Raw genomic sequence first — 144,179 nt, forward strand, 5'->3', positions numbered from 1 at the left:
AGTCAGCATGGTTTACCAAGCTTTGGACACCACCCTCTTTATCTGTAGCGTTTGCATTATTAAATAGTTAACGCTTGGTTTACAGTAACATATATCAATACAAATACTGCATTATCAAACTATCTGTTTTTTTATTTTGTATTGGATTTTTGTTTTCATTACAATTATGTTTCAGTTTTACAAATAAAAAGTAAAGAAAAAAGATGAAGGAAGTATTATTATTATTATTATTAGTAGTAGTATTTTATTATTAATAGTATTATTAATTTATTATTACAAAAATAATAACAATTTTCATCATAACCGGAAAAAAAAATTTAATCAAAAATATCATACAGAAAAAAATAAAGGCAACCATAAAGCTTTAAAGTAATTATGACAATAATAATTCTGAATATATGACTATATACAGTAAATATTGCTTTTGTTATCTATAATGGTAATATGAATTTCAAAAATAAATTAAATAAAAGAACAATTGTCATTTGACCACACATGCTATAAGCTGAATATTTTTTCTTTTTTAAATAGAAAAAAAATGACACAATGTTATGATGTATGCTTAGTTGACATAGGCATTATTAAGATGGATAAGTAATTATTTCTGGAAATAAAAATAAATTTGGCTTAAAACAGTGTACTGTGATTCATGACAATTTTATTAATTACCCTTTGTTACTATGAAGGCACAATTTATTTCTTTTTAGCGGTTCATCAAATAATCTTCAATGCTGTATAATTCCAAAACGAATGAATATATGTCAAAAATGCATCCATTATACTTTAAAATAATGATATCAGCTGCTGATTTTCAGTGTTTAGGCTTCATCCTGGTAGCATTGTTGTGTTCATTTGTACTGGTATTTATTTATTTGGAGCATAGCCCTGTACATCTATCACCATACTATGTACATTTTTCCAAGCATATTTTATTCTCACCTAAGTTATTTATGACTTCAGATATAGTAACTTACATTAAATCTATATATCGTTCTATAGAACTATTTAAGAACATTCAAATCCTAATAAAATGGCAATCAAAAGCAATACATTATTTACCTTTAATATTCAGTGATTCGCTCATTTCAGAGAGTTTTGCAAGCAATAACATATGGATACGGTGTATTTTATATGAAAGTAAATTCTTCAAGTCTAAAGATACATTATGAATAATTCTTGGTTTCTTAATGGTTTGGACAACTTAAACCATAAGGGAATAGGGCACTTAAGTGGCGTGTCACGTTTCAAGGTAATAAATAGCAGATTGATTCAACCTCCAAGTTGATCCTAAAGTTTACTGCTATACAAGATGGAAAATACTGAAGACATAGTGATTTACTTGATAGAAATAAGACACTCCATATTAGCTTAAATGGATGCAAAAGTCCAGTATTGAACATTTACTGCATTCTTTGTCAAAACACCATAGGGATCAGATTGCATTCTCTCTCTCTCTGCTCACAATTTTCTTTGTCTCAGATTAGCTGTTGCCTCTTGAAAAGTAACCTTGAAGCATACATTTCACATCCATAAAGTATGGGTAACTATTAATAGACTTGCAGTTCATTGGTTCTTTAAATCATAACTCATTAGGTCACCTGAAATCTTTTCTGTAGACTTTGAACAATATATCAAGCAGATGAAACAAAATAAAATCTCAGTGATACGTCTTGTGTATTGGGGCCTAAATAAAGATGGCCTTAAACATTGTTTTAAGTGAGGTATCCAATTTGAGTAGTACTTATAATAATCAGCCAAAGCTTGTGCAGCATAGGACTATCACATAAATGATGGGAGACTGAGATGATGAGGGCAGCATCTCTTGCCCAAGCACACCTGAAGGTGAGACAGAGGGCTCAAAGGGACAGTAGGAACATACACGCCAGAGGATGTAGTTTGTGGAACCCCAAACTGAAGATGGCAACAGGGAAGATTCAGTAGAACTTGTGAGCAGCAACTTCAGGTACATTGGAATTGTCTGATGGTTCAAAATGACAAAGTTCAGAGTCATTAGCACTCAAGTTGAAGGGCTATACATAAAAGGCACAGCTGAATAAGAACATGGGAGAAACAGGCACAACATGCCGGAAGGAAAAGTGATAACATATGAGACATCCTCGCTGTATAGCAATGCATTGCGTTTAAGCCATGAAGCAGACAGAGTGGTTATTAGAGAAAAACAGAATAGAAAATTTAATTAAAAAAAAAATAGATTTCTACTAGTTCAATAGTACCACAATATCTTCAAGGATGGACTTTAATCCATGAAGCAACCAGAGTGTCAAGGAAATAAAGAAACCATAATCTTGCTTGTAATGTTATAGATATGCATTGGGTCTGGTAGACCGAAAAATAAAGGAAATAAATCATGAGAAACTTGTTTACCTAGGCACTTTGATACACAAGTGAAGAAAATGCTTATTGGGTTTGGTTTACTAAAAAGTAGACTTTGGAAAGTGAATTTTAACTTTGTGAAGTAATTTTCACATATCTTACAAAATGTGGTAAACATTCACTTTGCAAAAAAATACCCAATCATATGCAAGGAAAAATTTCTCCTTGCACATGATTGGAAGTCATCTCATTTACAAGGCATTTGACTTTACTTTGCTAAGTAAAAAGGTTGTATTCCTTTAGTAAATCAATTCCATTGACATTGCTCTTGAATGTTGTCTGTGGGTTTTCGAGCAACCCATACTTTTGAACTAGCACAATTTTGAAAGACGTATATTCTGAGGTGGTTTGTGATCACCACAATATAAGCCCTGGCCAAAGTGCTCTATGATTTATACTGTATGATGTATTATGATTAGATCACACTAAAAGTGGTAACTGCATGGACCTGTTGGCTAGATGATAATACCACGGCAACTGCTGCAGTAACAAATTCCTAGATTAACACTATGGGGGTTATTTACGAAAGGCAAATACACTTTGCACTGAAAGTGCACTTGGAAGTGCAGTCACTGTAAACTTGAGGGGTTTGAAATGAGGGGAAGCTCTGCTGATTTTATCATCCAATCATGTGTAAGCTAAAATGCAGTTTTTTATTTTCCTTGCATGTCCCCCTCGGATCTACAACAACTTTACTTCCATGTGCACTTTCAGTGCAAAGTGGATTTTCCTTTAGTAAATAACACCCTTGATCTCTAGTCTGTTAGTATATTGACCCAACTACTCTCATGTTGCATTATCCTGTTGGTACCAATTTGAGAACAGATTCTCCTGAACTGAACCTCTTCCCACATTGAGGTTATAGTATAAGTTAGTTTGTTTATGTTGTATGTTGTGCCCTGTTGCGGTATGTTGCCGCATCAGAAGAACTGCCCCTGCATGGGGTAATTTTGTATGCTAATGAAAAATGTAATAAAAAAGATTTTGCAAAAAAAAAGTGGTAACTGCTCTATAGTGCTTTTATAGAGTGAGCTGTGTTAATCTTGCTACTCACCAATCCTTATAATTCTTTGCTCAGAGAGGTAAAATTGTGCAAAATTGTGGTAAATTAGTGAATGAGGTAAATTTCCAATCATTCAATCATGTGCAAGCAGAAATACTGTTAGTTATTTTCTTTTTCTTGCATGCAAGAAGGTATTCTTTGCAAATTGAATTTCTCACCACATTCCTTAGCCTAAGGGAAATTTCCCTTGTAAAGTGCAAATTCCCATGTAAAGTAAACAGCCTATTTGCCTTTAGTGTAACTACTGTGTCTCCAGCAAACAACCAATGTGGGTAAAATATTTTTCAAGCATAATACATAATATAACTGGATACTAACATTTATAGGTAACGTTGATCCAGGGAACATCCAATTGTCTCTCGGGGGATCAGAAAGGAATTTTTTCCTGGAACCAATTGGTTCATACTTTGCTGTTTTTTTTTTGCCTTCCTCTGGATCAACTGTGGGTATAGCATTGTGTATAAAAAAAATGTATGATTCTTTTCCCTTTCATTGGTTGAACTAGTTGGACTTGTGTCTTTTTTCAACAAAACGAAATATGTGATGATAAAAGATTATCTTACTCCTCACTAGCTGCTTATCAAATATCCAATCCAGAAGTACTAGAAGGTACTAAATGCATTTAAGCTGATTTGGACCAGAGATTAGATTGAAATAAGATTTGTGTAAATGAGAATCTGATCTGGATGTCATCTATTCTCTTAATGTGGATATCCATCAGCTTTTAGAGATTGGAGCAAAAATATTTACACTGTTTTCCATACTCGTTGAAATTTTATGGTCCCCCTAATGCTAACTTGCATCCTTGTTTATTCTTCACTGTGCTTGCCTGCCCTTTTCCTCAGCCAGTTAAAGCGGTGTTTCAGCCCTAAAAAAAACAAAAGAAGCTGCTGACTTTTAATAAGGAAACTTACCTTTCCAGGGAGCCCGCGATGTCGGCCAACGAGGCTGACATGTCCATCGGCTCTCGGGCCCCAGCGCTGCCATTCCAACTAAGGGAAACAGGCAGTGGAGCCTTGCAGCTTCACTGCCCGTTTCCTACTGTGCATGCGCGAGTGAATGGGATGCGCTGTGTTAGGGAACACACAGTTCCCAGAACACAGCACGCCCCATTACCCAGAAGACAGTGCGGAGGAGGGGAGAAGACTGAAAATCACAGAGGAGGAGGAAGAAGGCAGATTAGGAAGACTGCCTAGCAACAAAGATTTCTGGCAAAGTAAAACATTTATTTTTCCAATTTTTTTTTTTTTAAGAATATTAATGCTTTTTTTTTTTTAGGGTGGCCCTCCACTTTAAGCATGATTTCCATACTAAGGTATTACAGCAGAACAGAAGATGCAGTTGTAATGATGTTTGACATTTCCTCGCTATTCTGCTTAGTGAAAACATGTATCAACATCACAATTGTTTCTCCAAATCAATCCCAAATTATAATTATCATTTACTGATTTCACGGAGAATAAACTCGATTTTTCACAAGGTCACATTACTTTAGACTCAAAAAAGCTGACTATGGCCAGAACTAGTTCTAGAGTCTGTTAGCAACTGTGGTTCGTTTGAGAGCACAGACTGGTAATCATGAGGACATAATTAGGTTTCTGAGCTAGTCTAAACTAGTTCTGTGTGTGGTACCACAACTCTATGTACTGTTTGTGTGGTGTTGTTTATCTTTCAAAGGTTTTATACTAGCATGAGTGGCCTATTCTATTGATGGGTATATCATTTAACCACTTGGGTACCGCGCTATTGCCGAATGACGGCATTAGCGCGGACCTAGATTGCCGGGACTACGTCTATTGACGTCGTCCCGGTTACGAGCGGCCTGCGCGCCCCCTGAGGGGCGCGCGCGGCGCGCTCTGTGATCGGCGAGTCCGTGAGACTCGCCTGATCACCGATCCGTGTAAGGGGTCGATCCCGACCCCTTATCACGTGATCAGCTGTCAGCCAATGACAGCTGATCATGTGATAAAACGGAGCCGGTAATCGGCTAGTATTCCTCCTCGCGCTGACAGCGCGAGGAGAAAAAAAAAAAGCCGATCGCCGGCGGCCGTGTTCGGGACATCAGTCCCGATCACGGCCAGCATATCCAGCGGACACCTGCCCCCTGCCAGTGCCCACCTGCCACCCGCAGTGCCATCCTGAAATAAAGTAAGTGCCCCCCTGTCAGTGCCACCCAGCAGTGCCCATAGTGCCCACAGTGCCACCCAGCAGTGCCCACAGTGCCACCCAGCAGTGCCCACAGTGCCACCCACAGTGCCACCCACAGTGCCACCCAAAATCTGCCTCAAAGGTGCTGCACCCCAGTGCCGCCCATCAGTGCCCAGCAGTGCCGCCCATCAGTGCCCAGCAGTGCCGCCCATCAGTGCCCAGCAGTGCCACCTATCAGAGCCACCTATCAGTGCCACCTATCAGTGCCCATCAGTCCCATCTATCTGTGGTACCTATCAGTGCCCATCCGTGCCACCCATCCGTGCCACTTATCCGTGCCACCCATCCGTGCCATCTTATCTGTGCCCATCTTTGCCCATCAGTGCCGCCTTATCTGTGCCCATCGGTGCCGCCTTATCTGTGCCTATTAGTGCCGCCTTAACTATGCCTATCAGTGCCCACCAGTGCAGCCTATCAGTGCCCACCAATGCAGCCCATCAGTGCCCACCAATGCAGCCCATCAGTGCCCACCAATGCAGCCTATCAGTGCCGCCTAATCAGCGCACTTCAATGAAGGAGAAAAATGACCTGTTTGCAAAATTTTATAACAAACTATTAAAACATGATTTTTTTTTTTTTTTTTTTGCATCTTTTTTTGTTTGTTTAGCAAAAAATAAAACTCCGAGCTGTAACTAAATACCACCAAAAGAAAGCTCTATTTGTGGGAAAAAAATGATAAAAATTTCATTTGGGTACAGTGTTGTATGACCACGCAATTGTCACTCAAAGTGCATCAGCGCTGAAAGCTGAAAATTGGTCTGGGACTGAGGGGGGTTTAAGTGCCCAGTAAGCAAGTGGTTAAGATTCAAATCACAGATACAAAAGTATATTTCTCTAAAGGCCCATACACACGATCAGACTTTTTGACAACAAACATGCAAATTAGCTGTTTTGGAGCAACATCCGACCGTGTGTACGCTCCATCAGACAAACTTTTTTGGTTTTCATCGGACTTTTGTTGGCTGTGCGAACGGACAAACTTTCTGGCAAAAAAAGTCAGATGGAGCAAAGTCTGATCGTGTGTATAGAAAACCATAGGACTTTTGTACAAAGTACAAACAGGCATGCTCAGAACCAATGCAAAAGATCAGACAACAATACAGAAGTTGACCAAAGGTGGCGGTAAAGAGCAGAGAAACCACGTGATTTGGTGAAAGTTGGCTGAAAAAGTCCTGCTGTGTGTATGCAACACAAGTTCAGGGCCGACGCCCTTCGTACAAAAATCCAAGGGAAAGTTTGTACAAAGTCCTATCGTGTGTATGAGGCTTTATACTTTGGTAATTGTAAAGGCCCATACACACGATCAGACTTTTTGACAACAAACATGCAAATTAGCTGTTTTGGAGCAACATCCGACCGTGTGTACGCTCCATCAGACAAACCTTTTTGGTTTTCATCGGAATTTTGTTGGCTGTGCGAACGGACAAACTTTCTGGCAACAAAAGTCCGATGGAGCAAAGTCTGATCGTGTGTACAGAAAACCATAGGACTTTTGTACAAAGTACAAACAGGCATGCTCAGAACCAATGCAAAAGATCAGACAACAATACAGAAGTTGACCAAAGGTGGCGGTAAAGAGCAGAAAAACCACGTGATTTGGTGAAAGTTGGCTGAAAAAGTCCTGCTGTGTGTATGCAACACAAGTTCAGGGCCGACGCCTTTGTACAAAAATCCAAGGGGAAGTTTGTACAAAGTCCTATCGTGTGTATGAGGCTTTATGCTGACCTTTCCTAAAAAAAAAAATCAGTAAAGGATCCCCAAAACCACATTTTAACCTCCCTGGCGGTACGATTATTTCGGATTTTAGGTGCAAAAAGCGGTACCATTATTTTGCATGAAAATTTGGCGTTTTATATTGTAGCCCTGCAATTCTTAGGAATAACTCACTTAAATTTGTCCAAACCAGAGTCTAGCAGACATCCCGGGTATAATAAAGTTTGAAAAATGAAATCATAAATTATAATATAATAAATAATTATAAATAATTGTACCAAATAATAATATAACAATAATAAAAATTATTCAATAATGTAATCAAATCAAAAACACTGAAATTTGCTCAGTTGCAGAATTGTCACTGTCATTACTTTTCAGTATTTGATGACAGATCTCCCCACAAATCGCTATCGCTCAATTCTGCGAGTGATTCCAATTTATTATCGCTGTTTTTTAGCTGGTCTAAAATCATTTTTGATGTAAAGGGACAGTTTTGGTTGCTATGGACAATCTCCAGTTTCCAGGCATAAAGAACAGTTTTTATTACATAAAACTGCATGCAGAGCACTGGGCAGACCATTAGGGACAAAGGGGATGTGAAATATTTACATACAGCAATGTAATCTGTAAGATTACATTATACTGTATGTTTACTGTTTGTTTCACTTTTTGAATTTGGGGCCGATCTCCGTCCCCGTGCGTCGCAGCGCTCGCAGGGAATGGAGATCGGCGATGTGATGCATCGAGCGAGACACGGCTCGCTCGTACAGCGGGGAGACAACGCTGGATCCGAGGGAGAAGGTAAGTAAACCTCCTCCTGGATCCAGCGATGCAGTCCCGAGTCTGGCTCGGGGATACCGCTTTTGGTATGAAAATTCCACCCCGAGCCAGACTCGGGAATACCGCCAGGGGGGTTAACTAACATTTGTGCTTTTGGTTTTTTACCTCCTCCTGCTTCCACACTGTGGTTTTTAGTCACTGATGCATACATAGCACCACCAAACCCAAACAATTATATTAATGTTAACATTAGCTGAATGTTAACACACAAATTTAGGTAAATTTTAATAATACTGGCACCAATTTACATTTTATTAATAAAGCCTGCATAATTCCGAACAGCAAAGTTATTTAATACATATTTAACACATATATTATTATTAAGCCCCTGCCCCATCACTCATTATTTCATAATAGAAAGCAAGCTGCTTTTCCTGCTGCTTCCTACACCAATTCAGTACTTTGAAAGTAACAGCACTGGTAGAAAAACATTATAAAGTCAGTATTACAAAAACTAAAAATCACCTGCAGGTATCGCTATAAACAAAATATGAAACGAAGACGTCCAAAGCTGGGGAAATAGGAGGGAAAGGTTTCCAGTAGAGACTCAACTGTGGTTTATCTTGGAAGATGCCTTAAATTCCATCAATGATTCTAGTCTGTATACCTTTTTATTGCTGTAATACTAATATATGATTCGCAGTTTAGCTTGAAGCAAAACTTCAATTTCAACAATGAATTAAAAATATAAATTGCCCAGATAAAAAAAAAAAAAGAAAATACAACCTTCACCTACTTTCTCAGATTGTCCCTCTCAGAAAGTCCTCTCTTGGTTGATTGACAGTCAGCGTCATTCAACAGCTCAAGCCGTTGTGGGCACACCCAAGGTGAATAGTGGGTGCATCACCACATTGGCCAGGGCTCAAAGTACATCACTGTGGAGAGTGGCACTGATGTTATGATTAGTTAGTTCAACTCTCTGCAGTACTGTAGACTACCCAGTGTAGAAATCAGAGCAGAAAAACATGGACCCCGGGATATCACCAGCTAGAAGACAACTGCATTATCAATAAAATAAGTGTGGGGGTAATATGGACTTTTTTTAAACAGATATTTGCTTTAAATTTCTGGTTAGACTTAAGTTACTGAACTCCTAATATAATATAATATAAAGTGAGGCCCTGTGCATTAGGCCAGAATTAGAACGTTTACTTTTTATAAATTGTATTTTTAATTTTTTTTGCAGACATCTGTATAAGTGCAAATGAGCCGTCTGATGTAGAAGAAGTCAATATTTCCGCTGTCTACATTCTGCACAATGTGTAAAAGCTACTTGTAAATTATATTATATTGTATAGAACGTTCCTGTGCCCAATGGATTTCTCTGTCATAAATACTCTGATTAAAATGTAAATTCAGCTACCCTATCAGCTTTCCATTAAGACAGCTCTTTAAACCTCACATTAATCAGTAGAGATATGTAAAAGAAACACACACAGACACAGCTCATCCATTCTGACTGCTTATGACAGATAACAAACCTCTATATTTACCCCAAACATGCTCTGATCTATCAATTATGCCTCACTTCACCCTCACGCTAATTGTGCATTTTCTCCTCTAATGCATTTCTGCTGTTATCTCATAGGCTAATGAAAGCCAGGAAATCAATAAATATAAATTATACATGCAAAGGAGGACTGCTGTGAACATAAAGTTTCTAATTAATTGCACTTGATTAATTTATATCCTTTAATTATCTTGCTAAGCCACAGATAGCATAAATATCGGAACAATCTGGGTATTGCTATGTCAGTCATAAAAAGAGCAGACAAAGTAGATCGTTGGATCCTTAAGAAATGCCAAGCCAGTGCACATGAAACTACAAAGCCATAGTGTATAAATATGCTAGGACTCCAAGACAAGCAGTAATAGCATATCTATGGCTATCTAACCCAAAATGTATTTATTTTTGTTGTTCGGTTTTTGTGCTGTGATCAAAAGAATATGATAGCAGCAGTAGAGCTAGACATATAATGCAGCCCAAGGCCATTGGTCTGTATTTATTTACCCATATTATAAGTTTTAATATCTGGAAAGTTTTTTCTGGATGGAATCTCAGTAGTGCAGGGAAATTTGAGACTGTTACGCTGGAGTTTTCTATACTTTTTTTTTTTGAAGAGTTCATAAGAAAGAAAAAGAACATTATTACTGTAATCTTTAGACTTTTTTTATGATTGGAGCTCCCTTTTAAATTATAGAATAGTATCAAGTAAATCTTAAAACTTTAACATGACAGAGATACATACTGCAGCAAGTACTACAGCAAAAATCAATTTGCCCTATAATTTCCTCAGCTCCAGTATTGAAATTTACACAATCATATTCATATTGCCAATGACCATCAACGTTTTCCTAAACAGATGATTAATATCCCATTTCTGTATCAGACTTGCCTAGCAAACCATTTATTCCCCATTGAAATATTATCCTGGGGCCCAGTGACTTATTGTTCGTTTTTGGGGCATATTGCTGAATATCTAGATCAGCAACTTTTGTAAATGTAATAAGACCCTGTGTCTTCCAAGCTGTATCATTTCAGACACAGACCATCTGTTGTAGCACCAGTGCTAAGAATTGGGATTTGCCTCCTGTGCTTCACCTTATAATAAGATTATCTGTCATTTAATGGTCATTAAAATAAATAATAAAACATCAGTATCTCATTGTGGTAATACGGCAGTCCTAAACAAAATAAGAATTCAAAATATTCAAATTGCTTTTATTGGGCTCTTGAACTAAAGACTCAAATAAATTACATCATATTGAACGTAAAGTGATGCTGTAATGTTTTTACACCTATATGTTATTCCCCTGCAGAATTCTTACACTTATGGTGCAGTTATTTCTGCAGATCCAAAGCTGGGTTATAAATTATCCAGCATGACCAACCCCTGCTATGTAATAAATTTGCACAGCTGAAAAACCATAACCATTGCAGTACAGCTGCACCCAAATCCAATACTAAAAGATCCTGCTATTTTCACTGTCACCATGAGGAATGTGTTATCAGCAAATGTTATAACTTACATTCAGATTAATTGCTGAATCAGCAAAATTACACGTGTATTTAACTATGTTCAGTGCATATATACAACAATGTGCAAATGTTTTAGGCAGGTGTAAAAAATGCTATAAATTAAGAATGCTTATATAGGCTTTGACCAGGTATGGGGTGAGGGGGGGGGGGGGGGGGTGGGGGGGGGGGTGGGGGGGGGTGTTATACCTGGTTTGACCCAGATAGATTTGGTTATAGATTGACTACTAAGTTGATATATTCCTGTTTTGTATTTCTAGTCCTATGAGGGTGCCACATGGCCGGTGTGAATGGGATGTATAACTTGCTATGTATTTAAATGAGGTGGTATAGTGATGAGGCCTTTGAGCCCATTGAGCTGGTAGAAGCTCTGGTTACATTTTCAACTTGCTATGTGACGTGAATCCAACTTTGGTGAACCTTTAAAAATGATATAAAAGTCTTGTTTTTTTTTTGTTTTGTTTAAAAATAACAAACATGTTATACATACCTGCTCTGTGCAGTGGTTTTGCACGGAGAAGCCTAGATCCTCCTCTTCTCAAGTCCTTCGCCAGAGCTCTTGGTCCTACCTCCTGCCGAGTGCCCCCTCAGCAAACAGCTTGCTATGGGGCACCTGAGCCAAGCCACTGCTCTGTGTGTCTGGTTAGACACGGAGTGGCGGCTTGGCGCCACACCCTATCTTTTCTCATTGGCTCATTGACTTTGATTGACAGCAGTGGGAGCCAATGGCACCAACTGTGTGTCTCAGCCAAACAGGAGGATCCTGGACAGCCAAGTCTCTTGTGCAAAATTGCTGGAATGAAATGGGGCTCAGTTAAGTATTGTGGGGGGGGGGGGTGCTGCATACAGAAGGTTTTTTTGTCTTAATGCATAGAATGTAAAGATGAGCCGAACACCCCCCTGTTCGGTTCGCACCAGAGCCTGCAAACAGATCTAAACTTCGTGTGAACATTAGAACCTTATTAAAGTCTATGGGACTCGAACGTTCACAATCTAAAGTGCTAATTTTAAAGGCTAATATACAAGTTACTGTCCTAAAAAGTGTTTGGGGACCTGGGTCCTGCCCCAGGGGACATGGATCAATGCAAAAAAAGTTTTAAAAACTGACGTTTTTTCAGGAGCAGTGAATTTTTTTACCTGGGGGGGTGTCTATAGTATGCCTGTGAAGGGGCGCATGTTTCCCGTGCTTAGAACTGTCCCGGCACAAAGTGTCATTTCGCATGGAAAAAAAGTCTTTTAAAATCACTTTCCATTGTCGGCTCCAGTAATACAGAAAACACTCAATGAGTGTTCTCTGTATTAGCTGACAATTCATTCATTGATAAAAAAAAATAAAAAAATCTTGGGGGTTCCCCTAAATTCAATTACCATACCCTTCAGGTCTGGTATGGATATTAAGGGGAACCCTGTGTCAAATTTTAAAAAAAATTTGACGTGGGGGTTCCCCTAAATATCCATACCAGACCCTTCAGATCTGGTATGGATATTAAGGGGAACCCCACATCAAATAAAAAAAATATTGACGTTGGGGTCCCCCTAAAAATCCATACCAGTCCCTTTATCCGAGCACGCAACCTGGCAGGCCGCAGGAAAAGAGGGGGGACGAGAGAGTGCCCCCCCTCCTGAACCGTACAAGGCCACATGCTCTCAACATTGGGAAGATGCTTTGGGGGTCTGTGACCCCTCAAAGCACCATGTCCCCATGTTGATGGGGACAAGGGCCTCATCCCCACAACCCTGAGCGGTGGTTGTGGGGGTCTGCGGGCGGGGGGCTTATCAAAATCTGGAAGCCCCCTTTAACAAAGGGACCCCCAGATCCTGGCCCCCCCTGTTTGAAATGGTAAGGGGGTACAATAGCACCCCTACCATTTCACAAAGAAAGTGTAGAAATGGTTAAATAAGACAAACACACTTTTGAAAAAAAAAAAAAAAAGATTCCAGCGGTGCTAATCCACTCTTGCTATCCAGCGACGGATGATCATCTCTCCAGGGTCCAGCAATGGCTGATCTGATCCAGCGACGGGGGATCTCTTAGTCCAGCGCTGTCCATACATGCATCCGTCTTCTGTCTCCACTGTGGAGACACTGCGGGGATCCCAGCGCTGACGTTTCTTATATTAAGAGGGTGGACCCCGCCCCATCTGATGCTGGTGAGGAAAGCCATGGGGTTCCCCAGTGACGTATGGGTGACCCCGCCCCCTCTGATGTAACGCAGAAACCTGCAGGGACAGTTATAAGCAGGGGAAACATGCGCCCCTTCACAGGCATACTATAGACACCCCCAGGTATGAAATTTAAAGGAATATTACACTTTTATTGTTTCACTTTAATCATTATTAAAATCACTGCTCCTGAAAAAACGGCCATTTTTAAAACTTTTTTTTGCATTGATCCATGTCCCCTGGGGCAGGACCCGGGTCCCCAAACACTTTTTAGGACAGTAACCTGCATATTAGCCTTTAAAATTAGCACTTTAGATTTCTCCCATAGACTTGTAAAGGGTGTTCCGGCTTTTCGAATTTGCCACAAACAGCCCAAATTGTTCACTGTTCGCTGAACAGACGAACAGGCAATGTTCGAGTTGAACATGAGTTTGACTCGAACTCGAAGCTCATCCCTAATAGAATGCATCAAGTGATTGTAAAGTCTAGTTTTTTTTATAACAAACATGATATACTTACATGCTCTGTGTAGTGGAATTGCACAGTGGAATTGCACAGAGCAGCCCGGAACCTGCTGTTCTCTGGACCCACTTCGCTACTCCTGGCTCCTCCCTCCTGTTGAGTGCCCCCCACAGCAAGCAGCTTGCTATGGGGGCACCCAAGGTGAGCTGCAGCTGCGTTCGTCCATTCAGACACAGAGTTGCGGTTTGGTCCTCTCTCCCCTGATTGGCTAACAGCAGCGAAGAGGGACTCATGGCTGAGGGACTTGTGAACATTGCTGGATATAGATGGAGCTCTGGTAAGTATTAGGAGGCTGAGGGGGGCTGCTGCACACAGAAGGCTTTTTATCTTAATGCATAAACTGTATTAAGATAAATAAAACCTTCTGCATTTACAAATCCTTTAAGATAAAAAAATCTTCTGCCTTTAGAACCACTTTAAGACTGTCTTCCTGTTGATGCTCTGTTCATTTTGGAATATGTTTGTTTGCAATTGCCAAATAAAGCTTTTGTTAACAAAAACATTTACAAAATGCAAAGTGAGCAAACGGAAAAAAAATCGAAATCAAATCAATATTTGGTGTGACTACTCTTAAGCTTCAAACCAGCATCAATTATTCTACGCATACACAGTGCTTGTGAAGTAATTCTCCTGCACTCAGGTGTTTTGCTTCAGAAATTAGAATGTATATGTGAGTATCTTCATTGTCTTGCTGCCCTCTCAGGACCATGGGTATACAAAAATACTAAAAGACAACAAAAAAAAGAGAAAGGCCGCGTACACACGGGCGGATTGTCTGCCCAACTTAGTCCGCTGAACCGCGTTTCAGCGGACAATCCGCTCGTGTGTAGGCTTTAGCGGACTTTTTCAGTGGACTGTCTGACGAACAAAGTCTTATGGAATTTCCGTAATTTTGTCCGTTCAAACTTGGTTTTGTCCGTCCAAACTTGGTTTCAGCGGACAGTCCGCTCGTGTGTAGGCAAGTTGGACGGACTAAGTATGGCGCATGCTCAGAAAGGATTTACACGGCCGAAGGTTGCATTGCAGTGTATAGGACGTAGTTTTTCTAGTCCCGTCGTACGTGCTGTACACGTCATCGCGCACGCTTTCAGCGGACTGTCTGCTCATCGTGTGTGGTCAAGTCCGTTCATTCAAATTTTGAACGGACTGTCTGTCGGATTGTCTGACGAACTTAGTTGGGCAGACAATCCGCCCGTGTGTACGTGGCCAAAGACTAGTGCAATTCCATTAAAACATTTATTAAAGCGTAAAGGTATCACAAAACATACAAACATAGGTGATTTAAAGCATGTCAAAGTACAATATGAACTGGACACCTCTGGGACCACTGGAATGGTCCACATTAGCAAGTATTGCTAGAAAATGCTCGTATTGGATAGGCTGACACATTTCCAGGGAGAACCCTCTTCCTCAGAGTCAAAGAACCAAATGACCCACTACACATATATATATATTGACAATGCTGACCGCCCTAATTCTATTAGCCCTGCCCCTCAACTATCATTGGTAATTTTCACGTCTCCAATCACAAGCTGAGATCAACCCTTTAGGGCAAAAAGTGCATAGAAACAAAGTCCCACAGTGTGTACAATAGAAATAATATATACAAAAAAATACAGAGGATACATCAGGATGCACATTAGCATCCAGCTCCATAGCTAGGGGTTAGCTCTACAGCAATAATATAGAGAGATCAATACCTATATCTAAAATTAAAATCGGGCAGTTCCTGTACCTTCTCTTCTGTCCTGTTGTAAGGTTTCAGATACGCCCTCCACACTGCCAGTATACACTGGCTCATTGTGACAGTATACAATATTGTGGTGGCACCCAGAAAACCCACAATCTCATCACCTCTCATCTCTATGGGACGCATGCTTCACCTGTAAACCCAGAAGTGTAGGCGGATCTGCATACCACTGATCAATGTGGCACTTACGTATATCGGGCAACATCACATCCAATCACACCAGACACCAAGCTCAACGTAAATGATACAGGAGGTGGGGCAGACCTAGTCCATTAACATTGATGGTACAAGAGGTGAGAGGTGGATCTGATCCAATGACCTCCACCTTGTCAAACCCACAGCTAGAAATAATAGGTGATACGGGGCCATATAGGGGCAGTGCCTACACAACACATCCTCTGCATAATGTCAGTTCACATACATATAGTGCAAGGGAGTCATTTGAATTTGGATGGGATCTACAGGGAAACATAGCCTTATGTCATTTAAAGGAAGAACACACACACATACACACGTCTCTATATGAAATTTATTCTTACGATCAGGTTCTTATGAGGCAATACTTGATAACATTATTTACTACCTAGCTTGGATTACCTGTCTCATAAAACAATTAAACCAAAAAGGGGGGGGGGGTGGAATAATATAAATATATATATATATACACACACATGCCTACACACAGCATAGGCACACATATATAAATACACACATACACACACGTATAAATACCCAAAATTATTAAATACTTCAAAGTATCATTATCATGAAGGTGCAACAACACCAACAACTTCACCTAAGTAATCTCCCATCTGTGTAACCTTCACCTTTCCCCATAGTAATAAACTCGATAGTACTCAAACATAATGAACTAATAATTAGTTAAAAGACACATTTAAGACAGATTTAATAGGGACCACACTGTCCTAGACTTAAAAAGGTTGAAACTGGGACACCTAGGTAAAGACCTAATTTACACAGCTAAAAATATCTATATTAATATTAGGGCTCATTGGTTGGTTGAATGAGATGAAGAACCACACATAAACGTAGATACATAAATATATATACATCTTAATACATCTTCATACATCTTAATGCAAATGGACCTTGGGTAGTGCAGGGAAACAAATTAGGTTAAAATACAATAGAAAAAATAGGATAACAATAGAGAAATAGATTTCAATTGGTAGAAAAAATCTAATAATAACTACTCTAAAACATAGGACATAATAGTCCTTACCTCAAAAAAAAGGAGGGGGTTAATGGACCTATAACCAAAATAGAGTTAATTTGTAGGATTAGTGTCCCTCAAATAGAAAAGGGTAGGCGGCGATTGGTACACGTGCACAAAAGACAGCGTGCAAGTGACTGGGTTCCAATGCCCATCTGTGAGCTCAAAACGAGTTCACGTCCCCACACAACCCATCCAAGGTTGCCAACCTGTCCAAACATTCCAGTAGTCCTGGAGGTGTCCAGTTCATATCGTGCTTTGATGTGCTTTTATATCACCTATGTTTGTGAGTATGTTTTGTGATATCTTTACGCTTTAATAAATGTTTTCATGGAATTGCACTAGGTTGGTGCGCCCTCCTCTTGTTTTTCTTGTTTTTTGTTGTCTTTTACACAGTGCTTTTGTGCACTTTTGTCGAAAGAACTCTCAACAACTTTTTTCATGTTCACATAATCCTAGACAGACTTAATGATGTTTGGGTCAGGACTCTGGGGGTCAAACCATGACCTCCAGGACTGTGTTCTTCTTTACGCTGAAGATAGTTCCTAATGATATTGGCTGTATTTTTGGGGTCATTGTCCTGCTGCGGAATACCATTTGGGGCTAATTACATGCCTCCCTGATGGTATACAGTAGAATGATGGCTAAGTATCTCACTGTATTTCTCAGCATTGAGGGCACCATTGATCAGGGCAAAGTTGAGGATCATAGACACAGTGGTTAGCCAAGGAACCTTAATACAGCAGATGGAAGACACATCATGCTTACTTCCCTTGGACATCAGATGATGTCCAGCAATGCCATCAGCACAGAACTGGTAGAAACCAGTAGTACCCAGGTACACCCATCTTATCACTAACAACACCAATAATCTCCTGCGCATGAGTTGAATAGCCCAATAGGAATAATTTCTTGAAGCCTTGCTGCCCTCTAGGACTGGGATCATCCTCAATCACTAGAAAAAGAAAAGAAAAGAGGGCACATTGGCCTAGTGCATATCTCACAATTTTTTTTATTAAGAATATAATAAAATACTACTCACTAGCATAGGTAATAACAGTGCTCAACGCTCAATTCTCAGTGACTATACAATTTCAGATTGGCCAAAGACCTGAGCATAGGGGCCTCGCTGGGGATCCTACAGGCTGACACGTTTCAAGTTAAAATTACACTTACATAAGTATAAAACCAATGCACATTGCTAAGAAATCTGAAGCGGGTAATCGTCATGTTTTTATAGCGTCCCTGGCGGTATTCCCAAGTCTGGCTCAGGGTAAGACTTAATTACCATAAGTGGTATTCCCGAGCCAGATTCCTCGGCATTGCATCACTGGATACATGTAAGGGTTACTTACCTTGTCCCCTGGATCCAGTGATGTCTCCCCGCTATGATCAGCGAGCTGCCGTGTCTCGCTCGATCTGTGACAGCGCAGAGCTCCATTCCCTGCGATCGTTGTGACGCACGGGGACGGAGTTCGGCGCCAAATTCAAAAAGTAAAAAACACAGTATAGATACAGTATACTGTAATCTTATAGATTACAGTACTGTATCAAATAATTACACGTCCCCTTTGTCCCTAGTGGTTTGTCCAGTGTCCTGCATGCAGTTTTATATTACAAATACTGTTCTCTATGCCAGGAAACTCGAGATTGTCCATAGCAACCAAAAAATGTCTGTTTACATCAAAAGTGGTTATAGACCAACTAGAAAACAGCGATAATAAATTAGAATCACTCGCAGAATTGAGTGATAGTAATTTGTGGGGAAATTCGTCATCAAACACTAAAAGTAATGACAGCGACAATTCTGCAACTCAGCATATTTCAGTGTTTTTGATTTTATTACATTATTGAATATTTTTTATTATTATTCTATTATTATTTGTTATAATTATTTATAGTTATTTATTTTATTATATTTATATATATATTATAATTTATGATTTCATATTTCAAATTTTATCATGCCCGGGATGTCTATTAGACTCTTGTTTGGATGGATTTAAGTGAATTATTTCTAAGAATTACATGCCTACAATATAAAACAACAAATTTCCATGCAAAATAATGGTACTGCTTTCAGCACCTAAAATCTGAAATAATCATACCGCCAGGGAGGTTAAGGGACTATATACCACAATAAGCATATAAAAAGACAAATACAAAAAACAAACAAAAAGTTAAATAGCAATAACCCATAGACCATAAATGGAGCCAGCCCTATAAACCTTATATAAAATCCAAAAATGTAAGACTAGAGATAGGTCTTAAAAAAACCCAACAACAAAAACAATAAAAATAAAAAGGGACGTCATGCATTATTTATAAACGCATTAACCCTCCTAGCGCTTTGGGGTTACATTTCAGTCCATTAGCGGTAACCCCAAGCTGCACTCAGCATTGCATTGCAGAATCCTGGTGCAGTATACTTACCTTGTCACCAGGATCCTGCGATGTCCCCCCACTGTGTCCTCTGCCAGATCATCTGCTTGATGTCCTGTATTCTGGGCTCCGTTCCCTGTGTGCATCACAACGCATAGGGGCGGAGCCCAGTGGCAAATTCAAAAAGTACACAAAACATAACACATACGGTAAAATGTAATCTTACAGATCACATCACTGTAAGCCCCTGTACACATGGTCGGAGATTTCGACAACCAAATCCGTCAGATTTTATCTGACGGATTTTGTCCGTTCGGATCTTGTCCGAAACTGTTGCATACACACGGTCGGACTGAGTTGTCGAAAAATCCGATCTTTCAGAACGTGATGACGTAATTTTGTTACGATGGGACTACATTCAGGCTAGTAGCCAATAGCTTTGATGTAGTAATTTGATCTGAGCATGCGTGGCACTTGGTCCGATCAAAATTCTCTACACATGATCGGAGTATGTCCGATCGAACCAGTTGGTCGGAAAATATTTCCAACAAGTTGGAAAATTGGGTCCGACGGAATCAGTTCGATGCATACCACACACAGTAGGATTATCCGACAACATCGTCCGATAGGACACATTCCGACGGATTCTCCGATCGTGTGTACAAGGGCTATGAAATTATTTCACATCCATTTTGTCCCTAGTGCTTTGTCCAGTGCCCTGCATGCACTTTTATATTATATATACGGTTCTTTCTGCCTGGAAACTTGAGATTGTCCATTGGCAACCAAAAATTATCCTTTTAAATCAAAAGTGGTTTTAGACCAGCTAGAAAACAGCAATAGTAAATTAGAACACTTGCAGAATTGAGCAATAGTGAATTGTGGCAAAATTAATTGTATTATTATTATATTATTATTATTTTTATAATTATTTATAGTTATTTATTATATTATAATTTATGATTTCGTGATTCAAACTTTATCATACATGGGGTGTCTGCTAGACTCTTTTTTGGACAGCTTTAAGTGAGTTATTCCTAAGAATTACAGGCCTACAATGCAACACGCCAAATTTCTATGCAAAACAATGTACTGCTTTCAGATTAAAAAATCTGACATAATCATACTGACAGGGAGGTTACTGACCTAATTTACATTAAGACCAAACAGTGTATATCCTTTTGGTTTCCAATTTAGAAATGCCCCTCCTCACTGCAATCCCCCTCCAATGGGGAACAAATCTAGATGCTCTGGACTGATAAGTCAAAATGTGAAATATTTGGCTGTAACAAGAGGTAGTTTGTTTGTCAAAGGGCTGAAGAGCAGTACAATAATTAGTGTCTGCAGGCAGGAGTGAAGCGTGGTGGAGGTTCCTTGCAAGTTTGGAGCTGCATTTTTGTAAACAGATTTGGAAATGTTGTACTCAATGCTGAGAAATACAAGCAGATACTTATCCATCATGCCATACCATCAGGGATACGTCTTATTGGCTCCAAAAGTGATTTTATGACAACAACCCCAAAAATACAGCCAATGTCATCAAACTATCTTAAGAGTAAAGAAGAACAAGGAGTACTTGAAGTGATTGTTTGGCCTCCACTGAGCCTGACCTCAACATCATCAAGCCTTTTTAGGATTACATGAAGAGGCTGAGGGATTGGAGGCAACCTACATCCACAGAAGATCTGTGGTTAGTTTTATAACATGTTTGGAACAACCTACCTCCTGAGTTCCTTCAAAAACTGTGTTAACAAGACTGTGGGGTTGATTTAATAAAGCCGGAGAGTGCAAAATCTGGTGCAGCTTTGCACGGAAGAATTGATGCTGGTTTGAAGCTAAAGAGTAGTCAGTCACACCAGATATTGATTTGGTTTGGATTTCTCTCCTGTTCATAGTACAATGTCAGTGATAGTGGTGCTCATCAACCTGCTTCACCCAATGATCACACGGGCAGTAAGGGAAAAAAAATGCAGGGTTGCAGCAATAATGGAAAATACATGCAATCCATAACCAAAGAAAAAAAGTGGGCACACCAGCCAGGTGTGTTATCCAAAGCAACATTTATTCACAGGAAAAAAGTAGTGATTATACTCACAAACAAAATGCTGACATATTTTGAGAGTGACTTAGGCTCTCAAGGTTAGCGAACAGCCCCTGAATCAATGTTATCAAATAGAATGTGATAAACAAAACCTTTTACATACTATGAACACCATATAGTATAAGTTAAATCGTGCAAAATATAATATAATAGAACATAAAACTCTTATGGGCAGTCCCTACAATAATGGTACCATTGGAGATACAAGCTGCCTTATAACCCACATACCATATATACTCGAGTATAGGCCGACCCGAATATAAGCCGAGGCACCTATTCTTACCTAAAAAATCTGAGAAAATGTATTGACTCGAATATAAGCCTAGGGTGAGAAATGTGGCTACTATATGTGGAAAAGAGGATCAACAATGCCCATCTGCAGCCTGACTGTGTCCATCTGCATGCCTCACTCTGCCTATCTTCCTGCCTCACTCTGCCTATCTCTCTGCCTCACTGTGTCCATCTGCAGCCTCATGTACCTGATCTCCAGAACACCGGCACTGTGACATGCAGTCTAGTCAGCGGCTGTCCAGTGTAACAAAGCCCCGCCTCCTCCTTGTTCATGATGGAACACTGATTCAGTTTCCCAGCAGTGAGTCAGTGTTCTGCCTATCACGGATGAGGACGAGGAGAAGGCAGGGCTTTGTTACGCGCATGAGACGACTGCAAATGGTCACAGTGACTCGAGTATAAGCCAAGGGGGCTTTTTCAGCACAAAAAAAAAGTGCTTAAAAACTTATTAGGCTTATACTTGAGTATATACAGTAATCTTGCATCCCCATTTAGGGGATTTCCAATTACATCAGATGGAATAATGTACAGATTCCAAACAAGCAATAGGGGCAAGCCAGGGAAATATATACAGTATGCATGTATTCCAGCCACTCGGGAGCTTGGTGCCTTTAAAATAATTTCTGTGCTCTAAGGCCGCGTACACACGGGCGGACTGTTCGCCCAACTTTGTCCGCTGAACAGTGTTTGGGCGGACAGTCCGCTCGTGTGTGGGCTTTCAGCGGACAGTTTCAGCGGACAGTTGGACGGACAAGGTTTTTCGGAATTTCCGAAAAACTGTCCGCTGAAACCTTGTTTCAGCGAACAGCCCGCTCGTGTGTAGGCTTGTTCGTCAAACAAAGTTGCGCGCATGCTCAGAAAGGATTTTCACGCCGAAAGCTATAATGCAGTGTATAGGACGTCGTATTTTTCGTCCCGTCGTACGTGCTGTTCACGTCATCGCGCACGGTTTCAGCAAACTGTTCGTTCGTCGTGTGTGGGCATGTCCGTCCATGCTAATTTTGAGCGGACTGTTTGCTGAAACTGTTGGACGGACAAAGTTGGGCGAACAGTCCGCGCGTGTGTACGCGGCCTAAGATTATCAAAAATGGCCACCACTGAGTTGATATGCACAGCGGACCTGACAAGCGGAAGACCTGCCCTTCCAGTTTCCTATATCAGGGCTACATCCAATCAGAACAGGAGGGACATGGCTAATATCTACAGTCTGAGATGATATCCTCAGTGATACGATCCAGGATGAGAGTTGCTTAACCACTTGCTTACTGGGCACTTAAACCCCCTTCAGTCCCAGACCAATTTTCAGCTTTCAGCGCTGATGCACTTTGAATGACAATTGCGCGGGCATACAACACTGTACCCAAATGAAATTTTTGTCATTTTTTTCCCACAAATAGAGCTTTCTTTTGGTGGTATTTAATCACAGCTGGGAGTTTTATTTTTTGCTAAACAAACAAAAAAAGATGCAAAAAAAATAAAAAAAATCATGTTTAATAGTTTGTTATAAAATTTAGCAAACAGGTCATTTTTCTCCTTCATTGAAGTGCGCTGATGAGGCGGCACTGATAGGCTGCACTGGTGGGCACTAATAGGCTGCATTGGTGGGCACTGATAGGCTGCATTGGTGGGCACTGATAGGATGCACTGGTGGGCACTGATAGGCATAGTTAAGGCGGCACTAATAGGCACAGATAAGGTGGCACCGATGGGCACAGATAAGGCAGCACTGATGGGCAAAGACGGGCACAGATAAGATGGCACGGATGGGTGGCACAGATGGGTGGCACGGATGGGTGGCACTAAGGGGCACTGATAGGTACCACTGATAGATGGGACTGATGGGCACTGATAGGTGGCACTGATAGGTGGCTCTGATAGGTGGCACTGCTGGGCACTGATGGGCACTGATGGGTGGCACTGATGGGCACGGATATGTGGCACTGGGGTGCAGCACCTTTGTTGAGGCAGATTGTGGGCACTGCTGGGTGGCACTGTGGGCACTGCTGGGTGGCACTGCTGGGTGGCACTGTGGGCACTGCTGGGTGGCACTGTGGACACTGCTGGGTGGCACTATGGGCACTGCTGGGTGGCACTGACAGGGGGACACATTTTTTATTCATGTGGCAAAGCAGGGGGCAGGTGGGCACTGGCAGGGGGCAGGTGGGCACTGGCAGGGCTGGCCGTGATCGGGACTAATGTCCCGATCACGGCCGCCGGTGATCGGCTTTTTTTTTTCTCCTCGCGCTGTCAGCGCGAGGAGGAATAATAAAAAATAAATAAAAAAATGAGCCCAAAAACGTACCAGTACTCTAAATGTTAATGTGGCCTAAATTTGAAATTGGTGTGTTTACACAACAATAATACTGTTCCATTCACATGGCAAACACATGGCAAACCACACAGAAAATGTGCACTTTGCTGTGCATTTTGAAAGTGCACTGCAAACAATGCGTTGTCATTACATGTTAATGGAACCCCAAGTGCGGATAGCAGGTGTGTGTCTGCTGTGGATGATTTAAGTGACAAACAAGCACATTGGGATGGCTGGGGTAGAAAGGACATTAGAACTGGCTTCTATTTCTTATGAAAAGTGAAATTATACTAAGGTGAACTTAGCCATTAAAGTGGAGTTGCGCTTAAAAAAATAAAATAAAAGTCAGCAGCTACAAACACTGAAGCTGCTAACTTTTAATAATCAGACACTTACCTGTCCCAGTGTCCAGCGTTGCCTCTAAACTCCATACCAGGCCCTTTAGGTCTGGTATGGATGTTAAGGGGAACCCTGCGCCAAAATTAAAAAAAATGGTGTTGGTCCCCCCAAAAATCCATACCAGACCCTTATCCGAGCATGCAACCTGGCAGGCAGCAAGAAAAGAGGGGGTGATGAGAGAGCGCTCCCCCTCCTGAACCATACCAGGCCACATGCCCTCAACATTGGGATGGTGCTTTGGGGTAGCTGCCCCCCCCATGTTGATGGGGAGAAGGCCCTCATCCCCACAACCCTTGCCCGGTGGTTGTGGGGGTCTGCGGGCGGGGGCTTATCAGAAGCTGGAAGCCCCCTTTAACAAGGGGACCCCCAGATTCTGGCCCCCTGTGTGAATTGGTAATGGGGTACCCCTATCATTTCACAAAAAAAGTGTCAAAAGGGTTAAAAAACACAAGAGACAGTTTTTGACAAATGACAAGTCCTTTATTAATTTCTTCTTCTTTCCACTTCTTTTTCCATCTTCTTTCTTCTGGTCTTCCTTCAGTGTTCTTCTCCATCTTTTTCTTTCTCTGCTCTTCTCGTCTCCCATCTTGCTCCAGCTTCTTCTCCGCTCCTTCCACACGATCCGCCTCAGTGGGAGTCTTCCACCGTGTGACACTTCTGTTCTTCTGTTACTTCTTATATAACGGAGGGCCGGGCCACCCAATGACCCCGCCCCCTCTATGGCTTTCCCCGTAATGTCAGAGAGGGTGAGGTCGTCACGCTTTCATGCCGAGACCACGCCCCTCTAAATTCTCTTTTAAGTGGCAGTAAACTTATTAAAAAAAAGTTTCCTCATGCAAGGAAATGTTATAATGTATATGTTATAATCACATGTGCAACTGTGCATGAAGATATGCACACAGAGGAGGAACTATACATACAGTATCTCACAAAAGTGGGTCAATCCCTCACATTTTAAATTAGACATTAATGGCTATGTGTTGAGTTATTTTGAGGTAACAGCAAATATACACTGTTATACAAGCTGTACACGCACTACTTTACATTATAGCAAAGTATTATTTCTTCAATGTTGTCATATGAAAATATATAATAAAATATTTACAAAAATCTGAGGGTTGTTCTCACTTTTGTGAAATACTGTATATCAATGCATATACACTATGTGCATCTGCACGCATGTTAGTGCGGGTGAGTGTGCATGCGAGCATAAACATTTTGGCATTTAAAGCTGCACAGGAGTGCAGAAGATCACTGAGTGGTCATCCGATCCTATGGCCTTTGGCCTGATCTACTGCTTGCTTTTGGGTTCTGATCCAGCTTCATTTGACTCTGCTTACTCCTGATACTCTATCTCTGATTCCTGTTTGTGTTTTTAACTTGTTTCTTGCCTGGTACTGCATGGCCTTCTCTGCTTACCAGACATTGACCTCAGGCCAGCTTTGATTCTGCTTCTTTTCCTGATTTTGTACATATGCTGCTTGGTTGTTGCCAATCCCTGACTATCTGACCCTGCACCTGAATCTGCCAGGTACCAGTTTGTCTGTTACACAGACTTCAGTGTTTCCCAGCCAGGATCCCCTATAGGCATGCCTGCCACTCTGTGCCCTGTTATACTTTGTCATAAACTCCAGGGAAAATGGGACAGGAGATGGAAGGGAAGCTCTCCACATAGTATGTAATAGCTAGAGGGTCAGCACAACAGCCAAGCAACTTGCATTTTTAGAAGGAAAGGTCAGCACAACCTTCATATCTTATGACTGAATTCCTTCAAAAGCTGAACTTGAGCTCACACATTTCTTCTCCAAATTCTGCCTATTGGCACTTTAATGTGATAGATGACCTAATTAACCAATTGAAGAATAGTACCAAATGCCTAGTGCCTAGCTTCATTTCACATGGGGAGATTTACTAAAGCCATTGCATTCAGAATCTGGTGCAGCTGTGCATGGCAACCAATCAGCTCGTAACTTCAGCTTTGAAAATAAAACCTGCAAGCTGATTGGCTTCTATGCAGAGCTGCCCCAGATTTTACATGTTCCAGTTTTAGTAAAAAAAAACAATATTTTGCATCAGCTGATAATCCGTACATTGCATTTTTTTAAATTATATACAGTATCCAATTTGAATTACCCACCTATAGATCTGTAAATGTTACTGAGTTTTGATATTGTTATGAGATTCTGGAATCTGTGGCCTCTCGCCCATCTTCTTTTTATTAATACTTTATTTTGCTTCTGTTGTAAATATCTTTAGTAAAGGAATTGTCTTTATGCAATAGTATTTTTGTCTTTTCTCACCCTGCTTAAGCAGAATCCACAACTGCATAGATCTTAAGAAGCCTGTACTGAGGTTCTATAAGAGATGCGGTACAGTACATGCTGTTAAACATGACAAGATGTCATAGATGGGTTGAGAACAAAACAAATTATTCTAGCACAGCTTGTTGGCAAGTTGTCAGTTGTGAAACATGGAGAAAATCACAGTCTAATTCATTTAGGCTTATTCTTGGTGCACTGTAGAAGAACACTGATAGAAATAAGATCTATTAGCACAGACCAGAAAAAAACTTTCCAGGCTGTCAATGGCGCACTGACCCTTATTCTTATTTGCTCCTTTTTGGTGTGTTCAATGTGCCTTGAAAGTGATTTGTTATATTTGTTCAATGATTGGCAAAAAAAAAAATACCTGTTGATCTTGCCAAAAATCTTGTGAACTGATACCTTCCTGTCTTTTCTGTCTGTGCTGTACTCTTATCTTTTTATATATATTTTCTATTTATCTCTGTGGAATACAAAACATCTCTCCTATGTTTCTCAGTGTAGGGAGGAACAGTTTGGTGTTTGGAGCAGGGACAGTCTGCAATTCACTAGCTACTAGGTCCACAAAGGTCCTTTTAAGGACTGGTATAGGTGTACAGTATATAGGGTTGTAATACACGTATAATATACTTTCTTTCAAATATAGAAAGCATATTATAGTGCACTGCATGCACTGCTGGCCAATTCTGCAGCTGTTGTTTCTCAGTGTAGGGAGGGACAGTTTGGTGTTTGGACCAGGGACAGTCTGCAATTCACTAGCTACTACTAGGTCCACAAAGGTCCTTTTAAGGACTGGTATAGGTGTACAGTATATAGGGTTGTAATACGCGTATAATATACTTTCTTTCCAATATAGAAAGCATATTATAGTGCACTTCATGTAGTGCTGCTGACTGATTCTGCAGCTGTCGTTTCTCAGTGTAGGGAGGGACAGTTTGGTTTTTGGAGCAGGGCCAGTCTGCAATTCACTAGCGACTAGCTAGCTACTACTAGGTCCACAAAGGTCCTTTTAAGGACTGGTATAGGTGTACAGTATATAGGGTTGTAATACACGTATAATATACTTTCTTTCAAATATAGAAAGCATATTATAGTGCACTGCATGTAGTGCTGCTGACCGATTCTGCAGCTGTCGTTTCTCAGTGTAGGGAGGGACAGTTTGGTGTTTGGAGCAGGGACAGTCTGCATTTCACTAGCTACTAGCTAGCTACTACTAGGTCCACAAAAGTCCTTTTAAGGACTGGTATAGGTGTACAGTATATCGGGTTGTAATACACGTATAATATACTTTCTTTTAAATATAGAAAGCATATTATAGTGCACTGCATGCAGTGCTGCTGACCGATTCTGCAGCTGTCCTTTCTCAGTGTAGGGAGGGGCAGTTTGGTGTTTGGAGCAGGGACACTCTGCAATTCACTAGCTACTAGCTAGCTACTACTAGGTCCACAAAGGTCCTTTTAAGGACTGGTATAGGTGTACAGTGTATAGGGTTGTAATACACGTATAATATACGTTCTTTCAAATATAGAAAGCATATTATAATGCACTGCAGTGCTGCTGACCGATTCTGCAGCTGTTGTTTCTTAGTGTAGGGACAGTTTGGTGTTTGGAGCAGGGACAGTCTGCAATTCACTAGCTACTAGCTAGCTACTATTAGGTCCACAAAGGTCCTTATAAGGACTGGTTTAGGTGTACTATTTGGTGTGCAGTATATCAGGGTGTAATACACGTATAAAATAGACATTCAGCGGCGACACAATCTGCTGGTCAGACATCTTATTTGCGATTGCCTGACGCGATGAAACTCAACCTTCTATATGCTTGATAGGCTGCTCCAGCAGAAACGTGCAGTTAATGACTACCTGTACAAACTCTGCGGCAGAACAGGTTCTGGGGAGCTTGGGTTTTTTTCACTGCGCCAGTGGCTGCTCATGCGCGACGCATACAGACTTCTGCGGCCATTTGATGAAATCACCAAACTGGTCAGTCGTAGCCATGGCGCCATCAGTGACATCGTACCTTATGCCTTCTTTAGGGAGCGTGCATTGCATTGTGTCATTGATCAAGCCGTGGAGGAGCAGAAGCAGGAAGATGAGAAAGTCGTAATGCTGGATGAATTCCCAGGGGGGCTACTCTATCTGAGACAAGTCAACAACAGGAGTCTGAAGAGGAATCAGAGGAGGATGGTGCCGGGGCAGATGAGGAAGAGCAAGAAGAGCATGCTTAAACCTTTCTGGGATCCCTGTTGTTGTCTGTGGATGGGGAGAGGAGAACGAGGAGGATGACGTTATCCTGTGATGAGCAGGAGCCAGGCCACCACACCGCTTCCAGTTTAGTTCAAATGGGGGCCTTCATGCTCCAGTGTTTTAACAGGGACCCCTGTATAAAAAGCACAGAGGTCAAGAACCAGTACAGGGTGGCAACGTGCTTAGACCCCTGGTACAAACACAAAATGGTGGAAATGTTACCACCATCACAGAGGGCTGTCAAAATGGAGCACTTACAGGCCTTGCTTAGAGAAATGTTGCATTCTGCTTTTGCGTGCGCTGGCAGAGGAATTCCCACTCCCAGAGAAAGAGTTACGGGTACCAATCCAACAGCGCCTGCAAGAAGAGGGCGGTTTGAAGATGTGTTGGTCACTTCTGATATGAGATCATTCTTTCAGCCGACCCATCGCCAGGTCTCATCCGGATCCAGCATCAGGGAATGCCTAGACCGACAGGTGCCCGACTACATCGGGTTAACAGCCGATGTGGATGCTCTGAGAAGTGATGAACCCCTGGACTACTGGGTGGGCAGGCTTGACCTCTGGCCAGAACTGGCCCAATTTGCAATGGAACTGTTGGCTTGCCCCTAGTCCAGTGTCCTGTCCGAAAGGACGTTCAGCGCAGCAGGGGGGATTTGACCGATAAGCGCACTTACCAAGCTCACGACAGTGTTGACTACCTCACATTTATAAAAATGAACGAGGCATGGATCTCGGAGGAATTCAACACATGTGACCAGTAGACCATGTATATGCATAACTCTATAAACAATTTATATAATCTAGCACACGGACGTTTTTTCTACCTTTGGCTCACTTGTACAAAAAAAGCACACCGTACTATATGCCCGTACCCTCCCGTTTGAAGAGGTTGAGTGGTGTCATATTTTTGGGGCCCGCAGCGAGTTGCTGGTGTCAGTGCTCTCTATCTCGGTGCTGATGTCAGTGCTCTCTATCATGGTGCTGGTGTGGTGTCAGTGCTCTCTATCTCGGTGCTGGTGTCAGTGCTCTCTATCACGGTGCTGGTGTCAGTGCTCTCTATTACGGTGCTGGTGTGGTGTCAGTGCTCTATATCTCGGTGCTGGTGTCAGTGCTCTCTATCACGGTGCTGGTGTGGTGTCAGTGCTCTCTATCATGGTGCTGGTGTCTGTGCTCTCTATCCCAGTGATGGTGTCAGTGCTCTCTATCACGGTGCTGGTGTCAGTGCTCTCTATCTCAGTGCCGGTGTTGTGTCAGTGCTCTCTATCACGGTACTGGTGTCAGTGCTCTCTATCACGGTGCTGGTGTCAGTGCTCTCCATCTCGGTGCTGGTGTGGTGTCAGTGCTCTCTATCTTGGTGCTGGTGTGGTGTCAGTGCTCTCTATCACGGTGCTGGTGTCTGTGCTCTCTATCACAGTGCTGGTGTCAGTGCTCTCTATCACGGTGCTGTTGTCAGTGCTCTCTATCTCAGTGCCGGTGTTGTGTCAGTGGTCTCTATCACGCTACTGGTGTCAGTGCTCTCTATCACGGTGCTGGTGTCAGTGCACTCCATCTAGGTGCTGGTGTGGTGTCAGTGCTCTCTATCTTGGTGCTGGTGGGCTGTCAGTGCTCTCTATCAAGGTGCTAGTATCAGTGCTCTCTATCTCGGTGTTGGTGTCAGTGCTCTCTATCACGGTGCTGGTGTGGTGTCAGTGCTCTCTATCTCGTGCTGGTGTGGTGTCAGTGCTCTCTCTCACAGTGCTGGTGTCAGTGCTCTCTATCTCGGTGCTGGTGTGGTGTCAGTGCTCTCTATCACGGTGCTGTTGTCAGTGCTCTCTATCTCGGTGCTGGTGCCAGTGCTCTCTATCACGGTGCTGGTGTGGTGTCAGTGCTCTCTATCTCAGTGCTGGTGTGGTGTCAGTGCTCTCTCTCACAGTGCTGGTGTCAGTGCTCTCTATCTCGGTGCTGGTGTGGTGTCAGTGCTCTCTATCTCGGTGCTAGTGTGGTGTCAGTGCTCTCTATCACGGTGCTGGTGTCAGTGCTCTCTATCACGGCACTGGTGTGGTGTCAGTGCTCTCTATTACGGTGCTGGTGTGGTGTCCGTGCTCCCTATCTCGTTGCTGGTGTCAGTGCTCTCTATCTCGGTGCTGGTGTGGTGTCAGTGCTCTCTATTTCGGTGCTGGTGTCAGTGCTCTCTATCACGGTGCTGGTGGGGTGTCAGTGCTCTCTATCATGGTGTTGGTGTCAGTGCTCTCTATCACGGTGCTGATGTCAGTGCTTAGTTTCTATCGCGGTGCTGGTGTCAGTGCTCAGTCTCTATCGCAGTACTGGTGTCAGTGCTCAGTCACTTTTGCGGTGCTGGTTTCAGACAGTGAGGGAGATAGCAGCAGAGAAGCCAATCAGCAGGCAGTGCCAGCACCATGGCTGAGGATCAGCACTGGACTGGCACCTCCGGACCACCGCAGTGGAGCCCTGCATTGGTGGGGTAAGGGCCGGGCAGAGGGAGGGGTCAGGGGCTCAAGCACAGGTTGGCACACTGGGACACTGGTACAGGACTGCACTGCCCTGACTGTGGCACTGATTATCTCCTGCACCCCCTTCATAGCCTGGCCTGACCTTGCCTCTCCTCCATGGCCTTCATGCGCTCCTGAATTGTCAAATTTTCACAGATAAAAAAAGAATGCTTGTCGTTGTCAATCCCGGATTCACGAAATACTTCTGGTATGTCAGTGTCCATGTTGTGGGACTATGTGTGCACAGCTAGTAAGTATTTTGTGGCTGAAAATATGACCTGGAGGTTTTTAAGGTTCGCCTGCCATTAAAATGAATGGGGTCCGCCGCAAACCTTGCGGTTCTTTTGGGCACGTTCGCGGATCGCGTTCACGAAACGTCCTGTCGGAAGTTTGTCCATCACTATTCACTATCAGGTCTATGAATCTGAGTTATTAAACTAATAACTGAATAAGGAAAATCAACATTTTACACGTTTTTGTCTTGCCTAAATAATATTATACAAAACTTTCTACAGATAACTACACAAGTCAAAAAAAGAAAAAAACATGAATTTTATGATTATTGACAGATATCTGAATGTAGATGTGTGTGAAAAAGAAAATGCAACTTTTCAGCTCACAATAAATGTGAATTGATTCACTCATCAAATAAATTACTAATGTGAAAAGTATTGTTTTATATAACTAAATTGAGATACAGGCATACACAGGGGTGAAGTCCTGGGGAAAAAAGTGTGGGAACTGCCACCCAAGATCCACTCCCCCACCAAATAAAAAAAAAGATGCGCTCATATGTACGAACACTTCAAAAGTGGTATTTTTCATTAAATTTTCGTATTGTGTGTATGAAGCTTAACTGTGAGTACATGAAAAAAAGACAATCCTCAATAAACATAAATACGGTAATTCTCTGAATAAGCAGCATTTATTCAATTGTGCTTCCATGCAAATGTGCACATCATGCTCTGATCTTTATTGGGGAATGTTATTTTGTATATAGAGTGTTTATGTGGTGTGTTTCCACTTTTCATTGAACAGAGTTTGGATAACACAGGGTTAAACGGAAAGGTCATAAATTAACTGCACATTATCTGGACAGAATGCTTAGGGAGATAGTGATGTGTTCCTGCTTAGGAGATGTATGTTAGCTTGGGGGGCTGCAAACTCTGCAGGGCTCCAACACACACTCACTGCTATTCCAACCCTTCACATATTTCCACATAAACTTCCCTCCTGGCATTAAACTTTGCCAGGTATTGTGCTCAGCTTACCACCCCAAACTGATGTTTCTCCCTCAACTCACCTCTCTCCCTGCATGCCCTGTGAGCAGAATAGCTGTGCTTCTCCTCTGGGTTCTCTCATCATATGGCACTGAAGATAGAGGAGGGTGGGATTCAGTGGGATACACAGAACAAGTATGGAAGCTGTCATGGGGCCCCCTACTGGCAATGCCTGAATGGTCAGTCCACCTTTGGTGTACGGAACTTACTATTGCGAGCTTTGTCGATGGCTGCTGGTGTAGCACCTACCACACAGCTCACATACTTCAAAGTCTTGCAAGACGTGGCTGCTAACGGGAACTGAGTTCCTGTTGTGGAAAAAGTACAGGAACTCCATTCCCATGCATTCCCACAGGACTTAAGCCCTGGGCATACCCCACTTTTAAGTACACAATGGAGTTTATTTACTAAAGCTGGAAAGTGCAAAATCAGGCTCACTTCTGCTTAGAAACCAATGAGCTTCTAACCCCAGCTAGTTCAAATAATCTTTGGTAATAAAACCTGGAAGTTCATTGGTTTCTAAGCAGAAGTGAGCCTGATTTTGCACTTTCCAGCTTTAGTAAATAAACTCCATTGTGTACCTAAAAGTGGGGTATTCCTGTACTGTGCTACAGTACTCAAAGGACACTTCAGACATATATGAAAAGTCATGTTCAAGAAATACTCTGAAAAACAGGTTTTTAACCAGAAGACATTGCCTATGTAGATGTGAACAGTTATCAAACTACACTTCCTTTCTCCGACTCCAGAAAATTATTTATATAATTTGTCATTAAAAAGGACACATTTCATGTTTGTCATCGTGGTCAGTTCTCTAGCTTTGCTGGGAGCTCAGGTTGCTTTCCTTCAATGATTAGAATTGTCCTGACCCTCCCACCCCCACAGGCTTTTTTTGGGAATATCAGTGTACTGCTGCTTCTCCTTCCTCAGCTCAAAAAAGGTAGTTAAAATGAGTTTTTTGATATCCATACACAAATGTTTTCCTTTCATTTATATTTAAAACTGAATGGGTTCTTTTACAAGGTGAGGCTTTACAATCACTTTAAGTGGGAACACTTCAGGCTCTACTTAACCTGAATGTTTCATCTGAATTTTTCTTCTCTCTCCCTCCACAGGTATGTTGCTGCTGCACATCCACCGAAAACTGAAAACATATTGCTTTCATTGTGTTTGTGTCTCTGGTATGTTGCTGATTCACGTCCACTGAAAACTGTAAATGTAATGCTTTCATTGTGTTTACATGTCTCTGAAATGTTTCTACTTCAACCATCATCTGTAACCCTGCCCACATTATTGTGTATGTAGTCCGTAAAGCCTCGTACACATGATCGGATTCTCCACAGACAAAACCTCAGACTTTTGTACAAACTGCAAGGAATTGTCGGCCAACAAATACAAATGTAGTGACATACTACGTGGTTTTTCAGCTCTTTAGCCCCACCCTTTTGGTTCCTTCTGCTAATTTCATGTTAGTAGAAGTTTGATGAGTGCTGATTTGTGGTTTTCATTTCACGCTTTTGATTTAGCACTTTTCAGTTTGTGCTTTTCAGTTCATTTCTGAATGGCTGTTCATCAACCAGACATGTTGTGGAATCAGAGGAGATAATGTGTTATTTATTATTGGCCTTTGAGTTATTGCTTTGACCCAAATCCAGTCCAGGAACAGGAGCAGGAAGAGGAGTTATTGGACAAAATATTGGTTGCTTTATTAATCGTGACCAATTATGTGATATGCCTTTGCTGCCGGAGCTCCAGGAGAATAATCCAGATGTTTTCAGAATTATCCCCGGATGACGCACTCCTGATTTCACCAACTCTTGGCATTGTTGACCCCCTATATTAAGAAACAGGACACATGCATGAGGCTTTTATTTAATTTTTGGTTGAATAATAATGATTTGATTTGTTATATTTTCTATATTTTTGGATGCATAGAATGCACATTTTGGTTAAGTTTTAGTGACAGATAGCAAGTCTAATTTTATTTGTTTTCTTTTTTTAATGCACAATAAAAATATGTGGAGAATAATATTTGGCTATGTGTTTTACTTCAAATTACAGTTTTGGAGTAGCCATTTACATTTAAAAAAATACAATGTAAAATTGACAAGGGACACCAACAAAGTTGTATCTTTGATCTAAAAAACTACGGGATAATGGTGTTGTGGTAACTTGCCCAAAAAAAAAAAAGCATAATATTATTCTTGATATCATTAGAAAAAAAAGCCTTTGAAAATTTGTTTTGCAATAACTCCATCAGTATCACCAGCAAAGCAGCTTCATTATTATCCCATTAAAGAAGAAGAGAATGTGCGCTGCATTTCGAGATTTCATAATTTAGCACGTCATGAATGTTAATTCTCCATTATGAATGCTAGTTTACAAAACCGACTGCTACTGGCTCGTCCTTGCTTCTGAGCATGCGTATTTGTACTTTGGATTTTTGTCCGACGGACTTGTGTACACACGCTCGGTAAATCCACAACAGACATTTGTCCGTGGAAAATTTTAAAACCTGCCATCCAACATTTGTCCGTGGAAAATCCGACAAAAATTGTCCGATGGAGCATACAAACGGCCGAAAATTTCCACCAACAGCCTGTCATCACATGTTTCCCATCGGAAAATCCGAACGTGTGTACGAGGCTTTAGTGTCTTACCTAAATTATGGGCCTATCCTATCGTTACAACTCTGTCCCACTACAGGGCTGATTCTGATGTGAAAAGATTACTCTACTATGCATGCATCCTTTTTTCACTCCTGATTTATTAATTGACTAACAGCCACCCCCACCATTAACAGTATAAAGCTAGATCACAGTTATGGGGAAACACATTACTGGGGTTCTTTCTAGAGTGTAAGTACTACTCTGCAAAGCATGAATCAGGCTTCAGGTGACCTTGTTTCCCCATTAAGCTCTCATTCCAGTCTGTAACATGCACCCTCTACCACTCCTGACAGTTGTGTCCTCTCTCCTTAAACTTTCTTTCATATATATATATATGTTGAAGTTGAACGACGAAACCGGTCAGGGCCTGACCAGCACGGAAACCGGAAGTGACTGGTGTGCTCCACCACACTCTGCCTTCTACCCGGGAGTGTAATACAGTGTCTGCAAGGAACAGCACACTTCCAGCAGACGGCTGGAGATGGTGATAGTGCCCTCTATTGTATTTCTTTATGCTTGTTGATTGCATTTTAAATGTAAGCAGTTAGGATTAAGGGGGGTTTCTGCTGTATGGGTATGTTGCATTATAATAAACAGGATTACGCTATGTACATCTATCCTTGTGTTTTATAATACGATCGGAGTACCTTTACCAGTGGATCTTCTGGATAAGTGGGGTGTCAGCACAGAGCGGTGTTTGGACACAGATATAAGGCTTTATTTCTAGTGGTGTCTGGTGAGTTTGAACCCCAGAGGGGTGTGTGCTTCACGAGGTGGATAATTGCACTCTTACTCTGGTGGAAGGTGCACGCTAACAGAAAAGTGACTGTGAATTATCTGAACTGTCCACATATCCATCTTCTACATAAAGACTGTTGGCTGTGGTGTTTGCCATTGCCCTGTGGTTTCATTACCATCAGTTTTTTCCTATTTTTATTTTCGTTTTAGCGCTGTTTTAGTATTTATCTGATGCAAGGAGGACTTTAGCTCTGGTTATACTACTGTAATACTTTATATATATTTATATATATATATATATATATATTTATAAATTGTCACTTCTTCCCTATCCTTATTATTGCACTCACCAACCCCTTCTAATTCTAAACCCACGTGCTAATAAAACCTCCAGGACACTGGAGCATGTCCTTTCATATAAATCACACTCTCATATTACCTCCCGCACCCTACTTCTTCTACTATCCTCTGGCCTCTGGAGATATATCTCCAAACCTTGAGCCTCCATCATTTACCTGTGCCCAACTTTCCCATCACCCCACTTTCCCTGGCAGCAGCTGAAATATACACAATTTAGTTTCAAATCCTCTTATTCCCAAGGCTAGCCTTTCCTTTGATTGCACCCTCTGGAATGCACACTCTGACACTGCTTCTCTTGCTTCCTTTTTCCATGATGGTCTTCTCTGTACTTACTTCCCCAGATCCAGTGGATGGAAGGGAGATGGGTTGGGAAACTTTTCTCTCTTCTGAAATTTTTACAATCATTCTTGGTGACTTTAACATCCCTGTTACTTCAAACACTACTGCTGCTTCTAAACTTTTCAGTCTAACCTCCCTTTTTGACCTGAAGCAATAGATACATGCTTCTACTCACTCTACAAACACCTTTGACCTTGTTTTCTCCTACTTATTCACTTTGTGCAACTTCTCCGACAATCCTTTTCCTCTCTATCATCAATACCTTATTAGTTTCACTCTCTCCCTGGCTTCCCCCTCCTCTCCCTCCAATTGCCTAACAATTACCCATAGAAACCTTTTTCAACTTAACCCTTCTCTTCCCTACTCTGCTACTGACCACCTACAGTATATGACAAAATCTCACCCCTGTCATGCCCCAACCTAGCCACTTCTGTCTACAACAGTTCATTGGCATCATCCCTGGAGACACTCTCCCCCCTCACTACACACAGAATCAGTCCCTAAACCCTACAACCTCGGCAAATAGAAGACACCAGAAGTATGAAAAAAATGTTCTGCTCCCTTGAGCACCTAAAGGTATTAGACCAAAGGGGTTATTTACTAAAGGTAAATCCACTTTTCACTACAAGTGCACTGCAAGTACACTTGGAAGTGCAGTCCCTGTAGATATAAGGGGGACATTCAACGAAAATTTAAAAAAAGCTTTTTTTTTGCTTGCACGTGATTGGATGATAAAATCAGCAGAGCTTCCCCTTATTTCAGATCTTCCCCTCAGATCTATAGCAAGTGCACTTCCAAGTGCACTTCCAAGTGCATTTGCAGTGCACTTGTAGTGTAGAGTGGATTTGCCTTTAGTAAATCAAACCCACAGTCTCAGAAAGATTTTAACCAATATAAATGTGGCTTCAAACATACAATTCCTGCCTCCACACTGCCAAGCAGACCTATTTTATCACTCTCATTAGCAACATATCATCAACTCTTCTCTATCTTCAACTCTCTACTTCATCCACTGGCTCCACCCACTAACTCACTCACTGCCCAGGAGATCGCCAATCACTTAAAAATAGGATTGATGCAATTTGTGATGAGATCTAGAGACCTATATTTTACTTATAAGTCAAGGCTTTAAGGTGAGAGCATGATCTTGGACACTCTTTGGATATTTGCACAAAGTGTGGAGAATATTTTGTAGCACTGGGAGCGTGGTATCAGTGTCCATGTGAATATAGTAGTGGTATTTGGAATCACAATTTGATGTTGGTGAAAGAGTAAATCTGGAGTTGATTGAAAGCACTTTGGGCTATATGGACAGTTAGGCATGTCAATAATATGCACTGTTGTACATGAGAATTTGTTTGTATGTTTATGTCAATCACACACAGACTCGGTGGTAAAGTGAATAATTTAAATTCTATTTTATTTGTATCTTGTTAATCAATTTTATATTGTCAGTAGCGCAACATATTAATTATTATCACATTATCAAACTATATGCCCCTTCCTAACCAATGACACCACAAAGCTTCTAATTCACTTCCTAGGCATCTCTCACCTGCACTACTGCAACTCCCTCCTCATTGGATTATCTTTACATAGGCTACCCCCCTTAAGTCCATCCTGAATGCTACTGCCAGGCTCATCCACCTTACCAACCATTCAGTGTCTGCTACTCCTCTTTGTCAATCCCACTGGCTTCTGCACACATACCTAATAAATTCCAAACACTAAACACAATTTACAAAGCCAAACACAACTCGGCTCCAGCTACATCACTAACCTAGTTTCAACTGTACATTTTATTTTTTCCATCAGCTCATCCCCCACAGCTATTACCTTTTGTATCACTTGACCCTCCCTCTTAGATTGTAAGATCTAGCAAGCAGGGCCCTCTGATTCCTTTTGTATTGAATTGTATTTTAAATGCCCCCATGTTGTAAAGAGCTGCACAAACTGTTGGCTCTATATAAATCCTGTATAGAAATAGTAATAATAATAATAATATACCATTAAATGTTTGACTGTTGGGCCAAAATAGGTTTCAGGTCCAATGTAAATGTACTAGCTACAAGTTTGAAAATAAAATTGATAAAGGACAAAGGTTTTATATGGGATTAGTCAAACATTTGGTCCTATGACGTTTACTGTCTAGTATCACCTAGAAGACACTACAATTACCTTCTCGCTCCTATATTTGATGACAGTGCTGGATTATTTTGAAGTGTTTTTAACCAAAACTGATCTTTACTGAACTGTAACAATTATAATGTAGACACTACAATGTTTTGAAACTGTTAAAATGCTTCACTCAACCTTGCGCCTAAAAATGTAACATGTGGGAAATCTAATCTTATGGATGTTAATTAGGAGTTTAGTGTATTTGTACCAATGGGGTGCATGGCGTGATAATTACTACTGAGAGATTCTCACAGAGTTCAATCATCCTTGCATAATACAGCTACAGTATGTCTGGTACAATACTGTAATCACCTTTATATGTTGGTGTCTACCTTGGAGTTTAACCACATTTTTTGTTAGTTCTAGGTAAAAAATGTAACAAACTAAGACAATTTATACCACACTATCACATTAAAATGAATTCAAATTATTAATGTGAATTCTAAACAACACACGTCTATATAATACATCCTGATAAATAACCATCATGTACCATAAAATGTATTTTCTGTTCCTGCTAAGCAAGAACATGGGTCACTGTGTTCCCCCAGTCAGTCCATCCCCAACACAGTTAGCAAGCACCTCCTAGGGACACACTTAACCCTTTCATCATCCCTGATGTTAACCTATTTGCAGCCAATGTCATTAGTACAGTAACCATGCATATTTTTAGCACTAGTCACTGTAATAATGTCACTGGTTCACTAAAAAGTGTCAAACGTGTCAGTTAGGTGTGCGATCTATCCACCGCAATGTTGCAGTTCCGCTAAAAATCTCAGATCACTGTCATTACTAGTAAAAAAAAGTCATAAAAATATCCCATAGTTTGTAGCCGCTATAACATTTGCGCAAACCAATCAATATACACGTATTGGGATTTGTTTTACCAAAAATATGTAGCAGAATACTTATTGGCCTAAACTGATGACGAAATTACATTTTTTACATTTGTTTTATAGCAGAAAGTAAAAAATGTTTTTTTTTCAAAATTTTCACTCTTTTTTTGTTTATAGTGTAAAAAATAAACACTGCAGATGTGATCAAATACCACCAAAAGAATGTTCTATTTGTGGGAAAAAAGCGTCGCACCACCCAATAGTCAGGTTAAAGTAACGCAGTGCCGTATCGCAAAAAAAGGCCTGGTCATTAAGGGGGTAAAACCTTTCGGGGCTTTATGATATGGAGAGGCTGGTTTATTAAAGGGGTTGGTAATTATTAGTCAAAGAATTATGTGATTTTCACCTAAATTATCCAATTATAGGAAAAAACATCTGCACCTGATTGGCTTTTTAAAGCAAACAGAGATTTGCTTTTTTTATATGATTATGTAATTGAAGTGAACATTCACAAAATGAAAGTATGTGTGTGATGAACCGCACACCCTATGGATTACTATATTAATATAAAGGGCATACAGTGCAAAATAAAATTGTACAAACACCGGATTCACTCCAATGGAAAACAATAAACATAAGTATACATGAAACTTTGATGAAACATATACATTCCATCAACTTGATAAGAATCACAAAACAATAATGTCCAAATAACCAAGATAAAGAAAATTGTTTAAGTCCAAAGAAGCTCATCAGATATTTTCCAGTGAGTGATTTCATTAATCCAATGAATGGGTAACTGTAGGAATCCTCCACCAACACCAAGCACTCAGCCTACTCACCAGATGAAGATGATCCCTATTACAGAGATCATAACAGCTTTGGAAAATGGAGATCTGTCTCAGCAAGCCCAGTGATACCTCCGATCAAGCATTTAAGGAGAGATGGCCACACGTAAGTATTTGGTCTTTGCTCTTAAAGCCATCCAGCAAAAAACAAAAGTAAAAAGCTATGTTTTTTAACCGAAAATTCTCAACTCCTTTAGTAAATTAGCCATGTTATTCTTAGGGTCTTAATCTAAGTGGTTGAACATTTTTAACAAATTTACTGTTTTTTAATATTCATGGAGCAGATGTAATAGCATATCACTTTCAACATTCTGCTATTCTTTATAAAGGAAAAATCATAAGCCGCGCTTAAACAAAAACAAATACAACCAACTACTCGTGCAGTAATATTAAAATACGTACTATACAGGGTATAACAACCCTATATATATATATATATATATATACGTAATACAGGGCACATGCGTGTTAATATTTCAAATCCAGAATCTCACTACTGTAATTCACTACATATAATAAGATTCCATAACATAACCTATAAATACAAAAAATTATATATATACCATAAACACCCAGTGTATAAACAATAAGTCCGTGTATAAAACACCAAAAATGGTTGACGTGAAGCTGTAAATAGAAATCCTCTAAAAATAAACCACAATGTTCATAGAATCCAAAATGGGAAGAATCATGTTCAGTCCACCACCAACATACGATGAGATTTACTGCTTACCAGATAGATATGACCCCCCACTACAGAGGGTCACACGGAACTTTATGAAATTGTGCACCACTTCCAGCCGCAGGGGGAGGGGGTTCCTCGATGTCCTCCTGGCTTCGCTGCTTCAAAGAATCTTGGGAAGAAAACTCGCTCCCGAATACTTGACTCAAAGGTCCAAAACAGGGACTCAGAGGCAGGGGCATCAAAATCATAGAGGAAGATAAAACTCAAAATAGTGTAAAACCCTTTTTATTATAAGGATAAAAATATAAAAATACACTTACAAGTGTGTAAAACGGACAGACCCGTTCTCCTGGAACCCGTCACAAACACGAGGTGATAAGTAGCGTACCGCTCAGCCCTACGCGTTTCGCAACAAAATTGCATCATCCAGGGGCACGAGCGGCACAATAGGTGAGAGATCACTAGACGTTGCACATTCTGAGGATGCAGGCCGACGATACTGAGTCATCGATAGTTTTGTCCCACCTAGCCAGACGTCGGATGCAACGTAGAGCTGTGTGGGTGGGACCATCATGGTCGCGCACCGGAAGTGACCTCATGGGACGCGAATGAGGCTTGGCTGCTTTGGGCGCAGTTTTCTATTGGGCACACGGGACTGGAAGTTAGCGAGGACAGGAAGTGGGGCATACTTTTGAGTGCCATAAACCGGAAGTGGGGCATAGGCGGAAGTTAGCGAGGACAGGAAGTGGGGCATACGTTTGAGTGCCATGAACCGGAAGTGGGGCATAGGCGGTTTAGACGGGGCATCCCGGGTTCGTACTGGATGTTCTTCTGGCTCGTGCCATTTAGGAAGGCGGGCGTTATGCATATGCATGGAGGGGGGAATTATTTGGGTAGCCTTATGTTAAATACTATGGGCTGACAGGCCGGTTCATGCAGGACCGGAAGTCATATAGGATTGACAATGAGGCTTGGATACCCGGGAAGGTCACGAACCGGAAGTGGGGCGTGAGATCGTTTATGGCGTTTCATGTGTATTCCTCTCCCTCCTTCTTCATTTTCCTGCCAGAACAGAGGTATACATCTATACAGTTGGTTTATGCAGTATAGTAAGACATTAATCACCAATATTATCCGTCTAACATGATTCAGTTGATTTGACATGATAGGCTATCTATGGGGGTGGTTATTTGGGTGGGATTGACCTTTGGAATCAGCGCCTGACGAATCAGGTGCCGATTTCAGTTTGAGGCTTGGTTTTGGCGGGAAAAGCCAGGTGCCCAGAGTGAGGTTTGGATGATTGGAGACATATAAATGGAGGTGACACAGCGTGCCGCTCGTGCCCCTGGATGACGCGATTTTGTTGCGAAACGCGTAGGGCTGAGCGGTACGCTACTTATCACCTCGTGTTTGTGACGGGTTCCAGGAGAACGGGTCTGTCCGTGTGCGTCCGGCCGGCGCCACGGACTTAAGGCGCATTTTCTTTTACACACTTGTAAGTGTATTTTTATATTTTTATCCTTATAATAAAAAGGGTTTTACACTATTTTGAGTTTTATCTTCCTCTATGATTTTGATGCCCCTGCCTCTGAGTCCCTCTTTTGGACCTTTGAGTCAAGTATTGACAGCTTCACGTCAACCATTTTTGGTGTTTTATACACGGACTTATTGTTTATACACTGGGTGTTTATGGTCTATATATAATTTTTTGTATTTATAGGTTATGTTATGGAATCTTATTATATGTAGTGAATTACAGTAGTGAGATTCTGGATTTGAAATATTAACACGCATGTGCCCTGTATTACGTATATATATATATATAGGGTTGTTATACCCTGTATAGTACGTATTTTAATATTACTGCATGAGTAGTTGGTTGTATTTGTTTTTGTTTAAGCGCGGCTTATGATTTTTCGTTTACCTATTCTGCATGTATGTGACATAGTGAAGCCGCAGCTGAATATTTTATTATTTAAGAAATTCACATTTATTTCACACACTTCACATATTTATATATTTTTTCACCTTAGCGCAGTTTGCTTTCTCCCTTTTTTCTTTACACGCATTTTCACATCTACTAATTGCAGCTTTGGTTGTGGGTAATTTTGCCCCTTTTTTTCACTATGGATATTTTCGAATTCCGTGCCAAGAGGGTGGTCAACACCTCTGAGGTTTTTAGTTCCACCCCTAGTATTTCAGAAACGGACGTGGGGGGTTTGTTTGTTAGATTAAAAAACCTCACCACGTCTGAAATACATGCACAATGGGACATCGCATTCCTGGAGACATATATAAGGGAAGCCATGGTACCCAGAAGTCTAAGATGGGAGGTCAGCCCCCCCAGGGGTGATCCTGATGTAGAAAGCTGGTTCAAGTTTTTCAACGATGCCGGGATCGATTTGTTGCGATTCCTTGTTCGTAGAAAAACTGAGAAACTAACTAGACTCGATGAGGACATCAAAATTATTAAAGAAAAATTAACACCTTTTACAAGTGGAGAGGAATACAAAGAGTGTTCCAAAAATCTACAGAAAGTCTTGGAGAAGGAGGAAAGGGATCAGAAACTTAAAAAGAAAAATAAATATGGTAGAGATAGGGAGGACTACCAGGCAGGTTACGTTTTCATTTGGCAGAAAAAACTTGCCTTAGAAAACGAGGAGAACATGACGATGGATACCTTGCCACAAGGAACAGTCCCCAATGGCCCAATGAATAACCCCACATTAGCTCGAGTACAACAAGGCCCCCACCATTCCCCCAGAAGGGGCAACACATACAATAGACCAAATATAGAATCAAGGCCACCCAATAGAGGGATGGGGCAACGTCATTTCAGTGCCCCACCCCAAGGTTGGAGAAGGGACACGGCCTATGGCCCTGATTTATACCAACATCCAAATATGAGGTGGACGCAAGGTGGCCCTCAAAATAGACGTCCCCCACGTAATTCGGCACAGGGATCTGATTGGACCCAGGTGCCATTTCACAATAGGGAGAGTGACAGTTATGATGTAGGGATTAACACCCAAAATCTTTTTTTTCCCCTGTCCGATCTAGAAGCATCTGACTATGTCAGACAGACCGATGGTCCAAGCAATAGAGGGGGGTATAGTGATAACCCTAGAATTCACCATTATTCGGGTTATACACAGGATGCAAGAGGCAGGGGACCTCCCCATCACCCAGATTCTTTGGGAAGGGGAGGATCTGGTTGGAGACAGGATGACAGTAGGCTCCCGCAATTTCCAGATTCTCCCAGAAGCAGAGGCGGCCACAATTTGGATTTTCCCAGGGACAACAGGGGCGTAAAAAGGCCCGTAGAATGAAGAGAGGAAGCAGAGGGGGGAGGAGAATCCAGTCAGCTAAAAAGAAGGAGACCATAGGGTCAGGCATTTTTAATCTGAGCAAACAGACTCTGTCAGACCCTGAGAAAAGATTATTAGACAAAGGTTTAAAATTTGCCCCACCCAGGAATATAAGTAAGTTTCAGACTTATATGGACATTCATAAATATGTCCGTAAACTTAATATTAAAAGGTATATGCTCAATAATCCAATCTCCGATGGAGGGAGAACTAGGTCTGAGTTTCAACACTCTAATCTTTCCAACGCATCTCTTTTCAATCCCCCAGGCCCTATACCACCTAACATCAAGGTCTTTAGGGATGTGGTGCTGCGTAACCTGGATTCCCTTAAAGTGAGGAAGGTCAGGATGCAGAGGGACCTTGAGGCTGGGCCGGATTCATTGTGTACTAACAAGTCCTTGGTCATTTGGCCGGCAGATAAGGGGGGGGGGGTTGTGGTGTTGGACCGTGAAGACTATTTAAAGGAGATGCATCGTATCTTAGAGGATAATGATACCTATACTACTTTAAATAGAAACCCTGTCCTGCAGTATAAAAAGACTCTTGAAAATATTGTGGCTCAGGGTTTCCGAAAAGGTATTCTTAACGAGAAGGAGAGGCTGTTTTTGGTACCACGGGCCCCCCGTACGCCCATTATATAATATCTCCCTAAGATACACAAAAGTGTTACTTGCCCCCCGGGACGTCCGATAGTGAGCGGTATCGACTCCGTCACGTCCCGGGTGAGCAAGTATATCGAACATTTTTTGCAGCCACTGGTTCACACCATGCCGTCCTATATTAAGGACACGAAACAAGTTATTAATATCTTGGCCGGCCTAACCCCCAAGAGGGGTTTGTGGCTGGTAACAGCTGACGTGACGTCACTTTACACCATTATCCCTCACCAACTAGGCCTAGAAGCGGTCAAATTATACCTAGAGAGGGGGTCGGGTCTTGTACCCACACAGATCGAGTTCATCATGGAACTTTTGGAATATGCAGCAAGTCACAACTATTTCTGGTTCGATAACCAATTTTACCGGCAAGATAGGGGAGTGGCCATGGGGGCTAAATATGCCCCCAGTCTGGCCAATCTGTTCATGGCCAAGTGGGAGGAGGTCGTCATCGATGCCCCTAGGAGACCGGAAGTGGCCCTATGGGCATGGTACATTGATGACGTCCTCCTCCTGTGGGACGGAACAGAGATTGAACTAAAATCTTTCATGGCCAACCTTAACCACTTGCCGCCCGCCCTATTACAAATTGACGGTGGCAAAGTGGTTTCATTATCCTAACCTGACGTCATATGACGTGATTAGGATAATGAGCCGATGCGCGCCCCCGGGGGCGCGCATCGCGGCGATCGTTGTTGCGGGGTGTCAGTCTGACACCCTGCAACTACGATCTCGGTAAAGAGTCTCCGACGGAGACTCTTTACCATGTGATCAGCCGTGTCCAATCACGGCTGATCACAGTGTAAATGGGAAGAGCCCACCTGTGCCACCTATCTATGCCCACCTGTGCCGCCTATCTTTGCCCACCTGTGCCGCCTATCCATGCCCACCTGTGCCGCCTATCCATGCCCATCCGTGCCGCCCATCCGTGCCAGCTATCAGTGCCAATTTGTGCCACCTATCAGTGTCCGTCCGTGTCGCCCATCCGTGTCGCCCATCCGTGTCGCTCATCCGTGTCGCTCATCAGTGCCGCCTATCAGTGCCACTTCATTGGTGCCACATTGGTGCCCATCAGTGCCACCTTATCAGTGCCCATCAGTGTAGCCCCATCAGTGCCCATCAGTGAAGGAGAAAACGTACTTATTTACAAAGTTTTGAAACTGAAACAAAAAAAAACATTTTTTTTTTCAAAATTTTCGGTATTTTTTTATTTGTAGCGCAAAAAATAAAAACCGTAGAGGTGATCAAATACCACCAAAAGAAAGCTCTATTTGTGGGAAAAAAATGATAAAAATTTCATTTGGGTACAGTGTTGCATGACCGCGCAATTGTCATTCAAAGTGCGACAGCACTGAAGGCTCAAAATTGGTCTGGGCAGGAAGGTGTTTAAGTGCCCTGTATTGAAGTGGTTAATGTTAACAACAGGGGCATTAGGTTTAATTTTGAGGCCAGCCAAACAGAGATCTGTTTTCTGGATCTCAGAATTAAGATAGAGGATGACAGCTTCACAACATCAACTTTCTTCAAAACAACTGATCGGAATTCTTATATCCCCTTAGACAGTTGTCACCACGAACCTTGGCTGAGGGCTGTACCTAAGGGACAGTTTATGCGCCTGAGACGTAATTGTACCGAAATGAGCGTTTTTGAGGATCAGGCAATCCTCCTTTCAAATAGATTTTTGGAAAAGGGATATAGCAATGAGAACTTGTCAAAAGCCCTCCAAATGGTTCGAGTAAAAGATAGGGCAGTACTGTTAGGGGAGAGTAGATCTGCCAATACGGTGGCAACAAATGGGATTCCATTCATCACCACGTTTTCAGTGCAGCACCGTAATATTAAACAACTGATACAAAAACATTGGCACCTACTAACCAGTGACCCGGTTCTAGGCACTATTTTACCACCTAAACCACAGGTCGTCCTTGGGGAGTCGTGTGGCACCAAGTGTACACGACCTACCAAGGGCGATTAGATCCTTCTTTCAGGATATGAAAGGCTACTACAAGTGTAGGAATTGCCAAATTTGTACTTTAAATAGTTGCAAGGATAGGAGGATTTACAAGTTTTCATCTACAAGTACATCAAGATCCTATGATATCGAATCATTTATCACCTGTTCATCTGAGGGAGTTGTGTACCTGATACAGTGCCCTTGTGGCCTCCAATATGTGGGGAGGACCAAAAGGGCACTAAAGACGAGGCTCAATGAACATATTGGCAATATCAGGAGAGGTTTCGACAAGCATCTGGTGTCACGCCATTTTGACCAAGTACACAAGAGAGACCCCTCCAATACACTATATGTGGGTATTGACAATTATAGACCCCATTGGAGGGGTGGGTCATTGGTGAGATTTCCAGACAAGAAATGGCCTGGATTTATAGACTCAAAACTTACGGGCCCTTTGGTTTGAATGTTGACACGGATGTGAACGCCTTCATTAACAATTCGTGAGGGCGCTCACATCCTTGCTGCATTCTTCCAGCCCCTGGTCACTCCATGGGTGCCCCTGGGGGGTCAGGTGCTCCATGGAGTGTGGGGTCTGTATTAGGGACTATATCAGATTTATTTTGGATATTTACCACAAAATATTTATAAACAATCCTACTATGTTCTTTGATGGATATGATCTTAAGAATGATGAACGTAATTTCCATCATCAGTCTAATAAGGTTAGCTATTAGGTATTCTGTTTCATTGTTTCTGTTTTATTTATGACATTGTGAGCTCTTTTCATCAGACTCCCGCTCTGGGCCGGTGGCTCTAAGATAACTTTAGGGACATTTTCGATGGTGTCCCTGTGGTTGTGAGTGCGGTGGATTTTTGATGTGTCCCGAGTTCGTGGCTGTGACGTGGGAGATGCATGGCGTCGTGGTGTAGGGATCCATCATTTATTTCTGAATGAACCTTTTGAGAGTACTGAGCCTGGTGAATGGATTTTTTAGTATGGTGTTTTGGGTGTCACCAACGTAGATTGGGAGTGTGGGTTTGCTGTTTGCGATGTAGTTTTAACATTGATACACTGGGGGGCGCAGTTGCGGCTTTCACTATTGATATCGACGGTATGTGTTGCCATTATCGTCAGCGGTCCTATGCATGTGCAATAGGTGAGAGATCACTAGACGTTGCACATTCTGAGGATGCAGGCCGACGATACTGAGTCATCGATAGTTTTGTCCCACCTAGCCAGACGTCGGATGCGACGTAGAGCTGTGTGGGCGGGACCGTCATGGTCGCGCACCGGAAGTGACCTCATGGGACGCGAGTGAGGCTTGGCTGCTTTGGGCGCAGTTTTCTATTGGGCACACGGGACTGGAAGTTAGCGAGGACAGGAAGTGGGGCATACTTTTGAGTGCCATAAACCGGAAGTGGGGCATAGGCGGAAGTTAGCGAGGACAGGAAGTGGGGCATACGTTTGAGTGCCATGAACCGGAAGTGGGGCATAGGCGGTTTAGACGGGGCGTCCCGGGTTCGTACTGGATGTTCTTCTGGCTCGTGCCATTTAGGAAGGCAGGCGTTATGCATATGCATGGAGGGGGGAGTTATTTGGGTAGCCTTATGTTGAATACTATGGGCTGACAGGCCGGTTCATGCAGGACCGGAAGTCATATAGGATTGACAATGAGGCTTGGATACCCGGGAAGGTCACGAACCGGAAGTGGGGCGTGAGATCGTTTATGGCGTTCCATGTGTATTCCTCTCCCTCCTTCTTCATTTTCCTGCCAGAACAGAGGTATACATCTATACAGTTGGTTTATGCAGTATAGTAAGACATTAATCACCAATATTATCCGTCTAACATGATTCAGTTGATTTGACATGATAGGCTATCTATGGGGTGGTTATTTGGGTGGGATTGACCTTTGGAATCAGCGCCTGATGAATCAGGTGCCGATTTCAGTTTGAGGCTTGGTTTTGGCGGGAAAAGCCAAGTCCCCAGAGTGAGATTTGGATGATTGGAGACATATAAATGGAGGTGACACAGCGTGCCGCTCGTGCCCCTAGATGACGCGATTTTGTTGCGAAACGCGTAGGGCTGAGCGGTACGCTACTTATCACCTCGTGTTTGTGACGGGTTCCAGGAGAACGGGTCTGTCCGTGTGCGTCCGGCCGGCGCCACGGACTTAAGGCACATTTTCTTTTACACACTTGTAAGTGTATTTTTATATTTTTATCCTTATAATAAAAAGGGTTTTACACTATTTTGAGTTTTATCTTCCTCTATGATTTTGATGCCCCTGCCTCTGAGTCCCTCTTTTGGACCTTTGAGTCAAGTATTCGGGAGCGAGTTTTCTTCCCAAGATTCTTTGAAGCAGCGAAGCCAGGAGGACATCGAGGAACCCCCTCCCCCTGCGGCTGGAAGTGGTGCACAATTTCATAAAGTTCCGTGTGACCCTCTGTAGTGGGGGGTCATATCTATCTGGTAAGCAGTAAATCTCATCGTATGTTGGTGGTGGACTGAACATGATTCTTCCCATTTTGGATTCTATGAACATTGTGGTTTATTTTTAGAGGATTTCTATTTACAGCTTCACGTCAACCATTTTTGGTGTTTTATACACGGACTTATTGTTTATACACTGGGTGTTTATGGTCTATATATAATTTTTTGTATTTATAGGTTATGTTATGGAATCTTATTATATGTAGTGAATTACAGTAGTGAGATTCTGGATTTGAAATATTAACACGCATGTGCCCTGTATTACGTATATATATATAGGGTTGTTATACCCTGTATAGTACGTATTTTAATATTACTGCATGAGTAGTTGGTTGTATTTGTTTTTGTTTAAGCGCGGCTTATGATTTTTCGTTTACCTATTCTGCATGTATGTGACATAGTGAAGCCGCAGCTGAATATTTTTATTATTTAAGAAATTCACATTTATTTCACACACTTCACATATTTATATATTTTTTCACCTTAGCGCAGTTTGCTTTCTCCCTTTATTCTTTATAAAGAGATAGTGGAAGTTATAAAACTTAGCAGATATGATAGTTCTATTAAAAAAAAGAAAACCGCCCCAGACTGAAATGAACATTATTTTACACAGCATGTTGTTCACGTTTTGTCAAGTTGTAGAATGTAATAAATATTCTAAAAGTTCTATATTTTAGATAACGATTTTCCATAGTTTTGCACCACTTCTCCAAGCTCAAATTAGCTGCTGGTCATGTGGTGGCTGCTGGCCAATTAATCGCTCTTCAATAACATGCCTCCTACTTTTGACAGTGGTCATTGGACTTTTCTAGCAGATTATACAGATGTTACAGAAGTTATAAGAAATATACAAAAACAGACTCGTCATCAGGGTTTAGGTCTACTTTTTTTAAACAATTTTATAGAAACCCAAGAATATAATGTACTGGGTGGCTGTCACATGAATACACACACATTTACAGAAAAGAGGAATAATTTGGGAAGGATGAAAAATAGAAAACAGAATTTTATTCAGCATTTCAGATTTGTGTAGCTAAAAAGCAATTCTTTTGTTGATGATGATTGTAATAGAAACCCATTGGGACAAATTCAATCACCAATTTTATTTCCTAGTACAGAGTTGAGAAATATGAGCTCTGGTTGCTATGGGGAACAGTCCCACATTTTACTGCAGTTTAATTTCCTCTAGTTTCTAGAAATGAGCACTTCATTTGTGAGTAAAGGAATAAAAAAAAACACTTGAGTACTGTGCCCTAAACAGGTTATCATAAAAATCTAATATCAAGCTGTAATATAAACTGAATGTTATCTCTGGAAACTTCGGACATCAACATCTGCCGAAGACATCAATATATTTCACAAATTCATTAAAGTGGTTGTAAAGCCACTTTTCTTAATCCAATGTGTTATATTAAAGCATGTGCCCCAGTGGATGTTGTTTATAAAATAAATGCCGCTTCATACCTAATTTCAGAGTGCCCCCGGGTGCTCACATGACCGGGCAGGCTGAGAATACCTGTCTGACTTCAGCTGGGAGGAGAGCTGCGGGCAGTCACGTGAGTGTCTGGCAGGGCTCTGAAATTAGATATAAAGTGTCATTTTTTTAAATAAATAACATACACTGAGGCACATACTTAAATAAACTGTAACACATTGAATTATAGGAAGAAAACAATAATTTGGGCAGCAGGAGGGAAGGAGGGAGCACTGACACAGTTGACAGGCAGGGAGGGAGGACAAAGGAAAACTGTGGATGACGGAGGCACGTAAACTGATCACTGTGTCAAGGCTCAGCAGCCATGATAAACCATGGTCAGTTTACAGGGGGTGGGCAGGACCAGGCAGGGTCAGTCAGGTATTTCAGTTGATTCAGTACTTTCTATATCTCTCTTTGAGTCTACCAAAACAAGAACCTTCAGATGTGTCATTTTAAAGGGAATCTGCTGCATAAAAGAAAACAATGTACCCATGATACATAAATAATATAACATTGTGAGTTTTCTAAAGATCAGAAAACAAGAAGCTGCTTGCCTTCAGTCTCTCTCCATCTCTCATATTGTAATCTTGTGCTGCCCCATTCGAACACAGCAGGCAGAGAGGAGATGAGTCACTTAATTTTCAATTTTGAGCTTGATCTGTTGAATAAACATTTGCTTTCTTTGCATGTATTACTTTCAGTAAAAGCTAAAACACAGAAATTTTAAGAAACAATAGATCATCAATTCCCTATGATTGTGTAATAACCCCTATTTAATTGCTTAGCAAAAAGTAACAGCAATTATTTGCTTCTTCTCAATGAATGTCAATGGAGAAGCAGATTCATTTCTCATTTAGACCCCTTTCACACCAGGGCGCTATAACGTTAGAAATAGCGCCTGCAATCCGCCCTAAAGAAGCTGCACCATTGTGTGTAGTGTGAAAGCCTGAGGGCTTTCTCACTACAGTGGTGCTCTGGCAGGACGTCAGAAAAAAGTCCTGCCAGCAGCTTCTTTGGAGAGGTGAAGGAGCGGTGTGTTTACCGCTCCTCCACCGCTGCTCTCCATTGAAATCAATGGGGCAGCGCTGTAATTCCGCTGGCAAAACGGTGCTATTGCGGCGTATTGCCGGATGTTTTAACGCTTTCGCGGCTGCTAGCGGAGGTAAAAGTGCCCCACTAGCGGCCGAAATGTGCCGCAAATGCGGTGGTAAAACGCAGCTAAAAATAGCGCCGTTTTACCGCCGACGCAATGGGCGGTGTGGTGTGAAAGGGGTCTAAGTAGATTCTTCTTCCTATTTTAAGTAGATGTCAGAATACACTGATCGGCAGCTGTAGCCATTGGTCAGTGCATTCTGACACCACCAGGAGCTGCTGTCAGAAAACAATATCCTGATGAGGGGGATTCCTTTATCTACCTTGCTTAAACGGAGGCATCTGATTGTTTTTGTCTTCATTAAGCCTGCTGAACCATTTATGGTCAGCTTAACATTGTGAAGTAAAGCTATACCTGCATTTTACTCAGTGGATAAACTGAAATAGTTTTTTTTTTTTCAAAATAAACTATTGTTATTTTTATAACATGACTGTAGGTGTTCTTGTGTAGTGTTTGGCACAAAAACACCTGGTGATAGATGGAATGTTGAAAATGCACTGATAACTCACTGTAGTGAGGCAGACACTTGCATGTTTCTGGAAGTAATATGATGCATACACCATCATACTATAGACTTAGCCATGTGTAGCAAGAGTGAAGTGATCATTTTAGTCATGACTATTTGGCTTACATTTGAAACAATGAATAGGGTTGGGATTGCTGCCACTGATGGGAAAACTCATTACGCTTATTAAACATGTCTAATTTTACATCCTGTGATCCCAGCCTTGGTTATCTATACTTCTCTTTGCAATAGCAGAAGATCTTGACTAGTGTAAGAGTACACCAAGTTGATTTACAGTATATAGCTTTAACCAAAAAAAGCTCAACACCCTGTCTAGGATCAGTTGTTATTTGCATAAAGAGTAAAGCATATGGATATTATTTTGCTCAACATTTTAGGATGATACCATTGTTAATTGCAAGAGTTTTAATAGTTAACTGTCCAATTTTCAGTGAAAGGCATTTCAATTATTATTTTGTGTAGCTCTAGCTTCCACATAGTTGCATGGTGCTCATAGAGTCATCTGTGTCTATATCAGGTGTGTTGGTAGCTGTACTTAGTCGTTTATCTTATATACATGTCTCGTCTGCAATAAAACCCTACCATTTTGCAATTTCTTATTTTTTGCTGTTAGCTCCACTTTGGTAAACAATGAAAAAAAAACTTTAAAACAAGTGAGCTCCATAGCTTCATATTGTATAAAACAATGAAACACTTCATACACAAATAGGATGCTATGGACATTTAACAGGAGCATTACATCCTAATTAGTGTCAAACTAAAGAAGGGAGAAACAATTTATCCTTAAAGTGGGACTTTAGTCAGAAAATTAGGCTCTGATAGATCACTCCAGGCTGGCCCCTTTTGCAAGTAGCGTAGCCTGCTAAGTGGATATGCCTCTGTAGAGCTCTGCTTCTTAGGGACAATACAAACACATAACACATCTGCCCGGACTATCTATCTGCACCAGCAGCACTACCTTATTCCAGTGCATCTCCTGGAGTGGGCCCAGCCAAAGGCAAAGTCAAAAACAATCAAGGAAGCCTTAGTTTGTGATCCAGTGGCATCTCCATCTTTTCTCCCTGGCTCTTCCAGGTACCTGCTGTCGACTGCTACTTCACATGGTATGTCAGATTTTGATATTGGAACTACATCGGCAGTGATGCACTCTGACACCCTGTGGCCAGTTTTACTTTTTGCTCCAGAAGGCTCTGACAGCTTGACTCATGATATCCATGAGCTGGGCCAACACACAGCAGACTTGGAGCTAAGGGTTGATGACCTGGAATGCCATGCTCAGGCCCACTCCTCAGAATTTGAATCCTTCAAAGATGAAAACTTGCATCTAAAAGATTATAAAAACAGGGCACAAACTTCCAACTTGCGCATTTGCGGAATTCTTGAGACTGTCCTTGACCTACAGGCTACTATGATAGCTCACCAAAGAGCAAATTTTGGCTGTGGCTAGGGACAGGGACTCACTGATCTTTCAGGGCCACACTTTCCAGCTTTTTGTAAATCTCTTCCTGCTCCCAATCTCTAAATATCATGCCCTGAATCCTCATATTTAAGTTCTCCAGCGTCATCAAATAACTTATCAATGGGGTTTCCTGTTCTCCATCTGCTTCACCTAATGTGTAACCCAAATATGTATATTGGTCTTCTGAGGAACCTACTCTCCAGGATCTTAAACTGATAGATCATCCCGTAGGTCCAAAGGATCCCCACGAACGCTCAGCTTCCTGTTCTCTACAGAAAGCATCACTAATGACAGGGATGGAAGACGCCATGGTCAATATATGCATGGTCATTTTATCTCCCCCTCTCTGGCCCATATGGATGCTATGGACTGATCATTTTACCAAGACCTGTTTTAGTTTCTTTAGTACTTTATCCAACAGTAAAGATGGAGGAACCACTGAACTGGTCTTTTCGCTCCCTACTTTAAAGTAAAACTATAGGCAGAACTTTTTTTTAAATTTGAAATTTGAAATGAGAAATGAAAGGTTATAACTAGGGATGAGCCGAACACCCCCTGTTCGGTTCGCACCAGAACCTGCGAACAGACCTAAACTTCGTGTGAACTTTAGAACCCTATTAAAGTCTATGGGACTCGAACGTTCACAATCTAAAGTGCTCATTTTAAAGGGTAATATGCAGGTTACTGTCCTAAAAAGTGTTTGGGGACCCGGGTCCTGCCCCAGGGGACATGGATCAATGCAAAAAAAAGTTTTAAAAACTGCCGTTTTTTCAGGAGCAGTGATTTTAATAATGATTAAAGTGAAACAATAAAAGTGTAATATTCCTTTAAATTTCGTATCTGGGGGGTATCTATAGTATGCCTGTGAAGGGGCGCATGTTTCTGGTGCTTAGAACTGTCCCTGCACAAAGTGTCATTTGTGCAGGAAAAAAAGTCTTTTAAAATCACTTGCGGCTATTGTCGGGTCCCGTAATACAGAGAACACTCAAGGAGTGTTCTCTGCATTAGCCTACAATTCATTCATTCATTGATTAAAAAAAAAAAAAAGCGTGGGGGTTCCCCTAAATTCAATTACCAGGCCCTTCAGGTCTGACATGGATATTAAGGGGAACCCCGTGTCAAATTTTAAAAAAAATTGACGTGGGGGTCCCCCTAAATATCCATAACCAGACCCTTCAGGTCTGATATGGATATTAAGGGGAACCCTGCATCAAATTAAAAAAATTGACGTGGGGTCCCCCTAAAAATCCATATCAGACCCTTTATCCGAGCACGCATCCTGGCAGGCCGCAGGAAAAGAGGGGGGGTGAGAGAGCGGCCCCCCCTCCCTCCTGAACCGTACCAGGCCACATACCCTCAACATTGGGAGGATGCTTTGGGGGTCTGTGACCCCTCAAAGCACCTTGTCCCCATGTTGATGAGGACAAGGGCCTCATCCTCACAACCCTGGCCGTTGGTTGTGAGGGTCTGCGGGCGGGGGGCTTATCAGAATCTGGAAGCCCCCTTTAACAAGGGGACCCCCAGATCCCGCCCCCCCCTGTTTGAAATGGTAAGGGGGTACAAAAGTACCCCTACCATTTCACAAAGAAAGTGTCAAAATGGTTAAATAAGACAAACACACTTTTGAAAAATTCCTTTATTAAAAAAAAAAAAAAAAAAAAAGATTCCAGCGGTGCTAATCCACTCTTGCTATCCAGCGACGGGTCTCCGGGGTCCAGCGATGGATGATCATATCCAGCGACGGGGATCTCTCAGTCCAGCGCTGTCCATACATCCTTCTTCTGTCTCCACTCCGGAGACACTGCAGAGATCCCAGCGCTGACGTTTCTTATATTAGGAGGGCGGGGCCACCCGTCACCTGACCCCGCCCCTCTGACGCTGTAGAGGGAAGCCAGGGGTTCCCCAGTGACGTGTGGGTGACCCCGCCCCCTCTGATGTAACGCAGGTTTCCGTTACATCAGAGTGGGCGGGGTCACCCACACGTCACTGGGGAACCCCTGGCTTCCCTCTCCAGCGTCAGAGGGGCGGGGTCAGGTGACGGGTGGCCCCGCCCTCCTAATATAAGAAACGTCAGCGCTGGGATCTCTGCAGTGTCTCCGGAGTGGAGACAGAAGAAGGATGTATGGACAGCGCTGGACTGAGAGATCCCCCGTCGCTGGATATGATCATCCATCGCTGGACCCCGGAGACCCGTCGCTGGATAGCAAGAGTGGATTAGCACCGCTGGAATCTTTTTTTATTTTTAATAAAGGAATTTTTCAAAAGTGTGTTTGTCTTATTTAACCATTTTGACACTTTCTTTGTGAAATGGTAGGGGTACTTTTGTACCCCCTTACCATTTCAAACAGGGGGGGGGGGCGGGATCTGGGGGTCCCCTTGTTAAAGGGGGCTTCCAGATTCTGATAAGCCCCCCGCCCGCAGACCCTCACAACCAACGGCTAGGGTTGTGAGGATGAGGCCCTTGTCCTCATCAACATGGGGACAAGGTGCTTTTAGGGGTCACAGACCCCCAAAGCATCCTCCCAATGTTGAGGGTATGTGGCCTGGTACGGTTCAGGAGGGAGGGGGGGCCGCTCTCTCTCGTCCCCCCCTCTTTTCCTGCGGCCTGCCAGGTTGCGTGCTCGGATAAAGGGTCTGATATGGATTTTTAGGGAGACCCCCACGTCAATTTTTTTTTAAATTTGATGCGGGGTTCCCCTTAATATCCATATCAGACCTGAAGGGTCTGGTTATGGATATTTAGGGGGACCCCACGTCAATTTTTTTTTTTAATTTGACACGGGGTTCCCCTTAATATCCATGTCAGACCTGAAGGGCCTGGTAATTGAATTTAGGGGAACCCCCACGCTTTTTTTTTTTTTTTTTATCAATGAATGAATGAATTGTCGGCTAATGCAGAGAACACTCATTGAGTGTTCTCTGTATTACGGGACCCGACAATAGCCGCAAGTGATTTTAAAAGACTTTTTTTCCTGCACAAATGACACTTTGTGCAGGGACAGTTCTAAGCACCAGAAACATGCGCCCCTTCACAGGCATACTATAGATACCCCCTAGCTACGAAATTTAAAGGAATATTACACTTTTATTGTTTCACTTTAATCATTATTAAAATCACTGCTCCTGAAAAAACTGCCGTTTTTAAAACTTTTTTTTGCATTGATCCATGTCCCCTGGGGCAGGACCCGGGTCCCCAAACACTTTTTAGGACAGTAACCTGCATATTACCCTTTAAAATTAGCACTTTAGATTTCTCCCATAGACTTGTATAGGGTGTTCCGGCTTTTCGAATTTGCTGCGAACAGCCCAAATTGTTCACTGTTCGCTGAACAGGCGAACAGGCAATGTTCGAGTAGAACATGAGTTCGACTCGAACTCGAAGCTCATCCCTAGTTATAACCACTGTAAGGTTTATTTTTGCCATCTTTTTTCCATTGGGGAGATTTCCTTTTACTTCCTGTCCCATAGCCAGACCAGAAGTGAGAGGAAATCTCTGAAAATTAAGGGAATTACTTGGGGACCCCCAGGTGACCAAAACTAGTGTCACTGATGGAAGATTTCCCCTCTATTACTTTTCTGGGGACAACCCAAACTTTGGGGTTTTCTTTTACTTTAACTTTCAATGATAATGGTAAACAGGACAAATAGAGAGGGTGAATCTCTCTAACATGTGCACAGACAGCAGTAAAAACTGACAGACATTCTCACTCTTCTCCCCTCTTTCCAAAACTAAAAAAAAGTTTTGCCTTACGTTATACATGAATTCGGTTTTATGCAAGTGTTTCATAACTACACCCAATATTGTTTTTTGTTCTTATCAATATTAGTGACTCTAGTTTACTCGATTTTGGCACCTAATGCTACACCTGAGACTCTCCAGCCCAGGATTTCTTGTCTTCCCCTTTGTCCCTTATTCCTATGGCTCATGCTCATACGTACTAGCTTATATGTTCCTCAGGTTCAATTATGGCCATCTGAACATCCTTACCTAGAACGATCAAGGTCTCAACACACCACATAACTGCACTAAGGCATTTGGATCCTTTGTCTCTATGAAGGCTCACATCGTTTGCTCACAGGAGACACATTTTATTCCCAAGACTACCCTCAAAATTCTTTAGTTCCTCATATCCTCAAGTCTACATGGCTTTGGTTACAACTAAGCAAAGGGAGTTCAAGTTGCTATCCATCACTCTACCCATTTACCCTTGCAGCTGAAATTAAAGACCTCAAAAGGAGATACCTTATGCATACTGTCCATTTGTTGGATTCTGCTATCACCATTGTGTCCTATATTCTCTCAACTTTTACATGTAGTTGATTCTCATAAGATGGGTACCATATTGATCTGTAAGTTTCTAATGAAGTCCTCCTCCCCCTTTTGGATAAATGCCCAGCCTCTCCTAACCCTAGTCCCACTAAACTGAAGTTTCAACAGCTATCATATATATAATCCCATTGACTCCTGGTGTGAATCTAATCCTACTAAGCAACAGTATACTTATGACTCTCACCCTCATAAGACATTCTCCAGGATAGACCATATTTTACTCACAGTAAGTATGGCCCCTGAACTTCTTACGTCTATTATTCTACCTCTCACTTGGTCTGACCACAGTTCAATCCTTACTACTCTTGCCTCCCCTATTCTGAAGGCACAACACCCCACCTCGTAAATCAATGATACCATATTATCTCATCCAACTCACAAAGCAGATATTGAAACTCAAGGACTACCTCAGCCATAATACTTCCTCCGATGTTTCTCCATTAACATTTTGGGAGGCTCACAAACCTGTGATTCATAGAGTGTGTCTCTGCTAAGCAGCCTTTTTCAAGTGGGAAAGGAAACTTCTACAGACAAAGCTGGAAATGGACTTGCTATGCTACATGATGGCCCGTCTTGATCTTTTCTTGACTTATTCTGCAGATAAACTTAAAAAGCTAGACACACACTTATTTTCTCAAATCTAATAAGCTGGACACCTTTTTGGTGCAAAGGCTTAAAACATTAGACAAACCAAATACATCCATCTGCTAAAAATTGTTTTGAGATACTTGTTTAAGTAATCCAGTAAAAAAAATACCTCAAACACATCTTGCTACTCTTTTATGCACCCAGCCCTACACTAGACAGAACTGCTGCAGATGCTCTGTTCTCCCAGATAACTCTTCCTGTTCTTTCCTCTGCCATAAAGGACCAATTGCAATGCATGATCATTGTAACTGAGCCTAATGCTACTAAAAAGCTTTTGAATCTAATAAACCCTCAGGCCCAAATCGCTTCTCAGCTACTTATTGCAAGAAATTTGCAGATATCTTGGCTCCTCTCCTAACACCTTTAACTTGTTTTTTTGTGAATTGGTAGGCTGGTAATCTGTCTGAAGTATTTGTCTTTGTCTATGCAATATTTACTCCATCAGCTCCTTCAATAGTAAACTTATGTTAGCCTTACTGCAATGCTAGTTCTTGACTTATGCAGTTTTGTATTTACACCTTTGTGACACAATTGTACAGATACATGCTCCCCTATTTTACCATTCCTTGTGTCTGAAAGTATTTTATTATGTTTTGCTTTACTTAAATACAAATAAACAAATTTGACAAGGAAAACGTAAAGAGGGACAAATTTGTGATTTCAGTATCCCTGTTGTGAATATTTTAAGATTAATTTCTTCATAATACATACAGCTACAGAGCTGAACAAGGGCTTGTGAAAGTGCATGTATTAGTTAAAAATATGTAACACTTTAATGTGCATAATCTGGGCACAGGTTTCTCTTACTATATTTGTTTTAATATATTAAAGAATACATAAAAGTGGTTTGTAAAAAAAGTGTCATCATTTTGCTCCAATAAATTAACCAACTATGGAGATATTCAAAAGCTAAGGATCTTCATTTGAAATGAAGAAGAATAATCAATTTTCTTTGATCAGACCTTAATAAAAATATCTTAATAAAAAATATCATGTTGGGTTACAGTTTTTTTTCTTTGTCTTTTATACTGTATTTTTGAGTCTACCAAATAGACCCTCAGCACAAGTTGGGGGTGGGACACAGAAATCTGACACTCCCAGTGTTGGACGTTGAAGAGTTCATGAATGAGTTGAAAGAGAGTACAGTAGCAACATTTTTTTTTCTCTTGCAGCATGTTTGTTATTCATTTTTTTTTTCAATAATGAGATACTATAAAGGTTGTCTGTTGTCTGTTTATTGGTACATATTTCCCATTGTGCATATTCCCATGGATTTCGGCTGGATTGCCATCCACAGAGGTATCTTGTGTAGCTTCCACCTGAATTGTGCAGCTAAATTTTCTCTTGTTTAAATTAGTAACTGTCATTTAGAAATATGTTTATAGGTCCTCTTTTTTGACTAAGGTTAAGTGCTAGGGAGCTTTGTAGTATACTCTTTTATTGCATCTCAGTACATCTTCTTTTGGTGAGCTCACAAGAGAAGCCTTTGAATGCCTTGCTTTTAACTGTGAATTTTGTGCTTACTATTATGTAGAAGTAGATTTGTTAGTCTCAATTTCCTGTCTAACAAAAGCTGAATGCTGTGTGTATGTTCTCCAGTTGCCTTTATGTTTTTATAAAAATGTAAGAGTTTCATACAAAAATTGAATGAGTACAGCTCTGATATTTGCAGGATGGTAAAACTGAAAATGATTAGCTTTGATTTATTATCATACTTACAGTATGTTATGTATGTTTTATTTTTTATATTACTTAAATAACGTTAAAGCCAAACATTACCTCAAAGAACATATGTTTTCCAGTAAAGTCTCAATAACACTCAAGCACACAAGTAGAGGTACTCCGAATGGTGTTCAAACATAATGCTCCATCCAGTGTAGCCCTCCTTAGATCAGGACATTTTCAAGCAACTACAAAAACACACACAGGAGGGTGCAAATGCCTAGTGCATTACCACAATACAACTTTATTTGTTATTAAAAGACAATTACACACCACAATCATAAATTATATCACATAAACATATCACATAAAATCTCCGCCTGTAGGGAATACAATCAAGCCAGTTAGCGCACGGTTGACATGTTTAGGGACATGCCCCCTTCTTCAGAGTTTAACCAGCCACAATCAATGCTACAGCTTAAATGGTCTCACATCAAACGATTTAGCCTCCCTCAATGACCATATGGGCGGAGATAAGGATATCAAAAACAAAGGCCCACCCCCTCATTGTAAGAACCCACTGCACATGATCTATTGTCTACATAACAAACTGAATTACAAATCCCCATTAACCATACCGTACATACAACAGCTGTTACACAACTTCATAAGCAATCTTTACTAATAAACATAAGTACTGTGACAGATGGAACTCACCCCAGTAGCATTGTTATAGCCCATAGGAGCATGTGACAGTTGTTGGACCACCTCATGAATGGTTTTTGAAGATAAACAATAGGTTTGTGGCAATATCTGGGCAAAAAATGAATCTGTTCCTGTTCAGCCCAGTGGACCGCAAAGCCGTAAGTGAGCACCGGAAGTATGTCAGACCAGGGGCAGAGCTCCCGGGTAATGTCGAGGAGCAGACCACTGGAACTTACACTTGGTTCTGCAAACCTCATAGCCAAATTAAGCTTGGCTATGAAAGAGCCTGCTCCAAAACCCCAATGCACTGCCCATGACACCCACTTACCCCAGGAGAAAAAGGAGAGAGTTTACCAAAAATAAATATTGCATGCTCTCCACACATAAATAACAAAATGCAAAAATGCAAAAATATCAACAAAAAAAATCTCAAAAAACTATAGACAATGGACAATAGATCATGTACAGTAGGTTCTTACATTAAGGCGGTGAACCTGTGTTTTTGATATTTTTAGCTCTGCCCATATGCTCATTGAGGAAGTTTGATTCATTTGATGAGACCATTTGAGCTGTAGCATTGCTTATGGTTGGTTTAGCTCTGAAGAAGGATGCATGTCTACCAAAATGTGTCAGCTTCCCAGAGTGTGCTACGTGGCTAGATGACATCACTTAAGTCTGGATATTTTATGTGATATGCTTGGTGTGACTTATGTTGATGTGTATGTAATTGTCTTTTAGTAACAAATAAAGTTGTATGGTGGTAATACAGTAGGCGCTTACGCCCTCCTGTGTGAGTTTTTGCATATGTTTTAATTAATAATATATATAATAATAATAATAATAATAATATTTAAGCAGACAATTTAAGAAGAGCCCCTTTGTAAGGGAAATATAGACTATTTTCTTTCTTAAAAAGTTTGTTCCTGTATAATTTTACATTTTTGTTTACATGGCACCAACCATACTTGCTCATTACATACACAGCCTTTTCTACCTACATACTGTACCAACGCCATACTGATTCTCCTCACAATGTAAATGTCTTAATCGGCTCAATCATTGAAAACATTGCATTCACTATGTAGTTTTTATCTTAAAAGTTGTTAAAGTCCAACTTTAGAGCCCAGGGCCCCCACTTCCCAAGTGCTTCTGCTCCCCCTGAAGGCCCCTAAGGCAGTATGGTATGATTTTTTTTCTATAAGTTTTCCTCACCATTTTTTCTCTGGCCTGGATGGTCCTAAATGATGCAGAGAGTGGTAAAGACATGATATTCATTACATTGTATGGTTGGATGTCTCCATGGCGCCCTGCACACAATGGGGTTGATTTACTAAAACTGGAGAGTGCAAAATCCGGTGCATCTGTGCATGATAGCTAATTGACTTCTAATTTTAGCTTGTTCAATTGAACTTTGCAAAAAAAATAAAAAATGGAATCTGGAATCTATGCAGAGCTGCACTAAAGTTTGTACTTTCTAGTTTTAGTAAAACAACTCCATAGTCCATAATGCTCTGAACTCCTAATTTTCCTTTAGTTCTCCAGATTGACTGGCACTTGTTGTCTTACATTCTAGAAGACTCTGGGCATCTTCTGGTTAAAAAACTACTATGGGAGAAGACATTGTTTGTTTGTTTTTTAACCACTTGACCTCTGGAAGGTTTTACCCCTTTATGACCACGCCATTTTTGAGTATTCAGCATTGTGCTACTTTAAAGACATTGTAAAAGCTGACGTTTTTTTTATCTTCATGCATCCTATGTTTTTAATCTTTTGGCTATTAAAGTTTGGTGTTTCTGCACTTCTTTTTTATTCTTTCTTTTCAGAGCTGTTGTTCTCCTCTTGAAGTGCCCTGAATTGAATTATCAGCCAGATTTACACCTGCTCCTTTTGGGGACACTTTCTCTGGTCAGATGGTACTATCCAGATGTGCCCTTCATTCTCTTTACTAAACTACTGTATGGTATATACAGTATATTTGATCAATCCTGATGTACTTATGGCCTATCTAATTTCTTAAGGTCCCAAAATGCCATTACAAATACCTCCAAAATGACCCAATTTTTGAAAGTAAACAGTCCTTGGTATTTAGTAAGAGGCATGACAGTTTTTTGAAGTTGTAATTTTTTGTCAAATTAATAATTTGTAAAATTAATAAATGAAATGTAATATTTTTTTTTTGTGTTTCTCACGTGTTTTTTACATAGTGTCACCAGTGCAGTACAGCATCATCATATGACTGGCGAGGCAGTGATCAGGAATACTGACTGATGATAGCATGTAAAAAATAAATAAATATATATATATATATATATATATATATATATATATATATATATATATATATATATATAAAAAACATTAAACATTGTTTTTCTCTTTGTAAATGTTTTTCTTTTATTTACAATTTTTGTACCTACTCTTACCATAGTGCCATTGTACTACTCTGGGAAAAGGGGGGGGGGGTGATCAGGTTCTTGCTTTTTTTTAACACTGTTAATGCTTTTAGCAGTGATGATCACTGTTATAAGCAATAGTTTTAAATATTATGATTAGCTTTCATTCATGACTGTTTCCTTACTATTGTGATACTGTTATTGGCTACAGCTTATCACATGGTACAGAGTGCTGTGATTGACCCAGGTACTATGTCACAGCTGGGGGCCAATCACAGCATCACAATAGTAAGCAGGTTTTTTCAGTTTGCTTACATGTACTCATGTGACTGCTATGATTGGTCTTTGCGATCACATGATACCTCAGCCACTCACAGCGGCCGGGTACCAATTCCAGTGGACACAGCTGTTATGGGATTGTGCCACTGTGTGCTCAGGGGGTGCTCCAGTGTGCATGTGCTAAGCGATGTACCAGTACATCACTTAGCTTGCAGCTACCGCCAGCCAGCAGTTAACGTACTGTTGGCGGGTGGCAAGTGGGTAAATAAAATACAGTTTTCACCATTTTTTTTCTTTAATTGTAATCATAACTGCTTGTCTCCCACAGCCTTTCGCTCCTGCAACAGGACATTTTTCAAGGCCGGTTTCCCGGTGGAGCAGTGTATGTTGTCATTGCTGATTGAAGTCTTCACTGGAAGAAGTTTTCACACAGTGATAATGCAGAAGAACAATTGTGAGAAACAGCATTGTCATACTAAGCATTTTTTTGTATAGTTGTAGATTTTGAAATATTTAAAATGACTTTGGAAAATTGCATTAACTTTTTAAAGCTTTGAAGAAAATGTAATGCCTTATGTTGCATATAGTTTAAAGCAGAATTATATTAAAAAAATTAAAAATGTCAGACCCTACTGGTTTCTCCTGTCACAATTGCTTTACTTTGCTTGTTAGCATTTGTATAGACTGAAACACCCTTGTGCAGCTCAGCATACACTTATGCACGCTCTGTAGTGATGTCATCCTGGCTCAGCCAATCAAGCAGGCACAGGGTCTGAACCCAGGAGGAAGACTGGGAGAAGATGGAAGTGCCAATGATTGTCAGAATTGCTGACACTATATTGCTTTAGTGGATCAATTCCAAGGTAAATCTGCCATAATGTATGCTATTCATTCTAGTGCATTATGGCTGAAAACTCCTGTGGGGGCATTGTTTTTTAAACTCTGCTATAAGAAAGAGAATAGCAATTGCCCTGAACCAATGAAATAGAGGTAGCGCTGAATCTAATTAAAGCCTAAATCCAGGATCCCCTTAAAAAATCTGAAATGTATGGGTGTAAGTCATTAAAAGAAACTATTTTAAAATAAATGATTTACATTGCATTTTAGTGGTTTGTCTCTTCAAATGTTGGGGTCACATAAAGCAGCGTAGAAACAAAAGATAAAATAAAAATACTGATATGTAAAATTGTAATAAAAGATGGAAAGCAGCTTTTGCTTGTAATGTCACTGAAATTTTGTTCAGCAGCCCAGTATTAGCTGATCCATTGCAGCCAATTTGCTATGTGAGTAGGAATAGGTGAGTGGAGATTGTATTAAATTATAAACATTAGTACTAGGGTTGCACCGACACTAGTATCAGTATTGGTGCCAATACTGAGTATTTGCACAAGTGTGTGTGCTCGTGCAAATGCACCAATACCTGAAACCGATACTTTCAGGCTTGGTTCTTTGAGCTGTCAGTAGGGATAAACAATTATTCCTCTGTTTAACCCCTTATTAACCCTTAATTTACTCTAATCAGCCTTAATTAACTCCCTATTCTCCTCCATTTAATTATTATTTTCCTACTCTTTTTTTTTTTTTGTTCCCGTCTATTTTATAAATGATAAATATTTAAAACTTTTTTTTGTTTTCTTTGTTAGTGAATATTTTCACAAATATATATTAACATATATTTACACATTTCACATAAAAAAAAATGCAAAATTAAAAAACAAAATCAATTTATTTCATTTGTAAATTACTTTTTAATGCTTTGTACCATTGCTGACAGCTGAAGTGTAAACAAAACAGTTGTGGTAGGTATCGGTAATTGGTATCGTCAGTACTAAAAAAAAGTATCGGTACTCGTACTCGTACTCGTAAAAAAAAATGGTATCGGTGCATCCCTAATTAGTACTACACAAGTATCATATTGGTTGATTTACTAAAGGCACATAAACTGTTTACTTTGCAAGGGAAGTGGTACTGTGTAAGGGAATTTTCACCAGAGCTTAGTGAATGAGAATGAGATAATGCCCTGCTGACTTTGGCTTATTATCATTCAACAACAGTATAGAAAGCAGAGTCACATTTAGTGGCTTTACAGGGGCAAACTACAGAGGGATTGTGGGACAGACTATTAGACGCATCAATGTAAAATTGGGTCTAAGGTAAAACTTAGGAGTTCCAACACTATGTTTTTTTCTGTCTTAAAGACACAGTATTATTTTATCTGGAAAGCAGCTTCTTGCAGTATTACATGGACTGCAATTGTCTCTAGAAAAAAAAAATATTTTCAAAGTAATTGTAAGTGATTCATTCTACCATAATTATTGTTTTACATATTACACAGAATATTTAATGTTGAATATTTGAAAAGGATTTATTTTGTATTCATTCATGCACTTTTTTTTAACATGTAAAATTGAAATTGAAATGTATGAAATGGCCCAAAACCTAAATGTGCTTAGACAATTTTATATTGTCTACCGTTGGAGAATAATGGATTTGGGTTACATGTATCCTCTTATTTGTAATGATACTATTATGGGTACTGGGATTAACTACTGAACACTGCTATGATTCACCTGTGTGTGGCCATTTAACCAAGACACTTGGACATGTGAACACCATTTTGTCAGTCATCGCTGCTTAACACCTTGGGGCGCTTGACCTGGATTTTAGTGACTAGGAAATAATATGTGCAGCATTAGTTTGAACTTATGAGTGAATGCATTATCATTTAAACAAAAAAGCAAGCCCTGTAAAAAGAAGTTTCATGAGTCTAATTTATTAAAGTTTAAGGTTTGCCTAATGGGTTGTCAGTTTCTGTGAAGCTGCAAAGATGCAAAAACATGTGCATGCATAAAAAAAAATCACCCACTCAAGACCAAATGTTTACAAATTTACTAAAGTCTGTACCTTATTGTCACAGACATCTCCTTGTCACTTGTAATGAGTTGGACCTGGATTTAAAAATGAATTGCAATGAAGTGAAAATTAAATTCAATGAAACTTTGACAAAAACCCTGGAAGCTTGCCGGTTTCTATGCAGAGCTACACCAGATATTTTGCACTATCCAGAGTTTTTAGTCAACCCCACTGTATTGTTAAGCTTACACAATATAAGATATATATATATATATATATATATATATATATATATATATATATATATATATATATATATAAACACACTGATCTACTGATTAAATCACTGACATTGGGTAAAGTACATAACACTTATTATCTTGTTCTGTTTGCCACCTTAAAAAAAATGGGCATCACAGTTTGTTGTGTATGGGGCTGTGTAGTCAGGGTGCCTATACTGACCCCTGTCCACAGCCAATAGTGCCTACAGTGGGCAAGTGAGCATCAGAACTGGACCACTAAGCAAAGGAAGAAAGTGGCCTGGTCTGATCAATTCATTTTTCTTTTACATCATGTGGATAGCCTATTCTAACTTACCTGGAGCAGAGATGGCACCAGGATGCAGTATGGGAAGAAGGCAAGCTGGCAGAGGCAGTGTGATGCTTTGGACAATGTTCTGCTGGGAAACCTTGGGCCTTGCCATTTATGTTTGTTATTTGACTCTTACCACCTACTGTACCTAAACATTGTTGCTGACCAAGTACATCCCTCCATGGAAACAGTATTCCCTGAAGGCAGTGGTGTCTTTCAACAGAATAAGAAAAAAACAACAACTTTAGCACACAATCAAACATCCACTTACAACCTCTGGTGACAGGTGCAGAGTCAGCAGTCCACCAAAAGGCCAAAGAGGGTCCGTGTAAACAGCCAATGGGTCCTGCAGCTACCTTCAAAATGATCCAGGCTGACAGAAAGAAATAAACACAGGAGTGCAGGATCCCATTAAAAGCTTGTATTGTTTATTACAACAATAAAATAGCACATGTACAATCGAGTTTCTGCAGTTTGGCATGAGCAATAAGTAGAGGGTTAAAACATTTTGCATGAGAGGGCTATATGGGGATGTATGATGGGCTGTATGATGTATGATCTGCTACCGATGGCTTGGTGCCAGATACCACAGCATACTTTCAGAGGTTCAGTAGGATCTATGCTGTGATGGGTCAAGCCTGTTTTGGCTGCAAAATGGGGACCTACTCAATAAAGAGGGTTGTTGTCAGGTTTTTATTTATTTTTTTGCCATCTGTGTCTGTGCCTCCACTTGTTGTCCTGGTTGAAACTCAAAATGTTGGATTTACCATCACTTTTTTCCAGCATTGGTGATCAGAACAGATACAGAGGGTTAATCTCCCTAACTGAGTCATGGACAACAATAAAAACCTGACAGTGCCTCTAGCCCTTCACCACCATATCCAAAGTCTTGCCTTTAGTTATATGTTAAAGTAGAGTAGTGCTGCACATCCTGAACATTCACTATGCTATTTCCCCATAAAACTGTGTTTTATGTTTTATTATATCTTTAATTTCAGCTTTACTGCTTCCTCCAGCCCCTTTCAGGTACTTACCGTCCACAGAAACTTGTACTAGTGTTAGCCACACATCAAACACCATTGCTCTCGACTATTTTCTAATAGTGACAGCTATGTGTCTTCATGGCCACCTGTAGTCATCAAGAGTGTACATGATAAGGCAACAACAAAGGATCATAACTTGGAGACTGGTGTCACCCCAATAACAGGAAATAACTGAATTGGACCTTCATTGCATAATCAGCAGCTATTATTTTAATAAAAGTTGCAGATTTAATAAGATTGAAAATTTCTTTTGAAATTACATTACAAAAAAAAATTAAAAATGTTAGTGATTTGGTTGAGATCTACTTTAAAATACAATGAGACATACCAAAAAAAGATACAGTATAAGAAGTCATATCAACAAATGCAAAGTAACACATGCACGCACACTGTGTTACTGTACTGTTGTTAATATGACTTAAGATACCTTTTGATGAAATGTCTTTTTTCTTTAAGCTTTTAAGGTGATCTTAACAAAATCACCAAACTATAAAAAGGAATCGATGGAACAGCAAAGGTTCCCATCACCCTTACAAAAATCCATAACTTTTGCATTTTAATAGAGAGGCTGAACCAGTCATTTTCTTTGTGATGTACAGCTTTGATTTTCCCCTTATCTCTCAGGGAATTTTGACTTTCTGAGAAAGGGATTATTGAGTTGTATGGCTGTAAGAGAAGCTCCTTGATCACTATAGTACTGTGTGCTTAAAATGTTACAGTCAGCTCAGCTGCTCCTTGCTTGTAAAAGCATTAGGGACGCCATGTTAATATTAATTAGGTCTTTTCTGTACAGGAATTTCAGTCGCTGCCATGAAGACAGCTTGTAGAGAGAAGATTATACCCAAAGTCAGACATTAAGACAAACATATTTAGAACAACAATTATGATAATTGCAAAAACACTAACGCAGAAGAAATAAGTAAATCTGATTAAGGGCACTTCTGCATGATCAAATATAAATCTTATGTCTTCCCTCTAACCTGGTTTAAACATAAGAGGATTATATTATGTATTAACAGATTTGTGAAGCTGAACTTATTGTACCTAATAATATAGAGCATCTGAGGGAGTGCTGTGAAAGGAACGTACTAGAAAAGTAATCCACTTAAAATTAAAAATAGACAGAATCATTTGGAAGGTGTACGAGACGTATGTGAAAAGGTTACATTGGCTACAGGGCCGATGTAGCTTGTTAATTGACTGCGTGAAAATTACTCTGCGGTTTTCTTTTTACTCATTAACTATGAAGCCTGGAAAAAATATTACATATTATTTGAATTGATAGATATTGTAATTTCCAATTTTGTATATACTTTGGACAGAAAAAAGGCTAAGTATGCTGTGTAATGTGTATTTATTAATAGGAATAACTGATAAAAATTTGAAGCAGTACCATATAATAATGTCAATTAACTGCAGGTGCTATTGATCAGAGCTCTTGTATTATGCTACTTGTCCTTTGACCACAGTGGTAATGCTTTTTTAATGAAATCACATCACTGATTGTTATTGTAGCATATGCTCAAAAACACGCTTATTAATGTACTTTTTTTATTAAACAAACAATTATGCATTTGTATATTGTTTAATATAATAATAATAATAATAATAATAATAATAATAATAATAATAATAATTTGTATTATTATTATTAGTAGTAGTAGTAGTAGTGATATTATTAATAATATTAATAATAATTATAATTCTCAAAACCTTATTTTTCCATTTGGCACCCGATTCTAAAAATGAGCACACGTATGTTCAGTTGTTTATCAAGAATGTGTAAAATGTTAATATTAAAAAATCAACAACTGTAGCTGTGTCTTTCTATCTATCTGTCTGTCCATCCATATACTTGTCTGTAAACATCTACTTCTCTTTCTGTTTGCCTGCTTATCTATATGGCTGTCTGTATCAGCCTAGGTCTCTGTCTACAGCTGACTCCTAATAATCAGCCATTTTTATCCATTAAGAAACACTGTACAGCATCTTCTGATGTTCGTTTGTTTTCTAAAATTAAACACTTACTTTATATTTTGCTCTGCCGACTATTTAAATGCTAATGATCTTATATTTAAAGGAGTAAATCAGTTAGGCTTATTAAAATGCAGCTGAAAACCTTTAAAAAGTGTTCTATTATACAATTAATTTATTAATGTTTTCAGCAGATTTAAGCTGGTTTCACCCATCCCAAGAACTGTAAAGAAGGAATGATACAGATCTCACTAAACATATAAAGCTGCCACCATGTTTAAAAGTTAGAGAAGGAATTAACTGACAGCTGTTCTCTGGCAAGGAATCGTGTGACAAAGTTGGTCATTTCCACAATGTAGTGAAAGCAGCCCCCATATTATGTAAAGAAGTGGTTAAACCACATTATCTGCTTAAATAAAATAAAACACTGACTTAAATTGCTAAGAAACGATTGGATTTGAAGAATCTGGGTATTTTTAAATGCTCTTTTGGGACAAACAGTATATATAATTATATATATATAATTATATATATATAATTATATATATATACATGCATATACATGCATATACATGCATATATATGTGTGTATATATATATATATATATATATATATATATATATATATAATATATATATATATATATATATATATATATATATATATATATATACATATGTATATATATATATATATATATACATATATATATATATATATATATATATATATATATATATATATATATATATATATATATATATATATATATATACATATATATATACATATATATATATATATATATATATATATATATATATATATATACATATATATATATATATATATACATATATATATATATATATATATGTATATATATATGTGTATATATATATGTGTGTGTGTATATATATATATATATATATATATATATATATATATATATATATATATATATATATAGACTTAGTGAGTACAGTTTATAAAAGGAGTTACATTTACTTGAAAGCAACTCAGCATTTTAAAACATGTTCTGTAAATTTGACAAGTACATGCTACAGATACATTAGTAATATTATTACATGAATAAAAAATGTATCAAAAGATTTACTTAAAGTTAACAATCTCAAATACACATGCAAATGTGTTTATGTCCACACAGGATTCGATAAATTTGACTTTTATGTGATCCCCATGTGCAGCATGCAGTTTTATGTTATCTGCAATTTTAGGCTAAAGAAGATAAAGCAACAGTTGACATTATTCTTCATAAAGGATTACGTGACATGAAGAGTCAACTATGCGTTGGAGAAAATCACCCACAATATGGCATTTTAATTTTAATATATTGATCTTTAATAAACCTCTGATACTTTTACAGATTTATTGAAAAATCATCCTAAACTATTTTAGATTGCCAAACATGTATATTATATTATTATTTTTTATTATTATTATTCTATGGATGGACATATAAACACTTATCTTACTAGAACCTGGACACTTTCTAAGTGATATTCACTTATTTTGGAAACAACTAATGAAAATAAGCAATGTTTGATGATTGTAGCCAATAGTATAATGTCTTGAAAGTCAAGCATTCTGCAACACTAATGACATTTAACACCCAGAGGCCCGGTGATTATTCACTCTAAGGACAGTCATCAGAATTGCTGAATTGTTTTTACCCTTGTAGGTGTTTCCCAATAAAACAGAAGACATTAAATTCTCATGTCTTTGTGTACAATAAAAGTTATTTTAGTGAAGCAAATGGTGTCATTGGCTCTACATGTCCAAATGTGATATTTTTTTGAAAGGACGAGTATTATTTGTACTAATGAATAGAAGTTTTGAATGCCAGTCTTTGTGCAAAATGTCATACATCCAGTCAGGTAAACTTCAAAATCCTTTTTTTCCAAATAATTTGATGTTTGTACTAACTCTACTGGTATTAGGCCTGGTTCTCTCTCCAGATATTATCACATAATAAGACATTACAAACCACAGGAAAGTGACTCATCACCAAAAGCTCATCATCATAAAACTTGGAATTCCTAGAAAAACTTAAGAGACAGTTTTATATTTATAAATCGCATTTCTTTTGACACACTATACTGAGAAATAAATGACATATTTAAATTTTTACTGTTTGTTGTCTCCTCAAGGAAACAATCACCATGTCTCACTGTATATTACCAAATGTCTCTCAAACTTTTACATTACTTTCTAAAAAATTCTACATCTCATATAGTGAAGGTTTTGATTCAGCTGACATTTACATGGGGTTAGACATTGCATTGTCCTAGACCATATAGCTGCCATTTTGTCATTAGGGTCACTAGTTACACTTGCTTCACTGAAGGGAAGCAAATAAGCTAAGGCGGGAAATGTAATAATGAAAAAAATATTTTAACTTTCCCTATGATATTTTCATTTCAAACTTCAGATACCACTGTAAAATGCAGCTGAGTACAACTTTTTGTGACTCTTTTTGGTGTAAAGATTGTATTTGCTAAGGCTGTGCCAGATCCTCTAACATAACCTTAGGCAATTAACTGAATAAAGATGTTTTCTTATATTTTGTTTTAAATCTATAATGCTTATGGTTTCATTGCAAGTAAATTGTCTGATAAGCTTTTCCTAAATTATCCTTCTGCAGTCAATGTGATAATGCAAGCTATGGTAAATACATACATGTACACATACACACCCTAGTTGTTTGCTGCTTTTACACCATATTTACGCTTACCTGTAGTCTGAAGTACAAGTCATTCTTTGTTATCTAAAGAAATGCGTAGTTTCATTATTAATAATAATAATAATAATAATAATTATAATAATTAATTGACACATTAAAAGGAAACGGAAAAGACATTCAAATTATTATGCTACTACATTTCTATGAATAATAATAATAATAATACTAATAATAATAATAATAATAATAATAATAATAATATTAATAATAATAATCATACATCAAACACATATTTTACATTATTTTAAATATGTGTTTTTTTGTTTTGTTTTTTGTTATACCAATTACAGAACTGACATTACACAGCCTATTTTCATGTTTTATTAAACTACAAACAAACACATAAGACGGGTCTACATTTTGCTTGCAATGGCATCCTTTTGTGAAATTTAATTTCTTCAAGAGTATTACATCTATTTTTATTGCAGTAAATTGTGATATCTTAAAAACAGGTTCTCTATAGCTCTGCTCTGTGCTGTTGTTTATGTAGTGTTTCCTTGTGTTTCTTTAATTTAAAAGAAGGCTGAAGTTAATTCCTGTGTCATCTCATCTCTATAACAAGAGTCTTTCTCATTTAATTAAGATCTATCACATGAGATCTGATTGCTTAATGGGAACTAATAACTCACCTATTTAGAAAAAAAAAATGAAGCATTATCAGTACTTAAACTCTGCTTTAGCAGGATATTAATTGGAGATATAGAAAAGAAAACACATTTTTAGAGGCAGGGGAAATGAATCAGGGCTCATGCAAATTGTTGCATCATTTTAACAAAGTAACAAAAAATTGGGTTCTTAATTAGCCCTATTAATAAAACTTTTATTGATTGCATAAAAAAGGTTTAACAAACATATAAGGCGCTTGACAAAACCAACACAATTACTCACCTGCTTATTAAGAAATATAGTGTAGTAACACAATCATACACAACAGTAGCACTTACCATATTTTACTTTCATGGAGATTGCATGTCATTAAGCCACATGTATCATTAAAAACAACCAAGACATTAATCTTTTGCAGATTTGCACAGACTGCATGTTGTGTTTTAAGCATGCAAATATTAACGAAGTACAAGAAGACACAAAGCATATACATGTTTCTATTGAACAGCCACATTAAGGAAGAAAGCCTTTGCTTTCCAGTATATACTGGAAGTGAAAGCCTAATTGTCAGCCGTGTATAGAACAAGGACACAATCATATTGTCCTGCACACACATGACCAATTCTCTACTGTGCCTTCATTAACTCCTTGTAACACTATATTTCCTTTTTCCAATGTGCTATATCTGATCAGACTGCATAGAACATCATGGAAATGGTTTGTTTAGCCAAAGTGTTGATAGTTTTATTGGTTTTCTGTGTTCACTCAGCTTTGATTTGTTATATTTGCAATGGGCAGTGAAAATTCTCTCTAAATTATTTATTGTTGTAAAGTAGCAAGGATCAAGGTTTACTTACATTTTTCAGCCCCTCTGTGTCTTCTCTAGCATTTTAGCAAACTAAAAAAAGGCGTGTTACAAATCCTAAAGGAACGTGCAAACAGTTAAACGGCAAGTGTAGGAGGGTTTAACAGTTTGGATGTGGTTGGGGTACATTTTGGCATATGCAAACAGTCTGAAAACTCAGCCTGTAAAACAGTCTCGAGACTGAAGGAAATCAGTACTTAATTCAACAAACATTTGTTTCAGCTCAAGAATTGCTGCACACTGAAAGTTTTAGGAGCTGATAATATCCTTCCTGATATATACTTGATAAGATGCTGCACAGCACCATCTGCTGGTATTTACCGCTCTCAAATATAAAGACATCAGTGTTTGTTACATTTTGTGCTGTGCTCAGTACCTGTTTAAAAGTCTGTATAGCCATTTAACCAAAATAACTTTTTTTTTTATTATTATTATTATTATTATAGTCAGTTTCATTGAATGATTTAAAATTCAACTGTTTGCTAGGTGGTACAATTATTAACTGCAGTTATGGAAAAAAAAAGTTGCAATACCTGGAACATCAGAAAACCAGAATAATTGCCGGCTTTTGGCAACATTTAAATTGACACTAAACAATATCCTTATTCTCCAGATATAATCCATACATATCCATGACTTAGCTCTGTAATCTATTTTTAATTAAATATTGGGGGTCATTTACTAAAGGAAAATCCACTTTGCACTGCAAGTGCACTTGCAAGTAAAGTCGCTGTAGATCCGAGGGGGACGTGCAAGGAAAAAAAAACAGCATTTTAGCTTGCACATGATTGGATGATAAAATCAGCAGAGCTTCCACTCATTTCAGATCTACCCCTTAGATTTAGAGTGATTGCACTTCCAAATGCACTTTCAAGTGCACTTGCAGTGCAAAGTGGAGTTGCCTTTCGTAAATAACCCCCAATGTCTTACTTTGTCTTTCTGTGACCTGATACTATCCTCTGTGATTCCCCCAAACCTCACTATTTCCCCCTTACTTGTGTTCGCTTGGAACGAGCAGTGTATATTAGTTGCCATCATGTGCATTGCTCTAAGCACACTACACACTACAAATCCCATAGCCCATAGTCCATAGTGCCTAGTGTATCTCAGGAACAAGTAAAAGAGGGTGGCTTTATTGCTACAAACAGTGGGACCTTGAAGAATGAACATCTTCATCCTCAAACGGGAAGTTGAATCACAGCAGAAAAAAATTTAAACTGGAGGTTTAAAGGAGGCTAGGAGCAATAGAAGGTATTTTGGGTTATGGATACATACTTGAAAGAGACGTTTGGAAATTTGTTTTTTAATAACATTACTTACCTACAGTAGGTGGATGCAGCTTTGGTGTGATGCTGCATCTTTCCCCTGCTGGCTCTAAGACTGAGAACTGAGCAATCAAAGACAGCTGATCCCTGTCCATGAGCAGAGAGTTGATGACTTTCAGTCACTGGTTCTCTGCTCTGCCCATTATCACTGGTGCTCTGGGCTGTGGAGGTTGTGGGAACGACTGGCTCAGGTTTTCAGTTCACTGAGAGCCTGAGCCAGGTGCCACTCCAGTTTCCTGGATGGGTCCTGACCATATGGTTGTGATCTTTCCCCAGCCTGGACCGGCTCTGCTTCAGCCTGCTGTCTGCTTAAAATGGCTCAGAGGAGTGCAGAATGAACTGCACTGTTGTGTTCCTTAGGAGAAGTACAGCCAAATGAGCTTTGGCTGTACTTCTCCTTTCAGTAAAATTTTCTTTTTTTGTGTGTCACTTTAACCACTTCAGCACCGGAAGAATTTACCCCCTCCCTGACTAAAGCACTTTTTGCGATTCGGCACTGTGTCACTTTAACTGACAATTGCACGGTCGTGCTACGTTGTACCCAAACAAAATTGAAGTCCTTTTTTTCCCACAAATAGAGTTTTTATTTGGTGGTATTTGATCGCCTCTGTGGTTTTTATTTTTTGCGCTATAAACAAAAGAATAGTGACAATTTTGAAAAAAGCATTCTTTTTTATTTTTTGCTATAATAAATATACCCCAAAAATATATAAAAAAATATTTTTTCCTTAGTTTAGGCCAATATGTATCCTTCTACATATTTTTGGTAAAATTGCAATAAGCGTATATTGGTTTGCACAAAAATGATAGCATATGCAAAATAGGGGATATATTTACAGCATTTTTATTATAATTTTTTTTATATTAGTAATGGCAGTTATCAGCTATTTTTATCAGGATTGCGACATTATGGTGGACACATCGGACATTTTTGACACTATTTTGGGACCATTGTCATTATAAAGTGATCAATGCTATAAAAATGCATTGATTACTGTGCAAATGACACTGGCAGCAAAGGGTTTAACCACTAGGGGGCAGTGAAGGGGTTAAGTGTGTCCTAGGGAGTGATTCCAACTGTTAGGGGGCTGGGCTTCAACACACAGGACAGTGATCACTGCTCTCGATGAGAGAGAGCTGTGATCACTGTCCTGTCACTAGGCAGAACGGGGAAATGCGTTGTGTACAAAAGCATCTCCCCATTCTTCCTCTCCTTGACACGATCGCGGGCACCCGGCGGGCATCGATTCTCAATCTCCAGCCACTTCTTAGAGGGGATGTAACTGTTTCTCGATCAGAGAAATCAGTATATTCTGCCAGCTGCAGGTACAACTGTCAAAATGCAATGGGGTTGATTTACAAAACGCAAATGGGCTGTTTTCTTTGCAAGAGAAATTGTCCCAAAGCTTAGTGAGGTAAAGCTTTACTGACTGTGAAAACATACAAGAAAAAAAGCAGTCTTTTTAAATTTTCTTATGCATATGATTGGGTATTCTTTTCAAAGTGAAACTTCACCAAATTCACTAAACTCCATTCTCTTGAAAAGGGAACAGCCTACTCACCTTTTGCTAAGCAACACCAATGCCTCCACACTGGATATTTCCCCATCCACGTTTAGGACTAACCTGATTTTACTTTACCCCTTACAGGAAGGGGACAAATAATAGTTCTACTTGCAGGATCAACATGTAATAAAACTATATAATGGGGAAAGAAGGGGGGCTTAGAAAAACAAAAGCTGGGGAATGTGGTCCTATTTCACCCTTTGTAGCTCACACAGCCAGTCACACAGCATTTCCTAATTAATTCATTGGCTCAGAACACATTCTATGTTTTTTTGTTGGAACAGGAACTTGTATTGGTTTAGGGAGCATGGGGTACTCTGGTGGACTGTAACTGAACAACTTGAGAACTCCTCAGCTTCACACACTGCTGGCTGCACTTGTGGATGTACGTCTGGCTCCATTTTCACACTTAGCTGGCTGTACAGTGAGTGCCCCACAGGATTCCTAATGTGGTTGGTGGATTTTACTACCTCAAGAGGTTAAAAGCTACATGCTATCACTTTTCCTCAGCATTGGGGGGTCATTTACTCACTTAACCACAGGATAACAAGTTACCTCCTTCTGATATCCACAGACTCTTCCTAGTGAACTGCAGGACAGTTGGACTCCTTCCTAACAACTTCCTCTTGGCTCTCTCCAGTGAGCTTCCTCCTTACCCAGATCAAACCCTGGACAATGGATCTTCTTATAGGCCTCCCAGCTAAGCTTAACTGGGACCTCAATATCCTCAATTAGTCTCACAATGAACATTTGCACAACAGGAGTTTAGAAATATACTGCTCAAATGCATAGAAACATATTCAATAACTTCACCAAAAATCTCTACCAACGCCCGGAGATCAATAATAGGTGGTTTGATCTAAAAGGCTGTTAAAGTATTTCTTTAAAGGCACAAATCAGGTATATATCAGGGGTATTTCTGTGAGAGCATGTATTCAACCTCATCACCCCCACACCCCTGTTGGGATCTGACTGTGTGAGGGGGAAGGGTCTGACTATCTGGTTTTGAGTGGTCAGTTTCTCTGTCTCTAAATTGTGTTCTGTTTAATACTAAATAGTTCATTGAATAAGAATCCTGCTCAAAGTTATAGAGCCATCGTGATGTGCCATTAATGGAGTGGAATGGCATCTGCAAGGCCAATGGAAGGCTATAGGAGGGGAGAGATGGGGAGAGGGAGGGTAGCAAGGATAGGAAGAAAATGGGGAGAGGGAATATTAATAATTTCCCTGCTCATGACTTAGATGGCAGATTGCAGATTCAGCCCCTCAGGTCAAGCTATGGAGTATCAAGTAGTGATCTATATTCTACGGAATCTTTAAAATGAAGCCAGCAGGCCCATGACACATCTTTTACCTGGTGTATGAGATCCTCCATCTCATCTGTCCTTCTCACTCGTCAGAGCCATTCGGCTATGCTGGGGGCTGAGGTAGTCTTCCAATGGGAGTGAATGCATAGTTTTGCAGCATTAATCAAGTGCAGTATTAGGGATTTCCTGTATGTCCCTTGGGGAATGGATGTGTGGTGTAGTAAGTATTGATTTTTTAGATAAGGTGGTGTATCTCTGTCCTGTAGGGTTGGATTAGGGGACAATCCCACCATATGTGCTATAGTGTTCCCCTAGATCTGCTGCATCTCCAACAAATTGGGGGGCACTAGGGTAGAGTTTGTGTATTTTATCAGGAGTTCTGTACCACCTTGAATACATTTTGTAACCATTTTACTGAATGGACACATTTAGAGAGCCCTCATGAATATGTAGAAGAATACGATCCCAGTCCTCCTTCACCCATTTTTGGCTGGATGGATCATCCGTAGTAGAGATTTTAGTAAAAAGTTTCATTTCAGAAACAATGTGTCGTTGGGGTTTAGATCTAGTACACACGTTTTCAAAGGGTGTTAGCTTTCTGCCCCACTGGTGGGTCGTAGAGGAGTTAAGCAAGAAGTGTCTGATTTGGAGAAAATTAAAAAAGGGTATGTCCCTGTCTGGGAATTTGGATGAGAGGGATTGGAAGGAGACCTACTCCTCCTTGTCAAAGAGGGAGCTGGCTCTGATGCAGTTTGCTACAGGGCTGTCTAAATTATGTTGCTATTTTATCCCCGGCGGAAAGTCTGGATTACGGTCTAAAGGAGTCAGCGGTCTGGGTGAGGATGCTATATTTGTTTTTTTGCAGATAGTATGAAAAAGACTGTTCATTTTCAAGCTCGAAGCTCTCCCAAACTATGAAAAGGTGCCTTTATTCCAGCCAAGAAGGTCTTTTCATATGGTGTTAAGAATGGGAGTGCCCTTATTGTTTTTGTAAATACCTTATACAGCCCACTTCCTGTTTCTCCGATCATAAGCCTAGGCGTATGACATCATGCACAGCTCTCTTTCACTCTCGTGAGAGTTTGTCGGGGGGGGGGGGGGTCATAAGAGGGCCAATGAGAGCTGCAGAGCTGAGGTGTGCCTCTGTGCATCTGTGTAAATCCAGCTAGTGAACATGCAGCAGCTTCAGCTGCCCACAGTTAAAAGAATTGCAGCCAGACTCAGTGGAGGGAGATTTCTGCAGCATATTTAGCAAGTAAAGAATCACAGAATATATAAAATAATATGCAAAATGGTTGGAGGGAAGCTTCATAATGGCAAAGATGTTTTTATTACAAATTATGTGAGCAGACTGCAGTTCCGCCTTAATTCATAGATATATAATCAGAAAAATACTCTGATGATATATCACATACAGGCATATTCCACTTTTAAGTACACATTGGGGTTTATTTACTAAAGCTGGAAAGTGCAAAATCAGGCTCACTGCTGCATAGAAACCAATGAGCTTCCAGTTTTTATTACCAAAGCTTAATTGAACAAGCTGAGGTTAGAAGCTCATTGGTTTCTATGCAGCAGTGAGCTTGATTTTGCACATTCCAGCTTTAATAAATAAACCCCAATGTGTACTTAAACGTGGGGTGTGTATATATATATATATATATATATATATATATATATATACATACGCATTCAGCAAAGTTATAAACGCAACACTTTTGTGTTTGCCCCTATTTATCATGGGCTGAATGCAAAGATCTACAACTTTTTCTATGTACACAAAAGGCCTATTTATCTCAATTATTGCTCACAAATCTGTCTATATCTGTGTTAGTGAGCACTTCTCCTTTGCCAAGATAATCCACCCACCTCAGAGGTGTGGCATATAAAGATGCTGATTAGACAGTATAATTATTGTATAAGTATAATTAATTATAATTAATAATTAATAATATAATAATAATTAATTATAAGTATAATTATTGCACAGGTGTGCCTTAGGCTGGCCACAATACAAGGCCCCAAAATGTGAAGTTTTATCACACAGCACAATGCCACAGATAAAGAGATGGGGTTACCACCGCTCCAGGTAGGTCTGCTGAAACAATAATCAGTGATCCTGATGTTTTAATAAAGGCACTAGAAATTTCATTTGGAGTGCGGCTGTCCAGAATGTTCTACTCACCTTGATTTACAATGCGACAGATGCCACAAATTTTGAGGGAGCATGCAATTGGTATGCTGACTGCAGGAATGTCCACCAGAGCTGTTGTCCTTGAATTGAATGTTCATTTCTCTACCATAAGCCGTCTCCAAAGGCATTTCAGAGAATTTGGCAGTACATCCAACCAGCCTCACAACCGCAGACCACGCATAACAACACCTGCGCAGGACCTCCACATCCAGCATCTTCACCTCCAAGATCATCTGAGACCAGCCACCCGGGCAGCTGCTGCAACAACAATTGGTTTGCATAACCGAAGAATTTCTGCACAAACTGTCAGAAACCATCTCAGGGAAGCTCATCTGCATGCTTGTTGTCCTTATTGGATTCTTGACCTGACTGCAGTTTGTTGTCGTAATTGACTTGAGTGGTCAAATGCTCACATTAGATGGCGTCTGGCACTTTGGAGAGGCGTTTTCTTCATGGATGAATCCTGATTTTCACTGATCAGTGCAGACAGCAGACAGCAAGTATGACATTGTGTGAGTGAGCGGTTTGCTGATGTTAATGTTGTGGATTGAGTAGTCCATGGTGCAGGGGGGTTATGGTATAGGCAGGTGTAAGCTATGGACAACAAACAGATGCATTTTATTGATGGCATTTTGAATGCACAGAGATGCCGTGACGAGATCCTGAGGCCCATTATTGTCTCATTCATCCACGACCGTCACCTCATGTTGCAGTATGATAATGCACGGCCCCATGTTGCAAGGATTCCCACACAATTCCTGGAAGCTGAAAACATCCCAGTTTTTGCATGGCCAGCATACTCACCGGACATGTCACCCATTGAGCATGTTTGGGGTGCTCTGGATCGGCGTATACGACAGCATGTTCCAGTTCCTGCCAATATCCAGCAACTCCGCACAGCCATTGAAGAGGAATGGACCAACATTCCACAGGCCACAATCAACAACCTGATCAACAAATGTGAAGGAGATGTGCTGCACTGCGTGAGGCAAATGGTGGTCACACCAGTTATTGACTGGTTTTCAGACCCCCCGGACCCCTCCAATAAAGTAAAACTGCACATTTTAGAGCGGCCTTTTATTGTGGCCAGCCTAAGGCACACCTGTGCAAAAATCATGCTGTCTAATCAGCATCTTGGTATGCCACACCTGTCAGGTGAATGGATTATCTCGGCAAAGAAGAAGTGCTCACTAAACACAGCTTTAGACAGATTTGTGAACAATATTTGAGAGAAATAGGCCTTTTGTGTACATAGAAAAAGTTATAGATCTTTGCGTTCAGTTTATGATAAAAAGAGGCAAACACAAAAGTGTTGCATTTATACTTTTCCTCAGTGTATATACTGTATAAATTAAGCACTTTGCATGTTATATATCTATGAATTAAGCACTTTGCAATTTATAATATTTTGATGTATATGTGATAAATGTGTTTGCTCCTGATGTATATTGATTATGAAGTAAGAGAATTTTGCTTCTTTATTTATTTTAGTGCACCACATGTTTCACACACGTTTAGATGATATCGTATCATTTTGTGTTAGCAGCTTGATTTTTGCATAGGTGTTAGGGGTGTGAAATAACATATTGAGAGGATTCAGCCTTATTTTCACATATACATATAGAAACATGATATTTATAGAATTATTCAAACTGTTACACATCACAAAATGACAAGTGAATTGTACATCTGCTGCCATAAAAACCCTTAGTTGTTGCTATGGAAAGCAGGTATCTGGAGCTACCTGCATGCAGGTTTACATATAGTACCTTGTAGGCAAATCAGTCATATTTAGTGCTGTCATATTAGCAATGCATTTTAGTGCATATCTGTCATGCTTTGCCATTGTCACCTTCTGCAGGAGATAAGGTAGGTATGCCCCAGAAGTTGTTGTACAGTGTTGTAGATTTGGTTAGGGGTAGCTTAGGTTATTGTTACAATCAAGGGTAAAGCCAATGCCAATGCCAACCATAACATTTTTTATTTTATTTTTTTATTTCTGCTTGTACACTTGTTAGGAAGATTTCCTATAACTTTTTTTCCTGGTAAGTAGTAAAACCTCTACCTGATGGGGCAAAGACAAATACCATTCCAAGAGTGGGTCTTACTCTTGCCGTTCCTATTTTTAAAAATGTTGTATTTCCATCTGTGCCCATGCAAGAGAGATTTTGGTCACTTCCTGAATCCAGGGCCAGTGCCAGACTATTTTGCGCCCTAGACGAGACCAGCTACTTGCCCCCCCCAAAAAAAAAAAATGAATTCAATAATTTTAGCACCAGAACTCCTGGTGGGGGGGGTGGGGCCAGGTGGAGGGATGAAGCTAGATGGAGGGATATGTAAAATAAATAAATTGCGGCGCTACCTAAAAAATTAATACATTATAATAAAATGTAGCAAAATATATATAGTGCAATAGTGAATCCACCTCACTAAAGTGATAAAAGTGCAGTATTGAACAATAAAATATGTTACATCTAATAAAATAGATAATATATGTGCATAAATAAAAAGACCCTTTGAAAAAGTCACGAGGTTGTGACGCAACGCGTCAGGGAAGGAGCTTTGGTGTTACACTTATCACTTCCGGTCGCGGCCGAGACCGGAAGTCCAGGTTGTGTTACGAAATTCGCTGTCATTTGCCTTCATGTAAATGGAGATTTTTATCTATTAAATCATTGTTTTGGATACTACACATGAGAGCCCCCCCTTGTTTTTCTTCCATGCTTGGTGTACCATCAACTGTAATTGGATCTGTTTGAAGAAACTGGGGAAGGATTAACCCTATATCTACAGTGGTGTGCCATTGAGGCTGGTCGGATGGGGATGGAGTAGCATCTGCTTACATACAGTGCCTTTGTGCTAGGTATTTGAGGTGAGAGGCTGGGGGAAACTGGTGGTGCACAGGTTTAGCACTGAAGTTAGTCGGTGGACAGACACGCATTTGGAAGTCACTTCACAAAAATCTTTTTGCATGGACTTTGTTACATGGTCACTAATCAGTTGCATGGACTTTATTTGAAGATCACGATTCATTATTGCATTATTTGCACATTAATGTTCATTCAGCATTTTCTGTATCTTGTACTTTGAAATTATTTCACGCATGTTTTTTTTATTTATGCACATATATTATCTATTTTATTAGATGTAACATATTTTATTGTTCAATACTGCACTTTTATAACTTTAGTGAGGTGGATTCACTATTGCACTATATATATTTTGCTACATTTTATTATAATGTATTAATTTTTTAGGTAGCGCCGCAATTTATTTATTTTACATATTATTGCTTTGGTGTAGAGATCACTATTTTTTTGCTGGCCGCTTCCACACATTTGTATATATTTTTTAGATATTTTTTACACATTTATTAGTAGTCAGGTGGAGCGCATTAGTACCTTTCTTTTATATTTAGATGGAGGGATAAAGCCAGGTGGAGAGATGGAGCCAGGTGGAGGGATGGAGGGATGGAGCCAGGTGGAGGGATGGAGTCAGGTGGAGGGTGGATGGATGGAGCCAGGTGGAGGGTGGAGGGATAGAACCAGGTGAAGGGATAGCCAGCCAGGTGGCGGGATGGAGCCAGGTTGAGGGACGGAGCCAGGTGGATGGATGGAGCCAGGTGGAGTGATGGAGCCAGGTGGAGGGATAGAGCCAGGTGGAGGGTGGAGGGATGGAGCCAGGTGGAGGGACAGAGCCAGGTGGAGGAATGGATCCAGGTTGAGGGACAGAGCCAGGTGGATGGATGAAGCCAGGTGGACAGGAGGGGGTTCAGCCAGGAGGGGGATGGAGCCAGGTGGAAAGGAGAGGGGGTGCAGCCAAGTGGAGGGGGTCACACACCAGTGATAAGGTCTGGAAGGCATCTGACCCCTGCCTGACAAGTTCTTACCTTGGATAACTGGCACGTCAGGCAGCGGGCAGCAGTCTCAGGCTCAGGAGATGGGGTCTCCTACTGCACGGCAAACCTCCCCCAGCTACTTCCCGATCAGATCAGCTGATCATTTGGTTTCACCCCCAGGCTCTGGCTGCCGGCCTCTGAGAAACTGGGGATGCAGGATGGGCTGCTGTAGCAGCTTTGCGCTCCTCGCTCCTCCAGGAAAAGTGACCCGGCGGGGCGGCCTCAGCCCAGTGAGTGTCCTATGGCCAGTCCGAACCTGGGTGGATCCATCCCGGCTGTCTGTGCACAATGCCGCCTGCCCTGCTCCTCCAATGGCTGCACATCACTCAAGGTGGGAGGTGGGGCGGGCTGAGGGCTGACACCCATGACTACTGGACACCAGCATGGTCGTTCCCGGGGGAAGGGGTGGGGGAAATCTGCCTGCATCTTCTCCATGCCCAGAGACTATGCAGCCAGACAGATGGAGCCGACTCCCGCACTGCACCAGCCACCCTCTGCCAGGGGGGATATGTGATCCTCTGAAGGGGACCCAGCGGCTGTGGTTGTGCCCCTTGCCGGTAGTGCACCCTAGGCGGCTGCCTAGTCCGCCTAGTGGGAGCGCCAGCCCTGCCTGAATCAGTTATCAAAAGAAAGTGTGGGAAAATATACTCAATGGCAACAGAAATAACAATAAAAGTATAACAGAAATTCTAACCCATCCTGACTATGACCACATGTAAGAAAAAAGCTGTGCTGAAATGGTGCTTTTAATATTAGGTTCCTTTTACACAGGGTTGTAAAATTATTGATCCCTTGCTGAATAACAGCAAAAATAGATGGATGTTAGTTTTCTTATGCCTGTGCCGGTTAGTTTTTTGCCTGCATTTTGATAGCAGACATTGGTGAACCTATGTTGCATCTATGCCATATGTAAACAGACTTCTGTTTGTTTACATCAGGCTACCTCCGATCTGTCATGTCTAGGTCACGTTTTTTCGAAATGTAGATGGACTCAAAGGTAGATAGTTTTTTTTATTTTTTTCACAATGCTTTTTGGGGGGAGGGGGTTGAGGCAGTGGGCATTGTTGGCAGGGCAGGGGAGAGTGGTGTCCATAGTTTTTATTTAAATTTTTTACACTTTCATTTTTTAGAATTATTTTACAATTTATTTTAAATATTTTTTGGGGGCTTTGGTGAGATCCCCCTTTGAGACAGAGCAAAGACTGAGGACACAGATTCCCCAGTCCCTTTCTCAGCACTGAAGATGAATGAACAGGAGACAGAGGCGGTGGGTGACTTAATCATGCATAAAATTTGAAGGATAACTGATCAAGTATTCAGCCCCCCATCCCTACCAGCAGTCTGCAGTTCCCTCCTGGAGATCAGAGCAATTTTCTGAAGTTGCGGTAACATCAAAGAAGTAATTCAAATATGTAAACCAACTCAATGAAATAGCTTGAAAAGACATTTACTATATATTTAAACCTGCAGTTGTCATTAAAATAATTGCAGCTGATCCTGCCATAAATGTTCTTTTTCTGACATGTCCTTTTATAAGATGACAGTACTCTGTCCCTGTTTCCTAGTCATTCTCTTGCATTGTCACCTGTTGCTTGGGCCTATGATGGAGATTAAAAGGGCTTATTTTGAAACATATTATGCAGGCAAGTTCCTCTGCTGTCTCCACTAAGAAATACACCCAGAGGAAGACAAGGCAGCCATCCCTGGAGTGCATATACATAAACACAAAGTGGCTACAAAGAGGCTAAAGAATATCAGAAGCACTGACATGCAGTAAAGGATAAAAAAGGTGAAAAGCAGTTTGTAATAAATAAAAATAAAAATTGTTTTTGATACACAGTGCTTTAGCAAACAAAAAATGTGATTCATCTGGGGTTTAAATCTACTTTAAACCTCTCTTCTAAATAATTTAACACATAAAAGTGCATGAGATAATAATGTGTATTTTAGCAAAAATATAAACGTTCATTACCTGGGTTCAGATTCTCTGATGAGGCTTACGTTGGCCATACAGGGCTCAAATTTCCATTGATTCCTGTGAAATGGATAAAATTCAAGTCACAAATGGCCCTGCCAACACCACTTGGCTCAACAAACTTCTATTGAGATGTAGGTGGTGGATGGAGAAAAGTCAGCTGAGCGGAGACTTCAGCCAAACATCTGCAGTCACTGTTTGGGTATGCTGACATCTGCAGGTGCCAGCTGTCAGAATATTATAGCAGGCAACTGGAGATTTGTCTATGCACTCTGCTCAGTGTACAGTTTTGTAATCTGCCAGGATGATTGAACTCCTGCGCATGCACAGGAGTGATGTCATTGCCCTGGCCAATCAAAATGGCTAAAGATTAGATACTGGAAGAAGACTTGCTAAATATGTCAGCCGAGGTGAATGTAGTTCTAATTTAATTTCAATGCTTAAAATGATTGTATACTATCACCTTCTAAAACCACTTCAGTTTAAAATAGAAATGAAGGGCAAAACATTTTTGTATAGATATAAAACAATACATTTTTTCCTGTTTTTATAGGTGATCACATTCCCTCTGTTCTCAGCTGCTTACGAGCTGAAGGGAGGAGAAAAAGCAGTACACTGAGCTAACTGTGCATCGGGGGGGGGTGTCAGTACAAGTCTGATGATTGGAGAAGAGTACACTGAGTTTCTAACATAGCTAGGGAACTGACCACGGTGTGCTGTCCTCCTTATTGTGGTCAGTTTTTAATAGGAAATCAAGGGTACTAGCAGGATCACCAGGGATTTCACACAAGGAAGCAATACAAGGAGGCAATACAAATAGAACAGGATACCTTCTCACACAAGTACATGGATCAGCAGATACATTTCAGGAAGAATATGAAGTGTTGGGATAACAAATACTTTAAGTTAAATGTTAGACCTTGGGCTAGGCAGAGGTTCAATGCTAGGATAAGGTTAATGGTTAAGATATCATTGTGTAGTCGTGTTAAGACTTGAGTGTAAAGTGTTAGGGGAAGGGTTAAGATTCAGATAATGGAAGAGTTAATATATTCCAAATTCTCTGCACTATACACCTATACATAGATTATATACTGTAAAGAGCTGATATGCTTATTGTCAATGTGTTTATATCACAGAGTGTATCCACATATAGCACTGTGCTCAGTGCCCTATCTTCCTAAATCTTTAAAATTCACTTGCATATAAACATAGATCAATCAATCTTTAAGATAAAAACAGTCTTTCATATATACAATAAATGGCATGCTCATGTCTGCTTTGGAGAATGGAAACATGAAACGGAGATAGGGCCAAAGGTGTCAGTGCTGGGTTTAGCACAACTATACGAAAATGTGTTTTTGTATCTGTCTTTTACACTGTTTGTCTGTTTTACACTATTCTGTGTTCTTTTCTTCCTCTCATTTAAAGTATGATGCTGAGTGGTGGAACATCTGAGGTATCTGATGCTATCAGGCCTAATAGCAGTCAATAAATACAAGTGTGACTGTGACGGTTGATCACAGATATCACAAGGTACATAGTCACTCTCATTAGCTCTGTACTTTCTGCCAGTGTTCAGCACCATGCCATTCACAAAGGTGATCACATGCATTTTTTACAGTTGTTATAACTGTAATTGGTAACAGCGATCACATGGTATAGAGCTAATTTCATTGGAGCCCCCTACCATGTAAGTGCAGTTTAAAAAAAACAAAAATATTTAAAGCGGGAACTTAGAATATTTTTGCGCTTATAGTGCAAAAAATACAGTTTATCCACTGTCCTGGATGATAAACTCTATGAAGAAACGCGTCGGGTAGAGCCTGGAAGTGATCCGGAAGTATGCTGGTAACACGATCTGGATATGTTTTGATGATTTTTTTTTTTATAGTACTGTCTTTTATTCCATTTTTGTGAGTGCATTTTTAATTTTATAATAAATGCATACATTTTCACACTGTGTGGAGCATATGCTTCTCTTATTTTGGGTACTCACTTGCATGCACTGATTTGTTGGGGAGGATGGTGTTGAGGAGTCATTTGGAGCAGTAATGACTATAAGGGGGTAGAGTTTTGCTATAATTTTTTTAGCACCAAAGCCCAAGAATTACTGCAGCAGGCTCGCAGCACTGAATTCTAGTGTATTATCTTTGGGAGCCACAAAACTTCAGGATGCACTATAATAAAAATGTCAGCCTCACACCAAAAGCCAACACTACTTTATGGAACTACTATGGATATAGTTCAAAGTATTGCGATAACCAAAAAATACTATACTAAAAATATCTAACAAAATAAAACAACTCTGACCTCGACCATGCCCCTTCAATGAGCATTTACTTCACAAAACCACATTAAAAGCCGTAGATATATATATAATCTCCATTAAAAACAAATCTCCCTTCTATTCCCCTATCCTGTGAGTTTTTCATATTATCAAAAAGTAACTTTAAGTAGAAAGTTGGTATTTAACTACTTTTGATGTACACAGCTTCATCAGAGGTATTCCCCCAATGGTTGCGTGATGTCTCTTTTAAAGAGCCAGGCCCGAAATGGCATCCGCTCAGACTGTCCACCCATGTGCGCAACCCACCCCACCCAACTACATGCAAGGGTTCAGCACTCTAAATTGTGACATCATAACACATACATAATGCATACATAATAAGAAGGACATGCACATCCAGGGGAGATTCACATGACGGTCTACCCATTACCTTGCAATATCCATAAGGGTTCAAAGTGAAGAGGGGAAAGAGGGAGGGAAAAGAAGAAGGGGCATTTAAGAGTGTAGGCAAAATGTATATTTCATCCTTTTACCCCTCACTTTGACATTCCATTATTAAATAGGGATTATTAGAAGCCATATTTCCAAGGTACCCTGAATTTCTGCACTTCGAATTTCAATCTAATTGTAAAAAAGTTTGTGAATCTTACAGCCTCTCCTTTTTTCATCCTACCTTTACAGTTGAGACATTTACCCCCCTCTCTTCTGTCTATTACAACTCTCAAATGGACCATAATCATTATGTATTGGCCTTACTGACTACAAGTGTACATAACTATAGGAGGTCAAGGAGGTCCTATTTTTGGAAAGCAGACATGGTCTAACATTTTTTCATGTGCATGTTAGTGGGGTTTACAGAACACACTATTCCTGTGCAGGTCTTCAGCAAAACATGTTATATGTACTTGGGAACTATGTAGCAAAAGTGATTTATAGTCATAAGAATACCCAGACTTGCAATCAGATTCTTTACCACAGATCTCCTGGTAGTTCAGTTGGGCATACATTAAAACTATTTTTGCTAATTTATTGTTATTTTGATAACAGCAAATAAATATTGTAGGCAGATCTTAAAGCCCACGCCCTTAGTGCCGGTTCACACAGGGGCGACTCAGATCCCACTTCAAGTCGCCCCAAGTCACCTCAGGTCACACAACATGTAGAAATCAATGTAAGTGAATGAGAGCTGTCTTAATGCACACTACTGAAGTCGCTCCGACTTCAGAAAAGGTTCCTGTACTACTTCAATCCGACTTGTAGGCGACTGGTACCCATTGATTTCAATGGAGGTCGCCTCCAAGTCGGATCTCCGTCTATACAGAGGGGACTCTCAGAAAATTATCAGCTCTCAAAAGGAGTTCCCCCTGAGAGCTCATTCTCTGATTGGCCACGGCAAGTCGCCTGGCCTGGGGCGACTTAAAGTAGTGTTGTAAGTCGCGTCCAAGTCACGTCAAGTCACATCACATCAAGTCACGTCAAGTCACGTCCAAGTTGCCTCCAAAAGTCGTGTTGCCCCTGTGTGAACCGAACCTTAAGGGATAAATTACAAAAAAACGATATAACACTTCTGGAGCCCATGGGAGAAAACTACTTCTAGTAACCACTCCTATAAACATGTCCACTATGTAGGGCTGCCACAGAAGTTCACATTAGTCAAACAATAGTCCTTTGAATGTTTATATAATTAGAATGATAGATACGTGAGTGAATAAAATAGCTGTAAGTCAAATATATACTAGGCCACTCCATCCATAAAGATATTATGAGTATACTGTAGATCCTCCAGATCACATTCAGGGAAGAATTATTAATGGTTTCATTGAGTTTTGGAAAGATACAACAATCCTCAGACGTTAACATGTGGAATCACAGGAAGGGCTCTTAACTGGCAGAATCTTCCAGTTGTAGTAATTGCAACCATCAACTGCACCCGATATGCTGGTGTGATATTGCCAATCTGTAGGCATGTAATAGATGGTATCCAAGGAATCTGAGCACTCCCAATATGGAGGAAGTCTCAATGTGAATTTAGCCTGTAACCTGTGAAAGAAAGGAATGTCCACATATAGATTTTCACAGGGACCACAGAGAAAAAATATGCAGTATAGGATTTACACACTGGGGCTTATTTACTAAAGCTGGAGAGTGCAAAATCAGGCTCACTCCTGCACAGAAACCAACCAGCTTCCAGGTTTTATTGCCAAAGCTAATTGAACAAGCTGAAATTGGAAGCTGGTTGGTTTCTATGCATACGTGAGCCTGATTTTGTACACTCCAGGTTTAATAAATCAACCCCACTGCCCTCAGGTCTCTAGGTGATTTTAGCCTGTAATTAAAGGTACAGGAATGTTCACACACAGATTTCTACAGGCACCAGTGAGACCATATACAGTATGCATGTACTGGATGTCATCCATATTGCTAGGAACTTTTTAAGCAGATAACCATAGACAGAAAAAAAAAAACATATAAAAGTCCACTCACCCTAATAAAGCTTTAAGTTCTAAAGACTTAATTCCAGGAGAACTTGTTTTTGTTTTCACTTTAAATTCTTGCTATCAGAAATTCAAAATATGTGTTCACCAAACATATTTTACTATTCAGCTCCTTAACAAAATAGAACTCATTTATGGCACACAGATGCTTTCTTTCTTCTTTTTTAACCCAATGAAGCAGAACTAAACCCTTTAAAATATTAGGACATGGGACTGTTGACATAAGAGACTTTGCATGTCTTCTCTGCTAAAAAAACCTTTTTCCGCTTTCTCCTAGTAGTATGCTTTGTGCAATGTATACCCCCAGCAGCACCTCTGCATGGAGACAGTTGTGCTCTCTGCAAGCTCAGCATTCAGATTGTCTGACCAAGAGGTCAGACAATCTGGATGCTGAGCATGCAGAGAATACATCTGTCTCTGTGCAGTGGTTCTACATAAGTAACAAAAGGTCTGATGGTGGTAGTATCACTTCTTTCAGCAAGCTTTATTGCACAAACAGTACATCTTGCATGCCTCTACCTGAAGGATGGCCTTCAAATGCATTTCACTTTTCTAGGCTTAGCCAAAGCCTTGAAGGATGAAAGCATGTCATTTAATAAAAAACAAAACAATTAGCAGATGTAATTGTAATTTGTCATTTCTATTTTTGAAACAGTTGCTAAAGATATGCTTTTAGAAAACAATATTTACCAAACAATTATTTGTGTACTATTTTATTTTGGAGCACTGGTGCAACAGTCTGCAGAATACACAGCTGCAGTCCCAGCTGCACTGGGATTATGTATATATATATATATATATATATATATATATATATATATATATATATATATATATAAAAGATATACACACAACAGCCACTTTATTAGGTAAACCAGTTCAATTGTTGGGTAGCACAAATTGCTAATAGGCAATCACATGGCAGCAACTCAATTCATTTAGGCATCTAGACACGGTGAACACCACTTGCTGAAGTTCAGTTTAAGTGACTTTGAATGTGGCATGGTTGTTTGTGTCAGGCTGGTCTGAGTATTTAAAAAGCTGCTGATCTATTGGGATTTTCACACATAACCTTCTCTAGGGTTTACAGAAAATGGTGGGAAAAAGAGAAAATGTCCAGTGGGTGGGGGTTGTGTGGAGGAAAATAACTTGTTGATGTCAGAAGTCAGAGGAGAATGGGTGGACTGGTTCCAGATGATAGAAAGGTAACTCAAATAATCACTAATTACAACCAAGGTATGCAGAATAGCATCTGTGAACACACAACACATCGAATCTTGAAGTAGATGGGCCACAGCAGCAGAAGACCACACCGGGTGCCACTCCTGTCAGCTAAGAACAGGAAACTGAGGCTACAGTTCACACAAACTCACCAAAATTGGACAATAGAAGTTTGGAAAAACATTTCCTGGTCTGGTGAGTCTTGATTTGGGCTGCGACATTCAGATGATAGGGTCAGAATTTGGCGTAAAAAACATTACACTATGGATCCATCCTGCCTTGTATCAAGGCTGGTGTGGTTGTGTAATGGTGTGGTGGATATTTCTTGGCACACTTTTGGCCCATTACTATCAATTGAGCATCATTTAAACACCACGGTCTACCTGAGTATTGTTGCTGACCATGTTCATCCCTTTATGACTACAGTGTACCAATCTTTTCCAATGGCTAATTCCATCACGATAATACACCATGTCACAACGCTCAAATCATCTCACCACTGGTTTCTTGAACATGACAATGGGGTCACTGTACTCCAATGTCCACCGCAGTCACCAGCTCTCAATCCAATAGAGCACCTTTGGGATGTGGTGCCACAAAGAATGAAGGCCCTGGATGTCTCATTAAAGAAGAAGTATGGGATGGGTTAAATAAATAGCACCTATTACATTCATCACAAATCAGCTAATCTTTTTTCCCACCTTCTTTGGTTTTCTCAGCATGTGCACTTGAACTTTCCTCCAGCTGCCAAAAACTGTCCATTTGCTGTTTGAAAAGTTTTCGGGGGGTGTATAAAACTTCAGCAACACACCCCCAGCCTCTGCTCCACCTCCCCGAGAGACAGGGCTGTGCTGTTAATGAGCACATTGGTCACATGGCTCTGTTTCATCATATGCCATACAGAATCATGATGTGCCGTACAGAGTCATCACATGCCATACAGAGTCATTATATGCTGTACAGTGTTATCATATGCCGTGCAGAGTCATCATATGCCGTACAGAGTCATCACATGCTGTACAGTGTCATCACATGCCGTACAGAGTCATCACATGCTGTACAGTGTCATCACAAGCCGTACAGAGTCATCACATGCTGTACAGTGTCATCACAAGCCGTACAGAGTCATCACATGCCGTACAGAGTCATCATATGCCGTACAGAGTCATCACATGCAGTACAGAGTCATCACATGCCGTACAGAGTCATCACATGTTGTACAGTGTCATCACATGCCATACAGAGTAATCACATGCCATACAAAGTCACCACATGCCGTAAAGTGTCATCACATGCCGTACATCGTCATCACATGCTGTACAGTGTCATCACATGCCGTACAATGTCATTACATGTTGTACAGTGTCGACTCACCACATGCCATACAGAGCCACCACATGCAGTACAGTGTCACCACATGCCGTACAGAGTCATCATACGCCGTAAAGAGACATCACACACCGTACAGAGTCATCACATGCCGTACAGTGTCATCACATGCCGTACAGAGCCATCACATGCCGTACAGAGCCATCACATGCCATACAGAGCCATCACATGCCATACAGAGCCATCACATGCTATAAAGTTTCATCACATGTTGTACAGAGCCATCACATGCCATACAGAGCACATGCGCGGTTCATCGGATACCCAATCTGATGGGAGGCATTATTCGACAGGACACCAGTGAGGAGTGAGAGCCGCTTGGCAAAGGGAAATGGGGTGACATAGAGAGAGGACACGGCACTGCTAATCCTCTGTTACCATGGCGGCCCTGATACTGAGAGGAGGCCTTAGCCAAGGGCCTGTACTACAAGGAGGTACTGACACCTACCTACACAGAGGGGCACAACCGTGTACAGAGGTCTATACATACCTACACAGGGTAGCACACCCATGTACATATGTCGGTACCTACCTACATAGGGGGGCACAGCCATGTACAGAGGCCGATACCTATCTACACAGGGGGCACACCCATGTACAGAGGCTTATATCTGCCTACACAGGAGGGCACAGCCACATATGCTTACTTATACCTTCCTACACAGGAGGGCACAGCCATGTACACAGGCCTAAACCTACATACACAGGGGGGTACAACCATGTACACAGGCCTATAACTAAATACAGAGGGAAGCACACCCATGTACATAGGCCTATACCTTACTATAGATGGGGGGGCGCAGCCATGTACACAGGCCTATACCTTCCTACAGAGGGGGGCACAGCCGTGTACACAGGCCTATAAGTAACTACAGATGGGGGTGCATCCATGTACACAGGCCTATACCTTCCTACATATGGGGGGGCACAGCCATGTTCACAGGCCTATACCTACCTACACAAAGGGGCACAGCCATATACATAGGCATATAACTACCTACAGAGCTTTGTACAGAGGAGAACCAGGTACAGAAGAGAAGAGAACCAGGTGCAGAGGAGAGCCATGTACAGAAGAGAGCCATGTACAGGGGAGAACCAGGTGCAAAGGAGAGCTAGGTGCAAAGGAGAGCCATGTACAGGGTAGAGCCATGTACAGAGGAAAGACATGTACAGGGGAGAGCCAGGTGCGGAGGAGAGCCATGTGCAGTGGAGAGCCATGTACAGGGGAGAGCCAGGTGCAAAGGAGAGCCATGTACAGGGGAGAGCCAGGTGCAAAGGAGAGCCATGTACAGGGGAGAGCTAGGGGTAGAGGAGAGGCATGTGCAGAGTATAGCCAGGTGCAGAGGAGAGTCGTGTGCAGAGTATAGCCAGGTGCAGAGGAGAGTCGTGTTCAGAGTATAGCCAGGTTCAGAGGAGAGTCGTGTGCAGAGTATAGCCAGGTTCAGAGGAGAGCCATGTACAGAGGAGGGCACAGCCATATACAGAGGAGAGCCAGGTACAGAGGAGAAGAGAGCCAGGTACAAAGGAGAGAAGAGACAGGTACAAAGGAGAGGAGATTCAGGTACAGAGGAGAGTCAAGTACAGAGGAGGGCACAGCCATGCACATAGGCCTATACCTATCTATATACACAGGAGGGCACAGCCATTTATGCAGTGCTCTCCTCTGTACCTGGGTCTCCTCTCCTCTGTACCTGGCTCTCTTCTCCTTTGTACATTGCTCTCTTCTATACCTGGATGTGCCCCCCCCCCCCCCCCTGTGTAGATAGGTATAGGCCTGTGTACATGGCTGTGCCCCCCTGTGTAGGTAGGTAAAGGCCTGTAGACACACAAATAGAAGGTGACTCACCTCCTTGCAGTACAGGCCCCTGTGTTCCTGATTAGTAGGAACACTAGATAAGAGTGTCCATGCCTGACAGCACGGCGGTCTGTTTGTTTACATCGTCAGACCGTTGTCCTGTCTCTGTGGGGAGCGACTGTGGGTGGCTGGCAGACATTGCGACCGCTGGGCCTGCTGATTAGCTTCCCCTGTGGCCAATCAGCAGCCGATTGCAGCTCCAGCTGCCTTGCTGCAGTATATGCACGGCAGGCAGTCGCAAAGTGGTTAAAGAGAACCTGTAATAAAAGAATCATCACATAGGGGACGTTTTTGTCCCCATGTGATGAAAAAAAATAACATCAATTTTAAATAATTGTAAAAAATTAAAGTTACTATTAAAATAAAATTCTTGTGCTTAATGAAAAACTAAACTAAATCAGCAGCACACTGAAATGTCTGAATACTTGAACACCTTAATGATGTCAGTGATCAAAGCTCTGCCCAATATGTTTCCCCTAAAAGGCATGATCAGGGATGGCGTTTTTGCTTTATGTTGTGTTATACTGATCTCCATTTCCTCATGTGAGTGTTCTTCATATTTTGGAATGTTTTTCCTCTATGTAGAGATTTAAGCCTTGTACACACAATCGGATTGTTGGCCAACAAAACTGTGTACTTTTGTCCGAAGGGGGTTGGTCCAAACTTGTCTTGCATACAAACGGCAAGGAATTGTCGGCCAACAAATATAAACGTAGTGACGTACTACGTTGTTTTTCAGCTCTTTATCGCCACCCTCTGGGCTCCTTCTGCTAATTTCTTGTCAGTAGAAGCTTGGTGAGTGTTGATTTGCGCTTTTCATTTCACACTTTTCATTTCACTCTTTAGTTTGTGCTTTTCAGTTCGTTTCTGAACAGCCCTTCGTCAACCAGCCATACTGCAGAATTGGAGGAGATAACGTGTTATTTATTATTGGCCCTGAAGTTATTGCTTTGACCCAAGTCCAGTCCAGGAACAGGAGGAGGAGGAGTTCTTGGACAAAAAATGGGTGTTGCTTTATTAATCATGACCAATTATGTCATATGCCTTTGCTGGGGGAGCTCCAGGAGAATAATCCAGATGTTTTTCGGGAATTATCTCCGGATGAAGGACTGCTTTCACCAACTCTTGGCATTGTTGACACCCTATATTAAGAAGCAGGACACACGCATGAGGCTTTTATTTTACTTTTTGGTTGAATAATAATGATTTGATTTGGTATATTTTTTATATTTTCTGGATGCATAGAATGCACTTTTTGTTTAAGTTCTATTGGTAGATAGCATGTCTAATTTTGTTTGTTTTCTTTTTTTAATGCACAATAAAAAAATTGTGTAGAATAATACTTGGCTATGTTTTTACTTCAAATGACAGTTTGGGAGTATTCAGTTACATTTAAAAAAATACAATGTAAAATTGACAAGGGACACCAACATAGTTGTAGCTTTGATCTTAAAGCGGGAGTCCACCGGGACTCCGCGTTTTTTATTTTTTTTTAAAAGCCAGCAGCTACAAATACTGCAGCTGCTGACTTTTAAAATAGTGACACTTACCTGTCCAGCGCGCCCGCGATGTCGGCACCCGAAGCCGATCTCTAGGTCGTCTGTCGGGTCCTGCCACCGCCATCTTGGGTATGGGAATCAGGAAATGGAGCCTTTCGGCTTCATTTCCCGGCTCCCTACTGCGCATGCGCGCTCCCCGCTGCCTCTGGGATCTGTGTGTTTCCCAGCAGGCAGCGGGGCACTTGCGGGAAGGGGCGGGCACTTGCGGAAAGGGGCGTAAGTTACGCCCCTTTCCGCAGAGAGCTATCCCGGAAGTGGGTGCAGTTACCTGGATTATCCAGGTAACTGCACCCCCCTCCCCCCTGAAAGGTGCCGATTGTGGCACCGGAGGGGGGGAGGGTTCCGATGAGCGGAAGGTCCACTTTAGGGTGGACCTCCGCTTTAAAAACAAGGGGATAATGGTGTTGTGGTAACTTGGCCAAAAAGAAAAAGAAGGATAATAATATTATTCTTGATAGCACTATAAAAAAAAAGTCTTTGAAAATTAGTTTGCAATAACTCCATCAGTATCACCAGAAAAGCAGCTTCATTATTATCCCATTAAAGAAGAAGGGAATTGTGTGCTGCATTTGGAGATTTAATAATTTGCCATGTTGTGAATCTTAATTCTTCATTACGAATGCTAGCTTCTGGCTCGTCCTTGCTTCAGAGCATGCGTGTTTGTACTTTGTACTTTTGTCCGATGAACTTGTGTACACACGCTCAGAAAATCTGACAACAGACATTTGACCACGGAAAATTTTAAAACCTGCTATCCAACATTTCTCTGCGGAAAATCCGACAACAATTGTCCGATGGAGCATACAAACGGTCGGATTTTCTGCCAACAGCCTGTCATCACACATTTCCCTTTGGAAAATCTTATCATGTGTACGAGGCTTAACACTGCAGCCAACTCATACTACAGTTATGCATCCGCATGACTTACAAATAATTACAAAATAATTACAAAAAATGAATTAATAATTTAAAGCCTCTATTTTAACTAACTCAGAATATTTAATAGTTACCTAAATTGAAACCTAGAAATACCTTTTTTCGTTTTAAATGTTGTTTATTGTTGTCTGTGTCTAAGTTGGGAAGATTTCCTTCACTTTCTGTGTGGTTCCAGGCCTGGAAGTGAAAAAAAATCTGTCCAGTAAGGACAACGACGGCAACAGAAACCCGACAGAGGTCCATTCTATTCAAAAATAAAGACAAAGGTTTTAGCTGACATCTAGCTTTAAAGGGAGTACATTATTGCAGGGCTGACAAAACCTACACTTTAGTCTTATGCCACGTTCGCACAATCGGATTTTCTGACAACAAAACCGTGGATTTTTGTTCGAAGGATGTTGGCTCAAACTTGTCTTGTATACACATGGTCACACAAATGTTGACCAAAAATTCAGAGCCTGAGAACGCAGTGACGTACAACACATACAATGAGCCAAAAAAAGGAAGTTCAATAACCATTGCAACTCCTTCTGCTTGATTCAGAGCATACGTGCACTTTTGTGCGACTTGCGTACACACGATCAGACTTTCTGACAAGTTTTGTTGGCGAAAATTTGAGAACCTGCAATTAAATATTTGTTGGCGGAAATTCCGACAGCAAATGTTTGATGGAGCATACACACGGTCAGACTTTCCGACAACAAGCTCACATTGAACATTTCCCGTTGGAAAACCCGACCGTGTGTACACGGCATAACTGTTTAGTAGATGTTTCAGCAATTTGTGGCTGTATTATGATATCTATTTGGCAAATGTAAGACAATCTTTAGAATTACAGCTGTGTTTTGAAAGAAACTATTTTACTTATAATGCTTTATGACTGTTGATGCATTTGTGTGATGCATGGAGGTTTTGGCCTGTAAAAGGTAAAATATCACATTTTTCACACAGAAATACAATAAACTAATAATAACTTAACTGCTCCAGGTAACTGGTCACAATGGAACTCAAAACTGTACTTATATTCATGAGAAACACAATCTCCGTGATGAGCAGAATCTTGGGAATCTTCCAAGTTGGAAGAAACGAGCTCACAGATAAATTATTAAAGAAACTGCATCATTTGTGGTCACCTGTATGTTGTGAGTCATTCATATCACTATCACAAAAGAAAGGTTGTAAAGTAAAAGGTATAAAAAAAAAAAAAAATGGAATACCTTTAACAAATGCAATAATTTTAACTGTTTTCCTTCTCAAAATGTATGCAATGTGTCATACACCCGATGTTAAGTAGCAATAAATATACACAGAATGAATGAAAAAATGAAAGTGAGTGAAAGAGTTCATTGGTACGTAAAAAAATATGTTATAAAAATGTTGCATTACACAAAGTTCAAAGACTTGAATCATTAGAGCATATGGCTTTGACTGATATATGTTTGCATGCTAAAACTGATCGAAATTTGGCAGGTTCAGCAAGGACCAGACAAATGTCGATCAGTGCGGGGCTGGCCCTGCTTGAGAGAAGTTGATCATTTGAATGACTGCTATTGAAGGTGCAGCTGTCAGAAAGCAATGTCCCAGAGGAGAGGATTCCTCCTTTCTCCTCATGTGTGTGTATGGGCTGCTTTAGATGTTTGATTTACCATTAGGAACAATAGGCATCATCCATTAGGGGAGTAAAGGCAAAGAGGTGGAATGTATAGCAAACATTTTTTCCATCCTGAGTAAAAATCAACTCATATAAGCTTATTTAAACATGCTCAAATAATTCCAAGCAAGGTTAGGACCATTAAAGTGAGAAAATGCACTATACAAAATAGGTTATTTTAGCAGAGGGGTGTTGTTTTGGGTTCCAGAGGCTGTGTGCCTACAGGAGGTTGTGGTCAATGTGTCTGGTATGGGTTTTAAGGTGGAAACCCATACAAACAAGAATAGAAAAGTGTAAGCTCCTCCCCAAAATAAACATCAGACCTTTAACTGAGCGTGCAACTTGTCTGGCCAGAAAAGGGTGGCAGTGACTGTGCAACCCCGCTCCTTAACTATATCAGGCCACATGACCTCAACGTTGAATGGGCACCTTGCCGGGGAGACCCCCTCTCAAAGCATCTTTTTCCTGTGTTGATGAGGATGAGGGCCACTTCCCCACATCCCTGGCCCAGTGGATGTGGGGGTCTGCAGGCAGGGGAGACTTATCAGAATCTAGAAACCTCTAGAAGCCCCCCCCCCAGATAGTGTCCCCCCTTATGTGAATAAGTAATAGGTACATGGTATTAATTTTAGAGGGAACCTGTGCTGTTTTTTAACACCATCCCTAGATCTTTCTTTACATTCCCCTGTTGACTAGGAAAGAGAATATCATTGTTTGCTAGAATGCCACTGGTACCCTATTATCTGACAGCCAGCCTGAGTGGGAAGCTGTCACGCTTAGCAAAGGAACGTGGGTATGCTCCAAGTCACGTTTAAAAAAAAAGGAATTTATTAAAAACAATTGCAGTTTGCCAATTCACTGAACACCTGAAGATCATATCAATACTGGCTGGCAATGAATGTGAACCCCCACCCCTAAAGACCATGTTTTTCAATTCATATCTGGCTTTGATGGATATGTTTCAAAATATTTAAAACAATTTATTGGTGTTTAACATTAGCCTTTAGCACACACAGAATAATATTAAAAGAGAGCTCCTATAAATACAGTATACTAAAAAGGACAGTGGCAGAAAAGTGTTAATTACTTTTACTTCAGTAGTGTCCTTTTTAAATTATAACTCTCCAATTGCTGTGCTAAAAGAATAGCATACTGTCAGCTTAGTGGTTCCAGTCTTTGTGGACATTGTAAATTATGTCATCACAGACTACTATAGCAGCAACGTAATCCACCTGTAAAAGAGTAGGGATCGAAAGTAAAAAGCCACAGACCAGAAACGAATGGTACCGCTTCACAGTTTTCAGAGAGCCGTAACTTAAAGTGTAACTCCACTTTTGTAGATAATAAGCATTCTCATGTAAGGATTTTAACAAACTTTGTTGCAGATTCCGACCTTGTATTATTATGAAGAAATAGCTGTTTGTCTGTGTCCATGTAAAAAGTGAATGTTAATGGGAGTGACTGTATCATTATAAATTAGTAGCTGTGCTTGCAGGATTCTAATGAGGAATGTGGCAGCGAGTCTGCACAGGGCCAGCGTAACCATTAGGCGGGACAGGCAGCAAGCTAGGGTGGCAGAATAGGAGGGATGATAAAATCCTTGCTGACAAAGTGACCCTGCATCGCTCACTGCTATTACACACCTGTCGCACTGAGCAGATTGAAGCTCTGTTTCAGGATGCAGGGTAACAAGCCAGAGGATTAGCCAGCCAGGGGATAAGGACAAACAAGCACCGGTGGAGCAGGGGGCGGAGTCTGTGTGGGCAGCTGCAGGAGGAGTGTCTTCTCCCCCAGACACCATGACTTGTACAGTGTGGAAATTGAGAGCGGCTATACCGCTCTATCTCTGGCGTCCCACAGCCTCTGGCATCCTGTCATAGTGACACAATGAGAGCCGATAAAACCAGCTTACACATGAGTGGGGCTGTATCCTGTCTCCACTGTCCTCCTGACCTCACCCTCACTCTGCTGCTTGACCAATGTGATACTCCACCTCCCATTTGTGCCTGCCCAACCCTGCCCACACTCTAGTCACCTGCATGCCATGTACTTGCTCTGTGCTGCGATAGCAGTTCTGTGGACAGTTGGGCGGCACTTTTTAAACAATAGCTCTGAGGGACACCAGCCTGAATAGGAAAGCATAATTGGTGAGTGAGACTTCCATGCCTACTACACTGGCCTTTCTATATGGTACCCTGACCTGTCCGTATACTACCCTGGCCTGTCCATATACCACTCTAGCTTGTCCATAAACTACACTGGCCTGTCTTTATAATACCCTGGCCTGTCCTTATACTACCCTGGCCTGTCCATATACCACCCTAGCCTGTCTGTACATTACCCCAGTCTGTCCATATACTACCTTAGCCTGTCCATATACTACCTTAGCCTATCCATATACTACCCTGCAAACAGTTTGATGAAGACAAGCAGACTAAGGACATGGATTACTGGAGCCATGTCCTGTTGTCTGATGAGACCAAGATAAACTTATGTGGTTCAGATGGTGTCAAGCGTGTGTGGCAGCAACCAGGTGAGGAGTACAAAGACAAGTGTGTGTTGCCTAAAGTCAAGCATGGTGGTGGGAGTGTCATGGTCTGGGGCTGCATGAGTGCTGTCAGCACTGGGCATTGAGAGAACCATGAATTCCAACATGTACTGTGACATACTGAAGCAGAGCATGACCCCCTCTCTTTGGAGACTGGGCCGCAGGGCAGTATTCCAACATGATAACGACCCCAAACACACCTCCAAGATGACCACTACCTTGCTAAAGAAGCTCAAGGTAAAGTTAATGGACTGGCCAAGCATGTGCCCAGACCTAAACCCTATTGAGCATCTGTGGGGCATCCTAAAATTCAAGGTGGAGGAGTGCAGGGTCTCTAACATCCACCAGCTCTGTGATGTGGTCATGGAGGAGTGGAAGAGGACTCCAGTGGCAACCTGTGAAGCTCTAGTGAACTCCATGCCCAAGAGGGTTAAGGCAGTGCTGGAAAATAATGGTGGCCACATAAAATATTGACACGTTGGGCCCAATATGGACATTTTCACTTAGGGGTGTACTCACTTTTGTTGCCAGCAGTTTAGACATCAACCCTTTAAAGTCCACATGTTTCAATAAATTAGCATGACTCAAAATGTGCTCTACCAAACAGTGGAGCAGAACGTTAAAGGGTTAATGGCTGTGTATTGAGTTATTTTTAGAGGACAGCAAATTTACATTGTTATACAAGCCACTACTTTACATTGTAACAAAATGTCATTTCGTCAGTGTTGTAACATGAAAAGATAGAATAAAATATTTACAAAAATGTGAAGGGTGTACTCACTTTTGTGAGATACTGTATACACATTGGTGACAGTATGATTTTTTTTTTTTTTTATTTCTTAATTTCCCAAAAGATTGTGACAAAAAAAAATACAAATTCAAAAAACTTGCCATGCATATTACTAAATACCTTGGACTGTCTACTTTACAAATATCCTCCATTTGGGGGATATCTGTACTGTTCTGGTGTTTTTGGGCCTCAAGAACTTAGATAGGTTAGTACATCAGGATTAATCGATTTTCAGATATATATATACCATAGTTTGTGGACTCTCTAACTTTCCTACAGACTAAATAATATACACCAATTTGGGTTATTTTCAACAAGGAAATGTAGCAGAATACATTTTGACCTAAATTTATGAAGAAGGGGTTATTTATTTGCCAAAAGCATTTTTTTGTTTATTGAGCAAAAAATTAAAAATGCAGTGGCGATTAAAAACCAACAAAAGAAAGGTCTATTTGTGTGAAAAAAAAATTATAAAATTGTCTTATGGGCACAGTGTTGTATGATCGTGCAGTTGTCATTCAATGTGGGAAAGTGCTGAAAGCTGAAAATTGGCTTGGACAGGAAGAGAGTAAAAGTGCCTGGTATTGAAGTGGTTAAAGAGAAGCTTCAGTCATATGTGTGAAAATTAAAAGTCAGCAGCTACAAAAACTGTAGCTTCTGACATTTAATAAGGAGACACTTACCTGTCCAGGGATCCAGCGATGTCCTCACCAGGGCCAGTTTCTTCACCAGACTTTGGACCCCGGCATCTTAACTGTGGGCAGATGGCTGTGACTCCTTGAGGCTTCACAGCTGGCTGACATGCTGCACTTTGTGAATGGTCCCACAGCTTTCTAGGACCTATGATATGACCCAGAAAGCTTCAGGCAGGGAGGGGGGTAGAACTTCCGCTCATATCTCCAAGGCCAAACCCCTCCAAAAAAAATTAATATCCAAATGTGGTGGTGGCGGGGGGAGCGGAACTTCCCCTTTTGGGTGAAGTTCTGCTTTAAGTAGCCTCAAATGTTATTGTTTGCTATGAGTTACTGCATTTTAAATATAATTTCTCCTGCCTTCCCAGGTAAGCTTGAATGTTCATGTCAGATTTTGAAAGCCATAAATCAAAGAAATTAATCAAACACATGCCACAGTACCTTCCCTAAGCAGAGAGTATTCCTAGTAATTTTCAATAGTAATTTTTGCCTTTATGTGCATTTTACAAGCGTTCAGCATATGTAGCTAGCATTAGGTGCTTGTTTCCTGGAATGGGCAAGGGTTTTTTTTCCGGTGCTTAAAACACGTGTGTTAAAGAGGAAGTAAACTCTCCCACTCTGATGCTTCTTTTTATTTAGTCCATTATAATAAGTAATTATCAGACTATAGCCACTGTAATCCAGCCCAAATCGCATATTACTTACTGTTTAACCAGTTAACCGACCAGCGCACGCCGATGTACGTCGACAGAATGGCACGGGCAGGCATATTATACAGGTACGTCCAATCTTCAATGCCGCCCTGCCATCGGGAGCGCGCCGCCGGTGGCGCGCTCCCACGCTGGTCGGGACCCCCGTGAGTCCGGTCGCGGGACCCGCAGACTCGATCGCCACGGGCATACCCGCGATCGTCTCACGGGACGGCTGAATGGAGGAAATGCCGTGTAAACAGCATTTCTCCATTCTACCTAGCAACTAGTGACGCTGATCTCTGCTCCATGTGATTGGAGCAGAGATCAGTGTTCACTAAATGAAAGCCCAACCCCGCCACAGTTAGTAACACACCCCTAGGAACACTTAACCCCTACACTGCCACCCACTGGTTAACCCCTTCACTGCCAGTGTCATTTACACAGGAATAACTGCATTTATATAGCAGTGATTACTGTATAAATGACAATGGTCCCAAAAATGTGTCAAAAATGTCCGATGGGTCCCCCACAATGTCAAAGTCACAATAAAAATCGCTGATCGCCGCCATTACTAGTAATTTGACCAGCAAAATGGTCCGGTCTGTAAGTGGTTAAAGAAACTTTAAAAAACTTGTTTGCAGGGGTTAGACAGCGCCATCTTAAGTATTGTTTTCTGAGACCACAGTGGAGTGTATTTCCGCCCTTACATTGAGCACTTCCTATACTGTTAACCAAGCCTCCTTCTCAATCCAACGTTTCTATGGCAACCCTGCTTCCTTGTTCATAGCTTACTTGTTTATTTCATAGTATTTACCTGTGCCGATGTCTAATGTTTCCCTTTGTCAGACTTATCAGCTTCAGCTGATAAGACTGAATTAATGGCCAAGTTTAGACTGTATGTGAGGTCACATGGTCACATGGTGTGTAGGAGGAAGCTCTGAGTGATTAGCAGAGTTCAGTGTGGTGTTGTAGGAAGTCCTGATAACAGATAGATAAGACATAGAGAGTGTGCCTTAAATCAGGGGAGATCTGGACATGCTCAGTGACTTCATTCTACAGAACAACAAGGATTACAACAATACTAAACAAGTAAGGAGATATCTACAAGCAGTGTTCATTAGGGTTTTTTATGCTGATTTACATGGGACAAAGTTGTGGGGGAGGGTTTACAACCACTTTAAGCAACTGCAGGCCAGCCATTAAAGTTTATGGTGAACATAAGCACCTGAATATACACAAAAAATAAATCAATAAATAAAACCACATTTTTTGAGCATAAGGTACAGAACGTAGGGTGATTGAGCATAAAAATGGGAACCAGGACAATTACAAAGAATTAGATTCTGCATGTTGAGTGTAGTCAGGCATAGTGAAACAAGCTGAAAAATGCTCAAAAACCAGTGGTAATGTTGTAATTCCTGTGCAGCCAACTAGTGTAGGAAGTGCTCAAACCAAACATGAACAATTGGAACCAAACGAATTCTGCTCCTCTGGTGGCAAAAGTTACGATATATGGTGATGTCATTGCTGAGTTCAAAGTAGTTCAATATGAGCACAAATAAGAACAATAACATAAAATTGCATTAAAATGTAATTATTTTATAAGACTCTCTACCTATTATCAATAAACCTTTTGACATAACTTGGATTTTAATGATATATGGAGTGAAAAAAAAAAAAACTTCTTTCACAGCTCGATTGCACAGAACATATTTGCAAAGCATTTCACAGACGAAGTGAAACATTCTGAAGTGCTATCTGTCACGTCTGTGAAACGAGAAGCCAGTTTACAGCAGTTTAATTAGAAATGCTGCCCCAGAAACAGAAAGTAATGAATTACTTATATATAAGCAAAGATATCAATATTTTATAGGCAGTGCAAATGCAACCTGCATTGTGATTGCATGCTGTGAGGCTCATTTAAAGAGGTAGAATAATTCAATATTGACCTAGTTTAATGTGACAAGGAACACTTTCATTTGTGTTAAATATAAAGTTACTAATGGTTACAAACGTTTCATTATCAGAGGGATATATTGGACCGGTATTATCAGACGTGATGTTAAAAAAAAAAAAAATAAATACTAAAAATCCTAATGCTAACAACGGCAGGTCTCTATGGGCAATGATAACATCTTCACTGTATAATGCTAAATGTTACCGTAAATAAAACTTTTGAAAATAAATGAGGTGCTATAGTCAACAGCAAAAAAAAATATATGTTTTCTGCAAAATTAAAAAATGAATGGAAATTTTGGAGAATAAAGAATTTTCCAACAAGTCTGTATGCTGGGTTTAAAGCTTTGAACCTACAGTTATCATTACTTGAATCCCCAGCTGTTAGATGCAGGACACCAAAGATGGATTTATTTTACTTTACTTTAAGTAACATGACCCAGGAGAACAATTAGGGTTCTGAATGGTGTTTATGATATCCTATGCATGTTCCAGCACATCCTATTGCATTGCCCTCAATATGAAAAAAAGAGCTAGTGGAAATTCCCTCCTAACCTCTTGTCTACCAAGATATACTAATGAACATCTTTTTATTTAAGGGGTTAAAACAAATATTTGATTTTTAGAGTCGGTAAAGGGCTTTAATGTAAAAGTGATCCGAGTGGTTCTAAGGCTGCCTGATAGCTTTTACAGGCCTCTCAATATGCTCCTTCTCCCACACCAGTGGTACCCATAGTGGGTCCTGGACTCTCTCATTACTCTGGTAAATGCCTTTATTACTGACTGTGGGAGGTGATTGGGAAACAAATCATGAACAAATAATGAACCCTGAAGTGATGTGTCATTCCTCAGCTGTTATCAGGGAAGTGCTAAAAATCTTATAATAAAATAAAAATGTTTTTAAAAATGTAAAGCACCCACAGCAACCATGCACTTACTCCAATGCAAATGTACAGTGTAGGGTGAACATGTATGTGTAAACATAATTTGCATCACACATTTGAGGTATTGCCATCACTGTCAGAGCAAAAGCAACAATTGTAGGGCAATTATTCAAAGTTACCTTAACATAGATAAAGGCTTTTAAAGCTTTGCCAATGGAGAATTTTGAGTAATATTTTTTTTTTGTGATTTCATGGATGCATGTAATTTTAAGTTTTGACATATTTGGTACCCATTTATTCAATGCAACCCAATCTTTCATATTTTACTAAATATTGGGTGTAATTATTCTCCAGAAAATATATATCTCCTGCCTGCGCTATAGCTGAAAGACAGCTACAGCACAGACTTACTTTGCTGGGAGGGCGTACATGGACACACTGCCAGCACACTCTGTGATCTTGAGTCTTTTGTACTCAGCTGATCACAGATCGGGGTAAAGGGCCATTCACAGCGTCCTATTACAATGTGATCAGCTGTGTCCAATTACAGCTAATCAAGGATGTAAACACAAGCTGGTTATCGGCTTTTCTTTAGTCGCACTGACAACATAAGGAGAGGAGAAGAGAGATGATAACTGACTTGTGTTAAAGGGATATCAGCACTGATAGTTAGGGCACTATTTATCAGTGTCCCTTTTATCAGTGCAGTCCCAACAGTACCCACCAGTTCTGCAAATTAGTGCCCACCAGCACTGCCAATCAATGCCCATCAGAGCTGCCAATCAGTGCTCATTAGTGCTGCCAATCAGAGCCCATCAGTGTTGTCAATCAGTACCCATCAATGCTTCCTCATCAGTATCCCCTATCAGTGCTGCCTATTAGTGCCCATCAGTGCAACCTAGCAGTGCGTATCAGTGCCCATCAGTGCCGCCTATCAATGCCCATTAGTGCTGCCTATCAATGCTGCCTATTAATGCACTTCAGTGTCGCCTATCAGAGCCCATCAGTGCCGCCTATCAGTGCCCATCAGTGCCACCTATCTGTGCAGCGTCAATATTGCCTCCTCCTCAGTGCCCATCAGTGCCGCCTATATGTGCCCATCAGTGCTGCCTCATCAGTGCTGCCTCATCAGTGCTGCCTTATCAGTGCTCATCACTGTGGCCTCATCAACACACCTCAGTGAAGGAGAAAAATTACCTGTTTGCTATTTTTTTTTAACAAACTATGAAAAATGTTTTTTTTTCCTTTCAGGCATTTTTTATTTGTTTAGCAAGAAATAAAAAAAAACAGCAGTGATTAAATATCACCAAAAGAAAGCTCTATTTGTGTGCAAAAAATGATGATCGTTTTTAATTTTTTTATAATTGACAATTTTTTTTATTAGGTTTCACTATGTGCAGTACAGTGGTTTAAAACATAAACAAAGGAGAATAAAGTAATAAAAGGGACATAGTCACAAACAGCTCTGGAATGGGCATGGGGATCTATGTATGAGAGAGTCAAAACACAATCCACAGACACGGTCAAAAAGGAACAGCACTATGCAACAGGGAGAGGTAACGCTGAAGTAATTACAATGCAGGCTGCTCTAACATATGGACCATCAGTAGGGTCCGTGATTTATATTTGCACGGCCAGCTATTCCAGAGAAGAAAGAGAAGTGAAGGAAGAATAAAAAGAAGAAGAAGAGAGAAAAGAGAGGTGGGGGGTAGGGATGAGCCGAACACCCCCCGGTTCGGTTCGCACCAGAACTTGCGAACGACCCCCGCGTTCGGTACGAACGTTAGAACCCCATTGAAGTCTATGGGACTCGAACGTTCGAATTGGAAAGTGCTAATTTTAATGGCTAATATGCAAGATAGTGTCCTAAAAAGGGTTTGGCGACCTGCCTCCTGCCTCAGGGGACATGGGTCACTGCAAAAAAAAGTTTTAAAAACTACCGTTTTGGCGGGAGCACTGATTTTAATGACGATTAAAGTGAAAAAAAAAAAGTGAAATATTCCTTTAAATATGGTGCCTGGTGGGTGTCTGTAGTATGCCTGTGAAGTGCCACGTGTTTCTCGTGTTTAGAACAGTCCCTGCACAAAATGACATTAAGCGGAAATAACACCATTTAAAACTGCTTGCGGTTTTAATGTTATATCTGGTTCCTGCAATATGGTTGAAAATCATTCAGAAAAATGGCATGGGTAGCCCTCCCTGCCCATTACCAGCCTATTTGGGTCTTGCACGCATATTAAGGGGAACCCTGTACCCATATTAAAAAAAGGAAATGCGTGTGGCCCCCAGGCCCTATATACTCAGAACAGAAGTATACAGGCGGTGCAAACAAGACAGGGACTGTGTAGGTTTGTTGTGTTAAGTTGAATCTGTTTGTCATTTTCAACCGGTACATTTTTAAAGTGTAGCTCCAGTCAAAAAAAATATTTTTAAGCTTTTTGGAAAACATAGGGAAGGGTTATCACCCCTGTATAATTTGTTTTGTCGTCCATCTTTTTTCATCTCACTTGCTGTTGTCTCCTTCCGTTTGCAAGTAGGAGATGTTTGTAAATTGGATGTTTGAAAGTAGGGGCCTGCCCTATATGCTCTGCAGAAATGGCAGAACAAGGTGTTGGTTTTGCAACAACATTGTAAGCCCTCAAAGTGACTCTTGGTGGGCGCTGGAGCGCCCTGCTGTGAACGATTATATCAAGAATTGTAATTACATGCCATTGTTGAACAGTGGTAGAAAAATTGACCTTTGGTGGTTGTGGTGCTGGTGCCACAACACTATAAGTCCTCACAGTTACTCTGGGTGGGCACAGGAAGGGGCCCTCCTGTGAAATATTATATCAAGAATTGTAATTACATGTCCCTGTTAAACAGGGGCAGAAAAATTGGGCCTTAGGCACTGGTGCCATCACACTGCAACCTCTGCCATACACTCTAGTTTTATTGCAGGAATTAGCCCTGCTGCAAAGCATTGCATCAAAAATTGTACTTAAACGCCCCTGTTAAACAGGGGCAGAAAAATTGGGCCTTAGGCACTGGTGCCATCACACTGCAACCTCTGCCATATACTCTAGTTTTATTGCAGGAATTAGCCCTGCTGCAAAGCATTGCATCAAAAATTGTACTTAAACGCCCCTGTTAAACCGGGGCAGAAAAATTGGGCCTTAGGCACTGGTGCCATCACACTGCAACCTCTGCCATATACTCTAGTTTTATTGCAGGAATTAGCCCTGCTGCAAAGCATTGCATCAAAAATTGTACTTAAACGCCCCTGTTAAACAGGGGCAGAAAAATTGGGCCTTAGGCACTGGTGCCATCACACTGCAACCTCTGCCATATACTCTAGTTTTATTGCAGGAATTAGCCCTGCTGCAAAGCATTGCATCAAAAATTGTACTTAAACGCCCCTGTTAAACAGGGGCAGAAAAATTGGGCCTTAGGCACTGGTGCCATCACACTGCAACCTCTGCCATACACTCTAGTTTTATTGCAGGAATTAGCCCTGCTGCAAAGCATTGCATCAAAAATTGTACTTAAACGCCCCTGTTAAACAGGGGCAGAAAAATTGGGCCTTAGGCACTGGTGCCATCACACTGCAACCTCTGCCATATACTCTAGTTTTATTGCAGGAATTAGCCCTGCTGCAAAGCATTGCATCAAAAATTGTACTTAAACGCCCCTGTTAAACAGGGGCAGAAAAATTGGGCTGCTGGCATCACCCAGAACCAAAAATGTTCTTCCAACATATCAGCGGAGGAGGAAGAGGATAGACAATCAACATAACAGGACAGTCACTCAGCATCAGCATAGGCAGTCTTGAAGGGATGTGGTATTTCAAAAAAAATTATTCGGTTACATCAGCTTCAGGTGCTTGGTAGCTGTGGGTGATCCAAGACTGATTCATCTTGATGAAGGTCAGTCGATCAACTGATTCAGTGGACAGGCGCACCCTGTGATCGGTAACGAAGCCACCAGCAGCACTGAAGGTGCGTTCCGAAAGAACGCTGGATGCAGGACAGGCCAGTAGCTCAATTGCATACTGTGCAAGCTCTGGCCAGTGATCCATCCTCAAGACCCAGTAAGCCAGAGGATTTTCAGTGGGAAAGGTGTCCAAGTCTGACCTTGCCCCTAGGTATTCCTGCACCATGTAAATTAGACGCTGGCGATGGGTGCTGGAACCAATCATACCTTGGGGCTGCGGACTAAAAAATTGTCTGAAAGCATCAGTCAGACGGCCACCTTCTCCACCGCTCCTTCTGACTGATGCCTCAGCAACACGTTGTCCAGGACCAGGAGTTTGTGACCTCCCAGTCTCTGGGAACGCGTTGCACAGAGCTTTCTGCAAGGCCTCCCGGAGATGTCTCATCCTCTGCTCCCTCTGCGATGGCAAGATAAGGTCGGCAACCTTACCCTTGTACCGTGGATCAAGGAGAGTGGCCAGCCAGTAATGGTCCCTCTCCTTGATCCGAAGAATACGAGGATCCTTCGGCAGGCTTTGCAGGATCAGGGAGGCCATGCAGCGTAGGTTAGCTGAGGCATTCGGTCCGGAGTCCTCTGGGTCACTAAGGACAACATGATCCGCAGCTACCTCCTCCCAGCCACGTACAAGTCCACGTGTTTCTTGGGACTGTAAATCATCCCTATAAGACTGCTGCTGCTGATGCTGAGTGCCAGCCTCCACCTCCATGCTGACACAATCATCCTCCTCCTCCTCTTCCTCCTCCTCACCCTCTTCCTGTGTGATGGGTGGCACAGCAGGAACACTGTCTGGATAAAGGGGGCCTTGAGAGGCAAGGAAGTCCTCCTCTTCCTGCCTCTGTTCTGCCTCAAGTGCCCTGTCCATTATTCCACGCAGTGTATGCTCCAAGAGGTGGACAAGAGGTATAGTGTCACTGATGCATGCACTGTCACTGCTCACCATCCTTGTGGCCTCCTCAAACGGTGACAGGACAGTGCATGCATCCCTGATCATGCCCCACTGGCGTGGTGAGAAAAAACCAAGCTCCCCTGACCCTGTCCTGGTGCCGTAGTCGCACAGGTACTCATTGATGGCCCTCTGCTGCGTGTGCAGCCGCTGCAGCATGGCCAATGTTGAGTTCCATCTGGTGGGCATGTCACATATAAGGCGGTTCTTGGGCAGGTTCAACTCCTTTTGGAGCTCAGCCAGCCGAGCACAGGCATTAAATGATCGGCGGAAATGCACACAGACTCTCCTGGCCTGTTTCAGGACATCCTGTAAGCCGGGGTACCTGCCCAAGAACCGCTGCACCACCAGGTTAAGGACGTGAGCTACACAGGGCACATGGGTCAGTTGTCCCTGTCGGAGGGCGGAGAGGAGGTTGGTGCCATTGTCGCAAACCACCATTCCTGGCTTAAGCTGGCGTGGTGTCAACCACCTCTCGGCCTGCCCCTGCAGAGCTGACAAAACATCCGCCCCAGTGTGGCTCCTGTCCCCCAAACAAACCAGCGCAAGCACGGCATGGCATCGTTTTGCCTGCGTACTTGCGTAGCCCCTGCAACGCCTACGGAGCACCGCTGGTTCTGAGGACAGAGCACTGGAAGAGGCCATGGAGGAAGAAGAAGAGGAGGGGGTGGAGGAGAGAGGTGTGTCACAACCAATAGTAGCATTTTGGAGGCGTGGTGGCGGAACAACCTCCAACACTACTGCACCTTGTCCTGCATCCTTCCCAGCAGCCAGGAGAGTGACCCAATGGGCCGTGAAAGACAGGTAACGTCCCTGTCCATGCCTGCTGGACCATGAGTCAGCGGTAATATGCACCTTACCGCTGACCGCCCTGTCCAGCGAGGCAAGGACATTGCCTTCCACATGCCGGTAGAGAGCCGGAATCGCCTTCCGTGAGAAAAAGTGGCGTTTGGGGACCTGCCACTGAGGAACCGCACATTGTACAAACTCACGGAAGGGGGCCGAGTCTACCAACTGAAAAGGCAGCAGTTGAAGTGCTAGCAATTTAGCCAAGCTAGCATGCAACCGCTGGGCATGTGGATGGCTGGGAGTAAATTTCTTCCGCCGGTCCAGCAGCTGGGGCAGGGACATTTGTCTGCTATAATCGGACGTGGATGTACCACTAGCAGAGTTCCCGGAAGCACTTGGCTGTGACACACCTAATTCTACACCTTCATTCCTCTCAGAGCAGGTTTCAGAGAGGACTGAAGGTCTAGTGGGGTTGGAGATGCCAGCTGATGAGGAGCAAGGAGAGGTCCGCTTTGTTCTTTGGTGTGGGTCTTTGAGGTATGCTTGCCAACGAGCTGCATGGCAGGTCAACATATGTCTGGTCAAGCATGTGGTGCCCAAGCGGCTGATGTTTTGGCCACGTGAGATACGCTTGAGACATATGTTGCAAATAGCAGCGGTGCGATCTGATGCACTCGTCTCAAAAAAGGCCCACACCAAAGAACTTTTAGAATAACGCGCAGAGGAAGCGCTCTGCGCAGAGGAAGCGCTCTGCGCAGGCGGAGCTCTGCGGTGTGATTCAGTCGGTGTGCTGCCCCTAAGCTGGCCCCCGGAGGGCATCCTGCCTCGTTGGACATGTGCCTCCTCCTCCTCCTCCTCCCTCCTTCCAGGCACCCACGTGGAGTCAGTGCCCTCATCACCCCCTCCCTCTTCATCGCTGTAGCAAACCTGGCAGTATGCTGCAGCTTGTGGAACATGACTGCCAGATTGCTGTCCTTCTTGAGCATCCCCTCTCTCTGTGCTCACGCTACTGCCTTCCTCTAGCTGAGTGTCATCATCAGAGCCCACCAAACACTGGGCATCCTCCTGGAGCATGTACCCAACACTGTGCTCAAAGAGTTCAGGAGACTCCTCAGGAGGACGTGGTGGGTCTAGGGAAGGAGTCACTGATGATGACATTGAGAGGAGGGACGACGATGTGTTGGCAGCTGCTTTTCTACTACCCTGAGACTGGGTGAGAGAGGATGAGGAGGATGAAGAGGGCTTGGTCATCCACTCTACCAAGTCGTTGGCATGTTGCGGTTCAACATGTCCAGCTGCAGAAAAGAAGGACAAGCATGTCCCATGGCCACGTGCTGATGACAATGCACCGCGTCCACGACCAGCACTGTTGTCTCTAGACACAGAGCCTGCTTGCCCTCTTTTATCGGCTCGCGCCTGTCTGCCTCTCCTTGCTGGCCTTCCAGACATGGTAATGGCCTGAAGGGAGTTGGGTAAAACAGTAGTTGGGTAGTTTATATTGTGCTGGAGGCACACAACACCCACTAACTCCTGCAGATGCCTTTTTTATAGAACAGCAGAGTTAAAGGGGTATATACAGATGTATACTGTGCTGTGCTGGAGGCACACACAACTTCCAATAACTCCCGCAGATGCCAATCGGGCCCAAATAGAGAACAGCTATGTAGGTGGATAATAGCGGTATGTACTGGGTACAGAGCAGGCACACAGCACGCACTATCTCCTGAGTGACACTACTGACTGCAAGCTCTATTGTTAAAGATGGACCACTAGCTATATAGGTGAGGTGAATATCATGGTGTATACTGCGGTCAGGGCACGCAGACAATAACAAGAAAACAGCAGAGTTAAAGGGGTATATACAGATGTATACTGTGCTGTGCTGGAAGCACACACAACTTCCAATAACTCCCGCAGATGCCAATCGGGCCCAAATAGAGAACAGCTATGTAGGTGGATAATAGCGGTATGTACTGGGTACAGAGCAGGCACACAGCACGCACTATCTCCTGAGTGACACTACTGACTGCAAGCTCTATTGTTAAAGATGGACCACTAGCTATATAGGTGAGGTGAATATCACGGTGTATACTGCGGTCAGGGCACGCAGACAATAACAAGAAAACAGCAGAGTTAAAGGGGTATATACAGATGGATACTGTGCTGTGCTGGAGGCACACACAACTTCCAATAACTCCCGCAGATGCCAATCGGGCCCAAATAGAGAACAGCTATGTAGGTGGATAATAGCGGTATGTACTGGGTACAGAGCAGGCACACAGCACGCACTATCTCCTGAGTGACACTACTGACTGCAAGCTCTATTGTTAAAGATGGACCACTAGCTATATAGGTGAGGTGAATATCATGGTGTATACTGCGGTCAGGGCACGCAGACAATAACAAGAAAACAGCAGAGTTAAAGGGGTATATACAGATGTATACTGTGCTGTGCTGGAAGCACACACAACTTCCAATAACTCCCGCAGATGCCAATCGGGCCCAAATAGAGAACAGCTATGTAGGTGGATAATAGCGGTATGTACTGGGTACAGAGCAGGCACACAGCACGCACTATCTCCTGAGTGACACTACTGACTGCAAGCTCTATTGTTAAAGATGGACCACTAGCTATATAGGTGAGGTGAATATCACGGTGTATACTGCGGTCAGGGCACGCAGACAATAACAAGAAAACAGCAGAGTTAAAGGGGTATATACAGATGGATACTGTGCTGTGCTGGAGGCACACACAACTTCCAATAACTCCCGCAGATGCCAATCGGGCCCAAATAGAGAACAGCTATGTAGGTGGATAATAGCGGTATGTACTGGGTACAGAGCAGGCACACAGCACGCACTATCTCCTGAGTGACACTACTGACTGCAAGCTCTATTGTTAAAGATGGACCACTAGCTATATAGGTGAGGTGAATATCACGGTGTATACTGCGGTCAGGGCACGCAGACAATAACCAGAAAACAGCAGAGTTAAAGGGGTATATACAGATGTATACTGTGCTGTGCTGGAGGCACACACAACTTCCAATAACTCCCGCAGATGCCAATCGGGCCCAAATAGAGAACAGCTATGTAGGTGGATAATAGCGGTATGTACTGGGTACAGAGCAGGCACACAGCACGCACTATCTCCTGAGTGACACTACTGACTGCAAGCTCTATTGTTAAAGATGGACCACTAGCTATATAGGTGAGGTGAATATCACGGTGTATACTGCGGTCAGGGCACGCAGACAATAACAAGAAAACAGCAGAGTTAAAGGGGTATATACAGATGTATACTGTGCTGTGCTGGAGGCACACACAACTTCCAATAACTCCCGCAGATGCCAATCGGGCCCAAATAGAGAACAGCTATGTAGGTGGATAATAGCGGTATGTACTGGGTACAGAGCAGGCACACAGCACGCACTATCTCCTGAGTGACACTACTGACTGCAAGCTCTATTGTTAAAGATGGACCACTAGCTATATAGGTGAGGTGAATATCATGGTGTATACTGCGGTCAGGGCACGCAGACAATAACAAGAAAACAGCAGAGTTAAAGGGGTATATACAGATGTATACTGTGCTGTGCTGGAAGCACACACAACTTCCAATAACTCCCGCAGATGCCAATCGGGCCCAAATAGAGAACAGCTATGTAGGTGGATAATAGCGGTATGTACTGGGTACAGAGCAGGCACACAGCACGCACTATCTCCTGAGTGACACTACTGACTGCAAGCTCTATTGTTAAAGATGGACCACTAGCTATATAGGTGAGGTGAATATCACGGTGTATACTGCGGTCAGGGCACGCAGACAATAACCAGAAAACAGCAGAGTTAAAGGGGTATATACAGATGTATACTGTGCTGTGCTGGAGGCACACACAACTTCCAATAACTCCCGCAGATGCCAATCGGGCCCAAATAGAGAACAGCTATGTAGGTGGATAATAGCGGTATGTACTGGGTACAGAGCAGGCACACAGCACGCACTATCTCCTGAGTGACACTACTGACTGCAAGCTCTATTGTTAAAGATGGACCACTAGTTATATAGGTGAGGTGAATATCACGGTGTATACTGCGGTCAGGGCACACAGACAATAACAAGAAAACAGCAGAGTTAAAGGGGTATATACAGATGTATACTGTGCTGTGCTGGAGGCACACACAACTTCCAATAACTCCCGCAGATGCCAATCGGGCCCAAATAGAGAACAGCTATGTAGGTGGATAATAGCGGTATGTACTGGGTACAGAGCAGGCACACAGCACGCACTATCTCCTGAGTGACACTACTGACTGCAAGCTCTATTGTTAAAGATGGACCACTAGCTATATAGGTGAGGTGAATATCACGGTGTATACTGCGGTCAGGGCACGCAGACAATAACCAGAAAACAGCAGAGTTAAAGGGGTATATACAGATGTATACTGTGCTGTGCTGGAGGCACACACAACTTCCAATAACTCCAGCAAATGACAATCGGGCTCAAATAGAGAACAGCTATGTAGGTGTATATAGTGGTATGTACTGGGTACAGAGCACGCAGACAGCACGCACTAACACTACTGACTGCAAGCTCTATTATTAAAGCTAGATCACTAGCTATATAGGTGAGGTGAATATAGTGGTGTATACTGCGGTCAGGGCACAGACAGTAACCACTACACAAGAGCAAAATAGTAAATCAGCCAAAAACGATTGGTGTGTAACTGTGTTGAAGGTACACAGAACACCCACTGCTTCAGATGCTAACAAACACTACACGAGGCCGCCTGAAAGGCAGCTTTATATAGTGTGGGGCGTGCACTACACAGCCTGAGCTATGATTGCTCTCCTCGCTACTGGCGCTGCGATTGGCCAAGCATGCGGGGTCACAGTGCATGCTTGGCCAATCGTGAGACAGCAATGCATTGCGCCATCGCAATGCATTGTGGGCCACACGAATTTTGCCGCGAACGGCCCAAACGTTCGGAATTCGGCGAACGCACGAACGACCGATGTTCGAGTCGAACATGCGTTCGACTCGAACACGAAGCTCATCCCTAGTGGGGGGTGGGAGGAGAGGGGAGAGGAAAGAAAAAATATAAGGAAGTCCCAATCTGAAGTGCACATCTCTCCTGGGCTTCGAGATGATGATAATTTCATATGGGTACAGTGTTGCATGACCACGCAATTGTTGTTGAAAGTGTGACAGTGCTGAAAGCAGAAAATTGTCCTGGGAGAGACGGGGGTAAAAGTTCTCAGTAAGCAAGTGGTTTCTAGAAAACTATGAAAATTTTAACATGTGTGAGAAAAAATAAAAAACTACCTGGTTGATAAGAGGGTAAAGTAGACTTGAACACAACATAACACTACATCTGCTGTATATTTCTCTTAACACCAGCGACTTATGACTGGACATTTCTGTGTCTTGGGTCCAAGTCCCATCTAGCATACAATCTCCCACAATCCAGAAGCATAAGGGTGGGTTGGGTCTTTTCACATCGGCTTCAGTGTGTACTTATGATAGGGGTCTAAAACCGGAGCTTATTCATAAGACAGGAACCGATGAGAATAATTCTGTAAAGTTGTATGTAAAAAGTACATGCACCAAAGGAAGGAACACCCGAACAAATAATAAAAGAGTCCATGTTAATTTATTGGCATGCACTAAAAGCAGCCAATGCATTTTGGGGTTCAGAAAACACTCTCTCTTCATCAGGACTTTACTTAAAATAGGAAGCTTGAATGAACTCATGATAATAATCTCCTGTATAAGGTACATACGTTTTTTTTTTTTGTTAAAGCAGCGGGTTGAATGAGAAAAATGTGCTGATCCCCCGATCCACACATTCAACATGGATGGGGAATCCCTCCCACTGCCCTATTGTGTTTTTACAGCAAGGAGCCATCTCTGCCATCAGAACACAATGATCAGTATTGCCAGCTATAGCCAGAGGCACTGATCATTTGGAAAAGACATGACAGGATGTTGTACAGACGTTGATCGATTGAATGATTTCTGTACAAACAGTCCCTGCTGAACCGGACAAATTTTGATCCTTGTATGGGCAGCTTAAATCTATGTGGGAAAGTTAATTGCTGCACTAGGAGACTTACTAGCCAGCAGTATCTGTGTGAGCAACCAAGATGTGCATATTTTTTTCTGGTAACCTGCTGGTTACCGACTAGAGGGTAGACATGTTTGTTGTGAGACGTCTAACTGGAGGCAGTGAGCTCTCCATTTTTTTTCTTTCTTCTCAGTACTTTGTACGAACGCACATGGAAGTCCCAGCACCTCTTGGATGCTTTTTTCTTCTTTAATGTAATAAATACAGGAAGCTTTATATATCTACAAAGCTCCTAAACTCAACTCAATAAAAGCCTATATGTTAATGTACATGTAGCACCCTGGGGTTTAGTCAGGGAGCGCCTCAAAATGTATTTGCCAGGAATAGTTATGTTGGTCAACTGATAGAGATCTATTGATTTCTCCCTAAATGTGGCCTTGTTGCACTTTTCTCTTCTACCACTAGGTTGCCGGGTACTTGGTGGTACTAAATATGAGAAGGGCAACCCAAGGTCAGGTTATGAGTATATGGGGTATCTCAGCCAATGGGCAGAGGTTTTCTTGAATTCCTTGGCCTGTTGGGAGAACCTATATATTTGGGTGAGGTCAGGTGCTCTGTGTTCTGTGCCACCTGGATGGCTGTCTGGCTGCTAGGCTGTGTGAGGGCCTATCCAGAAGTAAAGAGAGCAGCACAAGGTTGGGATTGCGACTTGCAGTCCAACATGAAGCAAGTCGGCTGCAGAATCTGTCAGTGGTTAGAGGTAGAAGGGAAGCTGTCACCACAAAGGGACCAACCACCTTTACCAGGGACCACAGTGAGTAACTGAAGAAAGTACCGGAACCACATTCTCACTAGGGATGGTGGAGAATCAGGAAACTTCAGGCAGTGATCAAGTCAGGGACCCAAACAGCAGAGGAGACACTTGCAGAGCAGTCTTGTGAGTCAAGCCTGGGACCTCGCCGGTTAGCAGGGATGACGCTTCAAAAGTATCTGGAGTGCCAAGCTAGGTCCAGATACAGCAGGGAAGCGTGGGTGACGCTTGAGGAGATACCACTGCAAACCTTGTAGGAACTCAAGGGATTCAGAGTCAGTGAATCAGAGGGTCTAGTGAGAGACCGGGACCTCAGTGTTGAAGAACTACAAGAAGCAGTTGTAGTGGAGCTGAAAAGACTGTTAAGTTTGAGTTAGGAACTGTTACTATAGGAGCCAGTATTACTGCATGTGCAGATGTGGCACCTTGCTGGGGCTTTTCCCTGCACAGCTGTCTTCCTATTGAAGTCTCAGAGTCTAACAATTGAATCTATAACTACTTAAGGGTGCTCTGGCCCTAACCCTCTTTCCCCCAAAAATACAAAAGGACTGTCAAAAGAAATAAAACCTCTTTCACATCCAAGAAGTGTCTGGCGCCTAATGACTTTCACCATCTTTGCACCCACTATGCCTCACAACCCACTACATATTGAAGGATGTTATCTATCTTTGGCCTTGGAGGTCCTCATTAGACTGGACAAGGATAGAGACCTTGCTACATACAGATAGACTCTAAGGCCGCGTACACACGGGTGGACTGTTCGCCCAACTTTGTCCGCTGAACAGTGTTTGGGCGGACAGTCCGCTCGTGTGTGGGCTTTCAGCGGACAGTTTCAGCGGACAGTTGGACGGACAAGGTTTTTCGGAATTTCCGAAAAACTGTCCGCTGAAACCTTGTTTGAGCGAACAGTCCGCCCGTGTGTAGGCTTGTTCGTCAAACAAAGTTGCGCGCATGCTCAGAAAGGATTTTCACGCCGAAAGCTATAATGCAGTGTATAGGATGTCGTATTTTTCGTCCCGTCGTACGTGCCGTTCACGTCATCGCGCACGGTTTCAGCAAACTGTTCGTCCGTCGTGTGTGGCCATGTCCGTCCATGCTAAGTTTGAGCGGACTGTTTGCCGAAACTGTTGGACGGACAAAGTTGGGCGAACAGTCCGCGCGTGTGTACGCGGCCTAAGCCCTTGTACACACAGTCGGACATTCCGACAAGAAAAAAACATCGTATTTTGTCCGAAACTGGTGTTGCATACACACGGTCGGACAAAGTTGACGGAAAATCCAATCATAAGTAACGTGATGACGTTATTTCATTACGGCGGGACTACGTTCAGGCTAGTAGCCAATATCTTTGGTCTAGGAATTGGATCTGAGCATGCGTGGCACTTTGTCCGATCAGAATTCTCTACACACAATCGGACAAAGTCCGATCGGATCATGTTGTCGGAAAGTTTTATAGCCCAGCTCTAAAACTTTGTCTGTCGGATATTCCGACGGAAACAGTCCGATGGAGCCCACACACAGTCGGATTATGCAACAACGTGGTCCGATCAGACATTTTCCATCCGAATGTCCGACCGTGTGTATAAGGGCTTAGCAGAGTTTAGGAGCTGCCACGTTTAGGTGAGGTTAAACCTCCCTCTCCTGAACACAGAAGAATTGCATTAAGGATAGGAATGTTTTGACTGATTGCCACAGGAAAATGCAATACGTGTCAAAAACACATTTTGCTTTTTTCTGTGCTTTGCTTTTTCCTGTATCCGGGACCGTGGTTAAGGTAGGCTAGTGTACATGTAGCCTAATGGTTTTTTTTTTCTGCCTGTAAACTCACATGCATGTAAACGCCTAAAGTGAGCATGGACACATATACTAACATAGAGGGGAGTTAATAGACAGAGAAAAGTAAAAGCTCAGAACAGCTCAAACACCTGTAGGCACAGCTTCGTTGTGCTACAGTGTGCATAAGGCCTTAAAAGGATGACATTGATTAACATATGCTTAGCTTGGGGAATTGGGCTGAAGAATGCTTCTATACAGACTGTGGATGACAAGGGGTTAAAGACATTATAAATCTCACACATAAAGTGTATAGTTTTATCTTAAACTTCATGGACACTACTGTAGCTTAAATAAACTCTCCTAGAAGCAGCGTTTTTTTATTTTTTTGCTTCTAGAAGCAAATAGTTATCTTTTGTATAGAAAAAGTGCACCACTAAAACATTCAGTATCATATGTGATAAGTATTAACACATGTAATACTAAATGCACATAAATAACAAAAGCTATGTGCATGGAAGATCCTGTGAATAAACACCAACATCAATAAAAAATAAAATAAAAAATGTTACAAATCAATCCAACTGCATAGGTGAAAGATAAGGCAGGCCAAAAAGACATGGCAAGCTGGAAGGTCCTCTTATTTCAGTATGTGAAACACCATAATGTATTTGGTGAGTTTGTGTGACAAAAGATTCTAACCAGTAATGGAAAAAACACCCGGTGTGCAGACATACACTGCAGCTCCTTACTAGATTGAAATGATCCCTTTACAAAACAGATAGGTCTAACAGCGTTTTAGCAAGATGAATGGACCACATACACTGCTTAATATCCTCCAGCAAATAAAAGCAGATTTACAGTATCTCACAAAAGTACACACCTCACATTTGTGTAAACATTTTATTATATCTTTTCAAGTGACAACACTGAAGAAATGACACTTTGCTACAATGTAAAGTAGTGAGTGTACAGCTTGTATAACAGTGTAAATTTGCCATCCTCTCAAAATAACCCAACTCACAGCCAATAATGTCTAAACCGCTGGCAACAAAAGTGAGTGTACTCTCTAAGTGAAAATGTCCAAATTGGACTCAATTATCCATTTTCCCTCCCCGGGTGTCATGTGACTCGTTATGCCGCGTACACACGAGCCTGTATGGCGTACTTAGTCTGGCGTACTTTCCGCCAGACTGTCCGTCGGACTTTCCAAACGGGCTACTTGCCCACACACGGCACTTTTTGAGCGGACTAATACGGCGTACTAAGTCCGCCATACTAACCGCCCTACTTTTGAAATGAGCGGACTCGCCCACACACACGGAGGAAAGTCCGCTCATTTCGAGCGGGTCTCCAGGTAGGCGGGGCCCGCGAAGGAGACGTCGCTGGCCCTGCCGCCTGGTATGGACTTAAAGGGGAACCCCAACGCCGAAAAAAATCGGCGTGGGGGTCCCTCCCCAAGTCCACAGCAGACCCTTGTCCGAGCACGCTACCCGGCCGGCCAGGAAAGGGGGGCAAGCGAGCGCACCCCCTCCTGAGCCGTACCAGGCCACGTGCCCTCATAATGGGGGGGTGCCTTGGGAAAGGGGGGGCACGCGGCCCCCCCACCCCAAAGCACCTTGTCCCCATGTTGATGAGGACAAGGGCCTCTTCCCGACAACCCTGGCCGTTGGTTGTCGGGGTCTGCGGTCGGGGGGCTTATCGGAATCCGGGAGCCCCCTTTAATAAGGGGGCCCCCGGATACCGGCCCCCCACCCTATGTGAATGAGTATGGGGTACAATGTACCCCTACCCATTCACCTGTAAAAAAAAAGTACAAAAAAAAGCACAACACATGAGATAAAATACTTTATTGCACAGCTCCGGGGGTCTTCCGTCTTCGGGGGTCTTCTCGCCGGACTCCTCCGCTATCTTCTTGTAGCTCTTTTGCTAGCGGAGGAGTCCGGCTTTCCTCCTCGCCGCCGGCCTCTTCTCCCGACTTCGGGGGTCTTCTCGCCGGACTCCTCCGCTATCTTCTTGTAGCTCTTTTGCTAGCGGAGGAGTCCGGCTTTCTTCCTCGCCGCAGGCCTCTTCTCCCGACTTCGGGGGTCTTGTCCCCCTCTTCGGTCTTCTGTCGCAGCCACCGCCGCCGCCTTCCGTTCTTCTTCTTCTTCTTCTTCTTCTTCTCCTTCTTCTCCAGGAGATGTTGACTCGACGTTCTCTCCGGCCACAATGCCAGCGATGCGCTGCGCGGCCACTTATATAGGGACAAGGGGCGGTGTCACATGGCTTTATGTCACATGGGTTGGTCACATGGGTTGATGTCACATGGGGACTGTGACATCGTAAGGGGGTGGGGTCACCATGTGACACCAACCCATGTGACATAAAGCCACGTGACACCGCCCCTTGTCCCTATATAAGTGGCCGCGCAGTGCGTCCCTGGCATTGTGGCCGGAGAGAGCGTCGAGTCAACATCTCCTGGAGAAGAAGAAGAAGAAGAAGAAGAAGAAGAAGAAGAACGGAAGGAGGTGGCGACAGAAGAACGGGCCACCGCCTGTAAAAGAGCTATAAGAAGGCGCGGTGGCCCAGCAGAAGAACTGAAGAGGGGGACAAGACCCCCGAAGTTGGGAGAAGAGGCCTGCGGCGAGGAAGAAAGCCGGACTCCTCCGCTAGCAAAAGAGCTACAAGGAGATTGCGGAGGAGTCTGGCGAGAAGACCCCCGAAGTCAGGAGAAGAGGCCGGCGGCGAGGAAGAAAGCCGGACTCCTCCGCTAGCAAAAGAGCTACAAGAAGATAGCGGAGGAGTCCGGCGAGAAGGCCCCCGAAGTCGGGAGAAGAGGCCGGCGGCAAGCAAGAAAGCCGGACTCCTCCGCTAGCAAAAGAGCTACAAGAAGATAGCAGAGGAATCCAGCGAGAAGACCCCCGAAGACGGAAGACCCCCGGAGCTGTGCAATAAAGTATTTTATCTCCTGTGTTGTGTTTTTTTTTTGTACTTTTTTTTTACAGGTGAATGGGTAGGGGTACATTGTACCCCATACTCATTCACATAGGGTGGGGGGCTGGTATCTGGGGGCCCCCTTATTAAAGGGGGCTCCCGGATTCCGATAAGCCCCCCGCTCGCAGACCCCGACAACCAACGGCCAGGGTTGTCGGGAAGAGGCCCTTGTCCTCATCAACATGGGGACAAGGTGCTTTGGGGTGGGGGGGCCGCGGCCCCCCCTTCCCAAAGGCACCCCCCCATGTTGAGGGCACGCGGCCTGGTACGGCTCAGGAGGGGGGGCACTCGCTCACCCCCCTTTCCTGGCCGGCCGGGTAGCGTGCTCGAACAAGGGTCTGTTGTGGACTTGGGGGGGACCCCCACGCCGATTTTTTCCGGCGTTGGGGTTCCCCTTTAAGTCCATACCAGGCGGCGGGGCCAGCGACGTCTCCTTCACGGGCCCCGCCTACCTGGAGACCCGCTCGAAATGAGTGGACTTTTCTCCGAGCGGGAAAAGTCCGCTCATTTCAAAAGTACGGCGGACTGGCATACACACGGCTGGATTGTCCGCCGAAATGCGAGTACGACGGACAGAATTTAGAAAAAAACAAAATTCTTAGTACGCTGGACTGCACGCTGAAAAAGTCCGCTGAAGCCCACACACGAGCGGATTGTCCACTGAAATGTGTTTCAACGGACTAAGTACACCATACAGTCCGCTCGTGTGTACGCGGCATTAGTGTTACAAGGTCTCAGGTGTGTTAAATTTGGTGTTATCACACTCTCTCTCTCACTGGAAGTTCAACATGGCACCTCATGGCAAAGGACTCTCTCCAAATTGGGCTCGAAGTGTCAATATTTTATGTGGCCACCATTATTTTCCAACACTGCCTTAACCCTCTTGGGGATGGTGTTCATCAGAGCTTCACAGGTTGCCACTGGAGTTCTCTTCCACTCCTCCATGATGACATCACAGAACTTGTGAATGTTAGAGACCTTGCACTCCTCCACCTTCCATTTGAGGATGCCTCACAGATGCTCAATAGGGTTTAGGTCTGGAGACATGCTTGGCCAGTCCATCACCTTTACCCTCAACTTCTTTAGCAAGGCAGTGGTTATCTTGGAGGTGTGTTTGTGGTCGTTACCATGTTGGAATGCTGCCCCGTGTCCCAGTCTCTGAGGGGAGGGGATCATGCTCTGCTTCAGTATGTCACAGTACATGTTGGCATTCATGGTTCCCTCAATGAACTTTAGCTCCCCAGTGCCAGCAACATTTATGCAGCCCCAGACCTTGGCACTCCCACCACCATGCTTGACTGTAGGCAAGACACACTTGTCTTTGTACTCCTCACCTGGTTGCCACCACACACGCTTGACACCATCTCAACCAAATAAGTTTATCTTGATCTCATCAGACCACAGGACATGGTTCCACTAATCCATGTTCTTAGTCTGCTTGTCTTCAGTAAACTGTTTAAAGGCTTTCTTGTGGATCATCTTTAGAAGTAGCTTCCTTCTAGGACGAGTCATTTGAGCCCCAGAAGAAGCATTGCTCATTACCCAAAACATGCCAGGCACGGAGTCAATATCAGCACTATACCACCTCTGATGTTTTACCATTTTCGTGCTTACAATATAAAAAACGTGGATATTTAGTTGGATACTCTGGTTGTTATAATCGAATGCATGACCTTAGAAATAATGGTAACATCCTGTGCTGACAAAGGTTGGAGTAGCAAATGACTTCTTCCACCTCTGTTTTTAATCACATATTTAAGTAATTATTTGTGTGTTTTTGTAAAAATAAAAATATACTGATTTAATCTATTTATCCAATTTCTCATATCAGTGCCTGAAAAGTCCATAAATCTCCCCTTTTGCCTTTTGTAGTACAGTTTAATAGGATGTGGCACTTTTTACTAATCTTTTCTGTAGGGTTATACACCATACCACTAGGTGCATTGATATACCCACTTGATATTTCCTTTTCCAGTTTCTCCTCTGGAGAATTATTGTTGGATTTTCCACTGACAAATTTTGGATAGCAGGCTTTAAAAAATTTCCTCAGACAACAGCCTGCTGTTGCTCGGAAGCAAGGACAAGCCAGAAACAGTCTGTCTTGTAAAACTAGCGTTCGTAATGAGGAATTAACATTTGTGACGCTGCAAATTATGAAATCTCGAAATGCAGCGCACATTCTCTTCTTCTTTATAATGTGATAATAATGAAGCTGCTTTGCTGGTGATACCGATGAAGTTCTGCCAAATGTATTTAAAAAGGCTTTTTTTTCTAGTGATATGAATAATATTTTTTTATTTTTTTGGGTCAAGTTACCACAACACCATTATCCCATAGTTTTTTAAGATCAAAGATACAACTATGTTGGTGCCCCTTGTTAATTTTACATTGTATTTTCTAAATGTACCTGCCTGCTCCCAAACTGTCATTTTAAGTAAAACACATAGCCAAGTATTTTTCAAATATTTTTTTTCTTTAAAAGGGAGCATAAGAAGGTTCTATAAAAATCAAGAGGAAGGCAGCGATGGAGAAACTGTTGGAATTAGTGAAGCCTTTCTACCCCAGGGCAGACCTCAATTATGTGAAGAGCAAAACTGGGAATCTGAGGAGTACATTTAATTGGGAGCACAAGAATGTCCTGGACTCTGAGAGATCGGGAGCAGCAGCAGATTACCTGTATGTCTCGAGGCAGTGGTATTACAACAGCCTGTGGTTTTTGACAAACCAGACTGAACCCAGGCCATTGCTGTTAACGCTCCCTTTCACATCGGCTGAGATCATTTTTTTTCTTCTGCATTATTCAAAAAATAAAATAAATTAGACATGTTATCTGCCATCCAAAACAAAATTAAATAACTTAACCACTTGCCGACCGCCGCACGACGATATACGTCGGCAGAATGGCACGGGCAGGCATATGGGCGTATATATAAGTCCCTGCCTGCCCGCGGGTGGGGGGCCCGATCGGGCCCCCCCCCACGGTGCCTGCGGCGGTCGGCATTCCTTCGAGAGCGATCCGGGATGAGGGGGCGGCCATTCATTCATGGCCACCCCCTCGCGATCGCTCTCGACGAATGGAAATCCTCCGTGACATCACTTCCTCTCCTGTAATGTAAACACAGGAGAGGAAGTGATGTATTCTCTCCTCCGTGTCGGTATTTTTCGTTCCGGCACCGAGGAGAGAGGTTCGGTGAGTTGCACCAACACACCACACATACAGTAGAACATGCCAGGCACACTCACACCCCCCCTTTACCCCCCGATCACCCCCCCAATTACCCCTGCCCCCCCAGTCACAGTGACACCAATTGCTTTTTTTTTTTTTGCATTGGTGTCATTTGTGACTGTAATAACTGTTAGGGCAGTTAGGGTTAGCCCCCTTTAGTTCTAATGTACCCCCCTAACCCCCCCAATAAAGGTTTAACCCCGTGATCACCCCCCGTCGCCAGTGTCACTAAGGCTGGGTTCACATTGCAGCGGTTTGAGAACGGATGTGATTCGCACCGCACTGCAGTGCAAATCACATCCGATCTCTGTGCGATTCGAGTTTAGCCATACAGATAGTATGGCTGAATTCGTGTCGCACCCGCCGCACCCGCCGCAAACTCGCACGGGACCCTTTTTTTGGTCCGCAGCAGAATCGGATCGCATGGGTGTTCACACCATGCGATCCGAGTTTGCAGATCGCACTGCGATATGCGAACTGATCTGGGGGTGTCATTATTTCACTGACACTCCCAGCAGTTCGCATAGGGGAGTGTGAACTGCCGCCGGGAGGCATGCGATGCGGGAACCCGCCGCGGATTCGTGGCGTTCCCGCATCGCTCCAGTGTGAACCCAGCCTAATAAGCGATCATTTTTCTGATCGCTGTATTAGTGTCACAGGTGACGCTAGTTAGGCAGGTAGGTATTTAGGTTCGCCACAACTTTTTATAGCGCCAGGGACCCCCATATACTACCGCATAAAGCCCCCTGATTGCCCCCTAGTTAACCCTTTCACCAGTGATCACCATATAACTGTTACAGGTGACGCTGGTTGGTTAGTTATTTTTTTATAGTTTCAGGGCACCCGCCATTTATTACCTAATAAAGGTTTAACCCCCTGATCACCCGGCGGGTGTCATTTGTGACTGTAATAACTGTTAGGGCAGTTAGGGTTAGCCTCCTTTAGTTCTAAGGTACCCCTCTAACCCCCCCAATAAAGGTTTAACCCCGTGATCACCCCCCGTCGCCAGTGTCACTAAGGCTGGGTTCACATTGCAGCGGTTTATGAGAACGGATGTGATTCGCACCGCACTGTAGTGCAAATCACATCCGATCTCTGTGCGATTCGAGTTCAGCCATACAGATAGTATGGCTGAATTCGTGTCGCACCCGCCGCACCCGCCGCAAATTCGCACGGGACCCTTTTTTTGGTCCGCAGCAGAATCGGATCGCATGGGTGTTCACACCATGCGATCCGAGTTTGCAGATCGCACTGCGATATGCGAACTGATCTGGGGGTGTCATTAACATTTCACTGACACTCCCAGCAGTTCGCATAGGGCAGTGTGAACTGCCGCCGGGAGGCATGTGATGCGGGAACCCGCCGCGCATTCATGGCGTTCCCACATCGCTCCAGTGTGAACCCAGCCTAATAAGCGATCGTTTTTCTGATCACTGTATTAGTGTCACAGGTGACGCTAGTTAGGCAGGTAGGTATTTAGGTTCGCCGCAGCTTTTTATAGCGCCAGGGACCCCCATATACTACCGCATAAAGCCCCCTGATTGCCCCCTAGTTAACCCTTTCACCAGTGATCACCATATAACTGTTACAGGTGACGCTGGTTGGTTAGTTATTTTTTTTATAGTTTCAGGGCACCCGCCATTTATTACCTAGTCTCACTAGTGTACCCCTAAATTTAGGGGTGTCTACTTTCCAAAATGGGGTCATTTGGGGGGGGTTTGTGCCATCTTGGCATTTTATGGCCTTCAAAACTGTAACGCCCTTAGAAAGCCTGAAGGCGGTGCTTTGTTTTCGGGGCCCCGTACGCGGCTAGACTCCCAAAAAGTCCCACATATGTGGTATCCCCGTACTCAGGAGAAGCAGCCGAATTTATTTTGGGGTGTCATTTCACATATGCCCATGGAATGCGTGAGCAATATATCATTTAGTGACAACTTTGTGAAAAAAAAAAAAAAAAAAAGTTTGTAATTTTCCTGCAACTTGTGGCAAAATATAAAATATTCCATGGACTCAAAATGCCTCTCAGCAAATAGCTTGGGGTGTCTACTTTCTAAAATGGGGTCATTTGTGGGGGTTTTGTGCCATCTTGGCATTTTATGGCCTTCAAAACTGTAATAGGTAGTGAGGAGAGAAGTCAAATATTTACGCCCTTAGAAAACCTGAAGGCGGTTCTTGGCTTTCGGGGCCCCGTACGCGGCTAGGCTCCCAAAAAATCCCACACGTGTGGTATCCCCGTACTCAGGAGAAGCAGCAGAATTTATTTTGGGGTGTCATTTCACATATGCCCATAGCATGTGTGAGCAATATATCATTTAGTGACAACTTTGTGTAAAAAAAAAAAAAAAATTATTTTTTTGTCATTATTTAATCGCTTGAGGCAAAAAAATAAAATATTCGATGGGCTCAACATGCCACTTATCAATTTCCTTAGGGGGTCTACTTTCCAAAATGGGGTCATTTGGGGGGGTTTTGTACTGCCCTGCCATTTTAGCACCTCAAGAACTGAGATAGGCAGTCGTAAACTAAAAGCTGCGTAAATTCCAGAAAACGTACCTTAGTTTGTAGATGTGACAACTTTTGCGCAAACCAATAAATATACAGTTATTGACTTTTTTTTTACCAAAGACATGTGGCTGAATACATTTTGGCCTAAATGTATGACTAAAATTGAATTTATTGGATTTTTCTAATAACAAAAAGTAGAAAATATCATTTTTTTTCAAAATTTGCGGTCTTTTTCCATTTATATCGCAAAAAATAAAAATCGCAGAGGCAATCAAATACCATCAAAAGAAAGCTCTATTTGTGGGAAGAAAAGGACGCAAATTTTGTTTGGGTACAACATTGCATGACTGCGCAATTACCAGTTAAAGCAGCGCAGTGCCAAATTGTAAAAAGACCTCTGGTCATTTACCAGCAAAATGGTCCGGTCTGAAAGTGGTTAAGCAAAAAGTACATTCTCTGCATACAAAAAGAAACAAAGTATAGCAAATAAATTCATAATTTAAAACAAAAAAAGCAAATTAGTAATTGTATGCCTGAAAATCCCCAGCTCAGCTGGCTTGGGGCTGGAATTGCCAATGCCCGTGTTGCTGTGGTGGGTGGGGTTGCTGTGGTGGCTGTGGAGGTGGGGCATCCAAATCCAAGATGTGGGTTTTGGAGGAAATGTTTCCCGTCCCCCCTTATTGAGGAGCTGCAGGATTAGTTCCTCGCACATCCTCCTTTGCTCCCCATCCATCTCTTGTAACTTATCTAGCTATCAGACAGCCAAATGTCTCAGCTGCATCTGGGACTGTACTGATTGCAGTTGTTTCATGGCTGAGAAAGACTGAGCTGTGGCTTCGTCCAGGTTCCTGCTCTTCCTGGCCCTTTTAGCAGGAGGGCGTAATAGGAGGGATCTGGGACTCTATGTGGCTGCTGGCCACAGGCTCCTCCTGACTGACAATTTCCTGTGTATGAAAATAGGACATAATTTGTATTTTTTTTATTTTTATTTTTAGTCATCAATCACACACAATTTTGAGTTGTGTGTCTGTTGCAAATTGAATGTGAAGAAATAGAAAAGACTATCCTGACCCCAGCATTTTTCATTCTTGTCCCAATCATTTTTGGCCACTACTGTATATTGATATGGAAACCACTTTGTTTTTGAACAATCATTTTGAATGAGTGTATCTCATACACAGTGGTGCTGTGTATACATAGGAATATACCGTATTTATCGGCGTATAACACGCACTGGCGTATAACACGCACCCCAAGTTTAGGAGGGAATTTTAAGGAAAAAAACTTTTAGGAGGGAAGTTTAAGGGGAAAAAAAACTTACATTTATATGCCCATCAGTGTCATCTGCAGCCTTGTCCACCATTGCAGCCTTGTCCACCATTGCATTCTTATGCAGCCTTGTCCACCATTGCAGCCTTATGCAGCCTTGTCCACCATTGCAGCCTTATGCAGCCTTGTCCACCATTGCAGCCTTATGCAGCCTTGTCCACCATTTCAGTCTTATGCAGCCTTGTCCACCATTGCAGCCTTTTGCAGCCTTGTCCACCATTGCAGCCTTATGCAGCCTTGTCCACCATTGCAGCCTTATGCAGCCTTGTCCACCAGTGCAGTCTTGTCCCCCATTGCAGCCTTATGCAGTCTTGTCCCCCATTGCAGCCTTATGCAGTCTTGTCCCCCATTGCAGTCTTGTCCCTCATTGCAGCCGTGTCTATTTTATTTTTAAAAAAATGCCGCCGCCGAGATACAGAGCCGGATGTGTATCTCGGCGGCGTGCGGTAGTTCTCGGCGGGCCTCCGGCCGCCTTCGGCTCTTCTCGGGCAGCTTTTGCCCACCTTCGGCTGTTCTCGGATGCTTCCGGCCGCCGAGAACAGCCGAAGGTGGGCGAAAGCTTCCGAGAACGGCCGAAAGCTGCCGAGAATGGCCGAAAGCTGCCAAGAAGAGCCGAAGGCAGCCGAAAGTCACCTTGAAGAGCCGAAGACGGCTGAAAGCCGCCCAGAGGCTCAGAATTTCGGGGGATCGGCGTATAACACGCACCCACGATTTTCCCCTGCTTTTAAGGGGAAAAAAGTGCGTGTTATATGCCGATAAATACGGTCATATGTGCCATGTCCCAATCTAACATGAAAAAGAGAACAATTGGGGGCTTCTGGACTTTTTAGGCACCATAGACAAAACAATAACCATAGAATAAGATTATAAACTTTATTTATTTAAAAAAAAAATTCCATTGTGCCATACAACAGAATTTTAAAACCATATATCACAACAATACTCATAAATTCTGTTTATGTAAGATACAGTACATACCGCAACTATACTTTATACATTTTCAAACATTTGAAAATAAACAGTATACAGACTCCCATTAGGCTTTATATATACTGTACATTAGTGATGGACGAACTTCCGACGGGACGTTTCGCGAACGCGAAACGCGAACGGACACAAACGTTCGCGAAAACGACCGTTCGCCGCGGGCTCCATTGACTTCAATGGGAGGCGAATTTCGCAAACCTTTAGGTCGAATTTGCGGCCACGGGGTAATTATTAGGGGGTAGCACGTAGTCCCACCACCTGGACAATAGCATAATACATGTATGAGGTGAATTTGGGATCGATAACTACAAGCATTTTTTTTTTATTTGGGAAATTGTTCTGACAATTCAGGACTATGGAGCTAATGAAGGCAATGGAGGAGAGGGAAGGTCAGGGACCAGGGTAGGCAAACAAGAGGGTGCAGGAGATACAGAGCACTGACAGCAGCACCGTAATACAGAGCACTGACATCAGCACCGTGACATACAGCGCTGACAGCAGCTCCGTGACATACAGCGCTGACAGCAGCTCCGTGACATACAGCGCTGACAGCAGCTCCGTGACATACAGCGCTGACAGCAGCTCCGTGACATACAGCGCTGACAGCAGCTCCGTGACATACAGCACTGACAGCAGCACCGTGACATACAGCGCTGACAGCAGCTCCGTGACATACAGCGCTGACAGCAGCTCCGTGACATACAGCGCTGACAGCAGCTCCGTGACATACAGCACTGACAGCAGCTCCGTGACATACAGCGCTGACAGCAGCTCCGTGACATACAGCGCTGACAGCAGCACCGTGACATACAGCGCTGACAGCAGCTCCGTGACATACAGCGCTGACAGCAGCTCCGTGACATACAGCGCTGACAGCAGCTCCGTGACATACAGCGCTGACAGCAGCTCCGTGACATACAGCGCTGACAGCAGCTCCGTGACATACAGCGCTGACAGCAGCACCGTGACATACAGCGCTGACAGCAGCTCCGTGACATACAGCGCTGACAGCAGCTCCGTGACATACAGCGCTGACAGCAGCTCCGTGACATACAGCACTGACAGCAGCTCCGTGACATACAGCGCTGACAGCAGCTCCGTGACATACAGCGCTGACAGCAGCACCGTGACATACAGCGCTGACAGCAGCTCCGTGACATACAGCGCTGACAGCAGCTCCGTGACATACAGCGCTGACAGCAGCTCCGTGACATACAGCGCTGACAGCAGCTCCGTGACATACAGCGCTGACAGCAGCTCCGTGACATACAGCGCTGACAGCAGCTCCGTGACATACAGCGCTGACAGCAGCTCCGTGACATACAGCGCTGACAGCAGCTCCGTGACATACAGCACTGACAGCAGCTCCGTGACATACAGCGCTGACAGCAGCTCCGTGACATACAGCGCTGACAGCAGCACCGTGACATACAGCGCTGACAGCAGCTCCGTGACATACAGCGCTGACAGCAGCTCCGTGACATACAGCGCTGACAGCAGCTCCGTGACATACAGCGCTGACAGCAGCTCCGTGACATACAGCGCTGACAGCAGCTCCGTGACATACAGCGCTGACAGCAGCTCCGTGACATACAGCGCTGACATCAGCACCGTGACATACAGCGCTGACAGCAGCTCCGTGACATACAGCGCTGACAGCAGCTCCGTGACATACAGCGCTGACAGCAGCTCCGTGACATACAGCGCTGACAGCAGCTCCGTGACATACAGCGCTGACAGCAGCTCCGTGACATACAGCGCTGACAGCAGCACCGTGACATACAGCGCTGACAGCAGCTCCGTGACATACAGCGCTGACAGCAGCTCCGTGACATACAGCGCTGACAGCAGCTCCGTGACATACAGCACTGACAGCAGCTCCGTGACATACAGCGCTGACAGCAGCTCCGTGACATACAGCGCTGACAGCAGCACCGTGACATACAGCGCTGACAGCAGCTCCGTGACATACAGCGCTGACAGCAGCTCCGTGACATACAGCGCTGACAGCAGCTCCGTGACATACAGCGCTGACAGCAGCTCCGTGACATACAGCGCTGACAGCAGCTCCGTGACATACAGCGCTGACAGCAGCTCCGTGACATACAGCGCTGACAGCAGCTCCGTGACATGCAGCGCTGACAGCAGCTCCGTGACATACAGCGCTGACAGCAGCTCCGTGACATACAGCGCTGACAGCAGCTCCGTGACATACAGCGCTGACAGCAGCACCGTAAGCAGCCCCAGGAGGAAGTCAGCACAGCACAGGGATGGTGTGATCCCCTCATAATAAGAACCCCCAGGAGGAAGTCAGCACAGCACAGGGATGGTGGGAGCCCCTCATAATAAGAACACCCAGGAGGAAGTCAGCACAGCACAGGGATGGTGGGAACCCCTCATAATAAGCAGCCCCAGTAGAAATATGACACCGCTCAACCTCTTCAAAGAGGAGGGTAGGGGCATATAGTACGGTGTGCTTTTTTGGGTCAGGGAAGTGAGCCAAATGAATTAAGAAGGTCTGTGTGCTTGATTCCAAAAATTGTTTATAGACATATACATGGTCTACTGATCACATGTGTTGAATTCCTCCGAGATCCATGCCTCATTCATTTTTAGAAATGTGAGGTAGTTAACACTGTGGTGAGCTAGGCGAGTACGCTTATCGGTCACAATCCCCCCTGCTGCGCTGAACGTCCTTTCGGACAGGACACTGGATGAGGGGCAAGCCAACAGTTCGATTGCAAATTGGGCAAGCTCTGGCCAGAGGTCAAGCCTGCCCACCCAGTAGTCTAGGGGTTCATCACTCCTCAGAGCGTCCACATCGGCCGTTAACCCAATGTAGTCGGACACCTGACGGTCTAGGCGTTCCCTGATGCTGGATCCGGATGACACCTGTCGATGGGTCGGCTGAAAGAATGACCTCATATCCGAAGTCACCAACACATCTTCAAACCGGCCTCTTCTTGCAGGCGCTGTTGGATTGGTACCCGCAAATCCTTCTCTGGGAGTGGGAATTGCTCCTCTGCCAGCGCACGCAAAAGCAGAATGCAGCATTTCTCGAAGCAAGGCCTGGAAGTGCTGCATTCTGACAGCCCTCTGCGACGGCGGTAACATTTCCGCCATTTTGTGTTTGTACCGGGGGTCTAAGTACGTTGCCACCCAGTACTGGTCCTTGACCCTCATGCTTTTTATACGGGGGTCCCTATTAAAACACTGGAGCATGAAGGCCCCCATTTGCACTAAAGTGGAAGCGGTGTGGTGGCCTGGCTCCTGCTCATCATCCAGGATAATGTCGTCCTCTTCATTCTCCTCTCCCCATCCTCGCACAACAGGGATCCCAGAAAGGTTTAAAGCATGCTCTTCTTGCTCCTGCTCATCCGCCCCGGCACCATCCTCCTCTGACTCCTCATCAGACTCCTGTTGTTGACTTGTCTCAGATAGAGTAGCCCCCCCTGGGAATTCATCCAGCATTGCGACTTCCTCATCTTCCCGCTCCTGCTCCTCCACAGCCTGATCAATGACACGACGCAATGCACGCTCCAGAAAGAAGGCATAAGGTACCATGTCACTGATGGCGCCATGGCTGCGACTGACCAGTTTGGTGATCTCCTCAAATGGCCGCAGAAGTCTGCATGTGTCGCGCATGAGCAGCCACTGGCGCGGTGAAAAAAAACCCAGCTCCCCAGAACCGTTTCTTTCGCAGAGTTCATACAGGTAGACGTTAACTGCACGTTTCTGCTGGAGCAGCCTATCAAGCATATAGAAGGTTGAGTTCCATCGCGTCGGGCAATCGCAAATAAGACGTCTGACCGGCAGATGGTGTCGCCGCTGAATGTCAGCAAGGCGAGCCATGGCCGTGTAAGATCTTCTGAAATGGGCCGAGATTTTCCTTGCCTGCCGCAAGATGTCCTGGACCCCAGGGTATTTGACAAGGAATCGCTGCACGACCAAGTTTAAGACGTGTGCCATGCACGGCACGTGCGTGATTTTGCCCTGTTTCAATGCACTAAGCAGATTGGCACCGTTGTCACACACCACTTTACCAACTGTCAAATTGAGCGGTGTTAGCCACTCATCTGCCTGTGAACGCAAAGCTGAAAGGAGTGCCGGGCCAGTGTGGCTCTTTGCTTCCAGGCACAACAGACGCAGCACGGCATGGCAACGTCTCACCTGGCATGTGGAATAGGTTCTGGGGAGCTTGGGCGGTGCAGTGGAAGAGACGCTAGCAGCGGAAAAGGAGGAGGCAGCTGAGGAGGAGAGGGAGGAGGATGGAGTAGGAGGAGGAGAAGAAGAGTCAGGCCTGCATGCAATCCGTGGCGGTAAAACCAAATCTACACGGGTGCCACGGGTTACATGCTTGACGGCCGTCAGAAGGTTCACCCAGTGGGCAGTAAAACTGATATACCTTCCCTGCCCGTGTTTGCTAGACCACGTGTCTGTGGTCAGATGTATCTTGGCACCGACACTGTGTGCCAGAGATACATTCACTTGCCGCTGAACATGGCCATATAGCTCTGGGATGCCCTTCTCTGAGAAATACTTCCTTCCTGGGACCTTCCATTGTGGTGTTCCAATGGCCACAAATTTGCGAAAGGCCTCCGAGTCCACCAGTTTATATGGCAGTAGTTGGCGGGCTATGAGTTCTGACAAGCCAGCCGCCAACCGTTGGGCAAGAGGGTTATCCGGCGTCATCATTTTTTTACGCTCAAACATTAGGCCCACGGAAGCCTGCCTTTTTGCAGAAAAATGTGAGCTTGGCGTGATGGAAGGTGGAGTGGAGGACAATTGTGAGGAGAGAGGAGAAGGAGAAGTAGAAGACGAGGCTGGACGGTGAGAGCCTGCAGTGTGGCTTTGTGTGTTCCGTTGCTCCCACTGGGCTCGGTGATGGCTGCTCATGTGCCTTCTTAAGGCGGTCGTCCCTAGGTGAGTATTGGGCTTACCGCGACTAACGCGTTGACTGCAAAGATTGCAGATGGCAACGCTATTGTCAGCAGCGGACACGTTAAAAAAAGCCCACACTGCGGAGCCATGTGCCGGTGTCCTGGGAGCGCCAGATGTGACCGTACATGGTCGATGACTCGCTCCTGATACATTTGCAGTCTGCTTTGTCCCTGCTGTGCAATGTAAGTCATTGCTGCTTCTCCTCCCTATCTGCTGGTCCATATCTCCCTCTGAACTCCCCTCCTCTTCCTCTCTTGTGGGCACCCACGTGACATCACTAGACACGTCATCATCAACGTCACCTTCCCCACCGCTATAAGTAGAGTAGGCAGCAACACCGGGGACCAACCTCCTCCTTGGGCTGATCTGGGTACTGGCGTCAGACTGCTGAGTAGCGCTTGTTGCTACCTCCTCTTCCTGATCCAATACCAAGAGTGGCTGCGCATCAGAAATGTCCTCTTGATATGGATCGGAAAATAATTCCAGTGACTCAAGCGGAAGGTATGTGGTGGTGGTGGTGGTGGTCGTGTTGTTGGTGGTAGTGTCTTTGGGGGTGCACATAGCAGAGAGTGAAGAAGAGGGTGCAGATCGAGAGGATGAGGAGGGTGCAGAAGAGTAAGGCTGAGCGAGCCACTCAACCAAGTCTGGTGCATCCTTTAAAGTAATTGAACGCACCTTCTGCAACTTCCCACTTTGGCTCAAGCCTGTTGCTCCTGCCCTACCCCTACCACCCCTGCGGAAGGGCCTGCCTCTTCCTCTGCATGTCATTTTTTAAATGACCCTGTGACAAAACTCTTAGTCCCTATACCGCTGAAGGACTGCTGCAGTATAGGTGAGCGGTCAGCAGTGGTGCACGTCAACCCTATCTATTGTGGACCTATAGCGGTCCTTACAGAACAGCAGACTGTACCGCACTCAAGCCTATGTACCGTAGCACCCTATACCAAGTTACCAGTCCTTATAAGAACTTTTGTGGACCAAGCAGGTTGTGTATTAGTGTTTAGCAGACTGTACGTCAGTCCCTATACCGCTGAAGGACTGCTGCAGTATAGGGCAGCGGTCAGCAGTGGTGCACGTCAACCCTATCTATTGTGGACCGATAGCGGTCCTTACAGAACAGCAGACTGTACCGCACTCAAGCCTATGTACCGTAGCACCCTATACCAAGTTACCAGTCCTTATAAGAACTTTTGTGGACCAAGCAGGTTGTGTATTAGTGTTTAGCAGACTGTACGTCAGTCCCTATACCGCTGAAGGACTGCTGCAGTATAGGGCAGCGGTCAGCAGTGGTGCACGTCAACCCTATCTATTGTGGACCGATAGCGGTCCTTACAGAACAGCAGACTGTACCGCACTCAAGCCTATGTACCGTAGCACCCTATACCAAGTTACCAGTCCTTATAAGAACTTTTGTGGAACAAGCAGGTTGTGTGTTAGTGATTAGCAGACTGTACGTCAGTCCCTATACCAATGAAGGACTGCTGCAGTATAGGGCAGCGGTCAGCAGTAGTGCACGGCAACCCTATGTATTGTGGACCGATAGCGGTCCTTACAGAACAGCAGACTGTACTGCACTCAGGCCTATGTACCGTAGCACCCTATACCAAGTTACCAGTCCTTATAAGAACTTTTGTGGACCAAGCAGGTTGTGTGTTAGTGTTTAGCAGACTGTGCGTCAGTCCCTATACCGCTGAAGGACTGCTGCAGTATAGGGCAGCGGTCAGCAGTAGTGCACGGCAACCCTATGTATTGTGGACCGATAGCGGTCCTTACAGAACAGCAGACTGTAACGCACTCAGGCCTATGTACCGTAGCACCCTATACCAAGTTACCAGTCCTTATAAGAACTTTTGTGGACCAAGCAGGTTGTGTGTTAGTGATTAGCAGACTGTACGTCAGTCCCTATACCAATGAAGGACTGCTGCAGTATAGGGCAGCGGTCAGCAGTAGTGCACGGCAACCCTATGTATTGTGGACCGATAGCGGTCCTTACAGAACAGCAGACTGTAACGCACTCAGGCCTATGTACCGTAGCACCCTATACCAAGTTACCAGTCCTTATAAAAACTTTTGTGGACCAAGCAGGTTGTGTGTTAGTGTTTAGCAGACTGTGCGTCAGTCCCTATACCGCTGAAGGACTGCTGCAGTATAGGGCAGCGGTCAGCAGTGGTGCACGTCAACCCTATCTATTGTGGACCGATAGCGGTCCTTACAGAACAGCAGACTGTACCGCACTCAAGCCTATGTACCGTAGCACCCTATACCAAGTTACCAGTCCTTATAAGAACTTTTGTGGACCAAGCAGGTTGTGTATTAGTGTTTAGCAGACTGTACGTCAGTCCCTATACCGCTGAAGGACTGCTGCAGTATAGGGCAGCGGTCAGCAGTGGTGCACGTCAACCCTATGTATTGTGGACCGATAGCGGTCCTTACAGAACAGCAGACTGTAACGCACTCAGGCCTATGTACCGTAGCACCCTATACCAAGTTACCAGTCCTTATAAGAACTTTTGTGGACCAAGCAGGTTGTGTGTTAGTGATTAGCAGACTGTACGTCAGTCCCTATACCAATGAAGGACTGCTGCAGTATAGGGCAGCGGTCAGCAGTAGTGCACGGCAACCCTATGTATTGTGGACCGATAGCGGTCCTTACAGAACAGCAGACTGTACTGCACTCAGGCCTATGTACCGTAGCACCCTATACCAAGTTACCAGTCCTTATAAAAACTTTTGTGGACCAAGCAGGTTGTGTGTTAGTGTTTAGCAGACTGTGCGTCAGTCCCTATACCGCTGAAGGACTGCTGCAGTATAGGGCAGCGGTCAGCAGTAGTGCACGGCAACCCTATGTATTGTGGACCGATAGCGGTCCTTACAGAACAGCAGACTGTAACGCACTCAGGCCTATGTACCGTAGCACCCTATACCAAGTTACCAGTCCTTATAAGAACTTTTGTGGACCAAGCAGGTTGTGTATTAGTGTTTAGCAGACTGTACGTCAGTCCCTATACCGCTGAAGGACTGCTGCAGTATAGGGCAGCGGTCAGCAGTGGTGCACGTCAACCCTATCTATTGTGGACCTATAGCGGTCCTTACAGAACAGCAGACTGTACCGCACTCAAGCCTATGTACCGTAGCACCCTATACCAAGTTACCAGTCCTTATAAGAACTTTTGTGGACCAAGCAGGTTGTGTATTAGTGTTTAGCAGACTGTACGTCAGTCCCTATACCGCTGAAGGACTGCTGCAGTATAGGGCAGCGGTCAGCAGTGGTGCACGTCAACCCTATCTATTGTGGACCGATAGCGGTCCTTACAGAACAGCAGACTGTACCGCACTCAAGCCTATGTACCGTAGCACCCTATACCAAGTTACCAGTCCTTATAAGAACTTTTGTGGACCAAGCAGGTTGTGTATTAGTGTTTAGCAGACTGTACGTCAGTCCCTATACCGCTGAAGGACTGCTGCAGTATAGGGCAGCGGTCAGCAGTGGTGCACGTCAACCCTATCTATTGTGGACCGATAGCGGTCCTTACAGAACAGCAGACTGTACCGCACTCAAGCCTATGTACCGTAGCACCCTATACCAAGTTACCAGTCCTTATAAGAACTTTTGTGGAACAAGCAGGTTGTGTGTTAGTGATTAGCAGACTGTACGTCAGTCCCTATACCAATGAAGGACTGCTGCAGTATAGGGCAGCGGTCAGCAGTAGTGCACGGCAACCCTATGTATTGTGGACCGATAGCGGTCCTTACAGAACAGCAGACTGTACTGCACTCAGGCCTATGTACCGTAGCACCCTATACCAAGTTACCAGTCCTTATAAGAACTTTTGTGGACCAAGCAGGTTGTGTGTTAGTGTTTAGCAGACTGTGCGTCAGTCCCTATACCGCTGAAGGACTGCTGCAGTATAGGGCAGCGGTCAGCAGTAGTGCACGGCAACCCTATGTATTGTGGACCGATAGCGGTCCTTACAGAACAGCAGACTGTAACGCACTCAGGCCTATGTACCGTAGCACCCTATACCAAGTTACCAGTCCTTATAAGAACTTTTGTGGACCAAGCAGGTTGTGTGTTAGTGATTAGCAGACTGTACGTCAGTCCCTATACCAATGAAGGACTGCTGCAGTATAGGGCAGCGGTCAGCAGTAGTGCACGGCAACCCTATGTATTGTGGACCGATAGCGGTCCTTACAGAACAGCAGACTGTAACGCACTCAGGCCTATGTACCGTAGCACCCTATACCAAGTTACCAGTCCTTATAAAAACTTTTGTGGACCAAGCAGGTTGTGTGTTAGTGTTTAGCAGACTGTGCGTCAGTCCCTATACCGCTGAAGGACTGCTGCAGTATAGGGCAGCGGTCAGCAGTGGTGCACGTCAACCCTATCTATTGTGGACCGATAGCGGTCCTTACAGAACAGCAGACTGTACCGCACTCAAGCCTATGTACCGTAGCACCCTATACCAAGTTACCAGTCCTTATAAGAACTTTTGTGGACCAAGCAGGTTGTGTATTAGTGTTTAGCAGACTGTACGTCAGTCCCTATACCGCTGAAGGACTGCTGCAGTATAGGGCAGCGGTCAGCAGTGGTGCACGTCAACCCTATGTATTGTGGACCGATAGCGGTCCTTACAGAACAGCAGACTGTAACGCACTCAGGCCTATGTACCGTAGCACCCTATACCAAGTTACCAGTCCTTATAAGAACTTTTGTGGACCAAGCAGGTTGTGTGTTAGTGATTAGCAGACTGTACGTCAGTCCCTATACCAATGAAGGACTGCTGCAGTATAGGGCAGCGGTCAGCAGTAGTGCACGGCAACCCTATGTATTGTGGACCGATAGCGGTCCTTACAGAACAGCAGACTGTACTGCACTCAGGCCTATGTACCGTAGCACCCTATACCAAGTTACCAGTCCTTATAAAAACTTTTGTGGACCAAGCAGGTTGTGTGTTAGTGTTTAGCAGACTGTGCGTCAGTCCCTATACCGCTGAAGGACTGCTGCAGTATAGGGCAGCGGTCAGCAGTAGTGCACGGCAACCCTATGTATTGTGGACCGATAGCGGTCCTTACAGAACAGCAGACTGTAACGCACTCAGGCCTATGTACCGTAGCACCCTATACCAAGTTACCAGTCCTTATAAGAACTTTTGTGGACCAAGCAGGTTGTGTGTTAGTGATTAGCAGACTGTACGTCAGTCCCTATACCAATGAAGGACTGCTGCAGTATAGGGCAGCGGTCAGCAGTAGTGCACGGCAACCCTATGTATTGTGGACCGATAGCGGTCCTTACAGAACAGCAGACTGTACCGCACCCAAGCCTATGTACCGTAGCACCCTAGACAGACCAAGTTACCAGTCCTGATAAAGAGCTTTGTGGAACAAGTGAGTTGTGAATGATTAGCAGACTGCAGCAGAAGGGCAGCAGTCAAGTATA

At 42.6% G+C, this 144,179-nt stretch overlaps 1 long non-coding RNA gene across 4 annotated transcripts; it reads right to left on the reverse strand.

The window, feature by feature from the left end:
• Positions 1 to 17,261: 17,261 nt before the first annotated feature.
• On the reverse strand, positions 17,262 to 75,341 carry LOC143934820 (uncharacterized). 4 transcript variants are annotated; one of them, XR_013263372.1, is made up of 5 exons: positions 75,195 to 75,341; positions 73,723 to 73,755; positions 68,221 to 68,322; positions 51,338 to 51,448; positions 33,305 to 34,582 (listed from the first exon to the last, which is right to left on the reverse strand). It is a non-coding gene; the product is annotated as an uncharacterized LOC143934820 (long non-coding RNA). The 4 variants fall into 4 exon arrangements; XR_013263377.1 differs by lacking the exons at positions 33,305 to 34,582; positions 51,338 to 51,448 and adding an exon at positions 17,262 to 17,881; XR_013263373.1 differs by lacking the exon at positions 51,338 to 51,448.
• Positions 75,342 to 144,179: the final 68,838 nt, after the last annotated feature.

Source organism: Lithobates pipiens, unplaced genomic scaffold (assembly GCF_037356315.1).
Source record: "Lithobates pipiens isolate NorthernLeopardFrog02 unplaced genomic scaffold, aLitPip1_a1.2 Scaffold_10, whole genome shotgun sequence".
In the NCBI taxonomy this organism is placed as follows: Eukaryota; Metazoa; Chordata; class Amphibia; order Anura; family Ranidae; genus Lithobates; species Lithobates pipiens.